We start from the raw sequence: 144,179 nt of genomic DNA, 5'->3' as shown, positions 1-144,179 counted from the left end.
GAGTAGGCACCGCGAGCGAACCGGGCAGCTGCGGCCTGCTGGTCGTTGGTCCCGCCCGCGACAACGCAGTCGCCGGTGTTACACTCCGCGGAGCCGCCGGGGCTCCAGGCCGGGAGGGGGCGGCCGCGGCGCGCCCAGCAGCTCTCCCTGCACAAGTAGCTCTTCTATGTCTTTATACGCACTTCCAAAAAAACTTCGCAAGTCACAGAAACAATTCAGAATTCAACTAAGAAAATACAGAGTGAACCATATGGCCTGGGTGGCTCGAGTCGGCTGCATTTTACTCCAGACAAAGAAGGGATTGAGAGTTGAAGGAAAGGAGAAAAAAACCAACTTTCCGGCTGATGAAGCTGTTGTCTGGAGGCAATGATCCCAAATCTGAAGGCTTTATTCTGGCTCCGACGGAGACGTGATATGTCATATGATTAGCATCTTTCATATTTACAAGAGTGGTATGGGCTGCCAGTCTTGAGAGAAAGGCGAGAGAAAGAAGGGGGCATATGCTGAAATGGATTTAGCATTTGAAAGAGAGAAAGGAGATCGGATAAATACACTTAAACGAGGATTTCGTTTTACTCCTGTTGAGTTCTAATGGATTGTTGATTGAGATTGTAGGGGCCTGGAACCGAGGTGTCAGCAGTAATTTAAAGAAGGCATTCAGCCTTCCAGCGCCTCTTTTCTCCGTTTCCCCCTCTCACCCCTCCCACCCTCTCTCATTTACGCCTTCAAGCAGTACGGGGGCGGAGAAGGCTTTTAAAACAAAACACAAAACAAGGTCTTACGCTCGGGCGATAGCCGAGGGAGCCGGAGTGCTGATGGGTTTGGAACAGGCGCCCGTACAGCCCGCCGCGGCCCGGGATCACGCGCCCTTTCTGTCGCACCTGAGCGTTTTCAGGTCTCGCCTAAGGTCCGGGGCCGCTGGGCGCGCGGCGAGGTCCTGGCGCCCTCTGGCGGGGTCCGCGGACAAGCCCCCTGCCCGGCCCGCCGGCCGCAGACACCGCGTTGGCCTGGGCGTCGCTTCGCAGTCTGGCCCGGGACCGGCTCTGGGGCCTTCCCCTGCGGCTCGGGTTTCGAACGCAGGTAGGCGGCCACCTGTAACCTTCAGGCTCAAAAGCGTCGGTGGTGTGCGCCTCGGAGCCGAAATAAATTGACCTATAACACACCTCCTCCAGTGGTTCTGATGGCTGCCAAGTTTGAGAACGAGCGGGCCTCGGTCCCAAGACTTTTGTTTTGAGGAGTTAGCTGTTCAGCCGCTAGAAGCGACGCCAAGACTCAATAGTTTGGGGGAAAGACTTAGACTCCAGACTGTTAAAAGGACCTCATATGCACTTAGCGGGTGTATACTATGTCAGTACAGATCTGTGATTCTCCTCACACCCAGAGCCACTTCCAGATTCACTCTCCAGAGTGCTTGTCGCTCCCCTGGTTTTTTTTTTTGTTTGTTTGTTTGTTTTTTTTTGCAGTACGCGGGCCTCTCACTGTTGTGGCCTCTCCCATTGCGGAGCACAGGCTCCGGACGCGCAGGCGCAGCGCCCATGGCTCATGGGCCCAGCCGCTCCGCGGTACATGGGATCCTCCCAGACTGGGGCACGAACCCATGTCCCCTGCATCAGCAGGCGTACTCCCAACCACTGCGCCACCAGGGAAGCCCCCTCCCCTGGCATTTTTTATTCTCTTCCGAATTGGTGCTTAATGCTCATTTGAGCTAGATGTCATGTGTGTAAAATGTTGGGGGAGGAGTCTAAGAGGCTCAAAGTGCCAGTCGCCTTAGGCCTCATCCCCTGGATCCAGACGCCCGAATTCCTATTTCCGCTCTGCTTCATCTCTTTCTTGCTTAAGTTTGCTTGTTCTTAACTTTGTCAGGGAAATTGTGCTTTCCCAAGTGTCAAAGGCAACTTAAGGACGTGTTATTTTAGCACTTTACCTGTGAATCTTTTAAGCTGTCCACATTTACCAACAGTAGAGACTAACTAATAATAAATATAATACTGCTACAGTAACAAAATGTCGTGCAGACTTTAAAATCATATTTTTGATGGATATTTAATTTTTTTCAAATTTGATATAATGCTTAGTATGACCCCAATATATAGATGATTTATATCTCTGAATGATTGGAGGGAAATATAAACACATATGTACTTATCTTTTTGTTATTGGTAATTTAAATTTTCTTTTTTGTGTTTTCCAAGTAAATTTTGGAACACTTATAGTCAGAAATTTTTATTTAAAAAAAAAACAATGGCCTTCTGGAAATGCCTTTGTCTTTTTTAGTCTTCATTAAAGATTGGGAGTAAATTTCAGATCAGAGATGTCTGAAGTGGGGTGAGTTATATCATAAACCTTGCTCACAGTTAAAATTAAGGCCCCAGGAGCTGGACCATTTGTGTTGACATGGGATACTATAACTTAAAAAAGAACATTTAACTATAATGGAAACGTTGTAAAGAAGAGAAACATTCAGGGCTAACTTTTTAATTTAATTTTTGTCAAATCACAATTCCTGGGATTGGACAGAGAAAGGAAAGCTCCTCCGTGCTATTATTTTCTCTTTTCTGGGTAAATCACATCTAATGTTCCCGGAGATGTGAGATCACATCCCAGGGACTGGATGGATATTTTTATTATTATTATTTATTTATTTTATTTTTGTCTGCCTTGGGCCTTCGTTGCTACGCACTGGCTTTTCTCTAGTTGTGGTGAGCGGGGGCTACTCTTCATTGCGGTGCGCGGGCTTCTCACTGCGGTGGCTTCTCTTGTTGCGGAGCATGGGCTCTAGGCGCGCGGGCTTCAGTAGTTGTGGCGCACGGGCTCAGTAGTTGTGGCACATGGGCTTAGTTGCTCCGCGGCATGTGGGATCTTCCCGGACCAGGGCTCGAACCTGTGTCCCCTGCATTGGCAGGCAGATTCTTAACCACTACACCACCAGGGAAGCCCGACTTGATGGATTTTTAAAGAAAGATTTTTTACCAATGTCTTAAGGTAATATGTTCCCTTATTTAATAATATTTGGTAACAGGAAATTATTTATGTCTAATCTTTCTTAAATGCGTTTCTTGACCACTCCTCAGTAGTGATTACAAACTTTCCTCCTCTGTCATTCTGTGCTTGAAAATATAGCATCTGATGCTTCTATTTTAAAAATAATCAGGATCCAGAAAATGTTTAGCTCTGAGTTTTGCTTTCCTATGCTTTTAGGCTTTTGGCTTTCTCTGTTGACAGAAGCCAACTTTACACTGAAGGAGGCTACTGTGGGTTTCTGTTTAACTCTGCATGTTTATAGCACCAATCACCACACTGAAACTATGTTGTATTATTGTCAGTGCATGAGACAGCAGGACTCAATAAGAGAAAGGAAAGGATTTACAAGAGGATAATGGCATGCTTCTAAGCAAATTCTTTTTTCTCCAGGGTTTTTATTTTTGAGGATTTGAGAGTTCATTTTCTCTTGAAGGAAAAGAAAGATTAATCTCACAATACAGTATTGTACAGAAAAATCAATATATTTTCGTGGTAAATGTTTACTAAGAAATTCTGAAATCATAAAACAGGCTAGAATTAAAAACTAAAACTTCATGTCAATATTAACCCAAATTTGAACTCCTGTTAATGCCTTAAATAGAACATAGCTTTTCCCTTCCTTTTTAAAAATTTCCCAGCTGTGGAGAATCTAATGTGCCACTAAAAATGAGACGAAAGTACAGTTTTATTATTTTCATGAATCTAGTGACCTCTACTCTTACACTACAAATTATTTGAGTTACACTGGATTTGAGACTAACACTGTTTCTCAGAAAATGAGTCATTGGAGGTTTAAGGACTTTTTTGGGGTTTGTGCATTGTTCGTTAGGGTAAATTGCTGGCCACTCCCAAAGAATCACATGGTATTTTGGTTTTTTTCTCTGAATCTTCCTTTGGTCCTCAGTCTCATGAAATTGGCATCAACAATGCTTACTTTTCCCTAGAGCTGGTGCTTGGAAACAATTCCTTTATTCAGAATAAGCTAATTATGAAGTAGCGTCTTATTAAAATAGCAGCCTTTCCCTTTCCTCTTATCCCAAAAGCTCAAAGTGTTTTTCCTTTTCCACACAAAATAGGGGTGAAATAAAATATACCACACAGAATTTTAAAATAATAGATTAAAACATATGCATACAGTCCAATAAGAAGTCAGTAATACATTCCTTTGTTCCCAGCATTTGGCCAAGAAAGAATACCTTGATGGTGATTTCAGTCATAATTTGTGGGCAACTGGAAATTCTAACTCGGTATTTAAGAAGAAATAAATCTGTATCTATAGAACACAGAGTGAATGTAATCATTGTAGCGGAGCTAAGTCAGAATTTAGGTCAACAAGGCATTCATAGGAATGAGGACCATCACTTTTTTCACTTCCTCCTCTTAATTAATTAATACTGATTGGATGGTACATAGTTCATGGTTGTGCTAAGGCTGAGCAGATCAATATCAGCGCTCTTGACAAAACTGTCTTTTTTTTTTTTTTTTTTTTTGGCCACACTGCCCGGCTTGCAGGATCTTAGTTCCCTGGCAGTTAAAGCGCTGAGTCTTAACCACTGGACCACCCAGGGAATTCCCAAAACCGTCTTTTACAGGAATGATTTCTTTTGCAGTTTTGCCTTCATTTAGTCTTTCCCTATATTTTTAGGTTGCAGTGAGTGGCCAAGGAGGCAGCGTTTTCTGGAGTGCTTTCTCATAAGCTTATCTGTGGCTGATACCTGATGAAAACTGAGGAAATAGGAACTACCTCTTGTGGAGGGGAAGCAGGCCTACAGTGGGCCAGGCCCTGTACCAGGTAGGAATTTTCAATATATTACTTTGCTTAATCTTCACACAAATCCCAAGGAGAGCGTTGTTGCCATTACCATCTTCACAAATGAGGAAACTATTGCCCAAGGTCACATGTTGGCTAAAGGTCAGGATCCCGATCGCTGTCTAGACCTGTCACACTGTTTACAAAGACTTGAGAATTCCAGGCCTGTGCCCCTTCTTTGAGTAATATGTTGATCCTTCTGTAAAGGAAAAGATTCTCTGTGTTCCTCTCAGTGTAGACCATGGCTATTGTTATGATGTTATTTAAAGATCTATAAACAAAAATCTTGGTGTACATTTCTTATGTTTATATCTCTTATGAAACCATGGAAACCAACAAATTTACTAATTAAATATAAGCACAACTATAAAGGCAATTCCATCCAAATCAATATTAGTTTGATGTGATAGATTTTATTTTTTTTTTCCCCTAAGGACCTCACAACACAAATTTTATACAGCCTGCCACTGTGAAGTTTCAAGTTTGGGTGCCTTTAGTATCACATCAGCATTATATGATGATGCCCACCACTTTTCTCTTTTAGATGTATTGAGAAATCTTAGGACAGTGTCATTTGGCTGTCATTAAGTGTCTACAAATAATGTATACACAGAGGATTTTTTAGGGAAGGGGAAACACTCGTATGATTTTTTTTCTTTTACTATGTATATATATTTTTTTATTTTTGGCTGTGTTGGGTCATCATTGCTGCGCATGGACTTTCTTTAGTTGCGGCGAGCAGGGGCTACTCTTCGTTGTGGTGCGTGGGCTTCTCATTGCGGTGGCTTCCCTTGTTGCGAAGCACGGTCTCTAGGCACGCAGACTTCAGTATTTGCAGCACACGGGCTCAGTAGTTGTGGCTTGCGAGCTTTAGAGTGCAGGCTCAGTAGCTGTGGCTCACGGGATTAGTTGCTCCGCCGCATGTGGGATCTTCCCAGACCAGGGCTCAAACCCGTGTCCCCTGCATTGGCAGGTGGATTCTTAACCACTGCGCCACCAGGGAAGTCCCTCTGTGTAATATTATAATGATGGCTCTATGTCATTATACATTTGTCCAAATCCCTAGAATTAGAATGTACAACACCAAGAGTGAACCCTAAGGTAAACTTTAGACTTTGGGTGATTATGATGTGTCAATGTAGGTTCATCCTTGTTAAAAAAAAATGTACCATTCTGATGAGTGATGTTGATAATGGGGAGGTTGTGCGTGTGTGTGAGCAGAAGGTATATGGGAAATCTCTGTACCTCCTTCTCAATTTTGCTGTAAACCTAAGTGCTCTAAAAAAATAAAGTCCTTTCAAAAAAAAAAAAAGATAAATTCAAAGGAATCTCCCAGAGTATAGAAAAAAAAGTCAAAGATTAAACAACAGTAAGGAAAAGATATTGAGATTTATCAGTCCAGGAGTCCATCATCTGAGCAGTAGGAGTTTCAGAGAGGATAGAGAAAATAGAGAAGATGAAAGTATCTCAGAAGTGAAGACCTGGTGAACAGATTTAAAACAACAACAAAATTCATACAAGACAATATGACTCAGCATTAGAAGGAATGAACTGCTGAGACATGTAATTACGTGGATATACCTGAAAACATGCTGAGTAAAAGGACTTGAAAGAGTAGATACTGTATGGTTTGATTTACATGAAGTTTTAAGTCAGGTCAAACTGATCTGTGGTGACAGAGTGGATTAGTGGTTACCTTGGGTGGAGGGATTGATTGAATTAGTGGGATTTTTGCATGTTTGAAAAATCATTCTGGTGGGAAGAATGACTGGAGGCAATGAGTTGAAGAGCTTATTAGGGACGTATAACTTCTGGGCCTGTGGGACCTGTGAGATCAGTTATCATAAATGTGTTGTGGCACTAATCTGCACATTAGTATACTTTTCCCTAGAGCACCAGCAGCCCAGGTGTAAGAAAATGGAAGAGGATGTTTGGACTAATCCATGGAAAAACGTGTAGCAAAGAGGCAATGCACCAAGGCAACTGAGAATGATTCAAAATAATGGTGACAGGAAGAGATAAAAGGCAGCTGATAGAATAGTAAGGAGTCAGGAGATGCGAGATCACGATGGGGCTGGAAAGTATGTGTAGGGGAAGTGAGGGAGAGGCTGTGGTCAGTGGCGTGCTGGAGTAATCTAGGGGCTGACAAATCCCAGGCAGTTCTTTAGAAGTCTAGACAACATGGAATGAACTCTAAGATGCGCTGTTTAGTGAAAAAGACCAGATACAGGAAGATGTGTATAGTAGGCTACCAGGTAAAAGGGGAGACCATTTATATGTATGTACTTGAATGTTAGTAAGTTATTTCTGGAAAGAAATATAAGAACCTTATAATATCAGTTGACTCTGGGGAGGAGAGCTAGGTAGCTGGGGGACACAGGAGGGAAGGAGACTTTTCGCTCTCTTCCCTTCTGCTCCTCTTGAATATTGACCCATGTGTATGTTATTACCTATTAAAAATATATAAATAAAAATTTAAAAACAAGGAAAAAGAAAATAGATGTGAGATAATGAATAAAAACAGAACGCAAAGTGAGGTATTCATGCTTCACATATAAAGGTATGCTTCAAATATATATATACGCTTAGGCACACATGTGAACCAGTACTAGATGGTAAGAGAAACAAGCCCTATTTGATGTGTTTATTTATTTGTTTATTAGCCACGTGGCATGTGTGATCTTAGTTCCCTGACGGGGATCAAACCTGTGCCCCCTGCAGTGGAAGCACAGGGTCTTAACCACTGGACCACCAGGGAAGTCCCTGATTTGTTTTAGAATAAAGAAGAAAATGCTTAAAAAGAAGGCAATCAAAAAAGAAAAAAAAAAAAGCAGATCACTGGACATTCTAGATTATATTATCTAATAGCTAAACACTTAGCACCTACTATGCTGGTGCTGATCCCAAATTATTAATGCAAAATATGATTCTGAAGAGCCATTGGCACTAAAGTTATTCATGTAGCTTCTTCACAATATATTGTCTATTTCATCCTTGGTCCTTTATATTCAGTCAGCTTGCTTAGAGTATGCCAGCACATAAAAGCAAGTCTCGTACTTCCCTGGTGGCGCGGTGGTTAAGAATCCGCCTGCCAACACTCTATGACATAAATCACAGCAAGATCCTTTTTGACCCACCCCCTAGAGAAATGGAAATAAAAACAAAAATAAACAAATGGGATCTAATGAAACTTCAAAGCTTTTGCACAGCAAAGGAAACCATAAACAATATGAAAAGACAACCCTCAGAATGGGAGATAATATTTGCAAATGAAGCAACTGACAAAGGATTAATCTCCAAAATTTACAAGCAGCTCATGCAGCTCAATAACAAAAAAACAAACAACCCAATCCAAAATGGGCAGAAGACCTAAATAGACATTTCTCCACAGAAGATGTACAGACTGCCAACAAACACATGAAAGAATGCTCCACATCATTAATCATTAGAGAAATGCAAATCAAAACTACAATGAGATATCATCTCACACCAGTCAGAATGGCCATCATCAAAAAATCTAGAAAGAATAAATGCTGGAGAGGGTGTGGAACAAAGGGAACACTCTTGCACTGCTGGTGGGAATGTGAATTGGTACAGCCACTATGGAGAACAGTATGGAGGTTCCTTAAAAAACTACAAATAGAACTATCATATGACCCAGCAATCCCACTACTGAGCATATACCCTGAGAAAACCATAATTCAAAAAGAGTCATGTACCAAAATATTCATTGCAGCTCTATTTACAATAGCCTGGAGATGGAAACAACCTAAGTATCCATCATCAGATGAATGGATAAAGAAGATGTGGCACATATATACAATGGACTATTATTCAGCCATAAAAAGAAACAAAATTGAGCTATTTGTAATGAGGTGGATAGACCTAGAGTCTGTCATACAGAGTGAAGTAAGTCAGAAAGAGAAAGACAAATACCGTATGCTAACACATATATGTGGAATTTAAGAAAAAAAATGTCATGAAGAACCTAGGGGTAAAACAGGAATAAAGACACAGACCTACTTGAGAATGGACTTGAGGATATGGGGAGGAGGAAGGGTAAGCTGTGACAAAGCGAGAGAGAGTCATGGACATATATACATTACCAAACGTAAGGTAGATAGCTAGTGGGAAGCAGCCACATAGCACATGGAGATCAGCTCGGTGCTTTGTGACCACCTAGAGGGGTGGGATGGGGAGGGTGGGAGGGAGAGAGACGCAAGAGGGAAGGGATATGGGAACATATGTATATGTATAACTGATTCACTTTGTTATAAAGCAGAAACACACCATTGTGAAGCAATTATACTCCAATAAAGATGTAAAAAAAATAAAAATAAAAAAATCCTCCTGCCAATGCAGGGAACACAGGTTCAAGCCCCAGTCCGAGAAGATCCCACATGCCGCAGAGCAACTAAGCCCATGTGCCACAACTACTGAAGCCCGCGCCTTGAGCCCATGCTCCGCAACAAGAGAAGCCACCGCGATGAGAAGCCTGCGCACCTCAACAAAGAGTAGCCTCCGCTCGCCGCAACTAGAGAAAGCCTGGGCGCAACAACAGAGACCCAACGCAGCCAAAAATAAATAAATATATTTAAAAAAAGAAAAGATTGACCTTGTGGCAATAATTTTAAAAAAAAAAGCAAGTCTAATACAACATCTAGAATCAGCGATTGCACTTTGCCTGATGCCCTGATCCTGTACTCATGTGATGTCACCATGCGGGTTGAGAAGGTTATTATCCATTCAAAACACTAGATAGGCCTGTGAGACCTAAAAGAAGTCACAGATGATCTGATTTTACACCCACATCCCCCCCCCACACACACCATCTGTGCTGAAAGACCTACGATCTTTTCATGCCTCAGAATTTGTCAACCATGTGTCTTCCTCACCGTGCATATCCGTCCCTCTTTTACTTCTCACTGCCTTACTTGGTCCTCAAAGGTCTGGTCTCTGCCTCACAACCCAAAGCCTGAAAGCCTGACATTAACTCTAGAGATAAGGAACCTAAGGATGTAGAGGACAGTGTATCTGAGCTCCCAGAGCATCATGGCCATGTTGGTTCTTGTTTCATTTAGAAGTGTACATTCCAAAAGAATGGCCAAATAAGCCCAATTTTCTTACCTCAAGAATTCCACCAAGTTTCTCCATCAGGGAGAGCTTTAGCTTGCCCCATGTAGGGGTAGAGTGATATGTAACTAGTTCACCTATACTCCACGCCTGGGCTGAGAAATAAAACAAGCTGCACATGTCTTCCAGACTGAACCAGACTACTCTCCATTTACACAGGACCAGCCACGGAGTAGATGCTCAATGAATGCACTGACTTCAATGGAACCAAAGAATCTATTCCAAGAAGCCACAAATCCATCATCATTCAGCCAATAAAATCAATGTACTGGAAGTTTTTGTTTAAAAGAAGCAATAGGTACCTTAAAACTTTCACTTAGGAAGTCTTCTTTACTAATTTTTTAACCTGAAAGTTGACTGCTTCCTGATTTTTCACACACACACACACACACACACACACACACACACCTTCATTTACTATATTATCAAGATCAGATTTGCCCAATTAGAAAGTAGAATAGTAAGGAATATCTATAATTAAGAGACTAACAAGAAGAGTTTTTTTAAAAAAAATCAACCTAACTAGTGTTCCAGGATGAAAGGAACTCAGGGGCTTGCAGAGATATTTGGATTGTATTTTTCCTTTACTTTATAATCAAGTCATGCTAATATAAACCAAAAACATAACTTGAACTAAACATACATTTCACTCATGACTAATTACAAAGCAGGCATTTCAAATCAGTGTTGAGCTAATGCTTTTAGAACAATTATTTAATTTTCAGTGTCCAATATCTGTCGAGTAAATCACCAATTTCCATTTCATTCTTATTTAATATAAAAAAATCAAATTAGTATAAAGCTATTTCACAGCTGTCTTTAAATTAAACCATAATCAAGAGCATGCAGCATTTGGGGCTTGCTTTGGCATCTCCAAATCAAACATTCTTTTTGTTCAAATGTTAAAGAACAATACGAATAGTTATGTTTTATTTTGAAGTTTTAAGCCCGGCTTCGTAATCTCAGATTTTAACTTGTGATTTTTCACAAGTAACTCAAATATTGAAATGTATGTTTCTAAGGACAGGGGTTGGCTGCAGAGTGGAGCAGAGTATGAAACATAATTATTAGTTTTTAACTGACTTTTGATAATAAGAACAGAATCACCAGCTCAGCTATTACTACATTTTTGTTAATAATCTGTTTTTCTTGCATTAAATCTAAACAGATCTTCTAGTAGCAAATGAAGACCTTCAAAGAAAAATCAACAATCCCATTTTCTAGCAAAATTTATTTACCAGGAAGGTATAGATTTTTCAAACAAATAAATGTTAATAAAGTTTTGCATAATAAATTAACCAAGTTAAATTATCAGGAAATGAGCCTGTTTGGTTCAGTCAAAGACGATTTTTGGTTTTAGTGTCTTTCACTGCTTGATAAAGTGAAGTGACTTACCACGCAGGCAGTGCAGTGTAGCAGAAAAGACTCCACTGGATTAGTCTGGGTTCCAGCCCTGCCTGTATCCTGCCTTGTATGGTAGATTAGATGGATCACTTCAGTTTCTCTGACTGTTGGCTTCATCATTTATAAAATGGGGGAAATACCTGTTCTCCTCCCTAGGGATCATTGTGATGTTTGTGAAAGAATCTTGGAAGAAACCTCACACACATACCCTGTGTAAAGCAAAGGCAGTTGGTGAGTGGATTAAAGCCTAGAAATTTCATTGTTTCATTATGTGATGCCTAAACTAACAGGCCTTTTTTATAAATAAAAATCTAGAGAACATTCTTATTTAATTCTATCACTTACTGAGCACAAGGTGGGAAACATTGTTTTAATATTATTTCTATCTGGGGACTTCTCTGGTGGTCCAGTGGTTGGGACTCTGTGCTTTCACTGCAGGGGGCATGGGTTCGATCCCTGGTTGGGGAACTAGGATCCTGCATGCCAAGCAGCGTGGCCAAAAATATATATATATATTATTGCTATCTGTAGATATATGATGGCTCTAGCTGTAAAACTGGCCTACTACTTTGAGTATATTGTAAAATCATGAGAAATTTTAATATTTGTTGTTTATTGAATGGGATACTCCTTAAAGTTCAATTTGTGTCTATCTAACCTTGGTACTTGAGATGAAAAAGATAAAGCAGGCATTAGTCTGGATTTTGGAGATTTTTCTTTATCAAGAATTGTTATGGCCCTTTTCTTCTTGAAAATAGAAAATAAGGCCCTACTAATATTCAGGGTTCAGACAGTATGTTTTTGCTCAGAATAGATCATGAACCAAAAACAACTCTACAGTGGTCAACACCACCCAATCAGAAGAATGTTTTGATTTATTAAATTAATCTTTGAGAAAGTCAGTAGATTCCCCAGCTCCTCTTACTGAGTGAGTTTTTGAAGGAAATAAAGAAGTGAGAGATAACTGTCCCTCACCCCATTTCTGTTGTAACAGCCTTGGGGAGAAGGAATGAGTGAAACCTGATTGTGCTCTGATGGGCAGGAGCTAGGGCAAGAACACTGTATAGGCTCTGACCCCTGCATGTTCACCAGACCTGCTGCACCAGACAGTACACCCTGGGATGGTGCTCTGTGAGCCAATCCAGATAGTCTCTCTCCGGGATAGGAAGGATGAGAACCAGAGAAAAAGACACCAACACCATATCCACTGTAAGTCATGTCCACCCAGAGGGAAAGAAAGCCTAAACTGCAAATCTCCACCCTGGGCTGAGGGAAGCAAAAGAAGATAGACTGAGCCATTTCCATCTCTTCCCTTTTTTTCTCACACCACTATTACTTTTTTTTCTTTTCTAAAGAGCCTTGTGTAAAGGACTGCTTAATATGGTAAATTATGCAGGTGGGCTAGAAAAAAGAGAAAAGGTTGGCCCAGAAGCAATTCTGCAACACCAGTGTTTTCTGTTAATTAGGTTTTAGAACTCTGTTAACTTTAATATACTGTAAATTATATAGATATATGCAACCCCATGTTCACTGAAGCATTACCTAAAATAACCAAGATATGGAAACAACCTAAGTGTCCATCAGTGGATTAATGGATAAAGAAATTGTGGTATACAGTCAGCCCTCTAATCCACAAGTTCTGCATCCACAAATTCAACCAAACACAGATCAAAAATATTTGAAAAAAAATTCTAGAAAGTTCCAAAAAGCAAAACTTGAATTTGCCTCACTCTGGCAACTATTTACATACATAGCATTTGCATTGTACTAGGTATTATAAGTGATCTAGAGATTATCTAAAGTATATGGGAAGCAAATCATAACTACAATGAGGCATCTCCTCACACCGGTCAGCATGGCCATCATCAAAAAATCTACAAACAATAAATTCTGGAGAGAGTGTGGAGAAGAGGAAACCCTTCTACTTTGTAGGTGGGAAATTGGTACAACCACTATGGAGGTTCCTTAAAAAACTAAAAATAGAGTTACCATATGATTCTACAATGCCACTCCTGGGCATACACCCAGAGAAAACCATAATTCAAAAAGATACATGCACCTCAATGTTCATAGCACTATTTACAAAAGCCAGGACATGGAAGCAACCTAAATATCCATCAACAGATGAATGGCTAAAGAAGATGTGGTACATATATACAATGGAATATTACTCAGCCATAAAAAAGAATTAAGTAATGACATTTGCAGCAACGTGGATGGAACTAGAGATTGTCATACTGAATGAAGTAAGTCAGAAAAGGACAAATATCATATCACTTATATGTGAAATCAAAAAAAATGGTACAAATGAACTTATTTACAAAACAGAAATAGAGTCACCACAGTCTTATGGTTACCAGGGTGGAAAGGGCAGAGGGATAAATTGGGAGATTGGGATTGACATATACACGTTACTATATATAAAATAGACAACTAATAAGGACCTACTGCATAGCACAGGGAGCTCTACTCAATACTCCATAATGACATGGGAAAAGAATCTTAAAAAGAGCGGATATGTGTATATGTATAACTGATTCACTTTGCTGTACAGCAGAAGGTAACACAACCTTGAAATCAACTATACTCCAATAAAAATTTTAAAAAAGAGTTAAACACAAATCTCTGGCAGAGGCAAGGTTATCGCATTGTAGTGTTGAATAAAATTGTTATTTAAAAAATAAAGTATATGTTAGGATGTACATAGGTTATATGCAATACTACACAATTTTATATAGGAGACTTGAGCATCCATGGATTTGTTATCCAATGGGAGTTTTGGAACCAGTCTCCCTCGGATACCAAAGGATGACTGTATATATATAATGGAATATTATTCAGCCATTAAAAAAAAGTAAATCTTGCCATTTACGACAACATCAATGAACCCTGAGGACATTATGCTAACTGAAATAAGTCAGACAGAGAAAGACAAATACCATATTGTCTCTCTTATATGTGGAATCTAAACAACAAAACAAAAAACCTCATAGAACAGAGAACAGATCAGTGTTGAGATGGGGGGCTGGGGCAGGAGAAATGGGTGAAGGGGGTCAAAAGGTAAAAAGAAAAAAAACGGAATGTCAACTTATCAAAAAAAAGTATTGCCATTAAGGAAAAAAATATATATATATATACTATAAATTAGAGAAAAAATTAGGTATGTAATTATAAGATATAGCTACCCCTTAGCAAAAGTAGAATACCATATACCATACTATCAATCTCTTAACCACCTACTATACCTATTAACATTTATACTTATTATTATGTTCTATATAAGAATATTACTAAATGAATCAGAAGTTCTTCTAAAGATTTTGATGTGTTCCTGTTTAAAAGGTTTCAGTAGTCTCTGTCACATTAAAATAACTGTGAAGACACATAAGATAAGTATTTGACACTCATAGCTGACCTAAGCTCAGAAGTTGGGAGGAAGAGTCATGAGCTGTAAGGCTGACAGCAGTGGACTGGGAACATGCCTGGTGGACTCCCTGTATAATGCCATTAGAAATGGGCAGGCACGCCTACCTAAAAATAAAAAGATTCTCCGCTCTCCTTTATTAACTGTTGCCTGGATCAAAAATACAAGAGGGACACCAACCACGAAATGGGGCAGCCATACTTCTAAGTGAAGCTGCCTCTTTCGGAGATAGCTGGGATGCTGGGCCCACTCTGCATCAGGATATTTGGCAATGGCTGGGGACATTTTTAGTTGTCACAGCGTGTGGGGAAGGTGGAACTGGCATCTAAGGGGCAGGGGCCAGAGATGCTGCCAAACATCCTGTGAGGCACAGGACAGCCCCCCACAGCAAAGAATTATCTACCCTCACATGTCAAGAGCACCAAAGTTGAGAGATCCTGCTCTACATCATCAAGACCTCTTCCTACATCGTTGCAGAAATCAAAATTTCTTGAAAACTGACAAAATGAGAGAGTGGATGTGGGAACTAATGGTAGTATGAGCACAGGTGGGGAAGACTGTATCAAGGTCTTTGAGTAGTACTAGATGAAAACCAGTAGGAATTAGACGAGGAGCTGTGCAAAATCAGCCTGCCATCTAGGTGTAGATCTGAGATGGAAAGTCAACTGTCATCCAAATGAACAGGAAGTGAGGCCAAGGGCAATTCCCATGGTGTTTAGATAGCTCTCATAAGTATATGTAACAAAAATATAACCTCAGATATACCAAGCCTCAAAAGTTATGTCATTTATACACTCTTCTCGGAAAAAAAAAATTACTTGAGACCTAGCTCCAGATGGCCAAGAATGGATTGACTCAAGAAATGAAAAATAGGGGAAGTTTGGGTAGCAAAACTCAGGAATAAAGTTTAAATATGTGTTGTCAGATTGTACAGCTCAGAGGTAAAGAGTGGCTCTGTAGTACTTCCTTTAACTATTCCTTACCCAATGTAAGGAACTGTTGAGAATCACATCTCCCTCCCTCCCTCCCTTCCTTCCTTCCTTTGTATAGTTCATTTACAATGTTGTGTTATTTTCAGGAGGACAGCAAAGTGATTCAGTTATACATACATAAATATCTATTTTTTTCAGGTTCTTTTTCCTTATAGGTTATTACAAAACATTGAGTATAGTTCCCTGTGCTATACAGTAGGTCCTTGTTGGTTATCTATTTTATATATAGTAGTGTGTATATGTTAATCCCAAACTCCTAATTTGTCCCTCCTCCCCTTTTTCCCCTTTGGTAACCATAAGTTTGTTTTCTGTGTCTGTGGGTCTATTTCTGTTTTGTATATAAGTTCATTTGCATCATTTTTTTATATAGATTCCACATATAAGCGATATATTTGTCTTTCTTTGTCTGGTTTACTTCACTTAGGATGATAATCTTTAGGTCCATCCATGTTGCTGCAAATGACATTATTTCATTGTCTTTTATAGCTGAGTAATACCCATTATATAAATATACCACATCTTCTTTATCCATTCCTCTGGCAATGACATTTAGGTTGTTCCCACGTCTTGGCTATTGTAAATAGTGATACTATGAACATTGGGGTGCACATTATCTCTTTGAATTATGGCTTTCTCTGAATACATGTCCAGGAGTGGGATTGCAGGATCATATGGTAACTCTATTAGTTTTTTCAGGAACCTCTATAGTGTTCTCCATAGTGGTGTACTACTTTACATTCCCACCAACAGTGTAGGAGGGTTCCTTTTTCTCCACACCCTCTCCAGCAATTATTATTTGTAGATTTTTTGATTATGGCCATTCTGACCGGTGTGACGTGATACCTCGTTGTAGTTTTGAGTTGCATTTCTCTAGTAATTAGCAATGTTGAACATTTTTTCATGTGCCTATGGGCCATCTGTATGTCTTCTTTGGAGAAATGTGTATCTATATCCTCTGCCCATTTTTTGATTGGGTTGTTTGTATTTTTGATATTGAGCTGTATTCTTTTTTTGGTATATTTTGGAGATTAATCTCTTGTCAGTCACATCATTTGCAAATATTTTCTCCCATTCTGTATGTTGTCTTTTCGTTTTATGGTTTCCTTTGCTGTGCAAAAGCTCTTAAGTTTATTAGGGCCCATTTGTTTATTTTTGTTTTTATTCCCATTACTCTAGGTGACACATCCAAAAAGACATTGCTGTGATTTATGTCAAAGAATGTTCTGCCTATGTTTTCCTCTAAGAGTTTTATAGTATCTGGTCTTACATTTAGGACTTTAATCCATTTTAAGTTTATTTTGTGTGTGGTGTTAGAGAATGTTCTAATTTCATTCTTTTACATGTAGCTGTCCAGTTTTCCCAGCACCACCTATTGAAGAGACTGTCTTTTCTTCACTGTATACTCTTGCCAACTTTGTCATAGATTAATTAACCATAGGTGTATGGATTTATTTCTGGGCTTTCTATCCTATTCCATTAATCTGTATTTCTGTTTTTGTGCAAGTACTATATTGTTTTGATGACTATGGCTTTGTAGTATAGTCTGAAGTCAGGGAGCCTGATTCCTCCAACTCTGTTTTTGTTTCTCAAGATTGCTTTGACTATTCAGGGTCTTTCGTGTTTCCATACAAATTTAAAAATTATTTGTTCTAGTTCTGTGAAAAATGCCATTGGTAATTTGATAGGGATTGCCTTGAATCTGTAGATTGCTCTGGGTAGTACTATCATTTTGACAACATTGATTCTTCCAGTCCAAGAACATGGTACATCTTTCCATTTGTTTGTGTCATCTTCAGTTTCTTTTATCAGCTTCTTACAGTTTTCAGAGTACAGGTCTTTTGCCTCCTTAGGTAGGTTTATTCCTAGGTATTTTATTCATTTTGATGTGATGGTAAATGGGATTGTTTCCTTAATTTCTCTTTTCTGATCTTTCATTGTTGGTGTATAGAAATGCAATAGATTTCTGTGTATTAATTTTGTATCCTGCAACTTAACTGAATTCATGGATGAGCTCTAGTAGTTTTCTGGTAGCGTCTTTAGGATTTTCTATGTGTATTATCATGTCATCTGCAAACAGTGACAGTTTTACTACTACTTTTCCAATTTTGATTCTTTTTATTTCTTTTTCTTCTCTGATTGCCATGGCTAGGACTTCCAGAAATATGTTGAATAAAAGTCACAAGAGTGGACATCCTTGTCTTGTTCCTGGTCTTAGAGGAAATGGTTTCAGCTTTTCACCACTGAGTATGACGTTAGTTGTGGGTTTGTCATATATGGCCTTTGTTATGTTGAGGTAGGTTCCCTGTATGCCCACTTTCTGGTGAGTTTTTATCATAAATGGATGTTGAATTTTATCAAAAGCTTTTTCTGCGTCTATTGAGATGATCTTATAGTTTTTATTCTTCAATTTGTTAATGTGGTGCATCACACTGATTGATTTGCAGATATTGAAAAGTTCTTGCTCTGTACTTCCACTGCAGGGGGCACAGGTTCGATCCCTGGTCAGGGAACTAAGATCCCACAAGCTGGGCAGCATGGCCAAAAAAAATAAAAAATAAAAATAAATAAATTTTAAAAGTCCTTGCATCCCTAGGATAAATCCCACTCAGCATGGTGCATGATTCTTTTCATGTATTTTTGAATTCGCTTTGCTAGTATTTTGTTGAGGATTTTTGCGTCTATGTTCATCAGTGGTATTGGCCTGTAATTTTCTTTTTTGTGATATCTTTGTCTGATTTGGTATCAGGGTGATGCTCACCTCGTAGAATGAGTTCAGAAGTGTTCCTTCCTCTGCCATTTTTTGGAATAGTTTCAGAAGGATAGGTGTTAACTCTTCTCTAAATGTTTGGTAGAATTCGTTTGTGAAGCCATCTGGTCCTGAATTTTCATTTGTTGGGAGTTTTTTAATCACAGATTCAATTTCAGTACTTGTAATTAGTCTGTTCATATTTTCTATTTCTTCCTGGTTAAGTCTCGGGAGATTGTACCTTTCTAAGAATCTGTCCATTTCTTCTTTTTTTAAAAAAATTATTACTAGGTTACTTTACACTCTTTTCTTACTAAGATTTTTTTTTTTTGGCTGTGTTGTGTCTTTGTTGCTGCACAGGGGGTGTCTCTAGTTGCGGCAAGTGGGGACTGCTCTTGTTCTGGTGTACGGGCTTCTCACTGCGGTGTACTCTCCTGCTGCGGAGCATGGGCTCTAGGCCCGTGAGCTTCAGTAGTTGTGGCCCGCGGGCTTCAGAGCGCAGGCTCAGTAGTTGTGGCGCATGGGCTTAGTTGCTCCGTGGCATGTGGGATCCTCCTGGACTGGGGCTCGAACCCATGTCCCATGGATTGGCAGGCAAATTCTTAACCACTGTGCCACAAGGGAAGCCCCTGTCCATTTCTTCTACCTAGAAGAATCTGTAGAGCTTAGTAAAAAAGAAGTGAAACATCTCATTGCTGAAGCAAAGGAAAAATTACAAGAAAAAGGTGGCAGTGATGAAGAGGAGACAGGCGATCCTTCAGAAGATGGCATGCAGGGTGCCTGTACCCAGGCCTGACCTCGGGAGCCCCTGGAGGATGGTGACCCAGAGGATGACAGGACGCTTGATGATGATGAGCTGGCCGAGTATGACTTAGATAAATATAATGAAGAAGGTGACCCAGATACTGAAACTCTTGGTGAATCTCTTTTGGGTCTTACAGTCTATGGGAGTAATGATCAAGATCCTTATGTTACTCTGAAAGATACGGAGCAGTACGAACATGAAGTTTTCTTGATTAAGCCCAATGACATTCTCATAGTTTGTGGCAGAGCTGAACAGGACCAATGCAATTTCAAGGTACATGTTTATAATCAAGAAGAAGATTCTTTTTATGTCCACCATGATATCCTGTTGTCTGCATACCTTTTGAGTGTGGAATGGCTGAATTTTGATCCTAGCCCAGATGATTCAACTGGAAATTACATTGCTGTGGGAAACATGACCCCCATTATTGAAGTGTGGGATTTTGATATAGTGGAATTCTTTAGAGCCAGTCTTTACACTTAGAAGTAAGCTATCAAAAAAGAAGAAAAAGAAAGGAAAGATGAATTCCTCAGCAGATGGGCATACCGATGCTGTCCTTGACCTTTCTTGGAATAAGCTGATCAGAAATGTGCTGGCCAGTGCATCAGCTGATAACACTGTTATTCTGTGGGATACGTCCTTGGGGAAAACAGCAGCCAGCCTTGCCATACATACAGACAAGATCCAGACTCTCCAGTTTCACCCATTTGAAGCACAGACTCTGATTTCTGGATCATATGATAAGTCAGTGGCTTTGTATGACTGCCGAAGTCCAGAGGAAAGCCATCAAATGTGGCGATTCAGTGGGCAGATTGAGAGTGACTTGGAATCACTTTTCACCTTGTCATTTTTTGGCCAGTACAGATGATGGTTTTGTATATAATTTGGATGCACGTTCAGCCAATTCTTACACTTAATGCACACAATGATGAAATTTCTCATCTTGATCTAAGCAGTCAAATCAAGGGCTGTCTTGTGACTGCATCAGCAGACAAGTATGTGAAGATCGGTGTGAAGAATCTGTCCATTTTATTAGAATATAGTTTTTCGTAGTAGACTCTTATGATCCTTGGTATTTCTGTAGTGCCGGTTGTGACTTCTCCTTTTTCATTTCTGATTCGGGCCCTCTCCCTTTTTCTCTTGATGTGTTTGGCTAAAGGTTTATCAATTTTGTTTATCTTTTCAAAGAATCAGCTTTTAGTTTCATTGATCTTTTCTATGGTGTTTTTCATCTCTATTTCATTTATTTCTGCTCTGATCTTTATGATTTCTTTCCTTTAGCTAACTTTGGGTTTTTTTTGTTCTTCTTTCTCTAGTTGCTTTAGGTGTAAGGTTAGGTTGTTTATTTGAGATTTTTCTTGTTTCCTGAGGTAAGCTTGTATTGCTATATACATCCCTCTTAGAACTGCTTTTAGAATTGCTGCATCCCATAGGTTTTGGATCACTGTGTTTTCATTTTCATTTATCTCTAGATATTTTTTGAGTTCTTCTTTGATTTCTTCAATGATTCATGGGTTGTGTAGTAGCATATTGTTTAGCCTCCATGTGTTTGTTTTTTGCAGTTTTTTTCTTGTAGTTGATTTCTAATCTCATAGTGTTGTGGTCGGAAAAGATGCTTGATATGATTTTAGTTTTCTTAAATTTACTGAGGCTTGCTTTGTGGCCCAGCATGTGATCTATCCTGGAGAATGTTCCATCTGCACTTTAAAAGAATATATATTCTGCTGCTTTTGGATGGAATGCTCTATAAATATCAATTAAGTCCATCTGGTCTAATGTGTCATTTAAGGCCTGTGCTTTCTTATTGATTTTCTGTCTGGATGATCTGTCCTTTGATGAAAATGGGTTGTTAAAGTTCCCCACTATTATTGTATAAGTGTCAATTTCTCCTTTTTTGTCTGTTAACATTTGCCTTATATATTGAGTTGCTCCTATGTTGAGTGCATGTTATTTTCAATTGTTATATCTTCTTGGATTGATCCCTTGATCATTATGTAGTGTCCTTCTTTGTCTCTTGTAACAGTCTTTATTTTAAAGTCTATTTTGTCTGATATGAGTATTGCTACTACAGGTGTCTTTTGATTTCTATTTGCATGGAATACCTTTTTTTTCATCCCCTCACTTTCAGTCTGTATGTGTGTCTCTAGATCTGAAGTGCCTCTCTTGTAGACAGCATATATACAGGTCTTGTTTTTGTATCCATTCAACCAGTCTGTGTCTTTTGGTTGGAGCATTTAATCCATTTACATTTGAGGTAATTATCGATATGTATATTCTTATTGCCATTTTGTTAATTGTTTTGGATTTGTTTTTTTAAGTCTTTTTTATTCCTTTCCTCTTTTATTCTCTTATCCTGTGATTTGATGACTATCTTTAGTATTGTGTTTGGATTCCTTTTTCTTTTGTGTGTGGTGGTATATCTATTATAGATTTTTGGTTTGTGGTCACCATGAGGTTTTGATATAGCAGTCTGTATATATATATGATTGTTTTAAGTTGCTGGTCTCTTTTTCTTAACATTTATTTATTTATTTGGCTGCGCCAAGTCTTAGTTGCGGCACACAGCATCTTCGTTGCGGCATGCAGGATCTTTAGTCACAGCATGTGGGATCTTAGTTGCAGCATGTGGGATCTAGTTCCCTGACCAGGGATTGAACCTGGGCCCCCCTGCATTGGGAGTGTGGAGTCTTAACCACTGGACCACCAGGGAAGTCCCAAATTGCTGGTCTCTTAATTTCAAATATCCTGCATTTGCAGTCTTCTCCTCTCATGATTACTGGTTTAGATGTTATATTTGTATGTGAATGATTTCCTACCTTTACTATATGTTTGCCTTTACTGGTGAGCTTTCCCAATTTGTAGTTTTTGTGTTTCTAGTTGTGGGCTTTTCTGCCTAGAGAAGTTCTTTTAGCATTTGTTATAAAGCTGGTTTGGTGGTGCTGAATTCTTTTAGCTTCTGCTTATCTGTAAAGCTTTTGATTTCTCCATCAAATCTGGGTAGAGTATTCTTGGTTGTAGGTTTTTCCCTTTCATCACTTTAAATTTATTGTGCCATCCCCTCTGGCCTGCAGAGTTTCTGCTGAAAAATTAGCTGATAACCTTATGGGGATTCCATTACATGTTATGGTTTCCCTTGTTGCTTTTAATATTTTCTCTTTATCTTTAATTTTCATCAGTTTGATTACTATGTGTCTCAGTATGTTCCTCCTTGGGTTAATCATATATGAGACTCTCTGCACTTCCTGGACTTAGGTGACTGTTTCCTTTCTGTTGTTAGGGAAGTTTTCAGCTATTATCTCCTCAAATATTTTCTCAGGCTCTTTCTCTCCCTCTCTTCTCCTTCTGGGACCCCTATAATGTGAATGTTGATGCATTTGATGTTGTCCCAGAGGTCTCTTAAACTGTCCTCATTTCTTTTTCTTTATTCTGTTCCATGGCAGTGATTTCCACTATTCTGTCTTCCAGCTCACTTATCCATTCTTCTGCCTCATATATTCTGCTATTGATTCCTTCTAGTGTGTTTTTCATCGCAGTTATTGCATTCTTCAACTCTGGTTGTTCCTTATGTTTTCTAACTCTTTGTTAAAAACTTCTTTTAGGGACTTCTGTGGTGGCGCAGTGGTTGAGAGTCTGCCTGCCAATGTGGGGGACGCGGGTTTGTGCCCCGGTCCAGGAAGATCCCACATGCCACGAAGCAGCTGGGCGCGTGAGCCATGGCCGCTGAGCCTGCGCGTCCGGAGCCTGTGCTCCACAGCAGGAGAGGCCACATCAGTGAGAGGCCCGCCTACCGCAAAACAAAACAAAACAACAACAAAAAAAACTTCTTTTAGCTTATCGCTCTGTGCATCCATTCTTTTCCCGAGTTCTTGGATCATCGTTATGATCACTACTGTGAACTCTTTCTCAGGTAGATAGCCTACCTCTATGTCACTTAGTTGTTCTTCTGGGGTTTTGACTTGTTCTTTTGTCTGGAACATATTCCTTTGCTATCTCATTTTGTCTACATTTATATTTGTATTTTTATATATATGGAAGGTTAGTTATGTTTCTCAACCTTGGATAAGGGGCCCTCTGTGGGAGGTGTCCTATGAGTCCCAGCAGTTCACTTCCCTCTTGTCACCCAAGGGCCAGGGACCAGCTGGTCCCAGGGTAGGTTATGATCTATGTCTGCTGACTTGGTTCCACAGGCTGCCGGATCTTAGTTTTCTTGCTTCTGGTGTCTGCCCCTGGTGGGTGAGGCTGGTCTAGAGGCTTGTGCAGGCTTCCTTGTGGGAGGGGCCAGTGCCTGGGCACTGGTGGGTGGAGCTGGGTCTTGGCCCTCTGGTGGGCGGGGCCATGTCTAGGGGCATGTCGAGGTGGCTGGGGGCCCAGGAAGTTGTTAGGCAGCCTGTCTGCTGATGGGTGGGGCTGTGTTCCTGCCCTATCGTTTGACCTGAGGAGTCCCAGCACTGGAGTCCACAGGCTTTTGAGGTGGGCCAGGTCTTGGTCCCAAAATGGCAGTCTCCAGGACAGTTCACACTGATGGATGCTCCCCAGTATGCCCACCACTGGTGTCCTTGTCCTCACAGTGAGCAGCTGCCCTCCACCTCCCCAGGAGACCCTCTAAGACCAGCAGGTAGGTCTGGCTCAGGCTCCTATGAAGTCACTGCTTTTGCCCTGGGTCCTGGTGCGCATGAGACCTTGTGTGCAACCTCCCAGAGTGGAGTCTGTTTCCCCCAGTCCTGTGGAGCTCCTGCACTCAAGCACTGCTGGCCTTCAAAGCCAAATGCTCTGGGGGCTCCTCCTCCTGATGCCAGAACCCCAGGCTAAGGAGCCTGACGAGGGGCTCAGAACTCTCCTGTGGTAGAACTTTTGTCATATAATTGTTCCCCAGTTTGTGGGTTGCCAACCTGGGGGTTATGAGATTTGATTATATCAAGTGTATATCCTTCCTACCATCTTGTTGGGTTTCTTCTTTACATCTTTGTATGTAGAACATCTTTTTTGGTAGTTTCCAGTCTTTTTAATTTTTAATCTCCTTGTAAGAGGAGATGAGCTCAAGGTCCTTCTGTTCTGCCATCTTGTTTTGTGAAAATGTGGCTCCTTTCTTGTCCATGTAATTGACATAAGGTGGCACTCAAGTTTGCATTCTCAGTAGAGTTGGGAAGTAAACTGGTCCATTAAGGTTACTCCTTTTCTTCTGGTTGTAAGACACACAATTCCAGGGTAGAAAAGTAACTTCCAACTAAGCAAGACCTCTTTGGGGTAATGGCAGATTGTTAAAGGCTTCTCTCTCCTCCTGTTTCCCCAGATGGTGATGCGGAGCTCAGCTGGGACACCCACCCCATCTAGCCTACAGGTGGCATCTCACATGCTATCTTCAGGCCCGGGTCTCTGTCCTAGTGAATCTACTAAGGATGTGCTGGGCTCAAGGGGCTTTTGGGCCCCACCAGGGTCCCCAAGGGGCAATGAGTAATTTCTGAGGTGTCTCCTATGCAGTCAGGTATTGCCTGGAACTCGAGAGTCACATCTTTCACTTACATTAAAAGAGCAAATGCTGTTGCAATCATTAACACATTGTGGACAAGGCTTGGAGAATTACAACTTTTGTTTCTTCGTTAGATTTATTTTTCTCCCAAACAAAAGAAGAGTTTCATAGAGGTAGACTGGTCATGTTTTTACAGTGAAGTAATTCAAGTAAGCAATTTTCTGCATCTTTAAAATAAATATTAAGTGACTCGAATCACTCACAAAAAATGAGTTTTTAAGTGGTAAAGACAAATATTTCATTGGCATTAATTATTATCAAGCCCTTGCCATTTTCCCATGTAGGATAAATAAATGTTCCTTTGTTAATAATGGCTAAAAATCATACAACAAATGGTTTAACTTATTTACATATGGAATATAGGCATAGAAAAAAGACTGAAGCAATATGTTAGCAATTATTATCTCTGGGTAGTGAATCTCCAGGTGCTTTTTATTTTCTATTGTATACTCTTCTGTATTTTGCAGATTTCCTATAAGGGGAATGTTTTCTTTTTATAATATTTTAAAATCCATTATATACTATATATACCAATAACTACTATGCAAATAAATGCACAGGAAAAAGACTATAGAATGAAATGAGCCAAAGGGAGTCTTTCATCCATCCATTCATTCATTCATTTATTCATCCAACAGATACTTACTGAGCACCTACTATACCAGGGTCATGGCGAGTTTTGAGCACTGCTGTCTTCAGGAATGAACTTTTAGTTCATTTTTCTTCTTTCTTTTGTACTGCTTAAAAGTTTTATTGTGAATATGTTTTTAGTTATAAAATGACAGGGCATTATAATTATTTTTAAAAGATTCAGCTAGAGCTGTAGTTCAGAAAGGAGTGTGTTGGTATAACTGTGTAGACATGTTTTAACAGATGAGCTTTTGAGATATTCACTTATTTTTGAAGTAACATTGGTATTCCCCATAAAGGCTTTTTCCTGCTCCTTGTAAAAGTCATTTCTTTAGCAAACAGAAGCCATAATTTTTAGAAAAAAATTATTTTTATTAGTGAGATTTTATATTACTTTCAACATCTGCCTATCTTAATATAAGTAACTATACTTTTTCTGAAGAGCAAAATTTTACATATGTTTATTTACTTTTGTTTAAATATCTTTTTTATTTCAATAATGGGTTTGGGGTAATAAAAATATACAAATGTATAGTGTAAAATGAATTTGAAATTATATAAATACAAACTATATCATGTCTTTTTGCGAATAAGATTTATCTTTAGATTTATCTTTTTCACTCTTTTTCTTATGTTTTTCTTCTGCTTGTTTTTCAAAATAATCTTTAAGGAGATGGTTCAGCTGTGGTTCATACTGGCTTGCGTGTTGCAATCCATCTTCCCTCCCTTAGAAAGATACAAAACATGAGACAACTATACTTTACAGTAGTTTCCATATTATCATTTCACTCATCTCCCATAGTGGCAAATTCAGAGCTGTTCCTATCTGAACCACCCCAAGCACTAACCCAAAAGTCAGTTTTAATTCAAAATGCTTGAATTAAATACATTTTTATTTTACCTTCACAGTGTTGGATCACACGCCCCCATAGTCGATTTTTCCTCAGACAGGCTAAATTTCCTACAATCAACAAATGCCTCCTTCCTCTGGTCAATGCAACATTCATTCTTTTTTCTGAATCAATAAATCCTACTTGTCTGGTCCTTACGCAAGACAGAATAATGATCTCCTTTTCAGCTCCCTGAAAAGCATCTACTGTGGACACCTGCACAGCTTTCATATCAGGATGTTCAAAGTCCACAGCACTGAGTAAATGACAGAGCTGTGGAGGAAAGAAGACAAGGCTCATGCGGTGCAGACGTCATGAAGAACCTACACCTCTCAACCTACCCACAGCAGCCGTCATCATTTAACTAAAAGTGGGTAATTTTCATTTTCTTTTTTATTACTCACAGAGATTTGGCTAATTTCTGAAATGATAAATAACTAATGATAATGAAAGTTATGAAACAAAATCAAAGTGATGATTTATCTTTTGCTAGGAAACTTATTTAGATATGCTAACTTAGAGCTGATAAACTAAATGAAACAAATGAAAAATACTAAAAATAAATAAATATAAATGAAAACTAGTTAGAAGTAACTGGCTTGTGTGTAGATTAATATCTGGTATCTATCTTTGATTTACTGATAAAATGTAATAATAATGAAAGAACATTTTGGAAAACAGATTCAATCCTATCTGTCCCAAAACACAAAGCATATACCATAGTTCCTTCCCTCTAATTTGTTTATTTGCATTTTTGCCCCAACAGCTGTAAACTGAATTTAATTAAACCTTGTTAGGTTTACATTTAATTATACAGAAAAACAGCCAGACTAGACAAAAGTCTGAATGCTGCTTTTTTAATATATTAACAACAGTCCCCAAAGTTTTTCTAGCACCAAACCAACACAAACCAAACTACTACAAATGTAATATAAAATATTATGAAATTATAATATTTAATAACGATAAATATCATAATAGGTAATACAAACCTTGTACATTTGGGATTTGTATAATGTTATCACCCCAATCATAGAGCCCGCTATTCCACTTGCAATCAGTGATTGGATCAGCTTGAGTGTAAAAGCAGCTTCTGCCACATTATGAAAGCTGTTATCTCTTTCAATCTGGAATAAGAAACAGAACCTAAATTACATTTCCCAGAAACACTACAGAAAGACCATGAAAAGCATCCAACAACAACAATAAAATTAAAACAGGAAACTAAACTGTGTTGACTCTTATCAACACTAATGTCATTTACCTGTTCCAGTCCTTTAACATTATAGAAACACAGGGTTGGGAGCCATTCCAATAAAGGGCTCCTCTCTGTTTCTGAAACACCATTCATGAGGTTTCCTTCATAAAACAGATCATTAGCAATAGCACTGATTGTAGGGTGACAACGGTACTGGGTTCTCAATAGAACTGGTTTGTGACCCTAAGAAATTTAAGTGCAGAAAAATAAGGAATTAAAACAGCATTTTTTTTCTTAGTGAAAAAAAATCCACAATAATATTTTAAAGTTTAAAAATACTGCCATATTGTGCTCTTAGTAAATTAATTACAACCATGATAAAATGAATAAAAAGAATTTTTTTGAATTTACTAAAAATATTTTATAGTAAACTTTTTATACCAGAAAATTATAAAATATAAACAAATCTTAGACTATCTAATAGATATGGTACCTAACATCATGCTTTCATAATCTATATGGAATTGGCCTAACACTAAATTGAAAATAAATCTTTTAAAAAATTAGAAACTGTTGTTGATAACTCATTAACTATCCTCCTTAGGTACAAGCCATTTTTCATTCTGAATCTTCAAAGAAGTTTCAGATTTTCTTAATACATCATAAACCAACTCCCATCTACTTCAGGGCTTTCCTTGAGTATGTTCTATCTTTATTCGCAAAATGTTCTGTAATATTGTTTGAACATTTTGAGTAGTTACAAGGCACTCTAATAATATGTAATAAAATGCAGGATTAGTGATCACATGGACAAAGGATCTTCTATGGGGGAGAAATATGTGAGGAAAAAAATCAATCCCCAGTACTCTTTTAGGGCATAAATTTGTGAAAAGACAGCCCACCAAATGGAAGAAAATATTTGCAAATCATGTATCTGATAAGGGATTAATATCCAAAATATATAAAGAACTCCTACAACTCAACAACACAACAAACAACCCAATTCAAAAATAGGCAAAGGGCTTGAATAGGCATTTTTCCAAAGATAAGTGCATAAAAAGATGCTCAACATGATTAGACATTAGGGAAACCACAATGAGATACTACTTTATACCCATTAAGATAGCTGTTATTTTAAAAATTGAAAAATAACAAGTGTTGGTGAAGATGTGAAGAAATGAGAACCCTTGTACATTGCTATTGGGAATGTAAAATGGAGCAGCAGCTATGGAAAAGAGTTTGGCAGTTTCTCAAAAGTTAAACAGAATTACCATCAGATCCAGCAGTTGCACTTCTGGGTGTATACTCAAAAAAACTGAAAGCAGAGACTTGAACAGATAATTGATACCAATTTTCCTAACAGCATTATTCACAATAGCTGAAGGGCAGAAACAACCCCAATGTCCATCAACAGATGAGTGGATAACTAAAATGTGGTGTACACATAAAACAATGGACTATTATTTAGCCTTAACAAGGAATAAAATTCTGACACATACTAAAACATGGACAAACTGTGAAAACATCATGCTCAGTAAATAAAGCCAGACATAAAAGGGAAAATATTGTATGATTCTACTTATATGAAGCACCTGTAATAGGCAAATATAGAGACCAAAAGTAGAATAGGGGTCACCAGGGGCTCAGGGGAGAGGGGAATGAGGAATTATTGTTTAATAGGTACAAAGTTTCTGTTGGGTTGATGAAAAAGTTCTGGAAGAGGATAGGGTAATGGTTGCACTACATTGTAAATGTACTTAAAAAAAAAAAAAAAAGTAAAAGTACTGTTACATGCTGCCAGTGTGGATAAACCTCAAAAATGTCGTGCTAAGTGAAAGAAGCCAGACACAAAAGGTCACATATTGTATGATTTCAAGCTGTATGATACGAAAATTATAAGACCGTATGATATGAAATACAGAAAAGATAAATCCATACAGACTGAAAGCAGACTGGTGCTTGCCAGGGGCTGGAGGGAGGGAATACAGAGTAACTGCTAAATGGGTACACTTTTATTTTGGGGGGATGAAAATGTTTTGGAACTAGACAGAGGTTGCACAGCATTGTGGATGTACTAGAATGCCACTGAACTATTCATTTAAAATGGTTAATTTTGGGGGGGGATGATTTGTAAAATTTATTGTTGGTTATGATTGCTTTCCACATTTAAATAAATATTCACTTTTGAATTTTAATTTTTGCATCATTGAAAGTGAGCTCCAAAATGTATAAACCCAGGCCCCCCAAATCTGCATCCATCCCAGTGAAAAAAAATGGAAGAATGAGCCTCTAAATGACAGCAATTATAAAATGGTTAATTTTACATTACGTGAATGTCACCTCAACTTAAAGACTATATTAATAATTCTTAAATTAAAAAAAATGTGAAGTAGAACTCGACAACAGCTCTACAATAGGGGACATGGATAACAGACATACCGATTTTTTTTATTTTACAGCAAAATCAATATACTTACTACCCACTACGAAAGTACACAGGGAAAAGATTCATTTCATTCTTAAATTATTAGGGTTCAACTTATCTTTAAGATGAGTACTTTCTAAACAATTCCAATTAAAATAATTCTAGGGCAAGGACTTGTTCTTCTAATATTTTCACTTTCTATCAACCTACACAGTGTATAATCAATAAATGATAGTTCTGTATGAATTTAGCAGTAGTACCATTAAGCAAAGTCGATCAAAAAGAGTTTGTTCCAATCCATTTTCATGAGCTGCATCAGAACCCTGAATAGTAGGAGGGAGCTGTTTGGGATCTCCAACAAGAATCAGCTTTTCACACTCAAACCTAAAAACAGAATTCTAAAAATTAATCTAAGCAATGAGAGAAACATGCATTAACATCATTTACTGCACTATTTTCTAAAATGTATTTCAAAGAATTTGAATACCATGACACGTTCTCAGAACTAACAAGGCTTAACAGTGATAATAAGTGTATTAAAAGGCTTTCAAAAGTTGTGTAGTAAAGAATCCTTTACATAACTTTTTTTCCACATAAAACCTAGTAAGTGTCCCCTGCCTCTGCAAGGACTTAGTATTTCACAGAACACACTTTGAGAAACAATGATTTTTAGAATCTGTAAACTTAGAAACGTTCTTAGAAGTCATCTGCCTTAAACTCTTGTTTTAGAGATGAAGCAAATTAGGCTCTCAGGGGTAAAATGTCTTTCTAAATAGGAATAGAATATAGTGGGGAAAAGTCCAAGTTTTGAAGCAAAACCTATATCCAAATTTTAGCTCTGTTTGTTATATTGTGTGGACACAGCAAGTTATTTAATCTCTACAGCTTCACTATTCTTATCAGTAATCTTGATATACTAATACCATGCATGGCTGTTGTAAGGACTTAATAAAGTATGTAATGTGTTGTAGACAGTAGGTGTTCCACAGTATTAACCCTCCACCCTCCCATGCAGGGTCTTACTTTCTCCATGCCTGGCTCCCGAGTAGGGTGACCAACTCATTCTGGTTTGCCCATGACTGTCCCAGTTTAAACACTGAAGACCCCATGATGCCGGAACCTCCCAAGTCCCGGGCAGATCGTGACAGTGGATGCCCTACTCCCTCATCCTTACACCTGGGAAAAAAGAACTGTAAATTCACCAAAATAATTGTGTGCTTTATTTTACAGTGGTTGTTAATGTTACATCCCCATTTTTTAAGGGGAAAAAAACATACTTTTGGTTATGACGTGTGGAGATTTATTGCCATATATATTGAATCAAAATATATTAACATAAAAGTACTTGTGAAGTAAAATCTTTCTTGTGCATTTTCAACACTTACAAACTGGAAATCAGAAGATTAAATATTTACTATAAAGAAGAAAGAAAACGGAACAACAAGGGGGACAGAACAAGGCCTAGGACTGAAGCCTACTGAATCTGGTCTAGTCCTCCTTCCTACCTTTAGGATTCCTCAATAAGAGATGCTTTGAAAGCACAGTGTTTCAATTGGCTGAGACACCTTAGAAGATTTCATAGTTTCCTAAATTTTAGTAGACAAATTTTCATTTTCAACTTATTTTTCTTTACTTTATCTACTTTCATAATCTAAAAAATATTTTCAGAACCTAAACACTGGAATTATATCAAGGTAAGGAACTAAAGAACATTCTTCAGTAGAGTTAGGTTCTTAAACTATGACTAAAGAGGCACCTTTAGTCTGGTTGAGAAGTCTGCAATGTTCTAGTAGAATCCTAGCACTAGAACTTTCAAGGCTTTAAGAATGTCTAAACTGTGATCCAAGTACGTGATCCAACTGCCTCAACTGTGATCTAACAAAATTTTGATACATTAACCCCTCCCTCAAATTTCCCTCTGGATTCTTTCAAAAAATCAGTTTAGTACTTGCGTTGCTAGGAATTTTCACAAAAGTTTGGGAAGAGTTTGAACTGAGGAAATGTTTGAAATAATTGTAACATCTGAGCATCTTTGGAAAAGAACTTTTTAGGTTACCTTGCAATGGGAAGGAGTGAAGCCGGTTCTGTGATTTGACTACACTCATCCAGGACAGCCACAGGAAATTTAAGATCATTCATGCATGGGAATGGGCAGGCTGCACAGGTAACTCCAACTACTCGGACCTTTATTACAGTAAGAATGTTATTCATTAACAACTATTAAACAAATTAAGAGAATATATTTACCAAAGAACTTACAGGCTAAAATCAGAAATGAGCAGGTCCTAATTTAATCACTGGCAATCAGAAATCATGGGCCACTTTACATTTTCATCATTCCCACATAAGAAATGGAAATTCCTCTAAGAGTTTTATTTATGAACAGTTGATACCAATGAGCAATAGTTTATAGTAAACCGGGCTTTCACTTAGAAAGGTATCAAAGAAACCATTAATAATTAATCTTAGATATCAATATGCTGGATAAGGATATAAAATGGTAAGTAGTTTACATAAATGACTAATAGGCATTAATTGAATGTAGTCAAACTAAGCCCCTCTGGATTTGGTTGGGGAGAAGAGAGGCAAGGTAAGTCTATAACTCAGATAATAAAAAGCTGGTCTGAAGGCTTCCGAGGACTTCTAGAACCCAAACTTGTTGTAGATTATTATTTACAATTCCCTCCTTCCCCGTGACAGTATTACTCATCCACACCCTTTGCTGCGTGCCTCTACAGTGCCTCCCACCACAGAAGTAGGTGGAGTATACTTCCCTGCCCCCTGATGTCGGGCTTGGCCATATGACCTGTTATAGCAATGGAATGTTAGCTGACATGCTGTGAACAGAAGCTTTACACGGGAACAGATGTATATGTATGACTGATTCACTTTGCTATAAAGCAGAAACTAATAAAAATAAATAAATACATAAATAAATAAAAAAAGAAGCTTTACACGTATTTGTATGATCTTGCCTGCCCTCTTGCACTTCTGCTGTCTGTCAGGAGAGGGGCATCATGCCACAGACAACTGTTCTCAGAACGAGAGGCTTGACCCACACCAACTGACCTGTAGAGTTGGTAAGTTTGTTGTCTTAAATTATTGAGATTTTGTTTGTTAAGCAACATTATTTCAGCAATAGCTGACCAAAACAGGGTCCCAAACAGGTTGACTACCCTAAATCTCTCGCAGAAAAAGTGGACCCATGTCCACATTGTCCAACAAGCCAACAACCCTCTTTTCCTCCACTCCCTTTTCTTTCCCCCAGGCTCTCCTTTCACAGGAGAAAGCTACTAAATGACTTCTTTCTCTCCTCCCAGCTGATGCCCAGACTGGCCTGGATCAGAACTTGATGAAGGAGATGATGCTACTTGTTGCAGCCGGAGATGCTATGTGTCCAGTGTTGGTTCCCCATACCTGGGATTAAGTGTCTGAGCCTCCTAGATTCTTAGGATAGATATCAGACAGACCCTGAAAGGATTGGTTTTCTAGGAAAGCACCAAAGATAAAATGAACTTGGATATTTTGCCCAGTGTCAGACTTTCTCTTCCTCTGTTTCTCCTAGAAAAAAAGCCAAGTTTCGTTTAACTTCCCAGGAATCTATTCCCACCTCTTCACTTTCCCCTTAAGCCTATAAAAAGATATACATATAGGGAGAAAGAGAAAAGATGACTCTGTCATGGAGAGTTGGATGTGTTCACAAATTTGAAGAACGCTTTGCAATAAAATAAAACGTGCACTGGATAGGCACACTTCAGTTGAATCTGAGCTCACAGTCATTTGTTTTATTTAAGGGAAATAAATAGGAATAATACTCCTATCAACAGGAATAAAACGGATCTGAATCGTATATATAAATTAAATAAACAGACAAACTGAAGCTGTTTCCCCTCACCTGCTTCAGCAGGGTTTTATTGGTCCCCAGTTTATGCTGCTCAATACTTTTCCTCACATAGACTCTTTCCACAGGAGTCAGGTCTTCCTTCATGAGTGCATGTAGTTCTTTTAATTGTTCATTTTCATTTTCTGAGCCAGCATGCAAACTTAAAAAAGAATTACATAAAAGAATACCCTTTGATTCCATTTTCACAGCATCACAAAAAAGTAAAATACAGATTTCCTAAATTAACACCAAGAAAAAGATACAGCTTTCTCTAGTCTTCTTCAGAAACCAGATTTAAGGTAAGACTTATACAAAATTATACTTCTGTGAACATTCTGTGACTTCTGGAATTTAGCATTCTTACCTGTAAGGTAAAACTGGCTTGGCAATCTTCCTGACACTCCCAACCCTGACAAACTTTTCAAATCCAAGACTAAGAAGCCTTTAAAGAAAACAGGGCAAAATAGATTCTGATTATTTAGAAAATGGAATCTAAAAGTTTCACATAATATTTACATTATTAAAATTAACTTTGCATAACAGTATATTTTATATTATGTAGTTCAATGTGAAATGGCTAAACTCAAAGTAAATATAATGTAGTTGACTTTTTTATAAAATGTGTTTCAGAGAATTTAAAAAATATTATCTTTTTTTTTTTTTTTTTTTTTGCGGTACGCGGGCCTCTCACTGTTGTGGTGTCTCCTGTTGTGGAGCACAGGCTCCGGATGCGCAGGCTCATGGCCATGGCTCACGGGCCCAGCCGCTCCGCAGCACGTGGGATCCTCCTGGACTGGGGCACGAACCCGTGTCCCCTGCATCGGCAGGCGGACTCTCAACCACTACGCCACCAAGGAAGCCTATCTTTTTTTTTAAAGCATGCCTTTATTTTCTTTTATTTTAACTTTATTTATTTATTTTTGGCTGCATTGGGTCTTCGTTGCTGTGCACAGGCCCTCCCCAGCTGCGACAAGTGGGGGCCACTCCTTGCCGCAGTGCGCGGGCCTCTCACTGTGGTGGCCTCGCCCGTAGTGGAGCATGGGCTCTAGGCATGCGGGCTTCAGCAGTTGTGGCATGTGGGCTCAGTAGTTGTGGCTCGCAGGATCCAGAGCACCAGCTCAGTAGTTGTGGCCCACGGGCCCATTTGCTCCACAGCATGTGGGATCAGACCAGGGCTCAAACCTGTATCCCCTGTATTGGTAGGCGGATTCCTAACCACTGCACCACCAGGGAAGCCCAAAAATATATATCATCTTATGTTGAGGGCTCATGAAACGTTCATAAAATATTTATGTTAGAATTTATCACAAGTAAAATTGCCCTGGGAATTCCCTGGCGGTCCTGTGATTAGGACTTGGCTCACTGCTGTGGCCCAGGTTCAATCCCTGGTCAGGGAACTAAGATCCCAAAAGTCGCGCAGCCAAAAAGAAAAACAAAAACTACAAAAAAACAGGGCTTCCCTGGTGGCGCAATGGGAGAGGCCACAACAGTGAGAGGCCCGCGTACCGCAAAAAACAAAACAAAACAAAACTGCAAAAAAACAAAGTTGCCCCTAAAGACATAATATGGAAAGCAATAGCTACCATATATTTAGCATCGAGATTTAGTAGGAAGAGTGTTAGCTTCTTAACATACCTTATCTTGTTTAATACTCATTACAGCCCTAAAGAATCTCTTCTACGTGTTTTTTGTTACTTTTCAGTAGTTAGTACTTACTCTTCTAGCTTCTTGATTTTTCTTTTCTAACAGTCTACAGTTAAATTTTAATCTTAGGCTAAGCAATCTAAAGTTCTTTGCTGTTTAGTCTCCAGGTAACTTGTCATTATCTTGAATCAAAAATGTCCTCAGCCACTGTTTTCGATTACTCAGTAGAGTACACACAGGTAAAGCCTTCCTGGAGGGCAATCTTGCAAAGTATATTAAGAAGCTTAAAAATGTTCATATCTTTTATTCTAGGCCTAGGACTTCTTCTTCAGGAAAGAATAAGAAATGGAGACCAAGATTTATGTTTAAGGAACTTGGTTGCAATATTATTTATAGTGGCAAAAATCTGGTAAGAACTTACTGATCAAAAATTGCTTATCGTATAAGAAAACCATTGCATTTAATAGAGCTATAAAAAAAAAATGGTGCCCAAACAGTTGGATATACATATGAAAAAAAGTGAGCCTGGACACTTACTTCATACCAAATGTCAAAATTAGACTTAAATAAATTAAAAAAAAAAAAATAGAGCTATAGGGCCTCCCTGGTGGCGCAGTGGTTGGGAGTCTGCCTGCCAGTGCGGGGGAGGCAGGTTCGTGCCCCGGTCCAGGAGGATCTCACATGCCGCGGGGCAGCTGGGCCCGTGAGCCATGGCCGCTGAGCTTGCGCGTCCGGAGCCTGTGCTCCGCAACGGGAGAGGCCACGGCAGTGAGAGGCCCACGTACTGGGGAAAAAAAAAATATAGAGAGCTATGAAAAATTTTGGTTTCTAAGCTTTAATACCATAGAGAAATAATCACTGAGTAAAAAAAGAGCAGGACAGGGCTTCCCTGGTGGCGCCGTGGTTGAGAGTCCGCCTGCCGATGCAGAGGACAGGGGTTTGTGCCCCGGTCTGGGAAGATCCCACATGCCGTGGAGCGGCTGGGCCCGTGAGCCATGGCCGCTGAGCCTGCGCGTCCGGAGCCTGTGCTCTGCAATGGGAGAGGCCGCAACAGTGAGAGGCCCGCGTACCGCAAAAAAAAAAAAAAAAAAAAAAAGGCAGGACACAAAACAATATATACTGTTGAATACTAAGTTTGGAAAACAAAATGAGTGTGTGTATAGGTATTAAAAGTCTGTAAAGAAATATAATAAAATATTATCTGTACTGTCTGCATATTTTCTGCCATAAGCATTAACTTATCTAATTATAAAAGTTAATTTTTAAAAAGTCTACACTTATAAATAACAGATTATTTCTCCTAATCAAACTTTATCATTTATGTGAAATTCAGATAATTAAACACTGGAATATTGGTAAAACATTACATAATACTTTCTTTGCTTTTTTTTTTGGCCACACCGCGGCATGAAGAATCTTAGTTCCCCAACCAGGGATCAAACCTGCCCCATGCAGTGGAAGCGCCGAGTCTTAACCACTGGACCACCAAGGAAGTCCCAATTTTTAATAAAATTTACACAAAAATTTTACACCTGTAAAACAGATTGTGCTATTGCCTTCCATGAAACAGCAATAGGCTAACTTATTAGTCTGTAAGTAGGATAAAATCAAATATAAAACCTGACAATTTTGGTACAGGGATGGGATAAAGGTAAAACTAAAGGTAGGTCCCTCTTATTGAAACCAAAAACATAATTTAATCAAACTGTTCAGCTATTTTACTATTATTTGTTCATATAGGCAGGTGGATAAGAGAATAACCCATGACTTGGTTTTGCAATTTTAGCCTACTTCCAAGGTAACAACCCAAAGCTCCTGGGTCAGAGACAAAGGACTTTTACTTATGGCACAGGAAGCAGCATAAGCACCAACATATCTACTGTGGTTTCCCTTGGTCCCCATGTCCTATGAGGAGACACAGAGAATCCAGATGGATGCCTGCACTGCAGTGGATTGAGTTGTAGGAAAGGAACACTGAGCTTGGGAATCCACTATTTTTATAACAAGCAGTAAGTAACCCTGCTCTTTGTCCTGGAGGGAGATACTACCTCATCAGTCAAGGTTGCTCACTGCAGACACAAGCCTAAGAAATGTGCTGAGTAAGAGTGGTCAGGGCCTTGCACGGTAGATTCCTCCCCCAACAATACATGTTCTGGGCTGGACTCAAATTTTTACACGAGCAACTAATAAGTTAGCCTGTTACTGTTTCATGGATGCTGGTTCTTGAGTCAGCGATAAAGGCCTTGCATGTCTGGCATACCCAGGAAAAATGTGCATGGACACTCAGGGCCTATGGTGATCTACCTCTCTCAACAATAACCTAAAACATTAGGTACTGAAATATACCTGTGATACCTACCCAAGAAGTACTCTGTCAACAGCTACATTAGTAGAAGAAGAAATCAAAAGTTTCCATGGTCTTGCATTTCCAACTGTAAGAGCTTCACTCTTTTCAAATAGCTGCACAAAAAACAAAATCACCACTGCCAGCAAATAACTCTTTCCTGCTCCAAAAACACCTAATTATTTTGAAAGGGAAAAAAATAAAGGCAATATCATAAATAAATTTCTGAAAAGCACAAGAAATATTTCATCCCTCTCTCCTTCATTTAAGTAATTTATTAAAAAATATTAACTGAGTGCTCACTATGTGCTTAATTAGGACAAGGGATAAATACATAGATAACTATTCAAAAGACCTCCATATTTAATGAGACCATAGTCTACTTAGGAAGATAGACAAGCAAAGAACAATGACAAAACAATATGGTAAGTAACATTATTGGTATCAGAGAAAATCTCTCTTTGCTTTGGTGGAGATGGGAATGCTTCCTAAAAATAAAAAGAGTAACAGAACTAAATCTTCCAGGATAAGATATCCTGTTAAAGAGAGGGTCATTCTAGGCAGAGGCATGACAAAGCACATAGCTGACAAGTATTTCCATACAGCCTATAGCAAATAGGCAAGAGATGAGGCTGTCTCACAAGGTAGGCAAGGGGATAAATCACAAGAGTTCTGCTTGCTATGGCTAAAAGTTTGAATTTTATCTTAAAGACCAGGGGAAATCAATGAAGGATTTTAAGTAATGGAACTAAATCAGACTTTTTTTAGAAAAACTACTTGAGTGAAAATATGAAGAAAGGTAAAACTAAAGGTAGGTCAATTAGAAAGCTGTGTGAGATGATCATAACAATAATACATGCTAACTTTACTAAGTGCCTCCCATGTTCCAGACACCACTCTAAGCCCTTTATTTATGTTAACTCATTTAATCCTCCAAACCTATGAGACAGATGCTATTATCAAACCCCATTTTACAGAGTAGTCTCACCAACTAGGCTATAATAAGGAGGCATGATGAAGGCTTGGATTGAGGAGGTGCAAATGAGTTGGCGAGGAGAGAGAATCAATATGAAAAGTGGGTACAAACTAGAAGGGACATCTCAGTGACTGATCTGATGAGGGGTGAGAAACAGAGATGGAAGAGTATTAAGAGAAAGTCACTTAATCTAGGGAGAAAAATAATCTAGGATGACTCCCAAGTGTCTAGCTTGGTCAACAGAGTGGATGTGAAGCAAATCCTCAAAATAGGACGAAAAGTAGGATCAGCTTCAGGGAAAAGGTCTGTGAGAGGAAATAAGTTAAAGAGGGAACAGATTCCAGATAAAAGTAGTAGCTCTGAAGAGGAGAAAGTAAAGCTCCTTCACTGAGACAGAACCAGAAGAGTAAGAATAGGTCCATACTTAGGTAAGTTGGAAAAGGAAGGCAGGACATTGAAAGGAGTTTCTGTTAATGACCTCCATTTCCTATTTTAGAAGCAACATCAATTTCAGAGAGAGAGAGTGGGGCAGGGGCAAGGATGGTATTATGGGAAGGATGAAGGTTTGGAATAGCTACTATGAAGGATGAAGGGTGAGCTGACTAGGAATTAATAGAGAGCAACACGTAGATGTCTAGATCAAATCTGGATACTTTGATAATGAGAGTATAATGCTACCCATTCATCAGATATGCTGCCTATTCTCCCTTTTAGGGTGGTCAGTTCTGCTCTCATCTAATAGTTTACTAAAATGGGTCCAGATTTGAAAAATGTAGTTATTCTGGAATCTTGTCTGACTAGGAAATTACAAGTGAGCAGATTGAGTTACAAAAGCTTATATGACAATGTAATTACTAGAGCCGTTTTCTTTTCTTGCTTCTTACCATGTATGATCGTGATAGGGAGGGTATGAATTCCCAGTTCCTTCACTTCTTCAACACTTTCACGTGATGCCATCATTTGAGCTATCTGAATTAGAGCTGTAGCTTGATCCTTGTTTAACTTGTGTGCCTGAATTAACTCACTAGCTAACTGCAATGTTGCTCCTATACTGAGTAGTTCAAATTTTGTGCTGATATTTGAGAAGGCTGGTGGGATAAATTTTCTCTTATTGACTCTCTTGTTGCTCACTGTAGTTGATGAAGACCTAAGCAAATGAAAATTTTTTTAAATGAGAGGCTTTTGAAATAGGTGAGTAGACCTAGTCATAACTTAGCCTTCACTTTATAAGCATCACAGCAAACATTTTTTTGGAGACACAAATAAACATATATCCCAATTTGGAGGAAGGTGAAAGAGAACTAACATTTGTTGAAAACCTACTATGTGCTGGCATTATACTAAGCATTTTACATGTTACTTGATGCAATCTTCACAACAGTACTAAGTAGTTAATTATCCCAAATAGAGGTACAGAAATATTAACAATTTTCCCCCAAAGCACACAGCTAATAAGTCATATACTGACTTAAAGCCCAAGTTCTATTAAACAAAACCGACTTAGATAATTAATATAGCCTCCATTTAAGGTAAAACTGCAATAAACTGGTTTTATTTCTATTTCTATTAAGAGTGAATTCCTGGGCTTTGCTGGTGGCGCAGTGGTTAAGAATCCACCTGCCAATGCATGGGACAAGGGTTCGAGCCCTGGTCTGGGAAGATCCCACATGCCACGGAGCAACTAAGCCCGTGCACCACAACTACTGAGCCTGTGCTCTAGAGCCCGCGAGCCACAACCACTGAGCCCGTGAGCCACAACCACTGAAGCCCACGTGCCTAGAGCCCGTGCTCTGCAACACGAAAAGCCACTGCGATGAGATGCCCACACACCGCAACAAAGAGTAGCCCCCGCTCATGCAACTAGGGAAAGCTGGCGCACAGCAATGAAGACCCAAAGCAGCCAAAAATAAAATTAAAAAAAAAAAAGACTGCATTCCTTTCAAAGTAGATAAGTGACATAATGGATAAGGATATTTATTTTTCTTACCTAGGACTTTACTATGGTGAAAAAAATGAAATACCACAAGTTAGATCATAATATTACAAATTAGAAACTAGACTTTTTCTATCATTTTAGTGAATTCAATATAATGTCGCTCCCAATTTTTAAAAAAGGGTCATGGTGCTTGAGAAATTAGAAATGAGATATAGGTTATGTCAAGAATAAAATTAGTATCAATATATATACTGGATTCAAGCTGTAAAATGTTACATAATTTTAAATGTTTTAAATTTTAAATAATTTGTAGCATAAAAGTACAGATAAATAAATAAATAACACTCAAAAGATCCTTAGGAAATTATTCCTTGACAAAGGAAAAAAATTTGCAGTAACCCTTACTAGACTCTACCACAATAAACAAATAAACAGATAGATGAATGGGTGGATTGTTGGGAAATGATGTGTATTCCCCTTTCTCTTTTGAACCACTGACAAACAGTAACCTCATAATCCCTGAAAGAAAATTAACACTTTGTTGGCAAAAATTTATGTAATGTACTTTTATTACATTTTTATATTTACAATTAGTCATCATTTTTTAATACCAATGACCCAAAGGTAAATAATGACTTACATTGTTAAAAGGTACTGTGTTAGAGGTAGAGTAGCTGGATTAAAGTTGTCCTGAATATTTTTCAAAGTGGTCAGCTCTGTGCTAGCATTACAAACCAATAATGCATGGACCACTGCTGTAGACAGAATGCAGAAAATTAACATTAATGTAAATGAAATGAACCATTAAAAAATCTATTAAATGTACACATAACTCAGAGTTCAGCTACTGAATCACACAACATAAAATAAACGCTTAAGGACATGCAGAGGTCCTTTTATCCATTAAATTACTACACTATACTACCTGCTCATTCATACTTTATAAATTGCATAACTTACATCAAATTTGGACTTCCATATGTCAGTTAATGAATAAGAATAACTGTTTTGAGTTAGGGTGTGGTGACACTGCTTAACAGCCAGTTCGATTTAATCAGCATACATTGTACAGTAGTGTTTGTGGAATTTTTTAACATTTTCTTGCATTTCTTCCTCAATTATTTTTTAGGAATATATAGAAAGCAGAAAATTAGAATGCTTTTATTGGTGAGGAAAATGCAACAAATATGAAAATATGCATTCAAAAAATGACAAATGTTCACTTAATTAGGCTCTTATTGAACTCAAACTGGTTGACTAGGTTTATTTAGTTCTAAAAGAAAAAAAATCAAGTAAAAAATGTCTATGAAATATTTGAAATGGGTTGTTAAATGCTGTGTCTTAATTAGATATGGAGCAAATTCGACCATCAGAAATTACTCCAGAGATCAAAATGTATAGAGAAGTATACAGATTCATAGAACTGGATAGGGATTCACCTTACTAAAGCTTCCTTTATTAAAAGAAAAGTAAGGCTCATAGCCTACTGTCTTATTAAGAATTTCTCAAGGCAGATGATAAAACAGCCTCAAATGAAAATCATAACCTCCTGCTCAACTGCTCATGAAATCTCTTGCAAAATCTACAAGACCTTCTCAATGTAAAAATAAATGATTTGTTTACTAAATGTATACTACTAGAATAATAAACCAAGAGGATTAAATAAATCAAGAACTGGAACTTGATGTAAGAAATTATTTAAGACAATTCTTATTTATATGTTTAATATTTATATTTTTAGAAATCGGATATATACCATGTAAAATTCAACTTTAACAAAATACTTAAGTGAGGGGTCAAGGTTTTATTATATTGTTAGCCCTCTAGGACTTGAGCTGCAGAAATATTTAGATATTCAACTTTCATACACATTTCAAGAATACTGTACACAATAATAGGAAGTAGAGGTGGATGCTTTTTGTTGGCTTTAATCAAACAATCCCGCACAAAGTTAGCATTCTTGCTTACAGTGTATCACATGTCTTTCATTCTTTTTTTAATACAAATTAATATGGGCATAATAATACTTACTGTTAGTGGGCCAATTCGAAGGGAAATAACCTTTCAAAGGTAGTAGCTCTACCTCATTGATAGATGATGGACCAAAGAAAGTACTACATGCAATAAAAGTATCCAATTCAAAGTCTAGGGTTTTTGAAACCACCCAAAGATCATCTGAAAAGACAAACACTTTTAAAGGATTCAGAACTATGCTCCATCCAAAGCTACCTTGGATTTCTTTGATGCTCAGTCCTACATTATTTCTCAAAAAAAACAAACTTGGTTATTATCACCAACAAGATTCCACTCAGAGACCCAAACACATAACATTTCATTTCCATGTTTTTAACTCAATTAGTTTAATGTTTTTAAAGTTACTTTATAATTATTTTAAAAAAAAAACACTGTAAATAAAGCAAAGACAACATCTAACTCATTTTTCTCTTACAGCTACATTTGATTTTCCCAAGGTAGAATATTAGTCTAAAAAGATGCTCCGGGCTTCCCTGGTGGCGTAGTGGTTGAGAGTCTGCCTGCCGATGCAGGGGACACAGGTTCGTGCCCCGGTCTGGGAAGATCCCACATGCCGTGGAGCAGCTGGGCCCGTGAGCCATGGCCGCTGAGCCTGCGCGTCCAGAGTCTGTGCTCCGCAACGGGAGAGGCCACAACAGTGAGAGGCCCATGTACAGCAAAAAAAAGAAAAAGAAAAAAAAAAAAAAAAGATGCTCCACCATGTAAAGGTTTCTATGCTTAAATAAAGTTGGCAATCCGTGGATAGAATACAGGTTCTCTTAACAGACTTCCACTTAACATATGTTCCAGATTAATTAACGTTCTCCTTTCTTCTCCATAGTACACTGAGCACTCATAGCTAGTAGGCTGCTTTCCAGAATATCTATGCACTATTTCTACAGTCAGTGGAGTTTACACTTACAGAGTCAACTGCATTTGTTCTAAAACTTATTTATACTAGTTGTATTTGCTATTATAATTATATAACTTAATCACATATTATTTGACCCATTATGAGTATGAAGGAAAAAACTTGTTGTTTAAAGAAAACTACATCCGGGCTTCCCTGGTGGTGCAGTGGTTAAGAATCCATCTACCGGACTTCCCTGGTGGCGCAGTGGTTAAGAATCTGCCTGTCGATGCAGGGGACACGGGTTCGATCCCTGGTCCGGGAAGATCCTACATGCCGCGGAGCAACTAAGCCCGCGTGCCACAACTACTGAACCTGTGCTCTAGAGCCGGGAACCTAGCTACTGAGCCCACATGCCTTGAGCCCAGACTCTGCAACAAAGAGACGCCACTGCAACAGAGAGTAGCCCCCACTCACCGCAACTAGAGAAAGCCCGTGCGCAGCAACGAAGACCCGACGCGGCCAAAAATAAACAAATAAATAAGTAAGTAAATAAATTAAAAAAAAAAAAAAAAAAGAATCCATCTACCAATGCAGGGGACAAAGGTTCGAGCCCTGGTCCAGGAAGATCCCATATGCTGCGGAGCAACTAAGCCCGTTTGCCACAACAACTGAGCCCATGCACCTAGAGCCTGTGCTCTGCAACAAGAGAAGCCACCGCAGTGAGAAGCCCACGCACTGCAACTAAGACCGAACGCAGCCAAAAATAAATAAATAAATGTATTTTTTTTTAAAATGGGGCTTCCCTGGTGGCACAGTGGTTGAGAGTCCGCCTGCCAATGCAGGGGACACGGGTTCGTGCCCCGGTCTGGGAAGATCCCACGTGCCGCGGAGCGGCTGGGCCCGTGAGCCGTGGCCGCTGAGCCTGCGCGTCTGGAGCCTGTGCCCCGCAACGGGAGAGACCACAACAGTGAGAAGCCCGCGTACCGCAAAAAAAAAAAAAAAAAAAAAAAAAAGTAGGTAGCTATAAGGTACTAGATTTAGCTTTGCTTTGTTGATTCAAAGTTTCTTATATCATTTAAAATAACTAATCAAATAACAAAAGCAAGCTAGGTTAGGATCAATGACAAGAGTAGGTCATGAAACCAAAGATAAAAATTAACCCAACTTAGGGACTTCCCTGGTGGTGCAGTGGTTAAGAATCCGCCTGCCAAGGCAGGGGACAGGGGTTTGAGCCCTGGTTCAGGAAGATCCCACATGCTGCAGAGCAACTAAGCCCGAGCACCACAACTTATGACCCTGCGCTCTAGAGCCCGCGTGCCACAACTACCGGAGCCTGCGCACCTAGAGCCCGTGCTCCACAACAAGAGAGGCCACCGCAATGAGAAGCCCGTGCACTGCAATGAAGAGTAGCCCCCGCTCGCTGCAACTAGAGAAAGCCCGTGCGCAGCAACAAAGACCAAACGCAGCCAAAAAAAGAAAAAAATTTTTAAGGATTTTATTTCCAAATATACAAAATTTGGGGTCCAATGTTGTCATATTGTGCAGCAATGACAGAAGTATCACTAAACTCATTACATTTTCAGCTTATTCTTTATATTAGGTTCAGGGTACAGTTCATTCAGTATACTTATGATGCCAATAAACTGGTGTGACTCTTTAACCAAAATTAAACAGTTTTTGGTAGCCTATAATAAAGCTTTTAAAAAAACTAAAATTTAAAATATGCTTTTTAGGGGTGGGGGGAATAAAATAAAATATGCTTTTTAGAAATGGTCTAATTTATTATACAATAATTCACAATATGTACTATGAAACTGTACTCTTAAAAATCTCTTTAATATAAAGAATTTACAGGGCTGTATGTAACTGAGATACAAGGCTAGACTCAGCCACAACATAATCAGATCAACTTACCTTTGCTGTAAGTCGAAGAACTTTCCTTCCGACTCAGCTTAAGATAAAGTTTGCTCTTAGGTTCATTATAAAATTCAGGATCTACAGTAGTAAACCTCTTTAGTTTACCATACTGTTTTCTTTGAAAATCAAACCCTTTTCTGCAAAATGAGTAAAAGACAAAAGTGAATTTGAATATTAAGGTATGATTTTTTTGAATTGAGATATAACTGACATATAACATTATATTAGTTTCAGGTGTACAACATAATGATTTGATATATGTATATACTGTGAAAGTATCAGCATAAGTCTGGTTAACATCCATTGCAACACAAAGTTTTTTTCTTGTGAAGAAAATGGGTGAACTGTTTTTATTTTTAAATAAATTGAATTTTTTAAAAAAGCACTGAAGAACTCATTGCGTGTATAAAATTTTTTTCAAATAAAAATTTTTTCTTGTAATGAGCTCTTACTCTCTCACCAATTTTCAAATATACAGTAAAGTAATACTAACTATAGTCACCATGCTATACATTACATCTGCAGGACTTATTTATTTTATAACTGGAAGTTTGAAGGTACAATTTTTTTTTTTAAATCTTTAAAATACAGTATGAAGAGGAAAGAACCAGGGAATGTGTATGTTTGTATACTTTCATACATATATACACAATAAAAATACATTGTGTCAAAGGAAGAAAATAGCAAGCCTCACAGAAACATCATTAGTTTTAAAAGAGATTGAGATAGGAATAGTATCTAAAAGACAGGGTACTTCAGTTTCTATAACTGTAAAAATGGAATAATAAATTATCATATTACCATTTCTTATAAATTATGATGATTAAATGAAATAATACACGCAAAGTGCTTAGAAAAGTGCCTGGCATGTACAAGCTCCCAATAAATGCTGTTATTATTAAATTACCATGCAAATGCTCATTATATTTACTTTTTGGGTAATCCAACTTTTGTAAGACATGTTTCCAAAAAGTAGCATTCTATCATCCTATAAACTATGTAGTTCAGGCTTGTGAATGACCAATATGTATTATCCTGTGCTGATAAAAATTATTCTTGTGATTTATTTGATAGGGTTTCCCTTAGAATTATGATTATATGTAAAAATGGTTAGAAAAATGGCATTCCTGCCAGTAATCCTGATATTGCTGACACTGCTCAATGTTTAGAGGGGGCCAAAAATAGCTTTAGGGAATTATTCCCATTTTATAGTCATAAAAAATGAGGTACTCTATCTTTTAGATATTCTTCCTATCTCAATCTCTTTGAAAACTGATCATAATTCTGTGAGGTTACTATTTTCTGATATAATTAGAGGCAATTACTTGGCACCATAAAACATACCTCACCAAAAGCTGGCATTCCTCATAGAGGGGTATCTTTTGACTTCTTAAGTACAAGCCAATACTTTTTATATCATTTAAAACCATGCTAGGTAGAGATTTTTCCTGTGTTAAATATCCTGGGGTCACTTCTTCAAGCCACTTGAAATATTTACATCGGTCAGCTCTGGGTCCATCGCAGGTATAAAAGAGACGACCCTAAGGGGAAAAAGATATTGAAACTTTAGTAAGAAAAATAATGGTTTTATTTATTTATTTATTTTACTATTTTTGTACCATGTTTGTCAAGACTTTTATAAAGGCTCCTTGGCATTAATGTACTCCAATAAATTAGTCGCTATACAACTTAATCTTTTTATTAATTTAAACAATAAATTAAAACTTAAAACCACCTACTCTTCATTTTTTACTTTTTATCAAAAATTACACTATTCTGAAAATTCAATCTTCTTTGAAAAATAATATTTATTGATCTCTGACTTAACATGTTCACTATAGAAAACCTGAAAGCTGCCCCGAAACAACTACAGGGAACATCTCATGCATTTCTTTGTTTTTTTTAACATTTACTCTTTTTTTTTTTAATTTAATTTATTTATTTTTGGCTGCATTGGGTCTCTGTCGCTGTGCGCGGGCTCTCTCCAGCTGCGGTGAGCGGGGGCTACTCTTCGCTGCAGTGTGCGGGCCCCTCATTGAGGTGGCCTCTCTTGTTGCGGAGCACCGGCTCTAGGCGCCCGGGCTTCAGGAGTTGTGGCTCACGGGCCTAGCTGCTCCGCGGCATGTGGGATCCTTCCGGACCAGGGCTCGAACCCGCGTCCCCTGCATTGGCAGGCAGACTCCCAACCACTGCACCACCAGGGAAGTCCCTCGTGCATTTCTTTCCAGACTTTTTTCTCACTCATGTAAATGCAAGCATGCACACACACACACAAGGATACACACATGTATATTGTTTTAATAAAACTCAGATAACAATACATTTTCTAGTCTATAACCTAACTCTTATACCCAACAACATACTATGAGCATGACAACCATGTCATCAAATAATCTTAAAAAGAAAAAAAAAAGACTTTTAGTGGCTCTATAATATTTTATTCTATGGTTATAATATTTTTATGAATTCTTGCTTTTGAAAACTAAATTTAAAACCAAAGTTACATACTCAACTAATGATGAAGTGGAATATACAAGCAATGGAGGAAAGTTGTATTATTATGAGTGAAAGCAGTCTTATGAGTACAAACCATCGGTCAATATTACAAACATTTTACTAACTTAACTTCTTCCATAATAATGTTATCAGCAGTATAAATTAAATCAATATGCTTTTCTATTCCCCTGGCCTTATCAGTTACGCTACTCGTACTAGGGATCACATAGTAGACCAGTTTTAACCTTTACTTCCTTCAGGCTCATCTCTGCATTCTCTAAGCCCTCAGCTTGGGACATATTCCCTTCTCAGTGCTCACTGTAATTTGGGCATATCCCTCCTACTTTATCAATTACAGTATTATATAAAATTTCCTTTTATATATCTCTATCTATCCACTACTGTGCAACAAGTTCCTAAGCAACTTGAAGGTTGATTTTAACTCATATTTTTGTATCATCGAATGCAAAGCATCTTTCAGGAAAAATGTATTGAGAGTTTACTATATGTTAGTTACTAATGTCTCAAGCAGAAGGCTCCCAGTCAAGACTTACTCTTTAAGCTTGTTGTAAAGCAATAGGTACCTAAGCCTTTTATGAGACTTACTTGTCTCATAAAAGGAGGGGAAGAGGGAACAATACCTTATTTGGACCTTCTTTTTTAACCATGACAAGTTTTGCAGGCTGACGATGATGGCAGGATGGCACATTATTTTCTACATTTTTCAGTTTGTCTCTGTTTGATGATGTGTAAAATGATACGTCAACTTTTGAAAGAGCTCTGTGCAACCTTTGTGCCAACCCAAACAGCAATATATTTAAATGTTCTACAAAAAAAATTTTTAAGATAATTTTAAAAAATACATAGGTACAGATGAAAATTAAATACAAAATAATTTCACGTTTGTATCAGATATGTATTAGCTAAATTTGAAAATAGCCTTTTGACAGAGTAAACTATAACCTAATACTAACATCCATTTTTTAAAAGTCCAGTTTTACTCTTGAACAAAACAAACTATACACCATACTTAAAATTTCCTACTTAATTTAACAAAACCATCTGTAACACTTCCAGTTAAAAAAAATTTTTTAAACTACACCTTGAAAAAGATAATGCTGTCATTTCCCACTCAAAACTCAATTTCGATCTGAAATTAAAATACAACTTGCTGTCAAAAACTGGATTAAATATATAGAAAATAACAAATCTCAAGTAGACAATTTAATGTAAAAATTCGTAAAAGATACTACACTTTCTTACAGCTAAACTCTTTACATTAAGCAGCAACCAATCATAATAAAATAAAAAGATAACAGTCATACCTATGAGACAAGATGTAAAAATCTGCTTATAATGAGTAGGAGACTGAAAAACAGCTGGTATGTGAATTTGCCTTTGGGGAAGATATGCAGATTTTATTTTCTGCCTACTTGGGAAGCATAGCTCGGAGTCATTTATCTCCTGAAATGGAATAATTCAAGTTATTATAACAACTCCAGAAAAATACTGTTTACTAATAAGCAAATTCCATAAATATGTTAAAGGAAATAAACAAATTTTTCTTTTGATTTCCAGAACCCATGAAAACCATTTTCTAATTTTAAATGAGAAACTAAGTATAGCAAGAAAGGCTATGCCATGGCACTTTTAATGATAAATAAGACTAACTTTTCTTGTCTGCCCCTTAATAAGTTTTTAAATATTTTTGCTGGGAAAAACTTAACTGATGTGAGTGAATCATTATGTATCTCTATTTCTGGTTACAACTATAGTAAGAATTGTTCGTAACCAATGTATAATAAGATGTATCTTTACCCTAATAATGATCTGATCAGCAAAACTGAGCTGAGAGTGAAAAATGAAAACCATCATAGTAACAGTAGTAGTGGAAGTGATGGTAGAAACAGAGCTATAATTTATTAAGTACCTATTATGTGCCAGATACTGCACCAGACACTTTCAAATATTAATTTCATTTAAAGTTCACAAACTCTAGGAAAGATCTTAAGTCAAAGAAAATGTGAGTGTAGCAAGAGTTTTGGAAAACTCTAAAAAAAAATAACAAAGCCATTGGCTTCGAGACTAAAATCATTGCACCTACATGATTTTGGTAATTCTTTTGTTGAAGTTCAGATAATAACTACTGGAAAAAAGATGCAAAACGCTGGTACATTTCCTCACCTGAAAATCTCCTGTTACACTGCAGTTGTAGCAGGGATATCCTCTTAACACATTTTGAATTTCCTCAGTCTTAGAAGTCTGCTTTAAATTCAAAGAAAACGCTTTCTTTCTGGAAACCAAATCTTGACTGCTAAAATCCTGCTGCTGTTGCTGAAGCATGTGTTTCATGATTTGCAAATGCACAGAGTCTACAGAACTTTCATTCACAGCACCACTCTGTCTTTCACCCGTGTCACTAAAATGCATCCCAGAAATAGCCTCAGCAAAGAAGCCATCTGTTACTTTCTGATCAACTCTGTTTGGAGTAGTCAAGTTGCACTGGAGTATGTTTTGATATTTCAACCACTTGCTTTGAGTAGATATATTATCAAAAAGTGAAACGTCCCTCGGAGTCACTTCCTTAGATTCTTTAGAGAAAGAAGTTTCGCTCTGGTCCTCTGACCCAAAGCTAAAAGAAGGAACTTCTGACTCTTCACAGAAGTTGAATATGGGAGAACCAGAAGACTCTTGCCTGTCACAGTCGATCACATATGAACAAGAATCTACATCAGGTGGCCCACTGGCAGGTGGCAAAGTAATAAGTGGAACTCGGGTTCCACTTACTAATGAAAGCCTTTGAAGGTTCTTAATCTCCAGAGAACTCGATTTTTTCATTACTAAAAAAAAAAAACAAAAGCTAGTTAAATAAAAATGTATTTATGGACATCACCCAATCTCTAGAAAACAGTGGGTATCCATACAAAAAAGCAAAAAGTACCAACATGCCTTGTACCAAAACAAACAAAAAAATCACATTTCCTTTAAAAAAATTTAATGGTTTTAGTCTCCAAAAAATAAAGAAACTTTTCCAAGGTTGATAAACTTGAAATCCTTCTCTTTTTCTTTTCCCTCTTAGCTAAGGATTTCCACTCACCACCGCCCCACCAATTACTCTATTATATTTACATAACACTGAAGTTTTCAAAGTATTTTATAGCCGAGAAGGGATTCATCATTCTCATTTTATAGATAAGATTGCCAACAAGGCCTAGAGGTAACATGACTACCAATTGGCAGAGTTAAGACAAGAACCCAGAACTGGTTTTTTGTTCTCAACTTTATATTCTCCAGAGACTGAAGTTCAAGGTTTACTTATCGATGTGTTGCAACTTCTTTATATATTTATTACATTCACAGACTAATATGTTGACCTTCAGGATAAAGAAGACTTTTAGCTTTATTTTGATATATTGTTATGTGATAAGAGTTCAACTCTGGTAAACTCATGTTATGGCAGATTTTGGCTGAGTTTTATAATTCCTTCTGTCAGCATCGTTAGTAATTGATATATTCCTGAAAATGTAAAAAGCAGTAATATTTGTTGAATAAATAAAGAATGAATAATGCATGGGAACTATACAGGCTTAAAGTTTTTCTCTGAAATGCTATGGTTTCCTATTTTATAATAATGTACCTTCTTGATAGAGTTTCTATTTTGTTGGGAATAAACTCTGGAGGTCACTTGGGAAGGTAGAACAGCAGGTGAGTCAATGATATTCTTTTATAAACTGTTACCTTGTAATTCTAACAAGCTGATCAAGCAACACTGACAGAAAAGTTAAAACCTCATTAAATAGTAAAAGATTCATGGTATAACTGTGTAAATCATCTATAGGCCATTGTCACCTCACTTGTTTTAGATACCCACAGCTCCCGTACTGACTCTTTCCTACCTTGTTTCCTCTATCAACCACACCTACTAAACCTTCTTCAACCCAGCTACCCAGACACATTAGTTTTTATTTTTATATCATCCACCCATGACCAAAAAATTATCTACAACTTCACCCCTCACCCAACATAACTTCAGAATCAAGGGAAGATACATTGGTGAGATTACAAGAAAAGAGAGAGAAAAAGAGAAGTTAGTGAAAGGGATCCTACAGAATGTATTATACTTATCAAGAAGCAGGAAATTACTCACAGGGAAGAGTCAAAATGTATGAAAACACAGAGGCCTGAGAATGCAATTGAGGTAGCAGCAACTGAAGAGTTCCCTGATATTGCCAGTATCCCAAAGCAAAAGAGGGGAACGAAGAGGTTATGCTAAGGTCAACCATGACCAGACATTCACAATGAATCCTTTCCCTGGGAGGGGAAGGCACTATAGAGGGGCCGGGCTCTGGAGTTACAGCTGTTAGAAGTGTTGGCAATGGTAGAAGATACTTTTAGAGGTCTGTGATGAGAAGATGAGAGAAGAAATAAGAAGGAACTAGAAAGCTTGAAGGGAGTATTGTATTTGGAAATAAAAGCCATCTCCAATAGAAAAAGTCAAAAGGGAGAGAGGGTGCGGGAAGGCTTGAGGGCGTAAGACATTGAATCTGGTTTCAAGATTATTTTTAGTTTAGTAACAGCCTCTCAAATAAAAAACTTCATTTTACATGGACAGACAGATTAGAGCCATATGGTAGCAACTGTCTAAGTTGAGAAAGTGAAAATCACCAGGTAAAGTTCTTGCTTTCAGGGACTCCTCAGAGAATTCCAGTATGAAGTCTTCATCTCTTGAGTTCAAAGATAAAGTAGAAACAGGGCTTAATGTTGAGATCTTTTGTTCTGGTGACGTCACCTATCCAGAAAGAAGAGACAAAACTACAGATCAAAATCTTTTTCCTATAGTTTGAATGAATTCTAGTAACTATTGTAAAAATAATGCTTTCAAGCACATTGTGTAGAGCTATAGTGGGGCAAAGCTTCCAAAAGGGGCAGGACAGAATAAACTCACTAAAATAAACAAGAATAATAGAAAGTGAAATACAGAACATAAAACCTGTTGGATTTATTTGAAATGGGTCAGATTCTGATTTGGATTGATCTGGTTTATGGGGATTTGGTTGTGAAGATCAGTTTCCAGTCTAAGGGTCTCAGGCTTAATCAGATCTTATGTTTGGAGCTGTGAAGGTAAAACTTCCTGAAGACCCAAGGACAGCTTTCTGTCTCTAACTCCGTCTCTTTCTCTGAAAGTCTGCTTCTCTCTCTTTCCCTGTAGACCAGATTCCTCCATGTGGCAGGAAGCACAGCCCACTGAAAACTTCCTAAACTTTCCATTAACCACTGTAGCAGACGCTGTTGCTGTCCTGGCCGTGTCTCCATGGCCTATCTATGAGGTCATCTACAGTTGGGGAATTGCTCCCCTACCTGTCCCAGGTTTCCTACCTCTAGCATCTGCATCATTCTGCCTGAGGACAGTGGCTGGGACAGTGGGCTGGGACAGCAGGTAGGGCAGGCCAGAAGTGCCAGTTGGTTAATATATCCAGGAGTAATCTTCAGCCAAAGAGGGGTGGAAATTGGTGCATAAATACCTTACTTTCCTCATTCTTTGGGAGGACAATTCTGAGTTTTGTTTTATAGGTCTCTTAGAGGGTTCCCAGCAGGACTCAACACCTTTTATTATTGCTTTCTTCCTTTCCCTGTCCCCCAGTGTGACTGTATTTGGAGACAGGGCCTTTAAGAGGTAATAAAGGCTAAATGAGGTCATGAGAGTGGTGCCCTGATCTGACAGAATTAGCGTCCTTATAACAAGAGAGTTCTCACTTGCTGTGCTCTCTCTTGCTCTCTCTCTCCATGTGCACATACCAAGGAAGGACATGTGAGGACATAGTGAGAAGTAGCCATCTGTAAGCCAGAAATAGAGTTCTCACCAGAAACTTGATCTTGAACTTCTACCTTCCAGAACTATTACAAAATAAATTTCTGGGGGCTTCCCTGGTGGCGCAGTGGTTGAGAGTCTGCCTGCCAATGCAGGGGACACGGGTTCCAGCCCTGGTCTGGGAAGATCCCACATGCCGCAGAGTGGCTGGGCCCGTGAGCCACAATTACTGAGCCTGCGCATCTGGAGCCTGTGCTCCACAACGAGAGAGGCCGCGATAGTGAGAGGCCCGTGCACCGCAATGAAGAGTAGCCCCTGCTTGCCACTAGAGAAAGCCCTCGCACAGAAATGAAGACCCAACACAGCCCTAAATAAATAAATTTCTGTTGTTTAAGCCACTTATCCTGTGGTATTTTGTTACAGCAACCCTAGTCAACTAATAGAGTCCTGCATCTTACTCCACTCAGTAAAGCCCACCTCAGTCCATGTTGTTAAGTCAAAAAGCCAGGAGTCTTTCTACTGCCCTTCCTTCACCCTATTCTCTACATCCAATCCAGCAACATCCATGCTTCTAACTCCAAAATTTATCTTAAATCTATTTATCAACTGCTCTGTACTTTCACTGCCACAGTCTCTACTTCAAGTCACTATCGTCTACGGCTCCTCTTGACTGGTTTCCTGGCTTCCACCACAGTGCCCATCAAATGCATCTTCCACACAGCAGCCAGCAAAATCTCTTAAAAATGTAAATGTAACGGGTGTTCTGCTGAAAACCCTTCAGTGATTTCCCCGGGGAACACAGAGCAATATCAAAGTTCTTAACCTGACCTGCAAGGCTCTGTATGTCTGGTCCTGCTCCCTTTCCCAATTTCATTTAATTACCACTTTCCCTGTCACTTTTCCCAATCCAGCTACTTTGGTCTCCTTTCACATTCTTGAACCCACCCAACTCTTTTCAATCGCAGGGTATTTACACTTGCTGTTTCTGTACATGGTATGTTCTTCCCCCTACTGCTGCCACAGCTGGAGAAGCCTTCCTAATCATCTATAAAGTAGATTCCCCCTATAATTTCAGAGTATCTTCACAACTTTTCTGTACAGCAATTATCTCAGTTTGTTTGTTCTCTTGAGTAACATCTCTCTCCCCTTCTGGCCTTTAAAATCAGAGATCATTCCTGTTTTGTCCAATACTCTATACCCAAGTCTTACAAGTTCCTGACCTATAGAAGGCATTCAGTAAACACTGCTGAATTCCTATTTATTCATAAATTTTATATTTCACAGTAAAATTTCATTGCTCATTTCACACATGTTCCACACATTTCAAATTAAGATCATGCCTAGGCACTTCATTGTATATCATTTGTTACTACTCTTGGGACTCTTTTTCTGCTATATTTTCTACTTGGTTTAAGAAAGCTTTAAACTTTTCAAGTTTGTCTTATCTTCAGCTCCTTTACAAAATTCTTTTCAAACATCTTTTTGTGTGTGTGTGTGGTATGCGGGCCTCTCACTGCTGTGGCCTCTCCTGTTGCGGAGCTCCAGATGCGCAGGCTCAGTGGCCATGGCTCACGGGCCCAGCCGCTCCGTGGCATGTGGGATCCTCCCGGGCCGGGGCATGAACCCGTGTCCCCTGCATCGGCAGGTGGACTCTCAACCACTGCGCCACCAGGGAAGCCCTCATTTTTAATTGATTCATCTAATTCTACTTTTTCCTTTCGAATTATGTATACCTCTCAGTTCATGTCACATTGCAAAACATAAAACATCTGAATAATAAAGAAGATAGCAGTCATCCACATTTTGTTATTTATTCTAACAAAAATTATTCTGTGCTGTTTCATTACTAAAATAATCATGGTTGGTTGTTCATAAACTTTCTTGATCATGTTAAAAAATCATCTAGTCTTAAGATTTTTATCATTTTATTTTTTAGTAGAGTCATTTCTTATAAGACCACCAATATTTTTTACTCACAACTGTTAAAACTTTGTTTAGGGAATTCCCTGGTGGGCCAATGGTTAGGACTCAGCACTTTCACTGCTGGGGTCTGGGTTCAATCCCTGGTCAGGGAACGAAGATCCCATGAGCCGCAGGGTGCAGGCAAGAAAAACAACAAAAAAACCTTTGTTTACATTATACCTTATTTGCTTCCCACGAAGTCCTCTCTGTTGATTTAAAATTATAATCCAAATAATTATATAAATGTTCTGAATCTTTAGGAGGGAAATCTAAAATTGCTGTGGGGGAAACAAAAGCATGGATCTTTACATAGTTTGTTCAATGTCAAATAACATCTTAATGTTACATTTTATTTATAATTTACTTACAATCATTTTCAACTGAGTCCTTATTAGACTCAGCTGTCACTTGAAAATTCTCTTCAATATTAAAGCTAATACCTCCTTTTGAAAAGTTTTCTTCATCTGGGAACTAGAAAATAGAGATCCACTTATCAGTTCAGAATAAAATGTGTGCGCATATCCATATCTGTACCTCTCTCTCTCTACACATATAGCTCATAGTTATAACTTGAGACACAGACAAACAGAAAGAAATATGTTATAAGAAATATGTTATAAAGCCAATTCCATTCTGGAAAAGCAGGGTACATTATATTTCATCAATTCTTATGACTCACGTTTCTTACATCTTAACATCTTTGAAATAGGGATGCACCTCAAAAATGACATTTTTACATCTCTATAGCACAGGCAACATCTGTGACATAGTTGTCTTTGCCTGTGCAAGTGCAACTATATGCAAAGTAGTCATACTATTCAAATAATGATGACTTAAATATGACTGTGCATTCTTAACATTAGACATATTAAGCAATTCTGCTGTTTAAATGTCTTCAAAAAGATCACACTAGGATTTAGCATTGAAAAAAATGTACTGTGGGGTCTTCCCTGGTGGTGCAGTGGTTAGGAATCCGCCTGTCAATGCAGGGGACATGGGTTTGAGCCCTGGTCTGGGAAGATCACACATGGCGTGGAGCAACTAAGCCCGTGCACCACAACTACTGAGCCTGCACTCTAGAGCCCACGAGCCACAACTGTTGAAGCCCACGAGCCACAACTACAGAGCCCATGTGCCACAACTACTGAAGCCCGGCACCTAGAGCCTGTGCTCTGCAACGAGAAGCCACCAAAATGAGAAGCCTGCACATTGCAACGAAGAGTAGCCCCCACTTACCGCAACTAGAGAAAGCCCACGTGCAGCAAGGAAGACCCAATAAAGCCAAAAATAAAGATTAATAAAGAGCAGAAACTAACACAACATTGTAAAGCAACTATACTCCAATTTTTTAAAAAAAAGGTATTCATTGATAGCTTCTATTTGTCAGGCACACAGCGAGGCACTGGAAATACAACAAACAAGCAGCCACTGACGGTGCCTTCACAAAAGCTGATACTTTTGGTGGGAGAAAATTAAGGAAGAAGCAAAATTTGTGGCCCTGAACCAAGATAGCGGAGTAGAAGGAGGTGCTCTCACTCCCTCTTGCGAGAACACCAGAATCACAACTAGCTGCTGCACAATCATCGAAAGGAAGACACTGGAACTCACCAAAAAAGATACCCCACATCCAAAGACAAAGGAGACACCACAATGAGACAGTAGGAGGGGCACAATCACAGTAAAATCAAATCCCATAACTGCTGGGTGGATGACTCACAGACTGGAGAACACTTATACCACAGAAGTCCACCTACTGGAGGGAAGGTTCTGAGGCCCACGTCAGGCTTCCCAACCTGGGGGGTCCGGCAGTGGGAGGAGTAATTCCTAGAAAATCAGACTTGGAAGGCTAGTGGGATTTGACTGCAGGACTTCGACAGGACTGGGGGAAACAAGAGACTCCACTCTTGGAGGGCACACACAAAGTAGTGTGAGCATCAGGACCCAGGGGAAGGAGCAGTGACCCCAGGGGAGACTGAACCAGACCTACCTGCTAGTGTTGGAGGGTCTCCTGCAGAGGCGGGGGGTGGCTGTGGCTCACTGTGGGGACAAGGACACTAGCAGCAGAAGTTCTAGGAAGTACTCCTTGGCGTGAGCCCTCCCAGAGTCTGCCATTATCTCCACCAAAGAGCCCGGGTAGGCTCCAGTGTTGGGTCGCCTCAGGCAAAACAACCAACAGGGAGGGAACCCAGCACCACCCATCAGCAGTCAAGCAGATTGAAGTTTTACTGAGCTCTGCCAACCAGAGCAACAGTCAGCTCTACCCACCACCAGTCCCTCCCATCAGGAAACTTGCACAAGTCTCTTAGTTAGCCTCAGCCACCAGAGGGCAGACAGCAGAAGCAAGAAGAACTACAATCCTGCAGCCTGTGGAACAAAAACCACATTCACAGAAAGATAGACAAGATGAAAAGGCAGAGGGCTATGTACCAGATGAAGGAACAAGATAAAACCCCAGAAAAACAACTAAATGAAGTGGAGATAGGCAACCTTCCAGAAAAAGAATTCAGAAAAATGATAGGGAAGATGATCCAGGACCTCGGACAAAGAATGGAGGCAAAGATCGAGAAGATGCCAGAAATGTTTAACAAAGAACTAGAAGAATTAAAGAACAAACAAACAGAGATGCACAATACAATAACTGAAATGAAAACTACATTAGAAGGAATCAATAGCAAAATAACTGAGGCAGAAGAATGGATAAATGAACTGGAAGACAGATGGTGGAATTCACTGCTGCGGAACAGAATAAAACAAGAATGAAAAGAAATGAAGACAGACTAAGAGACATCTGGACAACATTAAATGCAACAACGTTCGCATTATAGGGGGCCCAAAAGGAGAAGAGAGAAAGGGCCAGAGAAAATATTTGAAGAGATTATACTCAAAAACTTCCCTCACATAGGAAAGGAAATAGCTACCCAATTCCAGGAAGTGCAGCGAGTCCAATACAAGATAAACCCAAGGAGAAAAAAGCCGAGACACATAGTAATCAAATTGGCAAACATTAAAGACAAAGAAAAATTCTTGAAAGCAGCAAGGGAAAAATGACAAATAACATACAAGGGAACTCCCATAACGTTAACACCTCATTTCTCAGCAGAAACTCTACAAGCCAGAAGGGAGTGGCATAATATACTTAAAGTGATCAAAGGTAAGAAACTACAACCAAGATTACTCTACCCGGAAAGGATCTCATTAAGATTCGATGGAGAAATCAAAAGCTTTATAGACAAGCAAAAGCTAAGAGAATTCAGCACCACCAAACCAGCTCTCTACAACAAATGCTAAAGGAAGTTCTCTAAGTGGGAAACACAAGAGAAGAAAAGGACCTACAAGAACAAATCCAAAACAATTAAGAAAATGGTAACAGGAACATACATATCGATAATTACCTTAAACGTGAATGGATTAAGTGCTCCAACCAAAAGACACAGGCTTGCTGAATGGATACAAAAACAAGACCCATATATATGCTGTCTACAAGAGACCCACTTCAGACCTACGGACACATACAGACTGAAAGTGAGGGGATGGAAAAAGATATTCCATGCAAGTGGGAATCAAAAGAAAGCTAGGGGCTTCCCGGTGGCGCAGTGGTTGAGAGTCTGCCTGCCGATGCAGGGGACATGGGTTCGTGCCCAGGTCCGGGAAGATCCCACATGCTGTGGAGCAGCTGGGCCTGTGAGCCATGGCCACTAAGCCTGCACGTCCGGAGCCTGTGCTCCACAACAGGAGAGGCCACGACAGTGAGAGGCCCACGTACCACAAAAAAAAAAAAAGAAAAAAAAAAAAGAAAGAAAGCTGGAGTAGCAATACTCCTATCAGATAAAATAGACTTTAAAATAAAGAATGTTACAAGAGACAAGGAAGGACACTACACAATGATCAAGGGATCAATCCAAGAAGAAGATATAACAATTATAAATATATATGCACCCAACATAGGAGCACCTCAATATATAAGGCAACTGCTAACAGCTCTAAAAGAGGAAATCGACAGTAACACAACAATAGTGGGGGACTTTAACACCTCACTTACACCAATGGACAGATCATCCAAACAGAAAATTAATAAGGAAACACAAGCTTTAAATGACACAATAGACCACATAGATTGAATTGATATTTATAGGACATTCCATCCCAAAAGAGCAGATTACACTTTCTTCTCAAGTGCGCACGGAACATTCTCCAGGATAGATCATATCTTGGGTCATAAATCAAGCCTCAGTAAAATTAAGAAAATTGAAATCATATCAAGTATCCCTTCTGACCCCAACGCTATGACATTAGAAATGAATTACAGGGAAAAAAATGTAAAAGACACAAACACATGGAGGCTAAACAATACGTTACTAAATAATGAAGAGATCACTGAAGAAATAAAGGAGGAAATCAGAAAATACCTAGAGACAAATGACAATGAAAACATGATGATCCAAAACCTATGGGAGGAAGCAAAAGCAGTTCTAAGAGGGAATTTTATAGCTATACAAGCCTACCTCAAGAAACAAGAAAAATCTCAAGTAAACAATATAACCTTACACCTAAAGGAACTAGAGAAAGAAGAACAAACAAAACCCAAAGTTAGCAGAAGGAAAGAAATCATAAAGATCAGAGCAGAAATAAATGAAATAGAAACAAAGAAAACAATAGCAAATATCAATAAAACTAAAAGCTGGTTCTGTGAGAAGATAAACAAAATTGATAAACCATTAGCCAATTCATCAAGAAAAAGAGGGAGAGGACTCAAATCAATAAATTTAGAAATGAAAAAGGAGAAGTTACAACAGACACCGCAGAAATACAAAGCATCCGGGCCTCCCTGGTGGCGCAGTGGTTGAGAGTCCGCCTGCCGATGCAGGGGATACGGGTTCGTGCCCCGGTCTGGGAGGATCCCATATGCCGCGGAGCGGCTGGGCCCGTGAGCCATGGCTGCTGAGCCTGCGCGTCCGGAGCCTGTGCTCCGCAACGGGAGAGGCCACAACAGTGAGAGGCCCGCGTACCACAAAAAAAAAAAAAAAAAAAAAAAAAAAAAAAAAAGAAATACAAAGCATCCTAAGAGACTACTACAAGCAACTCTATGCCAATAAAATGGACAACCTGGAAGACATGGACAAATTCTTAGAAAGGTATAAGCTTCCAAGACTGAACCAGGAAGAAATAGAAAATATGAACAGACCAATCACAAGGAATGAAATTGAAACTATGATTAAAAATCTTCCAACAAACAAAAGTCCAGGAACAGATGGCTTCACAGGGGAATTCTATCAAACATTTAGAGAAGAGCTAACACCCATCCTTCTCATACTCTTCCAAAAAATTGCAGAGGAAGAAACACTCCCAAACTCATTCTACGAGGCCACCATCACCCTGATACCAAAACCAGACAAAGATACTACAAAAAAAGAAAATGACAGACCAATATCACTGATGAATATAGATGCAAAAATCCTCAACAAAGTACTAGCAAACAGAATCCAACAGCACATGCGAGGATTCTTCAATATACGTAAATCAATCAATGTGATACACCATATTAACAAATTGAAGAATAAAAACCATATGACCATCTCAACAGATGCAGAAGCTTTTGACAAAATTCAACACCCATTTATGATAAAAACTCTCCAGAAAGTAGACACAGAGGGAACCTACCTCAACATAATAAAGGCCATATACGACAAACCCACAGCAAATATCATTCTCAATGGTGAAAAACTGAGAGCATTTCCTCTAAGATGAGAAACAAGAGAAGGATGTCACTCTCACCACTATTATTCAACATAGTTTTGGAAGTCCTAGCCACAGCAATCAGAGAAGAAAAAGAAATAAAAGGAATACAAATGGGAAAAGAAGAAGTAAAACTGTCACTGTTTGCAAATGACATAATACTCTACATAGAGAATCCTAAAGATGCCACCAGAAAATGACTAGAGCTACTCAATGAATTTGGTAAAGTTGCAGGATACAAAATTAATGCAGAGAAATCTCTTGCATTTCTATACACGAATGATGAAAAATCTGAAAGAGAAATTAAGGAAACACTTCCATTTACCATTGCAACAAAAAAAATAAAATACCTAGGAATAAACCTACCTAGGGAGACAAAAGACCTGTATGCAGAAAACTGTAAGACACTGATGTAAGAAATTAAAGATGATATCAACAGATGGAGAGATATACCATGTTCTTGGACTGGAAGAATCAATATTGTGAAAATGACTATACTACCCAAAGCAAACTACCGATTCAATGCAATCCCTATCAAATTACCAATGGCATTTTTTACAGAACTAGAAAAATCTTAAAATTTGTATGGATACACAAAAGACTCCAAAGAGCCAAAGCAGTCTTGAGGGAAAAAAACGGAGCTGGAGGAATCAGACTCCCTGACTTCAGACTATACTACAAAGCTACAGTAATCAAGACAATAGGGTACTGGCACAAAAACAAAAAGATAGATCAATGGAACAAGATAGAAAGCCCAGAGATAAACCCACGCACCTATGGTTAACTAATCTATGACAAAGGAGGCAAGGATATACAATGGAGAAAAGACAGTCTCTTCAGTAAGTGGTACTGGGAAAACTGGACAGCAACATGTAAAAGAATGAAATTAGAACACTCCCTAATACCATACACAAAAATAAACTCAAAATGGATTCGAGACCTAAATGTAAGACCGGGCACTATAAAATTCTTAGAGGAAAACATAGAAAGAACACTCTTTAACATAAATCACAGCAAGATCTTTTTTGATCCACCTCCTAGAGTAATGGAAATAAAAACAAAAATAAACAAATGGGACCTAATGAAACTTCAAAGCTTTTGCACAGCAAAGGAAACCATAAACAAGATGAAAAGACAACCCTCAGAATGGGAGAAAACATTTGCAAACGAATCAACAAAGGATTAATCTCCAAAATACATAAACAGCTCAGGCAGCTCAATATTAAAAAAACAAACAACCCAATCTAAAAATGGGCAGAAGACCTAAATAGACATTTCTCCAAAGAAGACATACAGATTGCCACGAAGCACATGAGAAGCTATTCAAGATCACTAATTATTAGAGAAATGCAAATCAAAACTACAATGAGGTTATCACCTCACACCAGTTAGAATGGGCATCATCAGAAAATCTACAAACAACAAATGCTGGAGAGGGTGTGGAGAAGAGGGAACCCTCTTGCACTGTTGGTGGGAATGTAAATTGATACAGCCAATATGGAGAAGAGTATGGAAGTTCCTTAAAAAACTAAAAATAGAATTACCATATGATCCAGCAATCCCACTATAGGGCATATACCCAGAGAAAACTATAATTCAAAAAGACACACGCACCCCAATGTTCATTGCAGCACTATTTACAATAGCCAGGACATGAAAGCAACCTAAATGTCCATCGACAGACGAATAGATAAAGAAGATGTGGTACATATATACAATGGAATATTACTGAGCCATAAAAAGGAACGAAATTGGGTCATTTGTTGAGACGTGGATGGATCTAGAGACTGTCATACAGAGTGAAGTAAGTCAGAAAGAGAAAAACAAATATCGTATATTAACGCATATATGTGGAACCTAGAAAAATGGTACAGATGAACCAGTTTTCAGGGCAGAAGTTGAGACACAGATGTAGAGAACAAACGTATGGACACCAAGAGGGGAAAGCCGTGGGGGGGGGTGGGGGGGTGATGAATTGGGCGATTGGGATTGACATGTACACACTGATGTGTATAAAATTGATGACTAATAAGAAAGAATCTTGTGTATAAAAAAAATAAATAAAATTAAAAAAAGGTTAATAAAAAGTATTGTGTTCACAGAAAGACAAGAAAACAAAGCAGTGTGATATACAATAAAACACTATGCTCAAATAAATCTAAAAGAATCTTCCACTAAATATAACATTAAAAATCCAAGTGAAGGTGAAAAAGTTCTGGAGATCTATTTCATAACACTGTAAATATACTTCCCATTACCAAAGTGTACACATAAAAATGGTTAAGACTGTAAATCTTATGATATAAGTACATATATGTTTTTTACCACGTTAATAAAAAAGGCAGTGAAAAACATTGTGTAGTGCTAATTGACTGCTCTTTCTTAGTGTTATATATTATAATGTTGCTTCTTACAATCAATGATAGTATCTTAGGATTTGATGAAATACAAGACTGTTTTAAAGTTCAGAGACTGCTGTGTGAAAGCAATCTGTCACACTTATTTCAAAAACCTCTTATCTGGGCTTCCCTGGTGGCGCAGTGGTTGAGAGTACGCCTGCCGATGCAGGGGACACAGGTTCATGCCCCGGTCTGGGAAGATCCCACATGCCGCGGAGCGGCTGGGCCCGTGAGCCATGGCCACTGAGCCTGTGCGTCTGGAGCCTGTGCTCCGCAACGGGAGAGGCCACAATAGTGAGAGGCCCGCGTACCACAAAAAAAAAAAAAAAAAAAAAAATCAATTATAGGTGAATTACAGATCAAAACATGAAAGGCAAAATAATAAAGCTTCTACAAGATAACATGAGAGTATCTTTATGACCTTAGGGTAGAGAAAGACTTCTAAAATAAGACAAAAAAGCAATAATCAGAAAGGAAACAACAGATAAATTGTATTGTATTGAAAATTATAAACTTCCATTCATCAAAGGCATCATTAAGAATGAAAGATAAGTCAGAGTCAGGGAAGATAAGCATGCCAATTAAAAACTGAGGAAGAGGGCTTCCCTGGTGGTGCAGTGGTTGAGAGTCCACCTGCCAATACAGGGGACGTGGGTTCATGCCCCGGTCTGGGAAGATCCCACATGCCACAGAGCGGCTGGGCCCGTGAGCCATGGCTGCTGAGCCTGCGTGTCCAGAGCCTGTGTTCCACAACGGGAGAGGCCACAACAGTGAGAGGCCCACGTACCTACCACAAAAAAAAAAAAAAAAAAAAAAAACTGAGGAAGAAAGCTTAACAAACACTTCATGAGAGAGGATACAGAGAAGGCTAATAACACACAAAAAGGTCCTAACCTCATTATCAGGCAGGAAAATGCAAATTAAAGCCACAATGAAATAGCACTACATACCCACCAGAATAGCTAAAATTCAAAACAAAAAACTGTCAGCACCAAGTGTTAATGAAGATGTAGAGTGATGGGGACTCTCATACATTCCTGATAGAAAATATAAACTCTAATAACCATTTTGGAAAGCAGTTTGGCATTATCTACTAAAAGTAAAGACATGCATATCTAGTGACTGAATAATCACACTTCTAGGTAGTATAAATAACAGAAGCATGTCATGTGTATACACATTCATGACAGTACATGATTATTCACAGCAGTATTATCTGTAATAACCTCCAAATGCAAACGACCCAAACAACTGAAGAATGTATTGGGGTGTATTTACTCAATGGAATCCTACACCAGCAATGAAAATGAATAAACTACAGCCACAAGCAACAACATGGATGAATTTCAAAACTGCAATGTTGAACAAAAGAAGGCAGACACAAAAAAACCACTGTGTATTATTCTATTTAAAGTTTTAAAAGCAAAGCTAATATATGGTATTATAAGTCAAAATGGTGGTTATTTTTGGGGAGAATGGAAGGGGTAGTGATTGAAAGGGGGCAGAAGGGGTACTTCTGAGATGCTGGTAATGCTCTGTTTCTTAAGGGTGGAGGTTACATGGGTGTGTTCACTTTGTGGTAATTATTGGGCTGAGCACTTACAGTCTGTGCACTTATTTTGTATGTGCATTATGCTTTAATAAAAAAGGGAAAAGTTTTTAAAAGTCTCTTTAACAGATACTGTTTCAAATACATGAATACATCCTTTCTCCATAACCTTTTCTATTTGGGTAGCAATGAGAGGTACTTGGTGTCATACTTAGCGGGGAGAGGGGTGGATATTAGAAGGAAAAAAAAATCTTCTAGCTGTTAAATATATTTTCTATATGTAATCTGCCTTTCTGCTCTTGTCATAAATTTCTACTATTCTCTGAAGTGAAAAGTAATCCTTTAAATTCCTGATCCTAAAAAGGCAGTAAATCTTTCAAATATTTTTGTCTCATTTAGTTTAAGATATGATATTTCTTGTCAATTTACTAAACTTTTTTTTAACTTACAACTGTACAAAGATTTAAATATACTCTCTTTACAAAATTTAGTATTGACATAAAGAAAATGATTTGGCAAGGTGCAGCTATAAAAATATTTTTAAGGGCTTCCCTGGTGGTGCAGTGGTTAAGAATCCACCTGCCAGTGCAGGGAACACAAGTTCGAGCCCTGGTCCAGGAAGATCCCACATGCCACGGAGCAACTAAGCCCATGTGCCACAACTACTGAGCCTGCACTCTAGAGCCCATGAGTCACAGCTACTGAAGCCCGCGTGCCTAGAGCTCATGCTCCACAACAAGGGAAGCCACCACAATGAGAAGCCCGCGCACTGCAATGAACAGTAGCCCCCACTTGCTGCAACTAGAGAAAGCCCATGCGTAGCAACTGAAGACCCAATGCAGCCAAAAATAAATAAATAAAATAAATTAATTAAAAAAATATATATATATGTATTTTTTTTTTTACCTGAAAGAAGTCAATCTGCATACAAGTGCTAGGCAACTCTGGTGTCAAAAAACAACTGTTTGTCGTGCAGTTTTCATACACAATGCTATCTGGAAACTGACTGCATTCAAGCTGTGAGCTGTGTCCTCTCACCATCACAGCACTAGCAGCTGATCCTTTCACTTGATGCCCTTGAAATTCAACAGGCTATAGTAAATTATTAAAAATGAGTATTACATAAGTATACATATTTATAATACACATATACAAGAAAATAATGCATAATTCGGCTTTCTATTGAATATTAGTTAATGTAAATAATTACCAAGAGACTAATACTGAAAACCAGGAAATATTCCTATTATCCTAAAATATGTTAAGGGGAGACTAATTTAAAGTGCAGTGATTGGGGCTTCTCTGGTGGCACAGTGGTTAAGAATCCGCCTGACAATGCAGAGGACACGGGTTTCAGTCCTGGTCTGGGAAAATCCCACATGCCGCGGAGCAACTAAGCCCATGTGCCACAACTACTGAGCCTGCGTGCTAAAGCCCACAAGCCACAACTATTGAGCCCGCGTGCCACAACTACAGAAGCCCACGCGCCTAGAGCCCATGCTCTGCAATAAGAGAAGCTACTACAATGAGAAGCCAGAGCACCACAGCGAAGAGCAGCCCCTGCTCATGGCAACTAGAAGAAAGCCCGTGCACAGCAACACAGCCAAAGATAAATAAATAGAAATAAATAAAACATTAAAAAATAAAGTGCAGTGACTTAACTGCATTCAAGGTCAACATTAATAAGTATGATTTTTTTTTGTTTTTTTACAAACACAAGGAGTGTAATGATAATGGGTTGATTAAGCCAGAAAGACACAGGTGCTCCTTCCTCTATGCTTCCACTATACATTACACAACTTTTTTGGTTTTTTATTTTTGTTTTGGCCATGCTGCATGGCTTGTGGGGTCTTAGTTCCCTGACCAGGGATCAAACCCGGGCCCTTCGCAGTGAAAGCGTGGAGTCCTAACCACTGGACTGCCAGGGAATTCCCCACAACTTTCCATTATAGACATCACATTACACTACAATGAAGTTTCTTCTTATCCGTATACTAACTGTACGGCAAGCTCCTTGAGGGCAAAGACTCTTCTGCTTCATCAGGATATCACCTGCATTTAATACCATGCTTGGAATACAGGAGACAATCAATAAACACATGATAATAGGAAGGAAAGAGAGAAGGAACAGAGGAAGCATTTTCCTTTAAGGGTTTTGTAAACTATCAGGATATTAGCAAGAGGGATACTGGGTTCCCAGGTTCCCAGATGATCTGATCCTATAGCTCTGAGAACAAAGGCCTAAGAGTACCAAGACAGACATGTACCTCAGAGGGGTGCTTTCACCCCCTCAGAAACTTGGTCTGCTTTCAGACTTCAGATGGCTTTCTCTGCTGCCCCCTTGAGGGTTCTAGGATTTTTACTCTGCATAGGGTGACAAAGCCTACCCAGAATGTGGAAAAATAAGAGTGCATAGAGTCAAAGGAATGTACATAATGAATTTATTTCTAACTGATAAATTAACAGAATGACAAAAATCCATAATCTGAATATTCTCTTATTTAAAAATGAGGATTCTAAATCACACATTTGAAAGGAACTAAATTGCCTCTGAAACAGGAGTTTTGTTGAAAACATTATTCTGAATTTTAAAACATAACATATATCAATAAAAAAAAGTCTAAACCTTTAAAGACTGTGTATTTCTGCTTTGTTTGATGTGGAATACAAATTCTCTACAAGCAAACAGATGCCTTGCTTTCTTTGATGTTATGTAGATCTTTTCCAGAGATCTGTTCAGTTTTAAGAATAGAATCACTATTTACAAAACCCAACCATTTATATGCTGTTGTCTCTATCAATTTTTGCTGTGGAGTGGGTAGCATTACTTAGAGCTTGGGTTATGTACACTTCTATCCCTTCAGCCTGAAGTAAAAGTGGTGGAGTAAACTATAATGAATTAAAAGTTATAAACATCTTCACTTTGTTCTACACAGAACATTCATTAACTGTACTTTACATATCTTTGTGCCCAATCCCTAGGATATCCTATGCATACATAATGCATTATTAGTTCATTAGTAACAGAGAGAGGGCTCAAGACCAAAAAAAAGGGGTAGGAGTCATTAGTGTCTCTTGTTCTTAAAACCAGCTTAATTCATTTTGCTCACTAACCTTCTGCTTATGAAAACTCTGATAGTTGTGTAAAAAAACAGCAGGAAGGGCTTCCCTGGTGGCGCAGTGGTTGAGAGTCCACCTGCCAATGCAGGGGACAAGGGTTCGTGGCCCGGACCGGGAGGATCCCACATGCCGCGGAGCAGCTGGGCCCGTGAGCCATGGCCGCTGAGCCTGTGTGTCCGGAGCTGTGCTCCGCAACGGGAGAGGCCACAACAGTGAGAGGTCCGTGTACAGCAAAAAACAAACAAACAAAACAAACAAACAAACAAAAAAAAAAAAAACAGCAGGAAAACAATGTGGCTTAGAAAATCAATTCTTCACAAATTTTACCTTGGGGTCACAGGTTTTTCTCTCCATTTGTTTAGGAATAACAGCTAGAAAAGCAGTCTCTTCTTCACTGCCCAAGGAAAAGAACTAGGATAAAATATCAATAAGTATGTTAGCTAAAATAGTTTTGTAGGTGTTTATGAGTTTGATGGGAAAATATTCCTCAAACTTAAAGTTAAGTCTGCCCTTTGAAAATGATGATACTTGTCATCTCCATCTTGCTTCTCTATATACATACATACAATAAGCTACCTCCGGCAAAGGAGTGCTCTAGCAAAGTACTATACTAGTTAATTTAAAAACTCAGCATGTTAGAAAATTGGAATTCTAAACTTTTAATTGAATTCTTTTTTAACATTGCTGGGTATGTTATAAATCCCATACAAATATTTATGTTAATGCAGATTATTTAATTCAAAAATTAGTGTAAAATTAAAGAAGTGTAATAGTTTATTTAAAGAGTGAATCATCTTCTAGCAGCCATAAAACACAAGATACAGACAACAGCAACTAGTCATTTTTAGTTCATCAAGTAACTATATAAAATAGCTATAATTTCTAAAATGAACTACAGACTCAGAAAATGAACTCAACTGTAGAAGTAATTTCTTTATGTTTGTTTTTTTTTTTTTTTTTTGCGTTATGCGGGCCTCTCACTGCCATGGCCTCTCCCATTGTGGAGCACAGGCTCCAGACGCACAGGCCCAGCGGCCACGGCTCACGGGCCTAGCCGCTCCGCGGCATGTGGGATCTTCCTGGACTGGGGCACGAACCCGTGTCCCCTGCATCGGCAGGCAGACTCCCAACCACTGCACCACCAGGGAAGCCCCAATTTCTTTATGTTTAATAAATATGGAGAAAAAATTTGTCACTAAAAGAGGTTAAATCGTGTATTTATTCAAATAATAGTCACTTTCCTTTTATAACAATATACATAAGCACAACTGCCAATCAGGTAGCTCTTAAAAACATTCAACTCATATTTTAGAACTAGCATTTTTGAATATAGTGAGTTTAAAAAATTAGTTAGCATATAGTATCTTCTAGCTCCTTTGCTTTGTGTGACTAATGACACTTACAGAAATAAGGTGAAGGTGGCATTAAGTATTAAGAGCACCCTAACTTTAAGTTTTGAAAGTTCCTTCTATCACTAGGTGTGTAAGAAGAGTTTGATTCAGAGAGTTGTAGCAAGAAAGCTATTAGAAAAACACAAATGTACTTTGATATTAATGCTAAAAAGATTTAAATTATTTTTTTTTGCAAAAGATTCTAAGACCTTTTACATTATTGTGAGATTATAAAATATTCTGCTTTAAAAATATATGACATTTATTTAAATGGCAACTCATCCTGGAGGGAAAAACAGTAGTAGTGTTAATTTGCAATTTATACTTTGTGATAATTATCCTTGAAAAAGTTTAAACCGTATTTTTTTCAAGTGAAAAAAACCCAGTAAGAATGTGATCATTTGTAAGCAGCTGCTAACTGTTCATTATTTTATACACTTCATCTTGTAATATAAGGGTGAAAACTGATTGAGTCACCACAATGGATTTTGTTTTATTTTGTACTGTTCTAGGCAACAGAGCCTGCAGATGCAGTTGTAATTGTCAATGACAATTCTTGGATTAGGTAATGCTTGCAAGTTTGAAAAATTAGCTTTATGATAAAATATTTGTTATTTACCCAAATTCTACTGACTACACAGGACACTTATACAAGGCAGTAGGCTCATCTAAATGAGTATAAAAGGGTAATTAATTACAAATAAATTTGAAAACTGGCAATATAGAATACAAACATATAATTACATGCCGTACCTATATATACGAATACAATTTCTGGCTATGTTACATTTTAAAAGTTAACTCACCTGCAAAGACTGAAGTTCACTTGGTTCAACTTCATTTTCTTTTATCATCTTAGGGATAGAACATTAATATAAGGTAAGCCGAAAGGTAATAGTAAGTTAGAAAATAAAATATAGATTTTTTTAGACTTAAGAAATACAAGGACACTATTACTAATAATCAAAGAAATAAAAACTAAGTGTTGATTAAATACTATTTCACTTAGGAAGAAGTTTAAAAGATCTCAGTACTGCTAAATATGAAATGAAACAAATATTCATATTGTAAAACATTAAGATATTTTGATTTGACTTATATCAACAATCTAAGAAAGTTGTTCTTGGCCTCTCAAGTTATCAGTTCCACTTCTAAGAATCAAATCTAAGGAAATAACTAAACGTAAACAATAATTTATGTGCAAGGGCTTCCCTGGTGGCACAGTGGTTGAGAGTCCGCCTGCCGACGCAGGGGACGCGCGTTTGTGCCCCGGTCCGGGAAGATCCCACATGCCGCGGAGTGGCTGGGCCCGTGAGCCATGGCCACTGAACCTGCACATCCGGAGCCTCTGCTCCGCAACAGGAAAGGCCACAACAGTGAGGGGCCCACATACCGCAAAAAAAAAAAAAAAAGAAAAAAAAATTATGTGCAAAAACATCTACTAAAGTTTTATTTACAAAAGCAAAATGCTGGAAATAATCTAAATGTACAAAATAGGGAACTGTTTGTCCAAAGCATAGGATATCCACAAGATGGAATGATAAGTAACCTTTAAAAGGTATGTGTAAGAGTTCTTAATAATGTGAGAAAATACAATATGATATTAGGGAGAAAGGATATAAAACTCTTTGTACCCATCAATCTAACCATATTTTTAAAATTAGGCCAAAAATGTTGGAAATGTTAATAGTCATTATCTCCCGGTGGTATGGTAAGTTTTATTTTTTCTTTACCTTTTTCTGTATTTAAAAAAAAAGGAGGAAAAAATTGATATTATTAAAAAAACAGTAACATGGAAATTAGAATATGATACAAACTGGGGGTAAATGAAACAAGGAAAGAACTGTCTCTTCAAAAGTGCTAGGGCTTCCCTGGTGGCGCAGTGGTTGAGAGTCCGCCTGCCAATGCAGGGGACACGGGTTTGTGCCCCGGTCCGGGAAGATCCCACATGCCGCGGAGCAGCTGGGCCCGTGAGCCATGGCCACTGAGCCTGCGCGTCTGGAGCCTGTGCTTTGCAATGGGAGAGGCCACATCAGTGAGAGGCACACGTACCACAAAAAAAAAAAAGTGCTAAAAGCATCTTCACTGAGAAACACTAATCTAGATAACTTATTCTAGAATTTCATTTCATCCTAATTAGTACTATTATTTTTTATATTATTTCCATGGTTCCCAAACTGGTGTAACAAGGTACTTTGGGATGCCACAGTGAACTCAACAGAGGCTCCACAAGATATTTTAAATTTGAGGGAAACAGAGTGTCATTAGACATCTGTCAGAAACTGAACAAACTGCAAACTCAAGGTAGCTCGGTTTCAACATCAGATTTCATGTCATTTCTGTCAGTGACATCATATCTTTGTGAAGCTGGGTTTTAGGAAACTGCTATGTTAAAAATCAACTGCCATACAAAAATCAATGTGGACCCAGAAACTGAATCTATTCCAAGCTTTGAGAAGTTGGACAGTGCCCAACAAGTGCATGCATTCCATTAGTAACTGTGTTTATTTAAAAATAAAATGCTTATCATAACCATTTCACAATATATGCATATATCAAATCATTATGTTGTACATCTTAACAAATGTTAAGATGTTGTACATCTTAAACTAATACAATGTTACATTGTCAATTATATCTCAATAACACTGGAAAAAAAAAGACAAAATGCTGACCAAATTACTAAGTTTTTAATACTACTAACTAAATAAATGGTACTGCTAGGTTTCTTTTGGCCAAGCGACGCAGTAAAAAAAATCACACTAAGATACAGGAGAGGTCATGAACCAACATAGCTTCAGACCCCTGTATTTCTATAGTATCATTACAAATTATAGAACATTCTATATCAAAATAATAAATATACTGACAGAAAAAAATGTACCTGTTGTGGATCCTGGTTCAGATGAGGAGACTTTGGTATAGCTTGTGAAACTACTGCAGTCAATGGTTTCCTAGCTAGAATGGACAAAATCCAATGATCTTATTCATCATAAACATAGCAGTGCTCTAAAATTTTTAAAAAAGTATTTCTAAAACTGAGTGAAACAAGGAATATAACAATTATTTCCAAAATACAGTATGCCAGGCACTGGGGAAACAGCAGTGAACAAAACAAACAAGCTCCCTTGAAAAGAAAGGGACACAGAAGATACATAAATTCAGATTGTGATACAAAAGGGTTTCATAACACAGGGTGATATGAGAGAGAGTAACGTTAGCAGGATGATCTGAAGAGACCTCTCACAAGAAGTAACATTTATGCTGAAACCTGAAGACAAGAAAAAACCAGCTATGCAGGGGTAAAGGTGTTCAGGTGAAAGGCAGAACAAGTGTAAAGACTCTGAGACAGAAAAAGCTGGCAAGCCTGCAGAATGGAAAGGAGGATGGGGGGAACTCAGCCAGCTTGAGAACGAAGAAGAGCGTTCTGAGAAAGGTCTGAGAAAATATTTGGAGATTAGTCGAAAACTTCCCTAACATGGGAAAGGAAATAGTCAATCAAGTCCGGGAAGCAGAGAGTACCACCCACAGGATACACCCGAAGAGAAACACACCGAGACACATAGTAATGAAACTATCAAAAATTAAATACAGGGGCTTCCCTGGTGGCGCAGTGGTTGGGAGTCCGCCTGCCGATGCAGGGGACGCGGGTTCGTGCCCCGGTCTGGGAGGATCCCGCATGCCGCGGAGCGGCTTGGCCCGTGAGCCATGGCCATTGAGCCTGCGTGTCCGGAGCCTGTGCTCCGCAACGGGAGAGGCCACAACAGTGAGAGGCCCACATACCGCAAAAAAAAAAAAAAAAAAAAAAAAAAAAAAAAATTAAATACAAAGAAAAAATATTAAAAGCAGCAAGGAAAAAGCAACAAATAACATACAAGGGAATCCCCATAAGATTAACAGCTTATTTTTCAGCAGAAACTCTACAGGCCAGAAGGGAGTAGCAGGACATATTTAAAGTGATGAAAGGGAAAAACTTACAACCAAGATTACTCTACCCAGCAAGGATCTCATTCAGATTCGATGGTTAAATTAAAACCTTTACAGATAAGCAAAAGTTATTAGAATTCAGCACCACCAAACCAGCTTTACAACAAATGCTAAAGGAACTTCTCTAGGCAAGAAATACAAGAGAAGGAAAAGATCTACAAAAACAATTAAGAAAATGGTAATAGGAACATACATATCAATAATTACCTTAAATGTACATGGATTAAGTGCTCCAACCAAAAGACACAGATTGGCTGAATGGATACAAAAACAAGACCCGTATATATGCTGTCTACAAGAGACCCACTTCAGACCTAGGGACACATACAGACTGAAAGTGAGGGGATAGAAAAAGATATTCCATGCAAATGGGAAGCAAAAGAAAGCTGGAGTAGCAATACTCATATCAGAAAACATAGATTTTAAAATAAAGAATGTTACAAGAGACAAGGAAGGACACTACACAATGATCAGGGGATCAATCCAAGAAGAAGATATAACAATTGTAAATATATATGCACCCAACAGAGGAGCACCTCAATACATAAGGCAAATGCTAACAGCCATAAAAGGGGAAATCAACTGTGACACAGTAATAGTAGGGGACTTTCACACCTCACTTTCACGAATGGACAGATCATCCAAAATGAAAACAAATAAGGAAACACAAGCTTTAAATGACACATTAAACAAGATGGACTTAACTGATATTTATAGGACATTCCATCCAAAAAACAACAGAATACACTTTCTTCTCAAGTGCTCATGGAACATTCCCAGGACAGACCATATTCTGGGTCACAAATCAAGCCTTACTAAATTTAAGAAAATTGAAATCATATTAAGTATCTTTCCCAACCACAACGCTATGAGACTAGATATCAATTACAGGAAAAAAAACTGTAAAAAATACAAACACATGGAGGCTAAACAATACACTACTAAATAACCAAGAGATCACTGAAGAAATCAAAGAGGAAATCAGAAAATACCTAGAAACAAATGACAATGAAAACACAACAACCCAAAACCTATGGTATGCAGCAAAAGCAGTTCTAAGAGGGAAGTTTATAGCAATACAATCCTACCTCAAAAAACAAGAAAATACTCAAATAAACAACCTAAACTTATACCTAACTCAATTAGAGAAAGAACAAAAAAACCCCAAAGTTAGCAGAAGGAAAGAAATCATAAAGGTCAGATCAGAAACAGATGAAAAAGAAATGAAGGAAACAACATCAAAGATCAATAAAACTGGGGCTTCCCTGGTGGCGCAGTGGTTGAGAGTCCACCTGCCGATGCAGGGGACACGGGTTCGTGCCCCGGTCCGGGAGGATCCCACATGCCGTGGAGTGGCTGGGCCCGTGAGCCATGGCCACTGAGCCTGTGTATCAGTAGCCTGTGCTCCGCAACAGGAGAGGCCACAACAGTGAAAGGCCCGCATACCGCAAAAAAAAAAAAAGATCAATAAAACTAAAAGCTTGTTCTTTGAGAAGATAAACAAAATTGATAAACCATTAGCCAGACTCATCACGAAAAAATGTGAGAAGATTCACATCAACAGAATTAGAAATGAAAAAGGAGAAGTAACAACTGACACTGCAGAAATACAAATGATCGTGAGAGATTACTACAAGCAACTACATGCCAATAAAATGGACAACCTGGAAGAAATGGACAAATTCTTAGAAAAGCACAACCTTCTGAGACTGAACCAGGAAGAAATTGAAAATATAAACAGACCAATCACAAGCACTGAAATTGAAACTGTGATTAAAAATCTTCCAACAGGGCTTCCCTGGTGGCGCAGTGGTTGAGAGTCCTCCTGCCGATGCAGGGGACACGGGTTCGTGCCCCGGTCTGGGAAGATCCCACATGCCGCGGAGCGGCTGGGCCCGTGAGCCGTGGCCGCTGAGCCTGCGCGTCCGGAGCCTGTGCTCCGTAACGGGAGAGGCCACAACAGTGAGAGGTCCGCGTACTGCAAAAAAAAAAAAAAAAAAAAAAAAAAATCTTCCGACAAACCAAAGTCCAGGACCAGATGGCTTCACAGGCAAATTCTATCAAACATTTAGAGAAGAGCTAACACCCACCCTTCTTAAACTCTTCCAAAATATAGCAGAGGGAGGAACACTCTCTAACTCATTCTACTAGGCCACCATCACCCTGATACCAAAACCAGACAAAAATGTCACAAAAGAAGAAAACTACAGGCCAATATCTCTGATGAACACAGATGCAAAAATCCTCAACAAAATATTAGCAAACAGAATCCAACAGCACATTAAAAGGATCGTACACCATTATCAAGTGGGGTTTATCCCAGAAATGCAAGGATTCTTCAATATATGCAAATCAATCAATGTGATACACCATATTAACAAAATGAAGGATAAAAACCATATGATCGTCTCAATAGAAGCAGAAAAAGCTTTTGACAAAATTCAACACCCATTTATGATAAAAACTCTCCAGAAAGTGGGCATAGAGGGAACCTACCTCAACATAATAAAGGCCATATATGACAAACCCACAGCCAACATCATTCTCAATGGTGAATAACTGAAACCATTTCCTCTAAGATCAGGAACAAGACATGGTTGCCCACTCTCACCATTATTATTCAACATAGTTTGGGAAGTTTTAGCCACAGCAATCAGAGAAGAAAAATAAAAGGAATCCAGTTCGGAAAAGAAGAAGTAAAACTGTCACTGTTGCAGATGACATGCTATATATAGAGAATCCTAAAGGTACTACCAGAAAAGTACTAGAGCTAATCAATGAATTTGGTAAAGTAGCAGGATAGAAAATTAGTGCACAGAAATCTTTTGCATTCCTATACACTAATGATGAAAAATCTGAAAGAGAAATTAAGGAAACACTCCCATTTACCACTGCAACAAAAAGAATAAAATACCTAGGAATAAACCTACCCAAGGAGACAAAAGACCTGTATGCAGAAAACTATAAGACACTGATGTAAGAAATTAAAGATGATACAAACAGATGGAGAGATATACCATGTTCTTGGATTGGAAGAATCAACATTGTGAAAATGACTATACTACCCAAAGTAATCTACAGATTCAATGCAATCCCTATCAAACTACCAATGGCATCTTTTACAGAACTAGAACAAAAAATTTCACAATTTGTATGGAAACACAAAAGACCCCGAATAGCCAAAGCAATCTTAAGAAAAGCGGAGCTGGAGGAATCAGGGTCCCAGACTTCAGCCTATACTACAAAGCTACAGTAATCAAGGCAGTATGGTACTGACACAAAACAGAAATATAGATCAATGGAACAGGATAGAAAGCCCAGAGATAAACCCACACACATATGGTCACCTAATCTTTGATAAAGGAGGCAAGAGTATACAATGGAGGAAAGACTGCCTCTTCAATAAGTGGTGCTGGGAAAACTGGACAGCTACATGTAAAAGAATGAAATTAGAACACTTCCTAACACCATACACAAAAATAAACTCAAAATGGATTAAAGACCTTAATGTAAGGCCAGACTCTATAAAACTCTTAGAGGAAAATGTAGGCAGGACACTCTATGACATAAAACATAACAGGATCCTTTTTGACCCACCTCCTACAGAAATGGAAATAAAAACAAAAATAAACAAATGGGACCTAATGAAACTTCAAAGCTTTTGCTCAGCAAAGGACAACATAAAGAAGACAAAGACAACCCTCAGAATGGGAGAAAATATTTGCAAATGAAGCAACTGACAAAGGATTAATCTCCAAAATTTACAAGCAGCTCATGCAGCTCAATATCAGAAACACAAACAATGCAATCCAAAAATGGGCAGAAGACCTAAATAGACATTTCTCCAAAGAAGACATATATTGCCAACAAACACATGAAAGAATGCTCAACAACACTAATCACTAGAGAAATGCACATCAAAACTACAGTGAGGTTACACCTCACACCAGTCAGAATGGCCATCATCAAAAAATCTACAAACGATAAATGCTGGAGAGGTTGCGGAGAAAAGGGAACCCTCTTGCACAGTTGGTGGGAATGTAAATTGATACAGCCACTAAGGAGAACAGTATGGAGGTTCCTTAAAATACTACAAATAGAACTACCATACGACCCAGCAATCCCACTACTGGGCATATATCCTAAGAAAACCATAATTCAAAAAGAGTCATGTACCACAATATTCATTGCAGCACTATTTACAACAGCCTGGACATGGAAGCAACCTAAGTGTCCATCGACAGATGAATGGATAAAGAAAATGTGGCACATATATACAATGGAATATTACTCAGCCATAAAAGGAAGCAAAATTGAGTTATTTGTAGTGAGGTGGATGGACCTAGAGTTGGTCATACAGAGTGAAGTAAGTCAGAAACGGAAAAACAAATATGGTATGCTCACGCATATATATGGAATCTAGAAAAAAAAATGGTTCTGATGAACCTAGGGGCAGAACAGAAATAAAGATGCAGACGTAGAGAATGAACTTGAGGACACGGGGAGGGGGAAGGGTAAGCTGGGACGAAGTGAGAGAGTAACAATGACATATATACACTACCAAATGTAAAATAGATAGCTAGTGGGAAGCAGCTGCATAGTACAGGGAGATCAGCTCGGTGCTGTGAGACCACCTAGAGGGGTGGGATAAGGAGGGTGTGAGGGAGACGCAAGAGGGAAGGGATATGGGGATATACGTATGCATATAGCTGATTCACTGTTATACAGCAGAAGCTAACACAACACTGTAAAGCAATTAATTATACTCCAATAAAGCTGTTAAAGGAAAAAAGGGAAAAAAAAAAAAAAGAAAGGAAAGTGCATAAAGGAAAAAAAAAAAAGGACAGGGTGGCTAGGCCAAACCACCTTATCAGGTATCTGTTTAAAATGGGATTTTTCCCTTAAAAGGGAAAAATCTTTCCCTTAAAAGAAATCCAATAATCTGCAAAGTCACCAATAAGACTATAATTTTAGTGATAACTACCGTTAAAAAAAATAGCCATGGGCTTCCCTAGTGGCGCAGTGGATAAGAATCTGCCTGCCAATGCAGGGGACATGGGTTCAAGCCCTGGTCCAGGAAGATCCCACATGCTGTGGAGCAACTAAGCCCATGCGCCACAACTACTGAGCCTGCACTCTAGAGCCTGCAAACCACAACTACTGAGCCCGTGTGCCGCAACTACTAAAGCCCGCGCGCCTAGAGCCCGTGATCCACAACAAGAGAAGCCACCGCAATGAGAAGCCCATGCACCACAACGAAGAGTAGCCCCCACTCGCCACAACTAGAGAAAAGCCCGCACACAGCAACAAAGACCCAACACAGCCAAACATAAATAATTAATTAATTTTAAAAAAAGACATTCAATAACTTAAAAAAAATAGCCATATCGAGTGCAAACTTCACTTTTTGCCAATTGTTACTTTTGGTTTCATTATTTTCCTGTAAACATTCAGACTATACCAAATGAAACAAAAATAAGTGGATTTTGGAACGAGGTTATTTATAAAAGGAATTTTAAAAAGGCACTGGATGAAAATTATTTTTCCCTTTACTGCCTTCACTCAAGAATAAAATTCTAAATTAACATTTCTAAAATATATCCAGTCATCTCACAAAAACTTGAAGATAATGGAGAAAATGTTTTTTAACACTTTCACACATTCTAAAATGGTGGTGAAACAGATTCTTCTCTAATTCTGTATTAAAATCCATGAAGTCATTTGCTATATTCCAATAAAAAAAAATTCCAATACTCAAATTGTCTCAAGAAAACCAACTTAATCCTTTTTAGAGAAATATATTTATGTCAGAAAATACAGTCAATCCTCATTATTCACAGATTCCGCCTACTTGCTAAAATTTACCTGTAACCCCCAAATCAATACTGTGTTTCTGAGGTCATCTACAGACATGCAGAGCTACAAAAAATGAGTTGCTTGACATGCACATTCCCAGCTGAGGCAGAACAAGGCGACATTCTGCCTTCTAATTCCAGCCCTCATGCTACAAACAAGTGTCCTTTTTGTGATCTATTTAGTACATTTTTCATATTTGGGGGCTTTTTATTGGTGACTTTGCTATTTAAAATGTTCCCTAAGCATAGTGCTGCCTAGTGTTCCTAAGTGCAAGAAGGCTCTGATGTCCCTTATGTAGGAAACATGTGGTAAGTTTCATTCAGGCATGAGTTAGTTACAGTGCTATTGGTCATAAGTTCAGTGTTAATCAATCACCAATATATATTAAATAAGGCATCTTTAAATGAAAACACACATAAAACAAGGTTTTGTACTGATCAGTTGATGAAAATGTTCTGACCAGAGGTCTGAAGGAACGTAACCCTGCATTTCTCCAAAAAGCAATGGCCTATTTTTCACTAATCCACTGTTTGGTAACTTTATAGAACACAACCACCACAAATAATGAGAATCAACTGTAATCTTCTTTTCCAACTTGATAAGAAAAAAGAATAAATTTCCCAAAACTAAATTCTGTAATTTCTAAACCTTCATATTAGGAATTTATATCCTTATATGACATTGCATAACTACATCTACCCATATTTATTTTTCAATAGGTTTCTTCTTATTTTTAATTTTTTAGAAAATAAACCGTAGGGACTTCCCTGGTGGCACAGTGGTTAAGAATCCGCCTGCCAATGCAGGGGACACAGGTTCCAGCCCCAGTCCGGGAAGATCCCACATGCCACAGAGCAACTAAGCCCATGTGTCACAACTACTGAGCCTGCGCTCTAGAGCCCGTGATCCACAACTACTGAAGCCTGCGTGCCTAGAACCCGTGCTCCGCAACAGAAGAAACCACCACAATGAGAAGCCCGCGCACCACAATGAAGAGTAGCCCCCCGACTTGCCACAGCTAGAGAAAGCCCACAAGCAGTAACGAAGACCCAATGCAGCCAAAAATAAATAAATAAATTTATTTTTTTAAAAAAGAAAATAAACTGTAATAATAGTCATCATATTTAACTACATTTGAAAGAAACATTTTACTAGGTACAATAATTTATTCCTATTTTTCTCAGGGATTTCTTGAGATATTCAAAGAAGAGTTCAATTTTAACTTTTGAGTACACTGTTCATTCACATTCATGTGCACATAATATTTATGTCCTATAACATTATTTTTCTTAAAAAAAATGCTATTGGCAACGTACCACAAGCCAAGTCAAAAGACCAATCAATGACATACTGAAAGAAAATATCTGCAACATAGACAAAGGGCTGCTATTTCTAATATACAAAGAGCTCTTCCAAGTAAAAGAGAATAAAAGACCAACAACCATTAAAAGACTGGAAAAAAGAGTAGAGCAGATAATTCATGAAAAAAGACATACAAATGATGCTTAAACATATGAAAAGCTCAATTTCACTTGTAGTGATAGAAATACAAATTTATAATACACTCTCATTTCTCATTTATTAGATTAGTAAAAATTCAAAAGCTTGGCAAAATACTCTACTGGCAATGCTATGGAGAAACAGGTACTCTCATACATTATTGGTGGGAATGAGAAATGGTATGATTCCTTCAAGAGAATTTTGAAGTATCTAACAAAGACACACCTTTACCCAACAACCTTACTGCTAGGAATCTGCCCTGAAGACACACCTGCAGTAACATGCAAAAAGTCCATATAGTTATATAGATACAGATATATAAAGTTACTTATTGTCACATTATTTGCAATAGCAAAATACTGGAGACTGGTTGCAAAAATGATGGTTCATCCACACAGTAAAATATTATATAGCTATAAACAAATAAAATGAGGATGAGTCCTACAAAGTGATAGGTAGTGATTTCCAGGATATATTATTAAGTGAAAAGAAGCAAGGTGCTAAAAAATACAGAGCACGGTATCTTATGTTGAAAAGGGGGAAACAAGAATATATACAGGGAGGTGTTTATTTTTGCAAGAAAAATAAAAAATAAAAACCAGACCACAAGTATGATATATTGGTTACCTACAGCAGGTAGGAATAGGATGGAAGGCGTAAGGAAGGAATCTGAGTATATGTCTTTATACATTTTTGATTTTTGTACTCAGTTAATATTTTACATAGTCAGAAAAAAAATTTTTTTAAGAATAAATCAACTATATCCTCATACAAAATACAGACGATGCTCTCAGGATGTACTCTAAACACAAAGAAACAAAACACAACCAGTTTAAAAAAAAAATGCAAACAAAGAAAAACTCCAAGGAATTGGTAAGCTTTACAAATTTACAAATTTTTTTGCCAGTAGTGATATTGGTTTAACAATTTGGAAAACATTTGGTGTGCACCATAGAATTGAGGAAGTAAATATACTGAGGCTGATGGGCACCAGGACCCTTTCCACTCTGAGAATAAAGAAACACAATTATGGAATGAAGGGAAGAAAGGAAGAACCCTGTGGTTTAGAACTGGAGTTAAGAGCTATCAATATGAGCTCATGACTTTTTTCTTAAAAAAGTATCTCCTAGCACATGACCAAAAATGTATAACGACAGGAATGGATTATAACACACACACATACTTGCTTATATGTGCCTATATATGCTTATATACACATATTTTTGAAAGGATACTCTGGAAGAAGATTGCTAATTCTGAGTGGACTGAAGGGCTGTGGTAGGAAGGAGACTTACTTTTCACTATATTATCCTCTATTAGAGTTGATTTTATCAAGTACATGTATTACCTATTTAAATACCATGTAATTCTTAATGTAGCCTCCAGAGCAAGTATCTTCTCATCCTTTGAACTATAAAGAGAACAATCCAAAACAGACATGACATTCTAACCTTCAGGATTGCTATGTGGCTCATCTGTCTGCCAAGTTCCTTGTTGTTTAAAAGCGGTATTCCTCTTTTTCAATACTTCCAAGCCTTCCAAAGCCGTACTGTGCTCAGACAATGATTTTAATAGGGAAATGCTATTTACTAATCTGGAAAGTTCTGAAGAATGTCTAGGATTATTCCAGTATTGTTTGCTTTCTCCAGCAGTTTCTACATCAATATGGTCCTGGGGTAAACTTCTAGTCCTTTCCAAGTCTTCAGATTCAGGAATATGTGATTCTGTGTCTTTGGAAATAGGATGTTTTTCTCCCAAAGGGTAAAACAAAGAATTGGAAACTTGGGTATGTGATTTATCAAGTACAATACATTCTTCAGAGTGAATCTGACTGGCATTTAATAGCTGGATACTGTTGTCACTGCTAGAGGTTAATGGTAAAACCTGGTTGGTATTTTTGTCCAAGTCACTTCCCATAATAAAAGGCCGAGGCTGAGCTTGTTCTGAAAATAGGTTTTTTTCAGGATTCTGATGAGTGGCTATGTTTAAAAAATTTGTGTTTATACTTTCAGATTTATTTGGGAATGAAGCACTAATAGATTTATTATTGCCTTCATTATTTTCTGCATATACATCATCAGTCCACTCTAAGGATGAGTCAAAATTGCTTAATGTGTCACTCCACTCCTCCTCTGTTCCTTTTCCAGTGTTTCCAGCTTTCCAAGGTCTTCTGTCAAAACCTACACACGTTTTATCACAAAACTGTGATGGCAGAATCTCTTTCACAGGAAATGTCTCTGATAGTTTGCCCCCAGTAGATGTTAAGAGAGGCAAGTGTTCACTGCCAACTTCTTTACAGCTTATATTCTCACATCTTGAATTGCCGTCATTAACCAAAGTTTCTTTCACCCAACCCTCTGAATCCTGGGAAATTCTGTTGCTTTCCTGTGATTCCTCCTCAGTGTCACTGGTTTCAAAATTCTTTAGATTAAATGTGATTTCCACAAGTGGCTGTGTTACATTACTCATAGGTTCCTGAATATTATTAAGGAGTTCATTATTAGTACTACTTTTAGAAAATATGTCAGTATTATCATCAGAGATCCCAGAATTGTTACTTAGTGAAGATTCAATTTGTAGATGTTTATACTCCTTTTCTGGTGTTCCACGTATATCTATCTCCTGAGCTTTTTTTCTAATGAGAATTGATCCTTTTATGCCCAACTGGTCATTTGGATTAAGAGGCCTTTTATTATTTTCTTGAATGTCAGATTCTGATAACAAGCCATCATTTTCTGCGTTACTACAGGTAACTGGTAAGCTGCTGCTTTCACAGAATGAAGGAATTTCTAATTTTCCTTCTTGATCCCAGGTTTGATCATTATCATCTACTGGCTTGTCTTCGTTATAGTTTTTTCCATTTTCAGCACCTGTTTCAAAGAACTGTACCCTTTTTTGCACCAAAAGGTCTTTCAAGTTTAAATTACCAACTCGGGCCTTGGGGTTTTTTTCTATATCATTTCCATCTACAGTAGAGGAATGTATAGGCAAACTCTGTGAGGATAAATACATGGCCCACCGGCTTTTATTTCTCATGGTATTTTCTGATTGATGCTGGTAGTGTAAACTTTCTGTGCTCTTCACCTCAGCATACTCTTCCTGTGCAATTAAGCACTTTGGTTTAGTAGGAATTTTTAAACTTCCTTGTGGTTGCATCTGAGGGAAATGTCCTGTAATCTCGGAATTTAGTTCCTTAGATGTACTAGTTGATTTGGACTTCAGAAGAGCTAATATTTGGGCTTTGCTTCTAGTATTTTGTGAAACTCCTAAACTGTGAGATACCAAACTATCTCTTTTCATGGGCTCATTGGTCAGTAAAGAATCTGAATGCTTATTTACAAAATTGACAGGAGAGGAAAAATAATTTTCTTCACATAGCATTTCTGGGTTAAGCTTGAAGGACGAAGTAGAGACAAGCGAAGAAAAAGCTATGCCATTTCTCTCTCTGTTCTCGTAAGTGGCAATGTTCTCAGGGTCTGTTGGTATATTATTTATATCTTTCTTGCCAACTGTAGAAAACAAAGGAGGTGTGCTGTAGAATGGAGAAAGAAAAATAGGACCAGGCTTCTTAGCTTCAAATGAAGCAGCTGATTCATTATTTTCTGTAATAACCATTTTCTTTGGCACTTGACGTGGTCCTTGAAAACCCTAAAAATATTAAACAATTATTAGCTGTTCTATAACCTATAAAGAAAATGTAAAATGAACTGACTAAAAAAAAAAAGAAAAAGGAATGTGGATGTTTTACGAGGTAAAGTAATAATTAAGATACAAAGTTTGCTAAGCTAAAATGCAAACACTCATTTGTATTTAGATTAAGGTTTACTTCCTTTCTACCTAAGCATATACTATGAAGCACTGTTTTAATCATACAGTACAATAGCTTCACAATTCACTATTTCTTAAAACAATTTTATAAATATATATTGTTTTATTATTTTCAACAGAGAAACTTACAGCAAACTTCCTTTTTAAACCAGCAGGCTGACACCCAAGGGACCGGCCAGAAGATATAAACCTCTTTGAATTCAATGCTGGTGCTTCTTTAACAACATCCTGTTTGACAGCTGTGCTTCCAGTAACTTTAACCTCCTCAACTGTGATTAAGTATCGATCACTTTCTAAATCATCTCCAGGTTTCACCTAAATTTTAAAGAATTAACATCAAAATCATATACATCTAATTATTTGATTACCTATGTGTTCCAATAAGCTTCTAGCACAAGCAAAGACACAATGGATATTCAGTAAATAGTTGTTGAATGAATGAATCAAAAACTAAATTATTGATTACTATGCACTAGTTAACTATCAACAAGCACAAAAAAAAGTAATACAACAAAAAAATTCACTAATTTGTTTATTCAACAATATATATTAGGGGGCCTTCCCTGGTGGCGCAGTGGTTAAGCATCTGCCTGGCAATGCAGGGGACACGGGTTCGAGCCCCGGTCCAGGAAGATCCTACATGCCGCAGAGCAACTAAGCCCATGTGCCACAACTACTGAGCCAGCACTCTGGAGCCCGCAAGCCACAACTACTGAAGCCCTCATGCCTAGAGCCCATGCTCCACAACAAGAGAAGCCACCTCAACGAGAAGCTCATACACCGCAACAAAGAGTAGCCCCCGTTTGCCGCAACTAGAGAAAGCCCGCGTATAGCAACGAAGACCCAACACAGCCAAAAATAAATAAATAAATTTATATTAAAAAAATACATATTAGGGACCTATATGAGAACTTTTGTTACATGCTGGGGATACAAAGACAAGCAAGGAAAAGATGCCTCCTCTCAATTCACCTAGAATTCATAAAACTAAATGTAATTTTTAAATTAGAGCTATTAGGGACTTCCCTGGTGATGCAGTGGTTAAGAATCTGCCTGCCAACGCAGGGGACACGGGTTTGAGCCCTGGTCCGGGAAGATCCCACATGCTGCAGAGCAAGTAAGCCCGTGCACCACAACTACTGAGCCTGCGCTCTAGAGCCCATGAGTCACAACTACTGAGCCTGCGCTTCGCAACAAGAGAAGCCACTGCAATGAGAAGTCCGCACACTGCAACAAAGAGTAGCCCCCGCTCGCCACAACTAGAGAAAGCCCGTGCGCAACAAAGACCCAATGCAGCTAAAAAAAATTAATTAAAAAACAATTAGAGCTATTAAATAATCAGTTATATATATCTTTATAAATTATTGTGAATTAGATACATACTCATAATTACCACAAATTATTATAAATTGTTAGTTACTTAATCATATTCCCAAGAAAGCATTTTTAATCACTTTAATAAACAAATACAACACTTGCCACCACTTCTGACTGCAGCATAAAAAGATTATCAACCTAGTTGATAATATATAAAATCTGTGTATTATCACAGATAATGTGCTCAATCTTTACTCATAAAATAATTTTAAATGAAATAATAACAACAGTCATTACCATCACTAAGTATCTACTAAAACAGTGCTTCTCCAAGACCCTCTTTTGGTAATTATAAAAATTCCACAACCACTACTGTCATAAAATTTTAAAAAAGATTAAGTACCATGGCCAAAATCAACACAGTGATAATAAGAATATGCATTTTAGCACTTTGAGAATCACTGTACTAAACTGCTAGGCACTTTGCCTAAGCTATTTCTAACTTTCCCACCAACCGAGTAGTCTGTCTCCGGTCTACATTTGGCAGCTGAGAAGCTGAACACAGAGAGGTTAGGTTAGCTAGGAAGTATGTGAAAGTGGGAAATAAACCAAGAACAAACAAATTCTAATATCCTTGTTCTTTACACTAAAATATTCCCTTCCATTTTCCAACAGAGGAAAACATGGAATAAATATTTGAGAAAATATTTTAAATAGGAATAATTTCACAAAATATATCCCACTGTAGGTCTCTGCTTAGCAAAACCACATGATAGATTTAGATTCACTTTCTGGGTTCAAATCCCAGCCTTACCACTTTAACTCTATAAGCATGGGCAAGTTATTTATATTTTCAGTACTATACTCCTAATCTATAAAAATCACAGGGTTGTATAAAGATTAAATGAAACAATACCTAAAAGCTTTTAGCAGAGTCTGGCTAATAATAAATGTTCAATAAATACTAGCTATAATTATTAGTATTAGTACCATTACTATACTATTTAACAATATTCACAAAGGAACTAAGACTTAACAATAACTTAAAAATAAGATAAATTAAAATACCTCAGGGCACTTAAGAAATAAACTCTCCAAACATTCTCCTTTGTCATCGTACAGAATTGCCTATATTAAAACAAAAAAAGTGTTAAAATGTTAAAAAGGGACACAACACAATTCCACTTTTCTTAAGCATCTTCAAAGCAAATCAAAAATTGTTATATAAGTAAATCATGTAATGAAAGGATTACCCACTTTGTAAACTTGGATTAGAAAGTGCATCTATCTCAAATGTTTACTAAGCATCCATTCAGTGTGCACAAGAGAGCAAAGGCATACACATAAATTCAACAACTTATTCCCTACCAGGAGAATCTTGAAATGGAATCAGGAAGAAGACAGAACTGGAATGAGTTACAGGAGGCAAAACAGGAAACACAATCAGCAAAGAGATTATTGTAATGGTGTGATATGAAGGATCAAGGAGATAATTAGAGCTTGAAATAAGTCATTAGCACTGGGATAAGACAGTTGTATAAGAGGCATAAAGAGTAAAACTTGGGCTTTCCTGGTGGCACAGTGGTTAAGAATCTGCCTGCCAATACAGGGGACATGGGTTCAAGCCCTGGTCCGGGAAGATCCCACATGCCACGGAGCAACCAAGCCCGTGCACCACACTACTGAGCCTGCTCTCTAGAGCCTGCAAGCCACAACTAGTGAGCCCGCGTGCCACAACTACTGAAGCCAACGTGCCTAGAGCCCATGCTCTGCAATAAGAAGTCATAGCAGTGAGAAGCCCGCACAGCGCAACGAAGAGTAGCCTCCACTTGCCTCAACTAGAGAAAGACTGTGCGCAGCAACGAAGACCCAATGCAGCCAAAAATAAAAAAATAAAATAAATAAATTTATTTTTAAAAAAAGAGTAAAACTTATCGAACGTGCAGGATATGGGAGAAAAAGGAAACCAAGGTGATTATCATTTTCTGGCTTTCTCCTTGTGTCTCTCTAGCTCTCTAGCCATTTTTCATAGCAGCTTCTCTACTAGCCCCCTAAACATTGCTGTTTCCATCACTTTGGATAATAGTTAGCAGTTCCTTAAAAGACTGAACACAGAGTTACCACATGACCCAGCAATTCCAGTCCTAAGTACGATATACGTACAGAGAAATGAAAACATGTCTTCAGAAAAACTTGCATACAAATGTTCAGAGCAGCATTGTTCATAATACCAAAAAGTAGAAACAACTCAAAAGTTCATCAATTGATGAATGGATAAACAAAGTGGGATATATCCATAACGTAGAATATTATTCAGCAATAAAAAGGAATAAAGTATTGGTACATGCTTCAACATGGATGAACCTTGAAAACACGCTAAATGAAAAAAGTTATTCACAAAAGACCACTTATTGTATCATTCCATTCATGTGAATAGTCCAGGATACGCAAATGTGTCGAGACAGTAAGTAGATTAGGACTGGGGGTTGGGTACTGAGTAGTGTCTTTATGGTATTTCTTTCTGGGGTGACAAAAATATTCTAAAATTAGACTGCGGTAATAGTTGCAAAACTCTGTGAATATATCGAGTTGTATACTTTAAATGGGTGTAATGAAAAATGTGTGAATTATATCTCAATAAAGCAGTTAAAAACTTTGGTATTTCTAAGGTCTCCTACCTTTTCTTCTCTACTCTTTACATTCTATTCTCCATCCCTGAGTATATTATTCACAAAATTCATGTCACACTCCTGCTCAAATGTCTCCACAGCTACCAAAGAATAAGACAAAAGTCCCTACATTAGCCAATAAGGCCTACATAGTCCCTTTTATCTTCATTCTTACCCTTGCTCACTCTACTTGTTGTTTGCCTAACTCACTAGACATACATCTTCATTTAGTTTACTGGTCTATCTCCTCCATGTTATTTCCACAAAGCCAGGGATTTAACTGTTTTGTTACCTGCTGCATCCGCTAGAACAGTGTGTAACTCATAACAGGTGCTCAAAAAGTATTTGTTAAATAAATGAATGAACGAATCCACTCCAGGAGCTTCAAATATCATCTAAATGCCAAGTACTCCCAATCTACATCAGTAGCCCAAAACTGTTTCCTGAGTTCCAGGTCCCTATCGCCAATTACTTGAGTGTTTTGATGACACTGCAAATTCGGTATGTTCAAAATGAAACTGCAGGTCTTCATTGTTCCCCCTAAACTTGCTTTTCTTTTTCAGATATCCTATCTCACTCAATACCATAATCATAATACAGAAACCTGAAAGTCATTCTGGATTCTCTTCACCTTCCATACCCAAAACCTTAAGATTCTATAATATTTTCACAATTTCGCTCTAATCATCCCTTCTCTCCATTGTCAGTGCTAAGGCCTCCTTGGTCAGACCCCCATCACTTTTCATCTACATTATTCTATAGCCTCTTTATTATAACTGTCTTCCGAAATCCAGTCTTTCATCCTACATAACTTAAAAGGTATGTTAGACATTGATGCCAGAGTGATCTTTCTAAAATAGAGACATGATTATGTCATTCTTCTGCTCCTAATTCTTCACTGGCTCCTCAAGCTGAGCATACAAAGTCCTTCATGATATGGCTCCTGCCTACCTCTTTAGCTGTGTATTCTACAGTTTCCCCACATGGGACCTTCATTCCAGCCAGAGTCAATTGTTTATAGTTCCCCAGAAATATTTCACACTGTTCCACACCTCCACACCATTACAGCAATGACACCATCTTCAGCTCCCCTCCTACTGACCTATCAATTTTGTTTACAAAACAAAACAAATACTCAAAAAAATACTCTTCATCTGGAAAGACTTCTCTGAACCAGAGTCCAGTTTTGATATCTCTCATTTGTAATCTCATAGACCCTTAAGCATATCTCTGTATATACTCTAATCCTTAGGCCCTTAGATAAAATTCCCTTGAAGACAAAAACTATAACAGTTACTATCCATTGCATGCTTAAAATGTGCTGGGTACTTCGTTAAGAGGTTTATTTGTTTTCTTATTTAATCCTCAAGAAAACTTTATGAAGTATCATTTTCCCCATTTTACAAAGAAGAGACCATACGCCTTGAGGAACTAGATAACTTGACAAGATTACACATCTAGTAAGTGAAGAGCAGGATTCAGGCTAATGTCTATTTGACATTAACTGCTCTTCTACACTGCTTCCATACGTCTTATTTGAATTTTCCCACTGCCCAGCAGCAATATACGTTTACTGAATGATGACTCAGTTAATGGAAGATGAATAACTCTGACAGTAAGAATCTGAATACATAGATAAAAGGCATTACTAGCAAGAAAAATACTGTAAGCAATAGCTTGGATTTGGGAACAAGGGTTAGGATATGAGATTATTAATTTTCCTGGATCATAGAAAAACTCTCTGGGACTAACTTGTATTTATCTTGCTTTCCTGTAACCTATCAGTGTGAGGTATATAATGGACACTCAATAAATATAAGCTATAGTTGAAGATAAAGTTGGATAATACCACTAGCATAACCTTAATACTTATGATTTTGTACCAAAAGAAGACATGAAAGACAGGCAGAATCTGATCATATGTCTTTTTAACACAACAAAAACTGTAAGATTTTAAAGACTTGGCCTTAACTGAATAGGAAGAACACCCAAAAAAAAACCCCAGAGTTTTACAGAACAGCACTGGACAGTGAATGGATTAATTAGTTTAAAAGTATCTAGCCTGTTTGACTTAAGCTGACTAAATATTAAGCTAGGACTCAACTAAAAGTTAAATTAAACTAGGTTTATAAACTGAATAGGAGCTGTAAGCTGAAATTGAAGGCTTATGGCAAAACTAGTTTTTCTTTTACTTTTCTGGTTTTTTGTTGTGTTTTTTGTTTTTGTTTTTGTTTTTAAAGAATAGTGCTCATTTCCTTCCCCATCATCTCTTTTATTTTATTTTCTTTGGCCATGCCGCACAGCTTGCAGGATCTTAGTTCCCCAATCAGGGATTGAACCTGGGCCCTCGGCATTGAACGTGCAGAGTCCTAACCACTAGACCACCAGGGAATTCCTACTTTTCTGTTTTAATAAATCAAATGTTAATTTAAAAAATGATAAAATTTTCTCTTAGTGATAATTTCAGAGTGATAGATATGTAGAATAAGGACAGAATATGGAGATCTTTTAACTGCTGGCTTCATTCAGGAGGCCACAATCTTGTCAATGTGTCCTATATGTTATCAACTCATCTATAATAAAGTTCTTCTTTTAAATTAGTAATATTAAAAGAAACAATAGAATGGTTAGGTCATGGGCTCTGGAGCCAAAAAATCTAAATTAATAAACGACTCCTCCACTTTCTAGCTGTGAGATCTATGGGCTTCATCTATCTGAGCCTCAGCTTCATCATCAATAAAATAAAGATAAAAATAGTACCTAACTAATAGGGGAGTTATAAAGACTAAGTAAGTTGATACATTTAAAGCACTATGCCTGGTACATAGTAAGCACTTGATAAGTTTTTTTTAAAGAAATCAAAACAGGGTGATGGGCCAAATGGGTGAAGGGGGTCAAAAGATACAAATGTCCACTAACAAAATAAATAAGTCATGGGGATATAATATACAGTATGGTGACTATAGTTAATAACACTGTATTGTATATTTGAAAGTTGCTGAGAGTAAATCTTAAAAGCCCTCATCACAAGGAAGAGAAAAGAAAAAGAATTTTTCTAACTATGGATGGTGATGGATGGTAACTAGATTTATTATGATCATTCTGCAATGTATATAAATATCAAATCAGTAAGTTGTACACCTGAAACTTAAATAATGTTACATATCAAAAATATACCTCAATAAAATAAATGACTACAGCAGATTGCTCTGTGGATGGGCCTCATCCCATCAGTGGAGGGCCTATATAGAACACAACTGCCAAGTAAGAGAAAACTCCTCCTGCCTGACTGTCTTTGAGCTGAGACATCAGTTTTTTCCTACCTTCTGACTCATACTGAAATACTGGCTCTTCCTGGGTCTCAAGCCTGTTGGCATAAACACTAAAACCACATTATCAGTTCTCCTGGGTCTCCAGCTTGCCAACTACAGGTGGTGGGACTCGTCAGCCTCCATGATCACATAAGCCAATTCCTTACAATAAGTCTCTGTCTTCTCCATAGAGAGAGTGACAAAGAGAGAGAGACAGAGATAATTTATATATCTTTATATATAAGAGCATGTAGGCCTGAGTCCTGAGTAAAAATTTTAAGTATGGGAAGAGAATGAGCCCACAGAAAATACTCAGAAGTGGGCAGTAAGCAACATCAGGAGAGCATGGTGTCACAGAAGTCAAATGAAGAAGAGGTGTTGTGAAGAATGGAAGAGACAAGGGTGTTAAATGAGGTCACAAGAACTGATAAGAGAACATGAAAATTTGACAGATGGAGATAATCAGGGTGGGAAAAGAAACCCAAGGAAGGATCACCATATCTAGTAGGGTCAAAGATTATCCTAGTAAATAATTTTCTCAAGACTGATAGGATCATATCATAAAATAACAGACTCAAAGAAAATCCAAAAATAGAAGAATTCTATACATAATTTCAGAAACTGGCAGCTTTTCTAAAATGGTATGTCAACTCTGTATGTACCATTACACTGTGAGCATTATTGTGTTAGAAATATATTTTAATAGTAGTTTTTTCTGTATAGTTAAACTCTTATTACCTGCAAAGAAAAAAAGTGTGCCAGGACTTCCCTGGTGGCACAGTGGTTAAGAATTCGCCTGCCAATGCAGGGGACATGGGTTCGAGCCCTGGTCCAGGAAGATCCCACATGGCACAGAGCAACTAAGACTGTGCACCACAACTACTGAGTCTGCGCACTCTAGAGCCCGTGAGCCACAACTACTGAGCCCACGTGCCACAACTACTGAAGCCTGTGCGCCTAGAGCCCATGCTCCACAACGAGAGGCCACTGCAATAAGAAGCCCACGCATTGCAGTGAAGAGTAGTCCCCTAACTCAACGCAATTAGAGAAAGCCCGCACGCAGCAACAAAGACCCAACGCAGCCATAAATAAATAAATAAACAAATTTTTTTAAAAAAAAGAAAGAAAAAAGTGTGCCAAAATTCCTGAAAAGTTTCATAGAAAATCTAATTTTAAAAAAATCAGAAGAAATTAAATAGTATTAACTGAACTTTTATAATGCACAAATGAATCACTGTGGTATGGGAATCATTTGACAACTTCTGTTTTCATATCACATCAGCTTATGGACATATCTAAGATTTTATCATCTACAGAGTTTTCTTAATATTCAAGCAGAAGGCAAGAACCCAACTCTTAGACTCTGCAGTCAACTGCTTTGCACTTACTTTGTTTCCTAAGTGAGTGATCTTCAGAATTCCATCTTGCCACACTTTCGACTTCTTCATCTTTTGATGAGTATATAGTACCTTATTTCCAAAAGTACAAAGGAAAGAAATGATTTCTATTTACAAGTATTAAATGTTATATATTTTTATACCCTTCCTACGTACAAAAAATATTTAAGACATCTTTTATCAAAATAAAAGCACAGATATCATAACAATAACAACAAACACCAACAACAAAAGAAACCTGGTAGCAAAAGGCAAGGGAGGGGAGAAAGGAGAGGTAAAATCTAAGGAAGAAACTGAAAAGTTAACTGAGCAACAAAAACTATTTTGAGCTTCCTAGTCATTTGTGGGAAGGAAAAAATTGTACAGTTCTCAAAGTCCAGGAGTACAGAGACTCCTGAAGGTGCCCCCCTCAAGACTTTTTCAGGGGTCTGTGAAGTCAAAGCTATTTTCATGATGTTGTATGCATTTCAATCTCATTCCTTTGGTCATGTACTTAGTAGAAGCTCCCAAGGTTATATATATGCAATATTGCAAGATTCAATTTCTGAATGAATGCAGAAGCAGATCTGAGAATCTAGCAGTCTTCTATTAAGTCAAATATTAAAGGGATTTGCGGGCTTCCCTGGTGGCGCAGTGGTTGAGAGTCCGCCTGCCGATGCAGGGGACACGGGTTCGTGCCCCGGTCTGGGAAGATCCCACATGCCGTGGAGCGGCTGGGCCCGTGAGCCATGGCCGCTGGGCCTGTGCGTCCGGAGCCTGTGCTCCGCAACGGGAGAGGCCACAACAGTGAGAGGCCCACATAACGCAAAAAAAAAAAAAAAAAAAAAAAAAAGGGATTTGCAAAAAATGCATAGCACTGCTACTCTTTACAATATGTTTCTGTTATTGTTTTGGGGCCATAAACTTTTCATTAAAAATGTAATCTATGTTAAATGTAATGGGCTTATTATTTTTAATGAATTAATAAACATTTTAAAAATTTCCATTCTAATATGAAAGACAGCAATAGATATAAGCCCCATAATCAAAAATTCTTTGGGGTCCTCAATAACTTTTAAGAGTATAAAAGGGCAGGTTAAGAACCACTAATCTAGAAGAGGCATGCCAGTCCTTCAAGAGAAAGAAATTATTTCCTAGTCCCAAACTTCCAAAGAATTTGTTCCAAAGGACTTTGTATAACCAATGTGTACGGTTGCCAGACACAATATAGGGCATTATTTGGGACATACATACTTATACTAAAAAATTATCCACTGTTTATCTGAAATTCAAATTTAACTGAGTGTCCTTCTTTCAGGTTTCAGGTTTTTTTTTTTTTTTTAGGTTTTTTTGCTAAATCTGGCAAGACATTTGTGAAACATGGAAAGAAGGAAGAAAAAAGGAAAGAGTGAAAACTGATAAGACTTACAATAAATGCTTGGCTTTCCATTGTTTCTTCTGAAATTATATATAGTCAGATCCAGAAAATAATCAGTGATCATTCAACAATTTATATCACCTAAAATGAAAAATGACAAAGAATATTCAACCCTGATGAACAGAGTAAGTATCAAATACAATTTTTCCCCCACAAACTCTTGACCAGAGAGAGGCATCTAAGCGTCCTGAGACTATGTAACTAACAAGGCAAACACAGGTATAGGGAATTCCCTGAAGCTCCAGTGGTCAGGACTCCACGCTTTCACTGACGAGGGCCCGGCTTCAATCCCTGGTCAGGAAACTAAGATCCCACAAGCCATGTGGCACGTCCAAAAAAAAAAAAAAAACCCCACAGGTGAAATCAAATTATCTGCCACTGAGGACACGATAGAATAGTGACACTACAGTGTGGAAAAAGAATTTGCCAAGTAAAGAGAAAACCAAGTAAAATATATAAAATAATTAGTAGGCTGCAAACATTTTTCCAGCTGCCATAATATGTATCAGAAAATATGATTCTTCCCTTCCCCCCAAGCTTGATTCTTTACAGAAAAAGCTGCAATTTTTAAAATTTTCTGAATTGCTACCATCACCACAAGATGGCCCCCTTGCACTTCAAATTTTTCATTTTACATTTTAAAGTCAATATAACACAGTATCTAAGACCAAATATACATTATAATACCTCTCCAAGGAAAAACCTTTCCAATATCATTGCAGTGAGTACTGTAGTTATCCTACGCTATTGGATAAAATTGTTACTGTGGACAAATTTGGAAATCTAAAATCAGAGGGTGAATTGAAGAAGTAAATAGAGATGCCAAAGAAAATTATTATTATTATTATTTTTTTTTTTTTTGCGGTACGCGGGTCTCTCACTGTTGTGGCCTCTCCCGTTGCAGAGCACAGGCTCCAGACGCGCAGGCTCAGCGGCCATGGCTCACAGACCCAGCCGCTCCACGGCATGTGGGATCTTCCCGCACCGGGGCAGGAACCCGCGTCCCCTGCATCGGCAGGCGGACTCTCAACCACTGCGCCACCAGGGAAGCCCCAAGAAGGTTATTTTTAACCACTGCCTTAGGTCCCTGGGCCAACAGCATTAGCATCACCTGGGAACCAGTTAGAAATGCAAATTCTTAGGTCTTGACCTATTAAATTATAAAGTCTGGGGTTGGGGCTGGATAGCCTGTAATTTAACAAGCCCTGCAGGTGATAGTGATACATGCTCAAATTTGAAACCCAGACGGATTCAATAAAGCTATAATTTGCTATTCTGGATTAAATTAAATCATCCTATATACATATAAAATATATAAAAACAGGCCACCTACATATTATTTATAAATCACATATATTTGTACTTACTGTGTGCCAGACATTGTGCTAGGCCGAGATACTAAACTGAACAAAATACTATTCCTAGTCTCAAGGAATTTTCAGTATAGCAGGGTAATAAATGGTAATTACAATAAAATGTGTCAGGAATAAGCACAGGAGAGGCACCCAACTCGGTCTAGGGTATCAAACAAGGTTTACTGAAAGACATAATATCTAAGCTGTAAACTGCAATAATCATTAACCAAGGAAAAATGCCAGGGAAGGTATTTCCAAATAGGAATCAACATGTCCAAAAGCCTGTGGAAGACACAGCAAGGCATAATCAAGGAACTCTAGTACAATCAAGTGTAAGATAGTGAGTTGTGAGAGATAACACTGAAAAAGTGAGCAATAACAGGATTCAAGGGGCCTTCTGTTTTATGCTAAGTTATCTGGACTTTCTATAAAAACAGTAGGAGGCCAAGGTAGGATTTTAAGAATAAGATTACATAATGTGACTTGGCTTTTACAAAGATTGCTCTGGCTGCCAAATGGAGAAAGGGTGTGGCAAGGGGTACGCAAATGAGATGTGAATACTTGCCCCACGACACAGTGCACAGGACAGGACCCAGACCTACAGAGGCACTGCGTTTCAGAAATACAACTCCCATATCCGATATCCCTCCCCTGCAGCCCACGGGATTGCTAGATGCCCAATGAATGCCAAGAAGATAATAGAGAGGTCCAGAGAAATACATCATTCACTGCTGCTTTTATAGCAACTTGCTTCTAGCCACTGAATGGGTTAGACATCCTATACATGTAGGTAAGACTACATGGTGTCAAAACAATGCTTGGCATGTGGCAGTTGTTAACATTAGGTCCCTTTAATAACAGTTGTTATTTACTCAGTGCAATTATATGCTAGACACTGTTAAAATGCTTTAAATGTTCACACCTTATGGTATAGATACTATTTTTTATATTCATTTTACAAAAAAGGAAACTGAAGTGTATAATAGGTATGTAATCTGCCTAAGATCATGAAGTAAATAAATGGCAGATTCAGAATTCAAAATTAAGTAGTCTAAATTATGGTGCTCATATTCACAAAAACTACATTATGTGACTATTTGTTGAACACCTACTGTATCAGGCCGGAATGGGACTAGATACTTTACATATATTTATCAGTCTCATAATCCTAAAAAGTAGTTATTACCATCACAATTTACATATTAGAAATCCAGTATTTACTAATTTAGGATTGCTTATATGCTATTTACAAATTGCAAAATAAAATTTCCCATTGTTTTCCTAAATTAGAAATATTACTTGTTTAAAATTTAAAAGGAACTGAGGAGGTCCAAACTCATATATGTGGTAAGCTAGTTTATAGGACTAGACATCGAAAAAAAAAAAAAGGCTAACTGGATCTTAAAATATTTAGAAGAAGCCCTAATTCCCACATTCAAAGGTGAGTCAACACCCCTTTCTTACAATTAAACAGGAAAAACGTTTTTAGCGAAAAGCATCATATATTTCAGTGAGGTGCAAAGATAAAAAACTTTCTGAAAGTATTCATCCATATCTCTAAAACAATTCAAGTGTTGACCCACCTCTAGTGGGTGAAAGCTTAATGTGCAAATAAGTTTTTGGCATGGAGACCCCAGATGTTGTGATACTTAAGTACAGAAATACATGCATATCTTCACACATACATTATTGTGCTGCTTTATAGACTTATGTATAAAATTCTGTGTTATCACTAAAATATGAGATATTTTCTGTTAAGTACGACAAGATATTTTTGGTCCTTTTCTTTTGGAACAAGCAAGATCTTTCGAATCCCTAAATGATTCACAGATTTAAAAGTTTAAGAGTCACGAACCCGATAGCTTTTTAAGAAAGCATCCAGTCCAGATAACCAAAAGAAGCTCATATTTCATTTGCCAAAGTTTAATTACCATGATTCTGTGTAACCAAATGACAGTGGAGAATTGACCCTTTGTCAGTCCTAAAAACAAAGAGCAAAACCACCTCTGGTTCTCACACGTATGTGGGAACTGCAAAGCAAGGGCTGGGAAAGGCGGTGAAGAGGAGACACCAATTCTTACAAGTTGTCCGAGAACCCTGTGATCCAATCCGGGTTCCACACGGCTTCCTTACCGGTCCGCTTCTGGCGGAGCAAATTCCTTCGTCCAGTCGCGCCAAAATCAGTAACACCACCTCTCGCTCAAAACTCCAGCCTAACCCTCCTTACTCCCCGGAAACTCCGTGAAACAGCTCACTTCACCCATCTATTGCACAAAATCCATTTTCGAACGTTTCCCGCGAAAAGCCGTAACGTCATCCACTCGCGACCACACCACATCAAGCTCCAATATTTAGCCCGCCCACCACCGCTCCGGCGAGAACCGCCGTTTTCAAACCGCCGTTTTCAAACCGCCAATCAAATTCTTTATCGTCTGCGAGCCTCCGTAGCGGCCGCCTTCTCCGATGTCCCGCCCCGCACGCTGAGGCAGCCCACGCCTGTGACGTAAACGACGGACGCACAGTCGCTGGGCCTGTCTTTTCCGAGGCGTACGGAAGAACGCTGTCGCTCCTCCTATGACGCGAAAACAACTACGACTTTAAGGATCGGGAGACGGGAAGGACTGAAGGACGCAGTCTCTGGCCCTGTATTTTGGGAATTAGACGGAGTAAGTTCTAAGTGGACTATAGGGTCGCCCAGGTTGGGTGAGGTCTGAATCCTCTCAGTTCTTTTTTATGCAGCCCATTCTATCATCTGTCCTTCTCACCCCGCCCCCTCCCATCAACCCATCAGTTCGCTTGTCCTAGTGCTCTGTGCGCACGCGCAAAAGTCCTCCGGCAGCCCTTGTAGTTCCCAATTTTCAGTGATTGGGGGCGCGTGTTGTCCGGTGTTGGAAGGTTCGGGGCCGTCCAGCGTTTGGCGGCTTCCGTGCGGAAGGACGGGTACCGAGAGGGGCAGTAGTCAAAAGTGAAATTGCTTTACTTCACAGGTTCGAGTTTTGCTGGCTAAAAGCGAATGTGAGGACTTGTATTTTAAAATTAAGTCATTTTCTTTCTCAGAACTTTAGTCCTTGTCATTCAGAGAGCTGAAAATCCAGTTATGGAAGGAACAAATAATAAGCGTTAAATAGTGTACCGAGTACGTTAATAGACTTACTTAAGGGAAAACAGATGAGGAGGGATTACGGGAGATGTGGTAGTGGAAGGCTAGAAAGAGTAAGGTGCCATTTAACCTGGGCCTTGAAAATTGTATAGGAGTTTATAAGGCAAGGAAGACGAGAAGACTCATTTAAAGCCAAGGCTCAAGAGACAAGAAAGTGTTTGGGTACTGCTGAATAGTCAGCTGTGACTAGAACAATGGTTCTTAACCTTTTGGGCACACCATTTCCTTTTAAAACATTATTTTAAAGCTGTGGATGAGCATCCCAGGAAAATGCATGTACGTGTCAAAACATTTTGCTACAACTTTTTCTAAGAAAAATTGTGGAAGACGTTGAAATGGCCTATATATATATTCACACACACATATATGTGGTGTCTTGTCTAGCTCACTGTTCCAGGTTATCTCTGCCTTTCATTGTCATTGAGCTATTTTACAATTGTGTAAGTTGTAGAAAACAATAATGGAAATCAGTCTTGCAATTATTGCCTTGATTAGTATTGCAGTCTATTTTAACAAATTCATTTGAACATTCCTGATTGCTTGTACTTGTGCGTGTCTAATTTTTGAGTTCTCCTTTGAAAAGGAGTTTTTGAGTAACTCCTTTTAACCAGGAGTTTAAAACTCCTGGTTTTTAACACTTGACTAGTTCCCTGGTTAATTGCTTAAATAAAATCTTTGACACGTGTTCATTTTATATATGTAGAAGAGTCATGATTTCACCTTTTCTTTAAAATTTATCTTTTGAAAATTTCATGGGATTCACAAGAATTCTTGAAATCCATCGCAAATTCCATGGACTTCAGATTAAGGATTTCTGAGTCAGAACATAGAGTGCATGGTAACAGGTTGCAAGAAGGTCTACTAAAAGGTAGGCAGTGTGGGAGTCAAGCATACCTGAGCTTACTTCTTACCCAGCTAGCTTTAGCCAAATCACTTAATCTTTGAACCTTTGTAAAAATAAGTTAAAAGAACCTAGAGGGATTATGAGGATTTAAAACAATGTATGTAAAGTAACTGGCATTGTTACACAGTAACTTTTATTTGTTTAAAGCCCATGAAACCAGTTCATTCATTTAACAATTTTTTAAAACTACAGATTATGTTACTAGAAGGTACTGAGGAGTTTCTAATGTTGAAAGTTTTAATGTCACAGTCAGAAAATTAGATCTGTGTTTTAGACAAGTTACACAGCTTCTGTGAAAGATGGATGACTTCTAGAACAATTTATAAACTAGTTCCATATTGTAGTGACAGTAGTTGTGGACAACACTGGATGGAGATAAGAGCCATTCCAAAGGTTGAATTGATAGGACTTAATAACAGATTGGTAAATGATAAAATGATAATAAATAATAATGCTTACATATTATTGAGTGTGTGCTATATAGCAGCAATGGGAAGTGGTTTATTTATTTTGATTAATTCTTACAACTCTTATTATGCAGGTATAATTTTTATTCACATTTTATAGACCATAGATGAGGTAACTTGCTCAAAATCCATACAGCTAGTAAATAGCTTGATTGGTTAACTAAGTGGAATATGTCATCCTTAAATAAAATGAGGATGGTGAGAAGAACAGTCATGGGTAGGAAAGATAATAAGTTTGATTTGGAATGTATGGAATGACAGCACACATATTTGTTATCATAGGTTATCATAGGACATTGAGAAAGTAAACTATGAAGATCAAAATTGTAACAGAAGTACTGCCATGTAACTTCCTGATCTTCTGCAACCATTGTGTAGGGAAGCTAACTTGTACCATGGCTTGTTATTTCCTGTTTAATTCATGTCTTCCCCTAAAGTGAAGGTATATTTGATTATCTATAGAATATATTTTTAAGATTGAAAATTGCAGATGAGTGTTATTCACACTAGGCAAGATTTTCTGAAGTAAATTCTCCAAGCCACAAAAAAATCTTTAGGAGAAAGAAAGAAGGAGAGTATCTGGGCTGAGATATGAGAATGATGGGAAGAGTCTGATTTCTGGGAGAATTGTGACTTTCTGTGCTTATGCAGTTCTGTCCACTATTTCCTTAGATGGTGGCTTTGATAATGCAAAGAAATGGGAGAGCTGGTAGTCTGCCCTCTATAATTTGTGGTTTTTTCAGAAGGGAAAGTTAGCGTGGATCCTGCTGTAGTGACAGTCATACCCTACATTTGTATTTTGTTTACAATTCTACCCCCTAACAAAATAACTTGAAATGCTTAACACTTTACAGTTTATTAGATCCTTTTAGATATATTATTTAACTATTCAACAAATGCTGAGGTTGTGATCAGACTGAAGTCTCTACCTTCATAGTGTTTATATTATAGTGAGGCAGACAGGCAATAGAATTATAATTCCAGGTAGGGCTAGGAGGATACAAGTGTAGTAAGTGGTGACTGAGGGGGCGGGTAGGGTTAAGGTTGGCCGGGAGGGGATATTTTAGATTGGGTGAAAGAGAAAGCCTCTTTGAGAAAGTGACATTTGCAGAGACCTGAATGAACCAGGAAGTAATCCTTGCAGGTGTGGCAGGGAAGTTAGAGAGCAACAGGAGCCTTGAGATGGGAATGGCCTTAGCTTGTTTAAAAAGGAGCAAAAAGATCGTGTGTTGTGGTTGGAATGAGCACCCTGGAAGAAGTTGCAAGTGATGAAGTTAGAGTGAGATCCCCAGGCCAGATGAAATAGGGCCTATAGGCCACAGTAAGGATTTCGGATTCTATTCTGAGTGTGATAAGAAACCTGTAGAGGATTTTGTTCAAGAGATTGACATTTTATTTACATATTTAAATGATTATTCCAGCTGCTATCTGGAGAATTAATGATAATGGAAGAAGAGTAGAAGCAAGCAGATGTTAGGGTGTGTTTGCAGAAGTTCAGGCAAGACACCGTGATAGCTTGGAACAGGTGCTTGTGATGGAAGAAATAAGAAAGATTCATATTCAGTATGTATTTCGAAAAGGTAGAGCTAACAAATGCTAATTAATTGGCTGTGGGGTGTGAGGAAAGAAGAATTAAGAAGGATTTCAGTGTTTTTGCCCTCTCAGCAATTTTGTCACAGGTGTTTTCTGAGGTGGGGAAAACTAGGCAAAAAATAGGTTTGTTAAAATTAGAGTTCAATTTCTGCCAATTTAAGCTTGAGATACACAAGAAGTAAACAAGTGAAGAGGTCAAATGGACAGTTCCATGTTGGAAGGGGGAGCTAATGGGAAAAGTCAGGGAGAAGATAGATTTGTGAAACATCAGCATAGAGCCAAGGAGCTTAAAGCCAGATGCCCTCTGAAAGGAGGTCTGTGTAGATAAGAAGGGGGCTCAGGACTGAATGCAATCCTAGGCAGCATGTAAAGGTAGAGCAGAGTAGGAGGGTCCAGAAAAGGAAATTGAGAAGAATACACCTGGAAGCTAAAGGAAGAAAATGTTTTCAGTGAGGGAGTTACCAACTGAGGTCCGGTAGACAGTGGAGATAATTGTTTTCAGTTTTATTAGAAAGGTGGAAAGGAAAGCCTGACAGGATGGGTTGGAGTGGGAGTACAAGGTGAGGACTGTGGTTATGCAGCACTGAATGACACCTGATTGTCTTTCTAATGATTAATTCTGACACATTCCTCCATTTTATGAGTTATGCTAGCATCATCTAAATAAATACTTCATTACTTGTATATTTAAAAAATTGGTGCTTAGCCAATCAGCAGAAGCCTATTCTAAAAATACCAGAATACTCTCCTATTGACTTTGGTGAGAATGCACATTTACTTGGAGATTGAAGTGAAATGCATTAATGGCTTTGTACCCTCTTACTGGATGTCACTTTGAACCACTATTTCTGTTGCTGTCTGCAGCATCACTGCTGCAGTGACAGATTCTAGCTGACAGTCAGACTCAGGAGACACAAATAGGCTTTAATCTAATACTGTGTTTACTGAGCTTTAAAGGATACAAGGCAGAAGATACAGTAGGGACAGAATCTTCAACTCATCTGGAGGCCTAGCCCCAGCATTTACCCAAGTCCACTGCTTCCCCTGCCCCCAGCCCCCCCATCTACAGTAGACAAGTATGGCTTCCACAGATAAAGGCAAACGGTGTTTTGGGTCACCTTGATATGTAAAAGCTTTAGCCCTTTTGCCCACCAATCTATTGTGTCATTCTGGTCACAGCCTTAAGGACTGCATACCAACTAATAGCAGCTCCCAACCCAGTGTGACAGAGGAGACAGATGAAACTCTCCCCATTTGTCTCAATGCTCCTGTTTCAAAAAAAAAAAACATGTTATGGGAGACTGAGGTTATTCTTATGCAAGGCTGCATCACCCCAGGCCTCATGTTAAGCCTTTGCTCATCTACTCATTTTTGTGTGCATACCTTTAGTGATTCAACTAAGATGACACAATTCATTCAACGAATTTTTGAATGAGTACTGTGTACCAGGGACTGGGGGTTCACCAGTAACCAAGAGACAAAAATCTGATTTCATCAATCTTACATTCTAGGAAGGAAAAAGAATAAACAAATGTATAGTAATATTAGAAGGTTGTAAGTGCAATAGAAAAAAGACTGGAGAGATACAGTATCTGTCCAGAACTTTGCAGTTTTAAATAGGGTTATGGGAGATCTCACTGAGGTGACATTTGAACAAGACTTCAGCAAGTGAGGAAGCAAGCCATGTTATCTAGGGGATAATTTTAGAGAGAGTAGCAAGATCAAAAATCCCTCAGTTGAGTTTGCCAGATGGGTTGTACCTACAGCTAGAAAAGCAGCATGGCTGGAGCGGAGGGAGCAAAGAGGCATACACAGTGACTTGCGGAATGAGGGGGTTGAAAGTTGCTGCCCAAGAAATAAACACTGGGACAGGAAGGTCACCTGAAAAAGAGATGGTGGATTCTGTGACTTACCAGTTGAATTCTGCTTCTAGTAAACAAATTAACATTTTTAAAAATCAAGAATCAATTTTTATTTCATTAGAAGTTGTATTTTAAAATGCGAATAACTTTTTTGAGGTTTTTCAAAACGAAGAATGTTTCAGTTCCTAACGTTATACTTTGAGATATAAATGTAGACATATATTATACTAGGATAATCTGGGTCGCAGTTTAAGACATAAAATACTGAAGCTATGCTCCATAACACAGGAGGTAAATTATTTTAAAAGTAAAAACAAGGCCAAATGAGAAGTGAACGAGAAAGAACTAAAAAAAAAAAAATTAAACACTGAAGGCCAATGAAAGTCTCCTGAGCTGATGGTGAAAATGTCTGAAGTGTTCCCCTGAAGTTTGTTCTCTGCCAGTCAAATTTGAGTCCATTTCCCTTCAGACAAAGGCTAAACTAAACATTTTTTCTGTATTACTAATTACTTGTACTGAGTTGATATTTACCTTTTCCCAGTTGACAGGAATGGAAACTGAAAGTGGAAATCAAGAAAAGGCACTGGAAGAGGAAAACACTGAAAAGAAAAAAGAAGTAGAAAAAAAGAAAAGGTCTCGGGTAAAACAGGTGCTTGCGGATATTGCAAAGCAGGTGGACTTCTGGTTTGGAGATGCAAATCTTCACAAAGATAGATTTCTTCGAGAGCAGATAGAAAAATCTAGAGATGGATGTAAGTTTGCTTCAGTGTATAATTGAACTAGTTTTAAGAGGTGTATCTACTTCTAAGATAGTGTATGTAATTCTATAATGTAGTGTATATAGCATCAAATACACTACGCTTGTGTAATGTGTATAATTTTAGGAGAACTATTGTAGATCACTTTTTATAGCCTTTATATTTTTAAAGACTCACTAGGCCTCTAGCAACTTCAAAGCAGATGAACATTTACCACGTATGTTTATTTGAGAATGCATAGAGGTATGTGCAGGATTCAGACAGAAAGGCATTTTACCTAGTCCGCATTTCAAAGCCTTTGACTAGTTTTGAAGGGAAGTTGTATCAGTTTTCTGTTATGAATGTATAACCGTGACCAGTAGGGCTGTGCCTAACTTAAGGGGAAGATTAAATTCATCCCAAGTACCATTTATCCTGCTGGTTTATTTTTTAATGTTTTCTTTTTAATTATATTTATTCACTTTAACTTGTTTTCATTAGACGTTGATATATCACTTCTTGTGTCATTCAACAAAATGAAAAAATTGACCACTGATGGAAAGTTAATAGCCAGAGCACTGAAAAATTCAGCTGTTGTAGAGGTAAGAATAGTTACAACTTATTATGTCACATAATATTGTATTAGTGTATTAACCTTATGTACTGTTTTAAAGCTGGATTTAGAAGGCACCAGAATCAGGAGAAAAAAGCCTCTGGGTGAAAGACCAAAGGATGAGGATGAGCGGACTGTATATGTGGTAAGCCATTTTTCTGGAAAAGCTCAGAAGTGTCGTCCCCAAAAAACAAACATTTTAATATTCAGTTAAGTAAAAATTTATTTAGATTTAACATTTTATTTAATATTGCTTCTAATTTATCATAGGAATTACTTCCCAAAAATGTTAATCACAGCTGGATTGAAAGAGTATTTGGGAAATGTGGCAATGTTGTTTATATAAGTATACCACATTATAAGTCTACTGGAGATCCAAAGGGATTTGCCTTTGTGGAATTTGAAACAAAAGAACAAGCAGCAAAAGCTATTGAGGTAGGTCCAGAACCTAAAAGAAAGGAAAAGAAAATTACCAACTGTTTTAAATAGTAACAAAATTTTATTTCATTTCAGTTTCTTAATAACCCACCAGAGGAAGCACCAAGAAAACCTGGTATATTTCCCAAGACAGTGAAAAACAAGCCCATTCCTGCCCTTAGAGTAGCTGGTGAGTTATTAAATATTTTTAAAGTAGATGTAGTTGAAGTAAAACAATAAATAATAAAAAGGTAAAATTGTTACAGAAGAAAAGAAAAAGAAAAAGAAAAAGAAAGGCCGAATGAAGAAAGACGACAGTATCCAGACCAAAGAGTCAAATATGGACACAAGCAAGGAAAGCGTCTGTAAAAAAAGATCGAGGACCACATCTGAGGGCTCTGAGGTAGAGGTTACTGAACCCCAAAAGCCACCCACAAAGAAGAAGAAAAAACGAGAAAGAACTGAAGTATCCAGCTTACCTTCAGGCAAAACAGGGAAGAGAAAGAGAAGTAGCTCTGAAGATGCAGATTACCTAACTCCCAAATCAAAACTTAAAAAAGTGGCTCAGAAAGACAACATTAAAAAAGAAGCTTCAGAAGTTTGTAAAGAAAAAGGTATTTCTAACTTTCAGCTTACGATTCGATAAATAAGGTTCTTTTTTTCTTAACTCACGTCTTTATTGTTATTTAATTTAGAATTAGAAGTCTCTACCGAAGAGGAAAAAGACACTGGAGATATAAAAGATGGATCCCTCTTGAAAGCAAAAAGAAAGCATAAGAAAAAACATAAAGAGAGGCATAAAATGGGAGAAGAAGTTATACCATTACGAGTACTATCAAAGTAAGTCAGCGGTACAAATTATATTGTTGGCAGTTGACACACTCCATCACCATTGCTAAAGTGCAATTCCAATTTGTATTGAACAGAGTTGCATATTAGCAACAGTAATGGCCTGAAGCCATGATCTGCAGACAAGTTGCTATAACACGATTGGGGTTTAAAAAGGAACCACCGCACTAAAACATGGAAGCACTTATTTTTTATCAAGTCACAGCAAGTGCCTCCATGTTAAAGTAGAGGGTGTTCCTTAATAGATTTAGAAGTACAGCTTTAATGTACCATAGACTGGCCATTCAGTTAAGTACTCCTGAAGTTTTCTTGGAAGTTAAAATGAAAAAGGAAGACTTACCATCACTAAAACATGGAAGCACTTACTTTTTTAGTTTCAAAGCAAGTACATCCACGTTTAAGTGGTGGGGAGCCCAGTCTTGGGAAGAAAAATAAAAATCATGAATGTCCTTTGACCTGTAAAGGAAATTGAGAAAATAATCTGGGATCAGAACAAACGCGTCAGTTTGGACCTGTCCGACAAAGGTCTATTAAGTTAAGTAAAATTTCATCGTAAGGATTATATATTTTTATCCTTTATTCAAAATTAAACAAGCAATGCTGTATTTTCATTATTTTATTTTCAGAGCTTCATTAGTAGCCAGTTTCGACAATTTATCCTATAAAAATAGATCTGAATCCTTGAAAGTGTCGGTTTGGGGACACCTCCACTGAAACATGGAAGCACTTACTTTTGTTTTACACAGCAGGTACCTCCATGTTAAAGCAAAGGGGATCCCCTTGGCTTCTGTAAATTAGAAAGGTTGCCATCTCAAATCCGGAGGCATAATTTGGATTCACTTCTACTAAAACATGGAAGCACTTACTATTTTAAAAGTCACAGAAAGTACTTCCATGTTAAAGTTAAAGGGAGTCCATCTACTCAAGGGGTGAGAGATAAGTAGAAGAAAGCAAATGGCATACCTTTTAGAAGAGAGTTTTTCTTAACCTTCCTGGATTACTTTCCAAAGAATCCAGTTTTCCTCTTGGAGGGTTAAAAGGCAAGGACTTTGGGTACTTCTATTTATACTATTCTTAACTCCTGAATTCCTTTTGCCTTTTTATCTCAGAGAATCATTACAAGAGCCCTTTGTTATTCTAATGTATCAGCTCTCAGGGAATGTATGGTCCTGGGTGGGTCTGGATACTTTTTTTTTTTTTTGAAGTATACAGATGTCAATGTTAACAGCTAAAACCATTACCACAGATATTCTCCTCTTTAACAAAAAAAAAAAAAAAAAAAAAATCCCCTATCTGCTTGTTTGATGGCATAGATTAGGGTAACAATGAGTGCTCCTGCAGAGCCTGGCGAGGCATTGTGTTTCTATCTGGAGGAGCTCTAGCTGTTTGAAGAAACATCTTACACGTTAAATGTATGTAAATAAATAAATTGCTTCCATGGGGTGTTTTTTTCTTCTTAGAAATTCCTTTTGATTCAAGTAAATACTAAGGAATGTTGTCTCTCAAATTGGAAGCAGTTTAACAAATGTTTAAATTTTAATTTCTCATTTTTTCCCCAGAGTTGACTGACTTTTCTAGTAAATGTTACTAGTTAATTAATTCAATACTTTTAGTTTCATCAATTCAAATATTTGAAACATACTCAAGAATTGAATCAGCAAATATAAAACATTTAATCTGAATGTTGGGGCAAAGGGAACCCCCCTTTGCTTGTTTGCCAGATGGACTTAAAACTCAGGAAATAATTTGAGTGTAAGTGTTTAAAGAAAGAAAGGTTGGGAGGAGGAGTGATTGTAAGTCACTGAATGTCTGTATTAGATAACTTACTTTTTATTTAATGATCTGTTGTCACTATTTTAAAAGTACAGTGTTTTTTCATTACAGGACCGAATGGCTGGATTTGAAAAAAGAGTATTTAGCACTGCAAAAAGCTAGCATGGCTTCTTTAAAAAAAACAATATCCCAAATAAAATCAGAGTCAGAAATAGAAACAAACCATGGAGTACCTACTAAGTCCGAAATGAAAAATGAAAAAAGTAAGCATCACTATGACAGTTTTTGTAGCATTGTATTGTACTTACACTAAATGTACTTTCTGAGTTATTATATGATAAACTTTAGTTTTAAAAACTTGATTATACAGTGGTTGTTATTAGAACAATTACTGATTTGTCAAGTTGTCCAGACGTGTGATTTATTCTTAACATAAGAATATTTGAAGGGTTCATTTTAAACAGAATCTTTTTTAATCATATAAGTTTTCTCTACAGTTTTCATTATTAATCAAATTTAGTAATTGAGTGCCTAGTTTGAGTTGAGCAGGTTTGTAGAAACAAAGAAGATAATTTCTCACCTGACATGTTATTCCTTGGTATTAACCACAAGCAGGAACAAATTAAAACAAGATTTTTGTGAAAACTTCAATATTAGGATATATTTTAAATTCCTGTAAGTTGAAAATATAAATTTCACATTTGAATTGTAATTTATATACAATATTCTTATATATTATCCTGTGCCTGTTTATTTCTTCACTGAGTAAAGCGCTTTGTTACTTGGTTCATTGAAAAGGAGCTTTTTTTTTTTTTTTAAGGTTTTACAAGTGCTCTTCTAATGGTAAAAGTTTGCATTTACAATAATAAAGGTTTTTCTATTTTACTTCATGGTAATCTGCAATAAATAGTATAACTTACAACATAATGACTTTGAGTAAGTTTAAATTAATTATTTAAATCAGGCTGAGAAATCATTATTGTTATTCTAAAGTGGGCCTCCTAAGGGTTAAATTATTAAGTGTAAGAGATTTATTTCTGGTCTTTTTCTTTTCAAACAGCAGACAGCGAAGAGGGTGGTCCCCAGGAGAAGGTTAATGCAGCAGGACCACAGTTTGTGAGTGGTGTGATTGTGAAGATCCTTAGCACTGAGCCTTTACCTGGCAGGAAACAAGTCAGGGTAATGCTTTTGAATCCCCAGGATAGTTTTTTCTCTTTCCTCTAAAAAACTCCCCCATGTGAAGGTGTTTTGAATGTGGAAAATGAAGCAAATCAAATTAGAATTTGTTCTCTTGTGGTAAACTGCTTACTGGTTTTGATTCCATAATAACCCTTAAGTTTGACTTGAAGCAAATTCTAAAGACTGAAATTCCTCACTGGATCAAATTTACAGTGAACATAGTTTAATCCATTTATAGGAAAAGTGCAATTTGTGCTTATTTTTATTGGTGCCCTTAATGGTGGTTGTATAGTTGGATGAGTAAACCATACTATATAGTTATTATAACTAATAGAGTAGATAAAGTAAAATGTTTCCCAGTATTCATTTTTTAGGGGACTTCCTCTGTTTTCAGAAAAATCTAGAGAAACTAGATTTTAGGAAAATACTTAGTGCTAAAACTTTTTAAAATATTTAATCAACATTAGAGTTGGTTTAAAATTGTTTTTAAAATAAAATTGTAATTATCTGCCGTTGTCTGGTTTGGAGCAAACTAGAGAATTTGTAATTTGTTTTCATTAGAGCTCTTAGCTTTCAATAGATTCCTAAAAGATTTTGTGACTTAAAACAAGTCAGAACTATTTTGGAATAAAAGGGATAATATGCATATTTTTCACTTACCATGGGCTTAGTTTATTTTTGTCTGTTAGTGAATCCTCTTGGGAATTGAATTTTTTTTCCTGAAAGGCAGGGTTTTTTTTGGAGAAAAGAACCTTTAAAATTTTTATTTTTAAAAAATTTTGGTATTTTTAATCCATGCTATTTTAAAAATTTGCAACAATTACAGAAAAGTGTAAACTATTTTGCAAAGCTCCAAAAATTTTACATGCATATGCAAATAAATCTTTATTTCTACACAATTTACACTTTAAATTGCTATTCATACGGTACTAGTCTTCTTTTTTCACTTTATAAAGTTATCTTCTACAGCATTTTGTACCAGCACAGCAATATTTCTTTCTTATTCACATATTCCTTTGAGTGGGAGTACCCTATTTTATTTACTTTAAACCTTGTCACCCATTTAGGTAAGACGCTTTCTTTTTAAACTATATAACATGTTCTGTAACATAGCAAATATATTTAAAATTCTTATACTGACATCAGCACCATGTAGTATATTGTTTTGCTTTTGCATAGACTCTTAGCAGTCACATTTTTTGACTTGCATAACCATTAAGGTTGCTCATTGTAACCATCTGTAAGCAGTCTTCATCTCAAACCCTATCCCCTAAAATCCTGTAGCTGTCACTAACACGTAAATTTAGATTCTCATTACAGTATTAATGAAGAACCTGGTCAATCCCAAATTGGTATTACCAGCTTGCATTTCAACGTTTGGTCACAGTATAGACTTTCAAATAAGAAGGATAAAAAATTGAGGATGTAAACGCTGTTGTGGTTAGTCAGATTGAAGAAGATTTAACAGAAAAATTACACAAAGTTTGTTATTTGGAATGACTGACATAGGTTTAAATATATTTATCAAATAGCTTTTATTATCTAAATAGTAATTATGTCAATTACAGATTCTTCATTTATGATCACCAAAATCGTAAAATAACTGCATTAACCAAGTTAGTAATTACTTACATTTTGCTGGAACAAAAACTGAGCTACGATTGTTACTGCTGTCTGTGACTTGCCCATGTGATTACCAGGTTAATTTGTCATTCTAAGAAGGGTTTTAAATCTGGAGATTAGCCTGACATTATAATGGATATTTAGTAAATATCTTTTGAATTGTAGTAATCTAATCTGTCTGATAAATTAATTATAAAATTCTCACTACTACCAATGAATACATTAAAATTTCATCACTTCAAACCATAGTTTCTTGCTTTGTGTCTAAATTTAATACTGATTAGATAGAGAAATGGGAAGAATCAGCAGGTACATTTCTCTCCAGTTCTCTTAATTTTTTTTCATTGAATTAGCATACATTTATTAAGAGCCTATTTTGTGATAGGCAGTGTTTTAAGTGTTGGGATGAATTAAGATTTAGTCCCTGGCTTGTACATAAACACAGGTTTTTACTACTTTATAAACTTTTCTTATGAAAAAATATTTCCAGGTATTGCTCAGTTCTTTTTGTAAGTCATACTTTAAAAATCCAATGTCTAAAAGTAATCTAGGGAATTCTCTGGCGGTTCACTAGTTAGGACTCCGCGCTCTCACTGCCGAGGGCCCAGGTTCAATCCCTGGTTGGGGAACTAAGATCCCACAAGCTGCATGGCGGGGCCAAAGAAAATAATAAATGTTTTAAAATAAATAAATAAAAGTAATCTAAATTAGTTGTGCCTTGAAATTTTGGGTTAAAACTAAAGGAGGTGAGGTGGGTAAGACTTTTTTCCCCCAGTTGGGAACCTTCAGTTATTTCTTTAGCTTTATGAATGGAAGTTGATGAATTAAGAATTAGTGTAACATTCCTGCATAATTGCATTGCATACACTGTAGAACCTGCTGTGAAAAAAAAAAAAGACTAGGAATGCAGGAATCTTGTTAATTTGCCCTCACAGCAGGCCGTATAGGTAAAACTTTTCCTTGCTGTGTGACTCAACTTGTTTAGAAGAGGTTGCTTAGGTATTTTTATCAGAGAATAAAAGCTCTTGAGCTATCTGTATTTCCATAGACTACTTGGGAAGTACTTTGTATATTCCTTGAAACTTTTTTCACAAGTGGTTATAAAAAGTTTACCTATATTTTAAGTCATAAGTGATTTGGTACAGGTGAGTGGAAACACACCTTCTTCCTTAATCCCTTTTCGATTTTGTTTGTTTTTAATTTTACTCTTTAACTACACCCAGACTTGGAAACCTTCTTCTGAATTTGGGGTTGTATTTCTACATTCCGCTCTACAAATCTCTTTTCCTTATGCAATATTCCCATTCCAGTTAAGATTTTAAGGATGCTGTTGAAGGAAGGAAGGTTATTATTAGAGTTGATGTTAAATTGGTTCTCAACTTTGTCCAAGTCACTTTTTAAGAGCATTCGTTTTGGGTGGGGGGAGGTTTCTTTCTCTTTTTCTTTTCCGGTTTTTTGTTTTTTTTTTTTTTTTGGTTTTTGGGCGCACCATGTGGCTTATGGGAACTTAGTTCTCTGACCAGGGATTGAACCTGGGCCCTCAGCAGAGAGAGCACAGAGTCCTAACCACTGGACCACCAGGAAATTCCCCATTTGTATATATTTTAGAAGAAATGTTTGATATAGGATAGTTTCTCCTCATTTTAAATGACATATAGCTCAATTTTATAATAGATTCTAGTACAACCGTTGGAATAATTTTAGAATTATATTGAAACATTTTTATTATTTATTTTAAGCCTTTCTTAACTCTAACGCAGGATACTTTGGCAGTAATCTCAGAAGTTGTTTATGTCGATTTGCTGGAAGGAGATACAGAATGCCATGCTAGATTTAAAACTCCTGAGGATGCTCAAGCAGTAATAAATGCATATACGGAAATTAAAAAGAAACACTGCTGGAAACTAGAGATTCTTTCTGGTAAAACTTTATAGAACATTCTTTTTTAACAATTCTTATTATGGGGTGATTGTTTTATAATTTCTGAGTTTGGCTAATGAAACTACGTTGTTGGGGTTTTTTGGTACTATAATATGTATAAAGTAGCATTAAATAAAATCAGACTATTCTGGTTCTGTTGTTGACAATACAAAGCCTTGAATATGTTTCCTCATCTGTATCCTTATGATAAGCATTTTTGTGGGTTTTTTTGTTCTGCTTTTTTTTAAGGTGACCATGAACAGAGGTATTGGCAGAAGATTTTGGTAGATAGGCAGGCCAAACTTAATCAGCCTCGTGAAAAGAAAAGAGGCACTGAGAAGGTAATCAATTCATATTTGTTTTTTTTATTTCTCTAGCTTTTGAAATATATGAAATTAGAATTATTTTCCACACAAGGGTACATAATTTTATCTTTTTTTAAAAAGAAAATAGTGATGTAATTTAAATTTCTGGCTGCTTTCATTTATGGCTTTGTGGTGAATGATTATTTAAAGATTGTCTTAATGGTAAAAAACACAATGTATTTAGATTGTACTTTTTAAAAATATGAGCCTCCACAGATAAGATTGAGAGACTATGCATAACATTCCCTGTAGCAACGGTAAGCTTTATTCCTTTTTCTCTAGACTAGCTGACAAGTGAAAGAAACAAGCTTAAATAAGTACACTAGGGCTTCCCTGGTGGCGCAGTGGTTGAGAATCTGCCTGCCAATGCAGGGGAGACAGGTTCGAGCCCTGGTCTGGAAAGATCCCACATGCCGCAGAGCAACTAGGCCTGTGAGCCGCAATTACTGAGCCTGCGCGTCTGGAGCCTGTGCTCCGCAAGAAGAGTGGCCGCGATAGTGAGAGGCCCGCGCACCGCGATGAAGAGTGGCCCCCACTTGCCACAACTAGACAAAGCCCTTGCACAGAAACGAAGACCCAACACAGCCAAAAATAAATTAAAAAAATAAAAAAAATAAAAAGTACACTAAATAATTTAAAGCAAGCCTCTCTTTCAATAATTTTATTTTAAATGACACTAAATTTATCAGATATTGTTGCTAGTAAGCTGTCTAGTTTATTCTTTTAAAACATTATTATACATGTAAAGGTTAGAACATCTTAAAGTGCTTAGAAGAATAAAATAGGGCACATAATAACTGTGCCCTATTATGTGCACATAATAATAGTAATATTACTAATATCAATTTTTTAATGTATATTGTAAAAATAGGTAAAATATGGAAAGATGTACGTACATCCTTTTATGATTGATTAACACTTGAAAGGTCATACCTCCTGTGTTCTAGGTTTGTTGCTTTAGGGTCCTATTTATAAAATTCTTTTTATTTTTTTAATTGGAAAATTAAGTTTTTTTCATCAGCGTTAGATAGCCTAGGATTCATTGGAATTTAAGATGATTTAGGAGGAGGTTTTCTACTGGTCTTTGTTAATTCTGTTTCTGTGAATGTGGACTGAATTTGCTGAGATGGGGAGGCCTCCCTTCTTAAGGACTTTTTCAGGTCCATGAGGTGTTAATTTCAAAGCCTGCTTGAGAGTATTTAAATGTTAAAATCATTAATCCAGAACTGACAACTGAAATGAAATCATTTTGTTAAATAATACTTATCCTTCTAATTGGTGTGAAATTTCATTTAAATTGTATATATTTTTAAAACTAGAAATCAGAAAGCTTGTTTTTCAGAAAGATTCCATCTCCACAAATTAAATTTGAGACAAGGAAATAAACATTGACTTAGGGAATTTTATAAATTGGGTTGGAAAGCAGTGAGTAGTTCTATCATTGGGAGAGTTCTCCTTTACCTGTTACACCATCAGGTTTATCATACACATGATTTGTGTGATAAACATCTGAAAGTATAGAATCCTAGCTTAAGCTATGGATGTAACTAGTTTGCTCATATCATGAAATGAAAAAAAGGTACCACACAGAGAAGCTTCTCAGAGGAGAGGGGGTTAGGCCATAATTTAGTTTACTTCTTTGTTAATTTATTTAATTAATATTTTTGGTGCCAGTTTGTGTTAGCCACTGTTCTAGAAACTGAGTATATAGCTGTGAGTAACAAAATCCCCTTCTTTGTTGAGTCTTAGAGCTAATATATTAATAGGTCAGATGATGACATGTGCTGTACAGAAAACTCAAAAGTATAATGGGATACATGAGATGAGATTGTCTGGGAAGTTCTCTCTGCAAAGGTGACAGTAGAGGAGACCTTAGGGAAGTGAGCAAGCAAGCCAGGAAAATTTAGATGCACAGGGCTTCCCTGGTGGCGCAGTGGTTGAGAGTCCGCCTGCCGATGCAGGGGACACAGGTTCATGCCCCGGTCTGGGAAGATCCCACATGCCGCGGAGCGGCTAGGCCCGTGAGCCATGGCCGCTGAGCCTGCGTGTCCGGAGCCTGTGCTCCGCAACGGGAGAGGCCACAACAGTGAGAGGCCCGCGTACCGCAAAAAAAAAAAAATTTAGATGCACAGCTTTCCAGTCGGAGGCAACAGAAAGTGCAGAGGCCTTGGGACTTCCCTGGTTGTCCAGTGATAAAGAATCTGCCTTCCAATGCAGGGGACCAAGGGTTTGATCCCTCGTCGGAGAACTAAGATCCCACATGCCATGGGGCAACCACAAGCTCGTGCGCCACAACTACTGAACCTGCCGCTTCAACTAGAGGGCCCGAGTACCACAAACTACAGAGCCCATGCGCTCTGGAGCCTGCATGCCACAACTAGAGAGAAAAATACCCACATGCCACAACAAGAGAGAAGCCCACGTGCCGCAACTAAGAACCGACGCAGCCAAAAATATAAATAAATAAAAATATTTTTTAAAAAAGAAAAAGAAGAAAGTGCAGAGGCCTTGAAAGGAGATTGTGAGACTAGGAGGACAGTGTAGCTGAAGTACTGGAAGGAAGCATGTTAGTAATGGAAATTAAGTATTTTAGAAAAAGTTAGCAGCCAAAAATGTAGCATAAATACCTCACTGACATGCCAGCCTACTGTTTCCACAGTTAACATTATACTTGGTCCATAATTGAGTGAAAGAAAAGCACTAATAAAAAATCCTGGTTCTTATTTTCACATTGTGGAGGAGAAGGCTACTGGGGACACTTTCCTGAGCTCTGGTCAGTTTACACAGAATTAAAAGACAATTGGTAGAAATATTTTATTTTCTATGTATGATACTTTTACCCATAAAAATCAAGTACAGGTAAGTTAAATTAAGACCTCTGACAAAAGATCAGTAAGATGAAGGAAAGATCTGCCAAAAGGGGTCTGATTCATTCTACCCAGACCAAATCTTTGTAGTGTACCCTATCACTTTGAGCATGTTGGTAAAATTAGATAACAGGTACTAGAGACACAGTAAGGCTTTTCTCATTTCTCTTTAGCTTTTAAAACATATTTGAATTTTTTAATGTTTTTATCAAAATGTTCTTTCCTTTACAAAGTACTGATAGGTCAGATATTAAGCAGGTATAGGTAGAATTCATAAAATTTGTGAAGAGCATATCGGTGTGACAGTTTTAAACACTTACATTTTGACTCACTTCACTGATAAAAAGGCTTTTAGTTTAATCTGAAAGTGATTTCCTGCCAGTGGCCACTTATCACCAGTTTAAGTAAACTATTTTAATGAATACTCATTAGAATCTGTGTTTTTAAGAGAATAAAATTTTCATTTCCTCCAAAGCTAAATAAGATACCTTAAGTTTTTTTTATCAAGAAAGCTTCTGGAATATATAGGTATTTTAAATGTTCTTCTGCATTCCACATAATTTCATTTGCCTTCTTTAAAATTTTCAAGTATTTATATAAGGGTGTAATTAATAAGTACTCTTAATAGCAGTTTCTTATTTGGAATATTTTTTAAATTTGTAAGCAAACCTTTGTGTAGCACTCAGCCCAAAATATGCTGTCTCATTCAAATAATATATGAATTTTCAAGCACAATATAATTATTAAAGACCACACATCATTTAAGAAGTGTCTTGATAAATAATACTCAGGCCCAAAGGGCTATGAAACAACAAATGTTGGTCCTTAAGCCTCCTAAAATGTCAAAAAAATTACCAGCGTGGAATGTTTTTTTTTTTTCCTAATTTTATATTGGAGCATAATTGATTAACAATGTTGTGTTACTTTCAGGTGTACAGCACAGTGATTCAGTTATACATATACATGTATCTATTCTTTTTCAAATTCTTTTCCCATTTAGTTTATTACAGAATATTGAGGAGTGTTCCCTGTGCTGTATAGTAGGTCCTTGTTGGTGGAATGGTTGTTTTTATTTATTTATTTATTTTGCAGTACGTGGGCCTCTCACTGCTGTGGCCTCTCCCATTGCGGAGCACAGGCTCTGCACACGCAGGCTCAGTGGCCATGGCTCACGGGCCCAGCTGCTCCGCGGCATGTGGGATCCCCCCGGACCAGGGCACGAACCCGTGTCCCCTGCATCGGCAGGTGGACCCTCAACCACTGCACCACCAGGGAAGCCCTGGAATGGTTATTTTTAATTGAAAATTTTTTTAGTAATCTGGAACTAAAATGAGAGGATCTTAGGTAATTCAGAGATTTAATATCTATTTAATAAGCCATAATCTAGACAGTTCTCTCTGTAACTGATTTGATCTAAGCTTAATTATCTCATTTGTTTTCTTCTTCCCCTTTTTAAGAAGTTTTATTCAAGCTAATACTTATGAGATTTTTCTAGTCGTAATTATCTTTCTCTTTTTAGGTATCCAGTACATTCTAATTTCTGATTTCTTTCTCTGTAGTTAATCACCAAAGCCGAAAAGATCAGACTCGAGAAGACTCAACAAGCAAGTAAACACATTAGATTTTCTGAATATGATTGAAAAAAACATTTTGGTTCACCTCTTAAGATTTCACTGGATGCTAGAGCTATTCTTAGGGAATTCTTTTTTTTTTTTTTTTTTTTTTACGGTAGTAATGTGTAATGAATGTTTTTCTAAAGCCTACATTTAATTAAAAGAAATAGTTTTGTTCCTTAACTTGTAAACAAGACTTTTGACCAGAGACAATTACTCTATATCACAGTTTTTTCATTAAATATTGTATTTGTTGAAATTATCTGATATCAACCTCAAAATGTTTTAGAAAATAAATGTGTTTTGAACATTATCTTTTTTCCAAACATCATTAATTTTGCTGTTTTGTATTACACAAACAATAACATTTTTGCAAAAATAAAAATACATAAATAGTTTAGGAAAAAATGTTTAACAGAACTGTCACTGTACTTATTATTTTGTAGCTTGCTTTTTCCATTTGAAACATCTTAAATACTTTTTCATGTTGATTTTTGCAGAGACGTATGTGTGATATTTCATTCTGCTTATTGCATTTTGCCTATCTGAGCTTCCACTGAACATACCATATGAACTGTTTCCAATTAAAATGTTAAGTGAGTTTGTTTTCATAAATGAAGCTAATAAACATTTTATTTTGGTTAGACAAAATAAAATGTACCAGATGCTGTGAACACAGAAAAAAAAAAAATCTAGGAATCAGCCTTAGGCATAACCAAAGTCTGTCATTTTATTCGGGAAAATCACAGAATGGTATGTTGAAGGCCTTCCCAGAACTGAACCTGCAGGGCATGTACGTGACTGGCATCTTAATCTCTCACCAGGTATCAGAAAAGTACTCTGGACAGCCCTGGGGTTCATTTTCTTGGGCTACAAACCCATTTTTAGTTCCATCAGCGCTGTGTAGCAGTGAGGGACTAATTTGGCTGTCCCTTCTATGCATTGTGGGAAGCAAAGGATCAGGAATCTATTCACTCCTATGGGCCAAAAATTTGAGGAGATTGGCTGCATCACTGGTTGGGATGGCAACAGCTTATCAGTACCAAAAATAGGTATGCTTGGGCTTCCCTGGTGCGCAGTGGTTAAGAATCCGCCTGCCAATTCAGGGGACAGTGGTTCAAGCCCTGGTCCGGGAAGATTCCACATGCCATGGAGCAACTAAGCCCGCAAGCCACAACTGCTGAAGCCTGCGTGCCTGGAGCCTGTGCTCTGCAACAAGAGAAGCGACGACAATGAGAAGCCCGCACACTGCAACGAAGAGTAGCCCCTGCTCACCGCAACTAGAGAAACCCCGCACGCAGCAACAGAGACCCAACGCAGCCAAAAATAAAGACAAACAAATAAATAAATTTATTTTTTTTAAAAAAAAAGGTATACTGACAGGTTGCCACTGACTCACGAGTTTTTCTGTCCCCATGAAGGAAAGCTAGCATACACACTTGTGAAGGAAAAGAATGATCAATGAATAGTTGCTAAACCCTCTTGTGAGGATTGTGACTAAATATGCTCCAGTTGATCTAGAATAATCAAAAGTAGGTGTATGTCTCAAGAATTGAGTTAATCTCAAGGAGGACTGTCATAAGGTGACTTCGAAGAGGTTATCAGATAAAATTTCAAATCTCCTCTTGGCAGTCTTTAAAACAAGAGAGGCAATCATTCAACAAATATCTGTGTTTAGACACTCTTGCCCTCGTGGTGCTTATGTTTCAGCAGTAGATAGAGAAAAGAAACAAAAATAAGTAAAAATCACACAGTTGGTTAGATAAGTCCTAGGGACAGATGGAAAAAGGTGGAGGAGGAGAAAACCGTATTCATTCATTCTTTCATTTATTCTTTAATTCACATAAGTAAAGGAATACTTATTTAGCCCCTGATATATATCAGACACTGACACTATAGACATTAGAGATACAAAGAAGAGGTAAGGAAGGTCCCTTACCCTTGAGGAATTTACAGCCTTGGGGAAGACAGGCAAGTCAACATAAAGTTGTGATACAATGTAAGTGACAGGACAAGTTACTCCAGATATGGGATGGGTTCCTGAAAGCAAAGTCATAATTCTTCATGACCTTTCAAGGTCTCTAACCTTTGATCCTTTGGGTAAGTGTATTCCCTCATTATCCAACACTTAGTAATTGCTTAGTAAGTATTTGTTGAATTGAATGTGTGCTTCAGGATGTTCCCCAAGATCAGATGCTGATTTAGTTGCATAAAGGATATTTTCTCTTTCAAGTTGCTGATTCTCAGTACTCATGTTCCTTTTTTTTTTGTAAGTGCCTACTACATACCTGTCTTTGTGCGTGTCAGTGGGGTTTACTTCCTTAACTGCGATGCTAATTTTATTTAAGCACCTTGCAGTAGCTCAATACCACTGTCACAAAGAAAACCTCCATGGTCATTGTCTTTTGTTAACCTGTTTACTGTGTTACTTCAGTGAAGTAAGTGCCACTATTATCATCACTTCAAAAATGAAACTGAAGCACTTGCCCAAGGTCAAAATAGCTAGCCAGTCTAGGATTTAAACTCAGTTTCTTCTACTCTAAATATCACATATTTAAATGATTAGAACACCTCCCTTTCTCCTGACCTCTTCCCACTTTTCTTCCTTTCTTATTTCCTTCTTTCAACCAACGCTTTGCCTCTCATAGTAGAGATGTACTGCAATTTCTTGTAGTTATCTGCTTTATTTTACTACCAAAAGCAATGCTGTGTGTCCTCCACCTTTGTTGACATGTGTGTGTGTCTGCAGTATAGATTTCTAGAATAGGAATTGCCAGGGCAGAAATATATTTTACATAGCATGACTGAAATAGTCCAAAAACACTGTACAAATTTTCACTGCCAGCAACAGTTAACTACATTCTTGTAATATTTTCTCCCATTCAATCTCTTGCCTTTCAACTTGGTTTATAGAACATTTATTTTACAGGTATTTTATATTTTTACAGAGTGATGTCTTTTTTTTATCTACACCACATGGTTTGTGGGATCTTAGTTCCCCCACCAGGGAACCCAGGCCCGTGGCAGTGAAAGCACCGAGTCTTAACTACTGGACCGACAGGGAATTCCCAGAGCCATATCTTTTAATCTGCTGTTAACAGAACATGATTTCCCAGTCTGAAACCTGTGAATCCTGTCTTTACCTCATTTTTTGATTTTGATATCCAGAAGATAGAGACATAAGCAGAGATCTTTCTTGAGTTAGCATGAGTGAGTCCATCCTTTGCAGCCAGTACAACCTTAATTAAAAGGAATATCATTCTTTCAAAAATAAATCACTTTTTTTTGTCTAGGTTCATGAGTTTTTAGGCAGTAATTTCTCAAGAACTCAGTAGACTTCCTTGATTCCAGAGAATTCCACATGCTAATAACCACATCCTTGGTCTTTTAAAAGACATATTTCTGTGCTATCTTGCTTCCTTACCTCTCTCTGGATTTAAGAGAGCTGCTGTGACCAAGTTATACTACTCATCTAAAATTTTTCCCCAAAATTTCCATAGTTTTTTTTTTTAACCATTTTTTTAAAAATTGAAGTATAGTTAATTTACAATGTTGTGTTAGTTTCAGGTGTACAGCAAAGTGATTTATATGTACATATATATATATTCTTTTTCACATTCTTTTCCATTATAGGTTATTACAAGATGTTGAATATAGTTCTCTGTGCTATACAGTAGGTCCCTGTTGGTTTTAAATCACACGTTTTTGAAAATGCCTTAGGAAGTTTATAATACAGAAAAGCAATTGGAATGAAAAACTAGAAAGGAGTCACACTAGCAAAGAGTCAACGTTATCACTTGTACTTAGTCCTCACTTGTCTGTTGACCTTCTTAATGATACCACACAAACAAGGCTGCCTTTTTCATATTGAGGCACAGGTCATGCACTGATGGCAGCATTTGCATAGGTTACAATGTGAACCTATGTTCTTGGATTTGGTGTTCTTGGATTTGTGCAGTGCACAATCTGCCCACCATACGTGGCAGCCCAGTGCACAAGGATGTTCAGCTTTTTGTATTTGAGAATATTCTTCCACTGCTGAAGGAAACAGAACAAAAAACTAACATTCTTATAAATCATCACAAGTAGTCCAGGTCTGGGGTGATCCAAACCTAGAGGCATGATTTGTAATATAGACCAAATCATCATCTAAGTAGAGACTTCAGGGACAGGAATTAAAATAGTGATCTCTAAAGGTGGTCCATTGCCCTGAGATTTTGACCTACTATAGGACAATATTAGTTTTTCATTATTATTCTTTCTGTAGCCAATACTTAGAGCTATAATCATAACTATATTCCAAGGGTATGGAATATAATTTATGTTACTGGAAGGTTTTAGATTTGTTTTATCTTGACTAAGCAAGGCTTGGTCTTAAGAAAAGTGTTGTGTTTTTGTTTTTAATCCTACAAACCAATGAGGAAAGATTAAACAACTTAATAGAAAAATGGATGAGGATTAGGAAGTATAAATGGCCAGTAAACATAATGAACAGACCCATGAACTCATTAGTAATCAAGAAAATGAAAATGAAAATAAAATGAGGCACCCTGCCCTTTTATGGGTCGATTAGATTGACAAAAAAGATTAGGGCTTCCCTGGTGGCGCAGTGGTTAAGAACCCACCTGCCAATGCAGGGGACATGGGTTCGAGCCGTAGTCCAGGAAGATCCCACACGCTGCGGAGCAACTAAGCCAGGGAGCCACAACTACTGAGCCATGTGCCGCAACTACCAAAGCCCATGCTCCTAGAGCCCGTGCTCTGCAACAAGAGAAGCCACCGCATTGAGAAGCCCGTGCACTGCAACTAGAGGAAGCCTGTGGGTAGCAACGAAGACCCAATGCAACCATAAATAAATAAATAAATAAAATTAAAAAAAAAAGATTAGTATTAGTATTATCCTGTATGGTCAGGGATAAGGGTAAAGGGGTAATATTATATACTGTATTGTGAATTGATAGAACTTTACCACCATGCAACTGGAATCCACGGTAGTATTTAGAATAATAGCTTATACCAATGAACAGTTATTTGAAAGAATCAACTGACAATATCAGCATCCTTATATCCCTACAATAGGCTTAGCTGATGCCAGGGGGAAAAAAAAGGCTTTTTTGTGCCTTGAGTCCATTTGATAAGCCTCTTGCTCTGTTATCTTTTAACTAGAATAGATCTGAATTTGTATTTCCAAGAGTCTTTAGTGGCATGAGTAAATAAAAATTGTCGCAATTTAAGGAGTTTATTTTCCTGTACTTAAAGAACATTTATTTCATGGAATTACTTATGAAGTAACCTTTCAAACAAACCCCTGCCAAATCCTTATTTTAATATAAAGTGAAATGTACAAAAATAGGATGGCTGTTTAAAAATTAATCTTCATACCTTGTGGGTTAACTAGTGAATTCATTATTTAATTGATAAATTACATTCTGAACCAATGAGTATGGAAAATAATAATGTACATCTTTACCTAAAATATTACAAAACCATTATTTCTGTTGCAATAGAAATCAGCCCACAAACGAAGGTATGCAAGAAATATAACTTTATTTTCCCATAATACAATTTTATTTCAAGCCCCATATCCCACAAATATATTTTTAATAGATCTTTATTGGAGTACAATTGCTTCACAATACTGTGTTAGTTTCTTTTGTACACCAAAGTGAATCAGCCATATGCATACATATGTCCCCATATCCCCTCCCTCTTGAGCCTCCCTCCCACCCTCCCTATCCCACCCCTCTAGGTCATCACAAAGCACCGAGCTGATCTCCCTGTGCCATGCTGCTGCTTCTCACTAGCTAACTGTTTTACATTCGGTAGTGTATATATGTCGATGCTACTCTCACTTCGCCCCAGTTTCCCCCTCCCACCCTGTGTCCTCAAGTCCATTCTCTATGTCTACATTTTTATTCTTGCCCTGCAACTAGGTTCATCAGTACCTTTTTTTGGGGGGGGGGGATTCCATGTATGTGCGTTACAAAACGGTATTTGTTTTTCTCTTTGTGACTTATTTGCAAATGAAACAACAGACAAAGTATTAATCTCCAAAATATATAAACAGCTTATGGAGTTCAATATCAAAAAAACAACCAATCCAATTAAAAAATGGGTGGAAGATCTAAATAGACATTTCACCGAGGAAGACATACGGATGGTCAAGAGGCACATGAAAAGATACTCAACATCACTAATTATTAGAGAAATGCAAATCAAAACTACAATGAGGTATCATCTCACACCAGTCAGAATGGCTATTATCAAAAAATCTAGAAACAATAAATGCTGGAAAGAGTGTAGTGGAAAGGGAACACTCCTGCACTGTTGGTGGGAATGTAAATTGATACACCCACAAATGTTCTTAATCTCAGTCAATTTAGGGTTCTCTCCCTTTCACTTAGTGTTGAGTCAAAATTCTCAAGGCTATGCAATATGAAGTTTGAGGGGACCATTTATCTCCAGAAATATATCTGAGAAGGCCACTGTTCCATTTATGAAGTTACAAGTCTTGAATTCACTGCAGCTGCAAAGGTATTCTTGTATACTTGGCTCAATAGTTCTCATGGTACTTCTGGGCCATGCATAGGACACAAGAATAACTCCAGAGCTTTTGTGCTGTGCTGGAACTTGCCCAGCTCATGAAATAAATACTCAGTGATTGTTGATTTTCTTCACCTGTCAATCAGAGTAAAACTAGGTCAATACGGGGCCCAGCAACATATTTACAGAATAAGTGTGCAAGAATGAGTGAGAAAGAAATTGTATTATTTACAGTTTTTTTGGTTGCAAGAAACAGAAAATAACTCCATTAAATTAAGCAAAGGAAAAAAATTATTGTCAGAATACAAGGGAGGCACATGAACTCTGTGGAAGAGATAGATAAATAATAAAGCCTCAAGAAGTGCAGGACCCTGGGCAGCTCTGGACCTCTTGACAATAGGAGTTTTTAGAGAGCCTACTTCAACTGTTCACTTGACTCAGTAGCAGTGCTCTCCAGGCTTGTAACTCTCAATTCCAAATTTCCGATTCCCAGAAGACAGACTCTGACAGACCAAGCCCGGGTCAGGTGCATTCTTAGATCAATCAGCTGTGGCCAGAGTAGATTTTCTGAATAGTCACACTAGGATTGATTACAGGTTTGGAAGTATTTCTTAAAGAGGGCAAAGGTTGTTAGTTGAATATTTACCTAACTAATTCTATTATAGTAGTAAAGTTGAGAGAACAGCATATGTAAAATTAATAAGTTTGGAACTTGTCTGGCATGTTTGGGACACAGCAAAGAATCTCAGCAGCTGAAAAGACTGATAAAAAGAAAGTAGGAAAAGATAAAGAATGGGATAAGTTGATAAGGATCAGTCTATAGAAATTTTTTGAATGTCAGACTCAGGGGTATGACCTGTAGGCAACTGAAGATTCTAAACACGGGAAAGATATCATGAAATATCAGTCTAATAAAACCAACATCAATATGTAACTCTTTGAAGTGATGAAGGAAAGAACAGATATCAGTGAAACTAGATTAGAAAGCCACTAGAATATCTGTGTCATGAAGAAGTGGAGTTCAGTGAAAATGGAAAGGGTATTATTGAGGAAGAGCTGACAATCATTGGTGACTGATCAGATATAAATGTTGATGGAAGTTGAAGAGCCAAAGCCTAAGATTTTAGGCTGGATGGCGGAACACAGCAGTTGATTTAAAAAAAAAAAAAAAAGGTTAAAATGAGAGTTGATTTTTCAAGAGGTAGACCAGTGAGGTGGAGGTGTGATTGTTAGCATTTTTTTTTTTTTTTTTTTTTTTTTTTTTTTTTTTGTGGTACGCGGGCCTCTTACTGTTGTGGCCTCTCCCATTGCAGAGCACAGGCTCCGGACACGCAGGCTCAGCAGCCATGGCTCACCGGCCCAGCCGCTCCGAGGCATGTGGGATCTTCCCGGACCGGGGCACGAACCCGCATCCCCTGCATCGGCAGGCAGACTCTCAACCACTGCGCCACCAGGGAAGCCCTAGCTTTTTAATATGTGCTAATCTGGGGGTAGAATTCTAAGTGGAAATATCCTACAGTTTGTTGGACAAATAGGAACCACGATCAGATAATAGCAAGAGGCCAAATACAGGGACTTGGTTTTCTCCCACATAGCTGTGCTATTGAGGCTGTGATGCTAGAGCAGTATTTTGGAAAAGGGGGTATAAGATCACATGTCAATCATTTATTTGTAATTATTATATATTTAGTCATTTAAATATGCAAAAGCACAGAGCTAAAACTTAAAAGTAACCTAAGTAATCGCTGTGCTGCAAAAAGCACCAGTGTTTAAGTCTTATAAATAGCAATTACAGTAACAACTCTCTTTTCAACTTATTGAAGTATAATATGTATACTGAAAACTGTATGTTAAAGCTTAGTAAAGATCAATGAAATTTTACAAAAGGACTACACTTGGGTAAGCAGAGCACCCCAATCGAGAAACAGATAAGCACCCTAGAAAAACCCCTGCTTCCAGGCACTCCCACTCCCTTCACCAAGGGAGGACTCAGCGTAGATTAGTTTCAGCTGATTTTGTGCTTTATCCAAACAGAATCAAACATTTAGATGTTCTTTTTAGGTCACTGGTTTGCTCATTCCAGGATCGTTTCTAAAAGAAAAATCCTAAGTCATCAAAAAGAGACTGGTTGTTTACATTATGGTACAATTTATACAATTGAATGCTCTGTAGCAGTTAAGATTGAAGTGGAGAAAAGATGTTACAAACCAATAATATTATATGAGCCCATCTGGGTAAACATATTAAAGAGAATATATCTCCTTTAGAAAAGCATGTATCGTATATGTACTATTATATACATTAAACACATTTTAGAATAATACACAGGAAATTTGATAATAGTGATGCCTTTGGTGAAGAAGAGCTGAAGTAATGACAAAGACTTTAATTTTTATGTCTTTCTGTCCTGTTTCCATATTTTAATAAACATGCATTACTTGTATTTAAGTTTAAAAATATGAATAGCAAGTTGAAAAATCCTCTGAATACAATCCTTACATTTAATATGAGAACCCTTCTTGCCATCTGTGCAATAAGACGTTGGCCCTTGAACTTAAATTGTAGTATTGGAAAGTGTCTGAAAATTCTAGGAGGAAATGGTGACCCACTTAAAATTGTTTATTTAAGCTGTTACAATTGTTGGTTTAAACTTTGAATCAGGCCATTTTCAGAGTCATCATTTTCAAACCCCTAGAATAAAATCAAACTGATAATTAGTATGCATATCTATTACTCAGGAAATCCAAACAGTTTTAAAAGAAAGTAATGGGAAAAACAAAAAGAAAGAATGTTTGGAAGCTTTAGCTGCTATTACTAAGGAAACCAACTTTATTTGCCCTTTCTCTAGATTTAAAAAAAAAAAAAAAGCAAAAATGTTTGATAAAGGGTAAGGAAGGAAGACTAAATATAGGAATGAAAATATATTTATTTTTAAATTATCTCAAGTACTGAAAATAACAATTTTTTATTAAAAAGTTCTTCCCCTGTTATTATAATTCAAATACATAAATAACACAAATTCTGAGGAAAAATATTAGAAAATATATGTGGAAAAAAGAAAAGGAAGTCATTAGAATTCTATACATATTACACTGTTTCATAACTTCCTATGTTTACTGAGTAGTATAGTGTAAAGATTTTTCTGTCAATATTACCTTCAAGTCAGGTTTTTAATCTGCAAAATAGAAATAGTAATATTATCTACCATCTAGCACATACATGGCATATGGTAAACATTCATCAAATCTCTTAAAAATAGCATCCTTATTTTTAATAGCTATCTGGTGCGCCATTATGTCATCTGCCATAATTTATTAATCAATCCATCATTACTTGACATTTAGTTTTCTATTTTTGGATTATTATAAGTGTGTATGCTTAGGATAAATTCCTGGAAGTGTTGACGGCAGGTAGCTGGTGGAGTACGGAGGAGGTTGGGCCATGCAGTCCTAAGTAAGGGCCTGCTAAATATTTCTAAAAGCCTTTTTTGCCCCTCCTGCAAAGTTAATATGGTTTGTGCCATACATGTCAAGAACCTACTTCGCTACTGTGACCATGACTGACTAGACCAGAGCCAAAGGCACACGTGTGTGCTGACCTGATGGAATCCAGTCCCTCCAGTCGGTGTACCACTGGACGCAGCATCATCCTCTCTCTTGGGTGATAGGTCGCTGCAGAGTAAACTGAGCTCCTGGGTGGCTCTCCAACAGGACTGCTTTCATCACAGGCTTGACTGGAATGCCTGATGAGTTGACATATGTGTCATATTCTGAAGTAATCTGGGCATGTCTCTCTCCTACCACTTTAAAGAATCTAACTTTCCATCTTCAAAATGAAATAAGAGAAACTGGAAGAATGGAACACCTAATTAGAAATTTCTAAGACACTATACATTTTTCTTAGCTCTGAGTATGCCTGTCCTGTTTCTGAGCACCAGCTGAACTGTTGCTCACTGTCGATGCCAGCATGAATACTCAGACATGCTCTTTCTTCCCAATTGTGTGTTCAGGGTTTTAGTAATCTGATTAAAAACACTGCTTTTCTAAGAATAAGTTGTCTGCAACTTTCTGATCACATTATGCTATTCACGTGCATTCCCCACTGATCCTAAGATCAGCCCTCAGGACTGTTTTCTGCTTCTATGGGCATATTTTGGTTTGGTTGGATCTAGCATTAGTCTCAGGTTTAATATATCATATATCAAGATTTCTTAGATTATTTTTAAAGAAGAAAGGCTGACCTCAATCATTGTCAATGAATAAATAGATTTACCAACTTACCAAAGGACCATATTCTCTATTACACATTTATCCTCTCTAACCGGAAACTATACAACTTGGTTCAAGGCAGCCTGGAAGTCAGTACCCTGTCCAAATTTGATTATGAGTATGTATGGGAGGGGCTTAATTTATGTATAGTGAATTTAATTCTACTATATATATACATACATACATATATATACATATTTCTTTCTGATTATAAAATAAATATATTTAAGTGAAAAAACAAGTTCAAGAGCAGAATAGGCCCACTCATATAAGACAATTATGCACATACATTCAGATGTAAAATTTGTATATGTGTATAAAAATAGGACACATATAAACCAAACTATTAACACTGGTTATGTATGCATTTTGGGATGGGTATGGATTTTCACCTTTTACATTATACATTTCTGTATTAATTAACAATAAAAGAATACTCACAGCTGCTTACTGTGCCAGGCACTGTTACAAGCACATGCATTTATTCACTCATAACAATCCTATGAGATAGATACATTTTACCTTTGAGGAAACTGAGGATCAGAGAAATTAAGAAACTTGTCCAAGGCTGCACAGCTAGTAAATGGCAGAGCTGGGATTTCAAACCAGATCTCTTCAGTGCCTAGATCTGTGCCTGCTGCATAGGAAGCATCAAGAAAAATATGTTGGTCATCTCAATATATGCAGAAAAAGAATTTACCAAAATTCAACATCCTTTCACTATAAAACTCTCAACAAATTAGGTATAGAAGAATGTATATCAACATAATAAAGGAGAAACACCACTAATAATCAAATTTATCCTAGGGAAAAAAATCCTCCACGAATATGCCTCAGTGGAAAAAAAATTTTGTTTTTTTTGTGGTACGCGGGCCTCTCACTGTTGTGGCCTCTCCCGTTGCGGAGCACAGGCTCCGGACACGCAGCCTCAGCGGCCATGGCTCAGGGGCCCAGCCACTCCACGGCATGGGGGATTTTCCCAGACCGGGGCACGAACCCGTGTCCCCTGCATCGGCAGGCGGACTCTCAACCACTGCGCCACCAGGGAGGCCTGAAAAACTTGTTCTTTAAGCTCAACAGGGAATTCCCTGGCTGGACAGGGGTTAGGACTCAGCACTTTCCACTGCAGGGGGCACAGTTTCGATCCCTGGTTGGGGAACTAAGATCCCACGTGCAACATGGTGCGACCAAAAGCAAACAAAACAAAATGAAACAACACAAAACAAAAGAAACTCAACAGAGCCAATTTTCTGCCACTATTAGAAGCAGTCCCTGTTCCTTAAGGTGGACACCAGTGAACATGTGGGTCATGTCATATGACAAATGAATCTTTATTTATTCAATTTTCTTAAATTTACCGAGGCTTGATTTGTGACCCAAGATGTGATCTATCCTGGAGAATGTTCTGTGCGCACTTGAGAAGAAAGTGTAATCTGCTGGTTTTGGATGGAATGTCCTATAAATATCAATTCAATCTATCTGGTCTATTGTGTCATTTAAAGCTTGTGTTTCCTTATTAATTTTCTGTTTGGATGATCTGTCCATTGGTGTAACTGAGGTGTTAAAGCCCCCCACTATTATTGTGTTACTGTCGATTTCCTCTTTTATAGCTGTTAGCAGTTGCCTTAGGTATTGAGGTGCTCCTATGTTGGGTGCATATATATTTATAATTGTTATATCTTCTTCTTGGATTGATCCCTTGATCATTATGTAGTGTCCTTCCTTGTCTCTTGTAACATTCTTTATTTTAAAGTCTATTTTGTCTGATATGAGTATTGCTACTCCAGCTTTCTTTTGATTTCCATTTGCATGGAATATCTTTTTCCATCCCCTCTCTATCAGTCTGTATGTGTCCCTAGGTTTGAAGTGGGTCTCTTGTAGACAGCATATATATGGGTCTTGTTTTTGTATCCATTCAGCGAGCCTGTGTCTTTTGGTTGGAGCATTTAATCCATTCACGTTTAAGGTAATTATCGATATGCATGTTCCTATGACCATTTTCTTAATTGTTTTGAGTTTGTTTTTGTAGGTCCTTTTCTTCTCTTTTGTTTCCCACTTAGAGAAGTTCCTTTAGCATGTGTTGTAGAGCTGGTTTGGTGGTACTGAATTCCCTTAGCTTTTACTTGTCTGTAAAGCTTTTGATTTCTCCATGGAATCTGAATGAGATTCTTGCCGGGTAGAGTAATCTTGGCTGTAGGTTCTTCCCTTTCATCACTTTAAATATATCATGCCACTCCCTTCTGGCTTGTACAGTTTCTGCTGAGAAATCAGTTGTTAACCTTATGGGAGTTCCCTTGTATGTTATTTGTCGTTTTCCCCTTGCTGCTTTCAAGAATTTTTCTTTGTCTTTAATTTTTGCCAATTTGATTACTATGTGTCTCGGCGTGTTTCTCCTTGGGTTTATTTTGCCTGGGACTCTCTGTACTTCCTGCACTTGGGTGGCTATTTCCTTTCCCATGTTAGGGAAGTTTTCGACTATAATCTCTTCAAATATTTTCTTGGGTCCTTTCTCTCTCTCTTCTCCTTCTGGGACCCCTATAATGCGAATGTTGTTGCATTTAATATTGTCCCAGAGGTCTCTTAGACTGTCTTCATTTCTTTTCATTCTTTTTTCTTTATTCTGTTCTGCAGCAGTGAATTCCACCATTCTGTCTTCCAGGTCACTTTTCCGTTCTCCTGCCTCAGTTATTCTGCTATTGATTCCTTCTAGTGTAGTTTTCATTTCAGTTATTGTATTGTGCATCTCTGTTTGTTTGTTCTTTAATTCTTCTAGGTCTTTGTTAAACATTTCGTGCATCTTCTCGATCTTTGCCTCCATTCTTCATCCGAGGTCCTGGATCATCTTCACTATCATTATTCTAAATTCTTTTTCTGGAAGGTTGCCTATCTCCACTTCATTTAGTTGTTTTTGGGGGGTTTTATCTTGTTCCTTCATCTGGTACATAGACCTCTGCCTTTTCATTCTTGTCTATCTTTCTGTGAATGTGGGTTTTGTTCCACAGGCTGCAGGATTGTAGTTCTTCTTCCTTCTGTTGTCTGCCCTCTCAACAAATGAATCTTTAAATGCTAAGTGTAGCTTCATGCCCACACTCATAGAGGAATGTGAGGAAAAGAGAAAAAAAAATGTCAGGGAACAGGATCCCCTGGTGGTGCAGTGGTTAAGAATCCACCTGCCAATGCAGGGGACATGGGTTCGAGCCCTGGTCCAGGAAGATCCCACATGCTGCAGAGCAACTAAGCCCATGTGCCACAACTACTGAGCCTGCACTCTAGACTCCATGAGCCACAACTAATGATCCCATGCACAACAACTACTGAAGCCCATGCACCTAGAGTCCGTGCTCCGTAACAAGAGGAACCACCGCAGTGAGAAGCCCGCACACCACAGTAGAGTAGCCCCCACTCCCCACAACTAGAGAAAGACCACATACAGCAACAAGGAACTAACTGAGCTAGAAATGAAATAAATTTATTTTTAAAAAGTCAGGGAAGAGCATATTCCCATTTCCCAATTAAGGAGACTTAATTACATTATTGTCACACTCTCAATTCTCTCCCTCTCCTTCCTTTTCTTCACTCTCTCCCTCATTTTCTCCCTATCTTCTTTCTGAGTGTGTATGGTTTGCTATTTAAGGTCAATGTACATATTTTCTGACTCTACCATAGCTGATGGGCCCATAGAACCACAAGAGGAACTGAAATAGTGGGAACAGAGAAGAAAATACAAGAATGATGTGCATCTGCTGGTGAGGAAACTACCCAGTGATTTTCTTTGGTTTATATCAAGTAGGAAATCCTTACACTTTTTTTCTTGCCATCCCAATGACTTACTCTCCCAAAATGCAATACTCATTTCTCTATACTTTTGGCCAAAAGTTAGTGTTGACCCTTAACACATGTTGAATGAAATCTACAGGTTCTGCTTTTCAATACTTTGCTCTCCCTAGCTCTTAGAGTCCTAGACAGGTTTGGAAAGTTTCTCTTTGACGTCATCACTTCCAGGCTATCAAGTCTTGGCAAAATTCCTACACTGATTTGTTATTCATCAAATCTGCTCTTGATTTAAATTCTCCACAGTATCCTTGAGTTATGTGGACCCCAGAGTGAACAATTAGAGTTGAATTATAGATGACTTCTTATGCATGTAGAATATCAAAATTAAAAAGAACAGTAAAACTGAGGATTAGTACTAGACAGTATAGCACCACATTTTCCCTTTTATTTAATATCTTTGACATATTTAAAATATCAAGGTTTTTAAGAGCTATTTTCAGCCTTGTTACTGCTCCAGTTAAAGATGGTGAAATTCATGAAATTCAAGTCTAGATGCAGTTGCCTTAAATGAAGCTGACATTGTATGCAAATGATATAGCAAGCAGAGACTTCACTGGTTTGACCAAGGTTAAGTGGTACAGCCTTTACAGCTCAAGGCAAGTGGAGGTTCAGAAATGTAGTTCAGAAATACAGTGTTAGGATTGGTTCAAAAAAACCTGAACTCCTTTTGCATGATAGAAATTTGGTGTATTAGAGGTTATTTTTTTCCAGCACAAATTTACATTAGAATTATTTTACATTGTTTTGATGCTTGGGTGGGGGGGAATAGGGCAGAGAATTGTTAAAGCAGATTAAGTATACAAAAAGGAGAAAGACATAATAGTGCAAATAATTATTATGTGTCTTATTCACAACAATTCTTGCTTTAAATGGCTTATATTGCCAACAATATAAACCCATGGATTTTACTTCTATATCAGTATTCATTTTGGTTGTGAACCTTTTTTTATTGTTTTTATCACATCACTACCTCATTGTAAATCTATCAAAATTCTCTGTTTACTGGTTACCGTATCTCTCAGTTTAGCATTCTGGGCTCACTGTCAACTCTCCAACCTCAACTTTTGTTATTCCCTAACATGACCTTCTTCTTGAGCCAAGTTAATTGGCAGATAGCACCCAGCATATGACTTGCTAGTTCCTCTCTTTTGGCCCTTGGAAAGGCCATTCTTTAAACCTGGAATGGCTTTCCCACTCTCTGCCAATCATATCCATCACTTCCTCTCAGTGCTGATCCAAAACTTAACTTTCTTCTGGAAGCCTTCCCATTCTGATCACTTCTTTACTGCGTATTCTCTAATCACTTAAGTACTGTGGTGCTTCTCACTTATTTCCTTAAATTACTTCACTGACTGTTGTCTCAACAGAACAGGGACTGATTGTTTGTTTCTCTGTTACTTGAGTTGAATTTAGCACATGGCAGGATTCAATGCTGTTTTCTGCAGGAGATTCAAATGCTATTGCCACTGTTTGTCATAAAAATCAAAGTTAGTTATTTTCTATTTTTAAGCCACTGAAAAGGAAACACACAGAAAGACTGTAAAGCATAACAATAAAAAGCATATTGGCTAAACTGATACATGGAAGTGTGTACATAAAACAAATGAAAAAGAAGCAGTAGCCTCAAATCCTTAATAGATAAAGGTAAAGCAGAAATAAAAAAATTAAAATCATATTGCAAAAATAGTACATATACACTGATTTCAACTCAGGTAAAATATTGTGTGTACTTCATACAATGTAAACAGTGTTAGAGATTAATATTTTCTGTAAATTTGTTTTTTTTTAATTGAGGTATAGTTGACTTATAATATTTTATTAGTTTCAGATATACAACATAGTCAATATTTGTATAGACTATACTCCATTTAAAGTCACTGTAAACTAATGGCCATATTTCCCTGTGCTGTACAATATGTCCTTGTTACTTATTTGTTATACATAGTAGTTTGTATCTCTTTGTAACTTTGCTTGAGTATAACAAAAACCAAAATGTGAGAGATGAGTGATGGAAGTTGATAAGTTCTGCTTCTTTGATATATTATGAATATGTTCCTCCCTTCCCACCTTTCCTTTTGTCCACAAGCCCACAAGAATTGATGAAGAGCCTATTCTGGGCAGGGCATTAGAGGCTGTGATCTATCACCAGGTGATGATCCTAATGTTCATTAAGGTTGCAGAACTACTGCACCAGGGCTTGAGATTCACTAGTTCAATGGTTCTCAAACGTTACTGTGCAGAAGAATCCTTGGGGGGCTGGGTAAGCTTGCTGCACTCTACCCGCAGGGTTTCTGATTCAGTAAGTCTGGGGTGGGACTGACACTTTGCATCTTGAACAAGTTCCCAGGTGATGCTGATGCAGCTGGTCCAGGGACCACAATTTAGGACCACTGTTCTTGAGATTATCTCATGATTATACATGGAAGTGTATTACTATCCCATACAATACATTTTTGCATATCACTTGGCTCTTCTACTTGCTTAAACCCCACATCATATTCCCTTGTGAGGTAACTTATTGTCTGCTTCCAACATAACACCTCTTCATTTACACTTAATTTTTCTTCCCCTAAACCCTCTAAGTAAAAAAGACTACCATCCTCTAAATAGCATTTCTTTCCATCACTGCTTCCTAACTTACCTATGCCAAGAAAGAAAGAGCTATAATTAAAAGTTTTCCAGAGCAAGTTTTCGATGACTCTGCTTTAGTTGGCATCCAAAGCTGATGTTTAATCCTAGAGTTGTGAGACCCTGCACAGGGCCGAAGAAGTGTTTGGTTTCACTACACCTCTGGCCCCAAACTGCATATCATTGAAATGTAGTCTCTACTGATTTCATTCTTAATTTTGAAACGGTTTGAAAAAGTAGGAGGGGACTTAAGACCTTTCTTGCGTTGTTCTAATCTTAAAGAGTTATTGAAAATTGACTTCACAAAGACTAGAAGAGGCCCTGGGTACTGGTTTGAGAGTGTGCGTGCTATCAAGAGTGAGAAGAATGCTGTCACCACATGACAAATGTTCTTGCAGCTGCTGGGAAGGCATACATGGCTTCCAATATGATACAGTGTATTTTTGTCTGGAGTCACGTAGCCCCTGCCTTTAAATATCCAGTTTGCGCTTGGAAAAGATGGTCCAAATACCAGACCATTTAAATTTCTAATTATTATATGAAAATAGAGAATTGCAAATCTTAGTTTCTTAAACTTTCCTATCTCAAGGTTGAAACCAGGAATAACATAATGTGTTCCTTGTTGATAGGATCTAATTTTGGCAGAACTTAGTCTTTATTTCTTAAAGTACGATGTGTCTGTATTTAGTTAAGTCATTCCCTTCTGGGCCCTTGAAGTAAATTTTTTTTTTCCTCTACTGCTCTTAGAGGAAAAAGAGAGATCTATTAACATGAATGAGAAATGGCCACAAAAGAGTTTTAATACAGTGGAATTTCTGAGATGAGGTTTGGGTTTTCTTCAATTGCCTGGATTAATGCAATATTGTTTCTGGCCCACCAAAAAGGCTTGGCTTTCTGCAAAATGATCAGGTAGATGAGTTTATTTTCAGACCTCCAAGACTGTCCCGTTCCATGCCCTTTACCTCCATGTGTGTCCCATCTGATTCTCATGCTTCCTCTCATGATTGTACTTTTAGAAAATATTTTCTTAGATAATCCATTTCAAATGGCAAGGTATATGATTTATTCACTTATTCTTTCAGCAAATATTTATTGTGTAGCTATTAATGGCTAAGCCTCAGCAATAAAATATATATCTGACCTTGTTGAGCCTATGCTCTAGTGGACAGAGATAGCAATCAATGTATAAATGCATATGTGCTATTTTGGATTATGACACATCTATGGAGAAAAATAAAGCCAGGAAGGATTGGCCTCATTGAGAAGGTGATATCTGAGCAAAGAACCTGAAGGATGTGAGATAGGGGGAGTCTAGGTTTTAAGTCCAGGAACATCAAATGCAAAGTCGCTGAAGTGGGAGTGTGCTTTGGATATTGAGGTACAAAAAGAAGGTCAGCAGAGCAGCTGCGGAGTACGTAACAGTGGTAGAATATGAGGGTAAGCATGGAGCTGGAGATCAGATGATGTAGGGCCTTGGGGGTGTGGTCACTGTAAAAATTTTTTATTTTGATTCTAAGGGAGATGAGAAGCCACTGGAGGGTTTTGAGGAGAATGATGTGATCTAAAACATCTTAGAGTACTGTCCCTTCCAAGACTACAAAACTGTAGAGATAAAGTAAAAATAGGGAATTCCCTGGTGGTTCAGTGGTTAGGAGTCTGTGCTTCTACTGAGGGGGCCCAGGTTGGATCCCTGGGTCAGGGAACTAAGATTCCCACATGCCACGCAACATGGCCCCCCCAAAAAAATTAAAGATAATATGTAATATTATATATATTATATGGTAATAGAAATAGCCATCATATATTCAACAATTAATAAAAATGTGCTGGCACTGTGATAGGCATTTTACAAGGAGATTCTGAAATAGAATTTCAGGGGTAGGAAGATAATTTTGGGCAAGGGATATCTTCTTTCTGAAATCACCTCATTTTCTCTCTTCCCCTATCGATAGACAGGACCAGCAAGGTAGTACCCTGAATTTTGGTAGCGATGTGAGAATGAAGGTCTTCCTTTAGTGACAAGAGGTAAAATAAGAAATAAAGAGAAAAGTTTCAAATTACATTGTTCCAGAAATATTATTCTCACTATAAACCCATCATTAGATGGGGACCCATCATTGCTACCTCATCATAAAAATATGCTGACCAACTCTTAGCATTTCATATTCTCTCTCCTGTTGGATCCTAAGTTCTTTCTAGGATGAGGCAGGACCATTATTTCTCTCCTCTTCCTTTTCTAAATTCTCTGCCTGAACCAGATTTATACTGAGAGTCCCTGAAGTTGATGGCTAATGCAAAGTCCTGTGTGGCTCTGCTGTCAATTCAGTAGTGCAGGCTCTATGGCAACACAGCAGAAAATTCCTGGATCTGTGTCCTACTGGCCACTCTTAAATTCTCAACCTCTTCCTTTTCTTTGATATGGAGCAAAGTAGACTTCATAACCTGGGGTATGTACATGTGAGTGGCAGTGCTGGGCACCATTTTGTGACATTGAAGGGCCAAGGAGATTTCTCTCTCCCTTGCAAAACTTCTCAGATGCCTATGCTGGCAAAGAATTAAACTCATGTATTTATGTGCTCATCTATTTAATTCAGTTGCAACGAATACACATGAGACACCATTCTAGCTGTGCTAAGAAATAAAGGTTTAAAAAAACTATCTGCCTGGAACTTTATTAGTCTTTTTGAATATATTATTTCATTTAGCACTTAAATTTGCAGTTGGGTACTATTAGCTCCATTTCGTCTAAACAAATTGAACTTTAGAGAATTAAAAATTGCTTAATGAAGTTCCCACAGTTAATAAGTGGCAAAGTCAGGAGTAAGATTTCAAGTTTATCTGACATCAAAGCCCACGTTTTACCAGCACAAATGATAACATTTTGTAAAATAGAATATAAATATCAAGCATACAGTCCATATATAGTTTCATTATTTCGTGGAACATTAAACATAAGTAAACTCTTTAAATTGTGTATCCCTATGGCAAGACAGATCTCTTTGATCTTTTATTGAGGTGGGAATGTTGCCCAAACCCAAGGAAGTTGCCTAAAGCAATGCTGATCATTAGGAACCCTAAGGGATCACACAGTACCAGCCTAAATGTCATGGGCATTTGCATTGTGCAGTTAGAACAGGAGAGTGGGAGTTTAGGCTTACCATGTCTTAATGTGTGTCTCCTCAAGGTCAGGATGGAGGAGGGGGGTTAAGGGCAGGCACTGGTGTCCGGCAGGAGGCCAGGTGCAAGATGAGAAGCAACAGCAGCTGAGGATCCAGGGCCTCTGAAACCCATCCTTCCTCTTTGACCTTGACTTATTTTTTTCCACTTTCTTTTATATCCAGCATCAACCTTCTCTCACTTTGTGTTTTCCGTTCCCTGAAATGAATAGGTGAGGCTTCCTAAATCCCTCTGAGAAAAACATTACAACAATATGAAACTTCAGCTCAAGGAGGCAGCTTTTATTCCTCCAAGATGAAAAATTAGGTTATTCTCCATTGTTGATGATAAATAACACAGACAAGTGCAGGTGAAGTGCAAGGGGTATATATACATACATTAAAAAAAAAAAGATGTAGTATGGTGTATGCCAGGAATTAACATTGTTGCTTGGAATACATCTCTTGGATTTCTTTTTCCTTTTTTTCCATGTATATTTTATGATGTTCTTTAGTAAACAGGTATTGCTTCTTTAATAAAGAAGATGGGGCTTCCCTGGTGGCGCAGTGGTTGAGAGTCCGCCTGCCCATGCAGGAGACGCGGGTTCGTGCCCCGGTCCGGGAAGATCCCACATGCCGCGGAGCAGCTGGGCCCGTGAGCCATGGCCGCTGAGCCTGTGCGTCCGGAGCCTGTGCTCTGCAACGGGAGAGGCCACAACAGTGAGAGGCCCGCGTACTGCAAAAAAAAATTAAATAAATAAATAAATAAAAATAAAAATAAAGAAGATGAAGATTACATTTCATTTTAAAATATGCATATATGATGACTTACCAATATATTTAAAAGTGGAAAACAATATATAACTTGGAAAGGCTATATAAGGACAGATGTAGCACCAAGATAGAATTAAAGAAACTAAAAATAATAGGTGAAGAGTTAAGGAAAATCTGTAGAGGGTCTAGCATGGAGACGTCTATAAGACAACTTTTGGGAAAATTTGTTCAGTGGACCCTAATGGTGTACTAAGGAAGGGCTAAAACCACCACTTAGCTTGACGGGTCAACCTGATTAAACTCTGATGGATGGGTTAACAATAGTCAAAGATAGATCGTACTAATATCCAAGTAAATTCCACAGAACATTACAGTCATTAAAAAAGTATGTTGCGGGCTTCCCTGGTGGCGCAGTGGTTGAGAGTCTGCCTGACGATGCAGGGGACGCAGGTTCGTGCCCCGGTCTGGGAAGATCCCACATCACGCGGAGCGGCTGGGCCCGTGAGCCATGGCCACTGAGCCTGCGTGTCCGGAGCCTGTGCTCCGCAACGGGAGAGGCCACAACAGTGAGAGGCCCGCGTACCGCAAAAAAAAAAAAAAAAGTATGTTGCGATGGGAATTCCCTGGTGGTCCAGTGGTTAGGACTTGGTGCTTTCACTGCTGGGGCCCAGGTTCAATCCCTAGTCAGGAAACTAAGATCCCACAAGCCTCATGGCCAAAATAAATAAATAAATAAACATTTTAAAAAAAGTATATTTATGAAAACTGTTTAATTATGTGGAAAGATGTTAAATGAATAAGTTGGAATGTGAAATTGTATTTATAGTAGGAATACAAATAAGTTTTTTAAAAAATAAAAATAATCTAAGCATTAAAAAAAGATTAGAAGGAAATCCACTAATAGTCTATCAGTGACTTTGAGGATGGGACATGAGTAACGTGTTTTTCGTACTTCTATCTTTCAGCATTTCTAAAAATTTTTAAGTAAGTGTGTTACATTTGAAATAAACAGTAAAGCCATGGTAATAAAAATTTAAAAGTAACTCCTTTTCATATATTAATTATACAATTTGAGAAATATTGGGATTTTTCACTGAAAATTTAGAAGCTTTTTAAAATTTTTATGTTCAAGTTCAGTTTAATTTTGGTCTTATACAGTTACTGAATAGAGAGATATATTTTAAATGAATTTTAATATATTAGACAAAATATTCACTATTTTTGACCCAGCAATCCAAATCTGAAAATGTGACCTAATATTATAATCCCAAAATAGGAACGTTCCTTCAGCGTTATTTATAATAAGGAAGAATTAGAAGAAGCTGTAAGTGAAATAGTGACTGAAATAGTAATATATATACTCTGCATTATACAACAATTATAAATGCTACTTTTGAATACCATGTAGACAAAAGGCAAAGTTGAATATGCAATACAGATGATAGGTTATTCCCAATAATGTCATTATGTAAAAATATGTGTGCATTTTGCAAAAGTACTAGGAAAAGAATATACAAAATATTAAAATTAGATTTAAGGAGATGAAATTAGGTTGATTTTCCCCCTATTTTCTTCAAAAAAAAATTTTTTTTATAGATGTAGTTTGCTTTTAAAAGGGAAAAATTATCTTTAAAAAACCCAAAACACTCAAAAAACAACCCAAGAGGGCTTCCCTGGTGGCACAGTGGTTAAGAATCCGCCTGCCAATGCAGGGTACACGGGTTCGAGCCCTGGTCCGGGAAGATCCCACATGCCGCGGAGCAACTAAGCCTGTGCGCCACAACTACTGAGCCTGCACTCTAGAGCCCGCGAGCCACAACTACTGAAGCCCATGTGCCTAGAGCCCGTGCTCCGCAACAAGAGAAGCCACCACAATGAGAAGCCCACGCACCGTGAGGAAGAGTAGCCCCTGATCGCTGCAACTAGAGAAAGCCCGGGCACAGCCACGAAGACCCAATGCAGCCAAAAATAAATAAAAAACAAAACAAAACAAACAAACAAAAAAACCCCAAGAGCAAGAGGGGTTACTCTGTATGAGCACGATTTTGGGTTTGGGCACAGGACAAGTGGCAGAGTTCAGAGCCTATGAAAGGATGAGTGAATGAATGAATGAAAGAAAACAAAGTCCTGGGCTTCCCTGGTGGCGCAGTGGTTGCGAGTCCGCCTGCCGATGCAGGGGACATGGGTTCGTGCCCCGGTCTGGGAAGATCCCACATGCTGCGGAGCGGCTGGGCCCGTGAGCCATGGCCGCTGAGCCTGTGCGTCCGGAGCCTGTGCTCTGCAACGGGAGAGGCCACAACAGTGAGAGACCCGCGTACCTCAAAAAAAAAAAAAAAAAAAAAAACAAAGTCCTATGCATTCAGGCCAGTTTAACTGCTATCTTTTTCCCACATCTCACATCCAACCAGATTTTGTCGGCCTTACCTCCATAAATAACCCACATCTGACCTTTTTCATCACCTACACTGGTATCATCCTAGTTTAAGCTACCAAACTTGCACAACTGGGCAATTGCAATAGCCTCTTAACGGACACCCCTACTTTCATTTTTGCTGCCTACAATCTATTCTCCACAAAGCAGTAAGAGTGTGACTCAGAATTTCTCACTCTTCTGCTCTAAAACCTCCAATGACTTTCAGTGTCAATCAAAATGAAGTCAAAAGTCCTTACAGAGACCTCGCAGACTCTGCATCTGCCCCCACTCCACATCTCTCTAACCTCATGATCTACCCTTGTTCACTCAGTTCTGGCCATATTAGCTTTTGGCTCCTTCCTTAGGTCCTTTGCCCCTGCCTTTCCCTCTGCCTGGAATTCTTTCCCCAAAATAACTGCAAAGCTTGCATCACTTCATTTAGACCCCTGTGTAAATGTCAACATATGAAAGAGGACTTCCCAGATTCTCCTACTAAAAATAGCACCATTTCCATCCATCACTCTCCTGTCATTCTCTGTGCCTTTACTCTGCTTTGTTTTTCTTCATAGCCCCCTTAACCACCTGAAATAATACATATTCATTTGTAACATCTATCTACCCTCCTATCCCCTGGCTAGAATGTAAGCTCCATCGACGCAAGGGATTTTCTTGCTGTTTTTTTTACTGCTAAACACAAAATTAATTTTTTGAAAATTAAAACAGTTACTAACTGTTAAAAGATTATTGATATGTACCCCTCTCTGAATTATCTCAGACTTGTAATAAGGGCACCTTAAATTCATTTCTTCTTTAACTTCAATTTTGAACGCTGAAAGGTTCCAAAATATCCTAGTGCTAAAAACTAATGTGTTAGGCTGAACTCTACAATGAGAATTACTAGACATCTGGCATACAAGGTACTATAATATACCTTGTGTACCAAGTTAGAAATATTTTGATTGATTGTATTAAAATTTTTAATATATTGGTTAGCATTAATTCATATTGAAAATGATGTATAACTTATGACAGAAGAAATATGGCAGCAGTTATTGCTTGATACTTTTCTAGGTTGTGTCTCTATGAATATGACTACCGGGGACTTGAAACTTGATTTCAACCCCTGGATAGCAGATTGTCTTAACAATTACCTAGAAATACTGGTTCCACAGAGCATGCCCCATACAGTTGTCTCAGGCAGTTTAGATGGAGTGAATATTATGATCCTTGTTAATGTACATATTCTGAGATAGTTTAACTCCTCATTGGCTTTGTGATCTTGGCCAAGGGACTTAACCTCTCTAAACTGCAATATCCTTGTCTGTAAAATGGAGATAATGATAGCAGGCAATTAATAGGCTTATTATAGAAATTAAATTATATACTATCTATTAAGTACTTTAGAAGGAAGTAGAGGTGCAAGAAAAGGGATATGTCATTAGCGAACATAGAAGGAAACTGCATTCACTGAATTTGTGCTACCAGTGTATGCCCGGAAGCACTAAGTGCTTTATGCATATTTAGAGCCCAGCGATGAAGAGCTCTTGCTCTGGGACCAGACCACCTGGTTCTAACCCTGCCTCTGACACCACCAGGGTGACCTGGGGCAACTTGCTTAAACCAGAGTTGTCCCATAGAAGCATAATAGGAGACACATAAGCAATTTAAAATTTTCTAGTAGCCATGTTAAAGAAAGTAAAAGAAACAAATGAAATCAACTTTAATAATGTATTTCACTTATGCCAATATACATGAAATGTAACTTCAACATGCAATCAATGTAAACTTTTACATTTATTTATTTATTTATTTATTGGCCACACCTTGTGGCTTGCAGGATCTTAGTTCCCTGACCAGGGATCGAACCCATGCCCTCTGCAGTGGAAGTGCAGATTCCTAATCACTGGACCGCCAGGGAATTCCCTAATGTAAACTAATATTAATGAGATAGTTTA

General features: G+C 37.8%; 2 protein-coding genes and 1 pseudogene across 10 annotated transcripts; 2 read left to right on the top strand and 1 right to left on the bottom strand.

The window, feature by feature from the left end:
- The first annotated feature begins 6,899 nt into the window (after positions 1-6,899).
- Positions 6,900-20,388, top strand: LOC307058125 (periodic tryptophan protein 1 homolog; annotated as a pseudogene). The gene is made up of 2 exons: positions 6,900-6,912; positions 19,181-20,388. The product of its transcript is annotated as a periodic tryptophan protein 1 homolog (transcript).
- Positions 20,389-26,060: 5,672 nt separating this feature from the next.
- Positions 26,061-98,808, bottom strand: ZGRF1 (zinc finger GRF-type containing 1; the record flags this gene model as incomplete). The annotated part of the gene is made up of 29 exons (XM_079712626.1): positions 98,749-98,808; positions 95,304-95,393; positions 93,887-93,967; positions 87,587-87,646; positions 85,331-85,516; positions 82,825-85,021; positions 72,915-72,988; positions 70,837-70,884; positions 68,967-69,050; positions 56,207-56,309; positions 56,019-56,116; positions 52,733-52,856; positions 50,252-50,907; positions 49,393-49,531; positions 48,709-48,893; positions 46,916-47,112; positions 45,569-45,708; positions 42,820-42,963; positions 41,429-41,543; positions 39,737-39,999; positions 37,892-38,051; positions 34,253-34,330; positions 33,901-34,048; positions 32,062-32,189; positions 30,266-30,389; positions 27,647-27,823; positions 27,375-27,509; positions 26,394-26,655; positions 26,061-26,218 (listed from the first exon to the last, which is right to left on the bottom strand). The coding sequence occupies exons 2-29, from the start codon at positions 95,322-95,324 to the stop codon at positions 26,061-26,063; spliced, it is 6,285 nt and encodes a 2,094-aa protein (XP_079568752.1). The 5' UTR covers positions 95,325-95,393; positions 98,749-98,808.
- Positions 98,809-99,180: 372 nt separating this feature from the next.
- LARP7 (La ribonucleoprotein 7, transcriptional regulator) lies at positions 99,181-118,706 on the top strand. Of its 8 annotated transcripts, none has more exons than XM_079698465.1 (13): positions 99,181-99,333; positions 105,195-105,405; positions 105,892-105,992; positions 106,065-106,148; positions 106,274-106,438; positions 106,517-106,610; positions 106,690-107,034; positions 107,116-107,260; positions 109,154-109,305; positions 110,103-110,221; positions 113,605-113,764; positions 114,014-114,105; positions 118,556-118,706. In XM_079698465.1, the coding sequence occupies exons 2-13, from the start codon at positions 105,204-105,206 to the stop codon at positions 118,634-118,636; spliced, it is 1,740 nt and encodes a 579-aa protein (XP_079554591.1). In that variant the 5' UTR covers positions 99,181-99,333; positions 105,195-105,203; the 3' UTR covers positions 118,637-118,706. The 8 variants fall into 8 exon arrangements, with proteins under 8 accessions (XP_079554591.1, XP_079554589.1, XP_079554593.1 ...); XM_079698463.1 differs by having other exon boundaries at positions 99,182-99,333; positions 105,202-105,405; positions 106,687-107,034; XM_079698467.1 differs by having other exon boundaries at positions 99,182-99,333; positions 106,687-107,034; positions 110,103-110,158; positions 118,556-118,705.
- Positions 118,707-144,179: the final 25,473 nt, after the last annotated feature.

Source organism: Hyperoodon ampullatus (genome assembly GCF_949752795.1).
Source record: "Hyperoodon ampullatus genome assembly, chromosome: 1".
NCBI classification, from domain to species: Eukaryota; Metazoa; Chordata; class Mammalia; order Artiodactyla; family Ziphiidae; genus Hyperoodon; species Hyperoodon ampullatus.
This window is presented reverse-complemented; position numbering and strand designations above follow the sequence as displayed.

Excerpts from the sequence above, each read along its gene's own strand:
- LARP7 (XM_079698463.1), top strand. The coding sequence starts at position 105,204 with ATGGAAACTGAAAGTGGAAATCAAGAAAAGGCACTGGAAGAGGAAAAC. Across the intron at positions 106,439-106,516 it reads AAGCAGCAAAAGCTATTGAG|TTTCTTAATAACCCACCAGA; the intron begins GTAGGTCCAGAA and ends ATTTCATTTCAG. Across the intron at positions 113,765-114,013 it reads GAAACTAGAGATTCTTTCTG|GTGACCATGAACAGAGGTAT; the intron begins GTAAAACTTTAT and ends CTTTTTTTTAAG.